At 42.2% G+C, this 144,179-nt stretch overlaps 3 protein-coding genes and 1 long non-coding RNA gene across 6 annotated transcripts; 1 reads left to right on the plus strand and 3 right to left on the minus strand.

Annotated features, from left to right (window-relative positions):
* Window positions 1–265: 265 nt before the first annotated feature.
* nsmaf (neutral sphingomyelinase (N-SMase) activation associated factor) lies at window positions 266–17,181 on the plus strand. Its single transcript, XM_030398343.1, is given in 32 exon segments — window positions 266–405; window positions 3,894–3,980; window positions 4,790–4,868; window positions 5,185–5,246; window positions 5,568–5,604; window positions 5,768–5,818; window positions 6,235–6,306; window positions 6,493–6,540; window positions 6,723–6,775; window positions 6,944–7,073; window positions 7,159–7,230; window positions 7,334–7,442; window positions 8,023–8,199; window positions 8,323–8,402; window positions 8,515–8,605; window positions 9,228–9,291; window positions 9,472–9,523; window positions 9,773–9,893; window positions 10,052–10,183; window positions 10,266–10,308; window positions 10,395–10,561; window positions 12,040–12,151; window positions 12,550–12,608; window positions 13,254–13,321; window positions 13,406–13,473; window positions 13,552–13,618; window positions 13,620–13,676; window positions 13,777–13,860; window positions 14,196–14,346; window positions 15,590–15,692; window positions 16,338–16,447; window positions 16,586–17,181. Coding segments are annotated over 32 exon segments (2,739 nt in total). The 5' UTR covers window positions 266–367; the 3' UTR covers window positions 16,681–17,181.
* A 457-nt stretch (window positions 17,182–17,638) lies between these two features.
* On the minus strand, window positions 17,639–30,428 carry LOC115570077 (cyclic nucleotide-gated cation channel beta-3-like). Its single transcript, XM_030398345.1, has 18 exons — window positions 30,216–30,428; window positions 29,538–29,679; window positions 29,052–29,175; window positions 25,928–26,079; window positions 25,533–25,829; window positions 25,237–25,445; window positions 25,104–25,154; window positions 24,094–24,180; window positions 23,931–23,995; window positions 23,579–23,701; window positions 23,024–23,165; window positions 22,245–22,404; window positions 21,917–22,014; window positions 19,737–19,820; window positions 19,458–19,576; window positions 18,340–18,492; window positions 18,116–18,248; window positions 17,639–17,958 (listed from the first exon to the last, which is right to left on the minus strand). The coding sequence occupies exons 1-18, from the start codon at window positions 30,306–30,308 to the stop codon at window positions 17,938–17,940; spliced, it is 2,253 nt and encodes a 750-aa protein (XP_030254205.1). The 5' UTR covers window positions 30,309–30,428; the 3' UTR covers window positions 17,639–17,937.
* Window positions 30,429–30,994: 566 nt separating this feature from the next.
* Window positions 30,995–96,096, minus strand: LOC115569634 (cyclic nucleotide-gated cation channel beta-3-like). Of its 3 annotated transcripts, none has more exons than XM_030397655.1 (18): window positions 96,005–96,096; window positions 89,577–89,644; window positions 43,918–43,972; window positions 42,093–42,240; window positions 39,316–39,476; window positions 38,630–39,159; window positions 38,496–38,546; window positions 38,326–38,412; window positions 38,173–38,237; window positions 37,674–37,796; window positions 36,261–36,402; window positions 35,735–35,894; window positions 33,841–33,938; window positions 33,642–33,725; window positions 33,399–33,517; window positions 33,135–33,287; window positions 31,639–31,789; window positions 30,995–31,542 (listed from the first exon to the last, which is right to left on the minus strand). In XM_030397655.1, the coding sequence occupies exons 2-18, from the start codon at window positions 89,598–89,600 to the stop codon at window positions 31,531–31,533; spliced, it is 2,163 nt and encodes a 720-aa protein (XP_030253515.1). In that variant the 5' UTR covers window positions 89,601–89,644; window positions 96,005–96,096; the 3' UTR covers window positions 30,995–31,530. The 3 variants fall into 3 exon arrangements, with proteins under 3 accessions (XP_030253515.1, XP_030253516.1, XP_030253514.1); XM_030397656.1 differs by lacking the exon at window positions 96,005–96,096 and adding an exon at window positions 95,770–95,784; XM_030397654.1 differs by lacking the exons at window positions 89,577–89,644; window positions 96,005–96,096 and adding an exon at window positions 44,518–44,714.
* A 1,735-nt stretch (window positions 96,097–97,831) lies between these two features.
* LOC115569554 (uncharacterized) lies at window positions 97,832–100,394 on the minus strand. Its single transcript, XR_003981552.1, has 3 exons — window positions 100,265–100,394; window positions 99,865–100,161; window positions 97,832–98,006 (listed from the first exon to the last, which is right to left on the minus strand). It is a non-coding gene; the product is annotated as an uncharacterized LOC115569554 (long non-coding RNA).
* Between the last annotated feature and the right edge of the window lie 43,785 nt (window positions 100,395–144,179).

Here is a 144,179-nt window from a genome sequence, read left to right on the forward strand (position 1 = left end):
CTAAATTAAGTTACAGTTACCCAAAATAATTTGCAAAATGTCACCATGTACAGCACCAGCATCACAATTGTTTTGCCATTTCTTGGACGGTTTTTTATTTAAAAACACATTTTTTGATTATAAGAAAACCTGAAAAAAATTATCATGTCATTTTGTTACTTATAAATAAAAGGTACCCCAACCTGACCTGAAATCTGTGTTGGTATCCCTGAAATGGGGTCAGAGTGACACCTCTCTCCTTCCCTTTGTTGCTGGCTCGCCCGTGTTCGGGGCGGTCACGTGGTGTCCAGGAAGTTTCCGTGTTTACAGCGAGCGGACGGACTGTGGCTGCTCGGACCTTAGTGTCAGAAGAGGATGGTCCGCAGTCATGGCTTTTTTAAGGACGCCAGAGCGGACTAAAGAAAGGTTTGTGCCTCTTCGCCTGTTGTTAGCGCGCTGTTGTCCCAGACAGAGGGCTCGCTCTGTGTGTTAGTCGGAGCTCCGCAGCAGCAGCAGCAGCGGGCTGTTTGTCTCGGCTGTGGCTGAATCCCATTATTACGTTCTGCTGGGCCACTCTGCTAATGAGAGCTTCACTGTCAGCTGTGTGTGATGCACTCTCGTTACTGGAGGCGCCGAGTGTCTGCACGACATTATGGGACTGCGTGCTGGTAAAGTACAGTGTTTAAAATGTCTCATCATATCTTTCTGTATTTGAAGAACAGCACATCAAACCTATTTGAATCCTGCTCTGACTTCTGTAACCTTCACCAGAGGGCCCTCCTGACCTGACAGGGGCATAAAGCCATATACAAGTTATTTGAATATGACGTCTCATAACCAGCCTAAGTGCACGATGGCTCATAAAGTCATTGTGATCAAATGGAAAAAGTGGTATCTATTGAATAAGTCCTTGGTGAATTACATATTTTCTAAATTTACCACAAGAGCCAGCTCTTAAAAGCTTTTAAATGATGTTGATCTGATCTAAAGAGAGAAGGCATTACATCTCCAGATTACTCAGTGTAGTTCGGCCTGCTGAGCCAGGAGGAAGAACTGCCTGGCTCTGAAGAAAGGATGTGCAGAGCAGCTGAGCTCATTGCACTTCTTAGTAGAGTGGAGTGCATCAAGGTGCAGGTCAGCATAAATGAGATTTATGGCAATATAACAATGTGGTGAATGTAGAACTCTCTCTGATGTTAAACCATTTATTCTGACCTTTTCCCCTCCCAATGCTGTTGGCTGCAACAACCAACTTCTTCTTCTTCTTCTTCAACCTGTCTTTTTAAAATTTATTTATTAGTTAAGTTAGGTTCACTAAGTGACAGAAAATGATGTAATTGAGATCACTCATGTCCTCAAAGGTCTGTTTTTTTCTGTCATAGAGAAGTTAAGAACCCAGAATAGGTTCACATTTGAGAAACTTTAAAGTGACTCAAAACAATTAATAAACAATTAAAGAAGTTAATAAGAAGAATCTTATAGTTGACAACTGATTGATTCATTGACTAATGGAATGTATGGAAGGTAAAATGAGGTCAGGGTCTGGTGTGGCACTAACAACTGAGTCGACCGCTTTAAAAAACTAATAGTGAGGACTGAATTTTATAATGATACTGGCAAAGAAACTGTGTTTAAAGGGACACTATGTAGTTTTGGAGGAGTAACTGAAACTCTTAATATTTACAATATTAATGAGGAAATAATACAAACTCAGAGTTATTACGATTCCATAAGTTAATAAAGATGCTGTTCTCAGAAGGAAATTAGGTCCCTGAACATTGTATGAAATTAGAAAGGTGGCAGGGTCCGCCACATTAAACACAGTAAAACAGTAGTAAACCCTTAAGATCAGTTTGTTTAGTCAGTTATGAAAACAAAGAGGGTTTGTTTGTTTAGGAATTTAGGAAGAATCAGGCAATGATGATGTTGCACCATTTTAAAGGATAGGTACACCCCAAAATGACAGTTATCTGTTCACCCTCATGCTGATGGAAAGTCAAGTGAAGTTCAGTAGTAAATCCTGATATTTTTTCTCATGTGACTACACCAAACGATGCGTCATGCTAACGTTGCACCCGCCGCCTTCACTGTCATGAATTGGGAAACACACCAGCAGCAAAACAAAGTGTATCCGAGCCATAGCATAGCATTGCCCTAGCAATGTAAGGAGGCTACATAAAGCTACATTTTAGTTCCCCAGTGTTTATCTTATCGTTACCTTACTTGGATGTTCAAGCCCCACTGTGCTGAACGGTCCTAGTGTGCTTTGTTAAGCAATTTCCCTTTTAATTTGAGTCAGTGGTTATATCACGTCCAATACACAAACAGATACATATGACGAGATGAGTGAAATTAAGGGGAGAAGTCTTCTATTGTCATTTTTTTTAGGTTTATTTCAGTGCAATGTGTTATTCTCATCTTTATTTATTTTACATAATCAGTTTTGATGATGTCTGTGAACTGCAGCAGGCTCAGCTCAGTCCACTGTGTTGAGTATCTATCATACTACTGCAGGTTCTACTGGCAAATATGAGCTACAGTGCAAAACCTGTAGTTGTCTCAGCAAAATAAGGGGTTCACCACTCACTCAAAGCACTGATTTGAAGAAGATTCAGGTGACCATTAGACAAATCTCATTCATTTTAAATTCTGCCACAGTGACATATGACATATTCAGTTATTCTCCAGCTAAGTCAGGAGTGAACATCAAACAAATGGAGGGTTTCTGGAGATCGAGGGTGGTGAAAGGAAAAGTCACTTCCAATAGTGATGAGCAGGAAGGATATGAAGCAAACAGGTTTATGGGACATGTAGTTTCAAGTCTTGTGAAACATTAGCTCAAACAATGGTTTACAGTTACATGAAATAGATTATAGTGGTGCTTTAGAATACTTCATGTACAGCAGCATCTCCAAAGGAACTCCCCAACATTTTGATAAATGATCTCTTGGCTTCTTGGACTCACTTACTACAGATTCAGATAAGCTGATGTTTCTGGTACAGAGATACTGTGTGTCCAGGATGTGTGGCCTGGTTTAGGACAGATGTTGGCTGTAACTGCCCTGTGCTGTCCGAAATGAAAAAATCTAAGTGTTGGCAGCAATCGGCCAAAACATTGGGCTTGTTCTTTAAAAAGTGCAACACTGTTTGACGAATGGAGTCTGATTACAACACTTTGGCCAAAACAGTGTTTGGATGGTAAACAGCCTGTGATCAAACCTGAAGATCCAGTACAGGCGACACATTAGATCACACAGCTTTGACCTTAAACATTCAACACAGGTGTTATTACATTTATATTAACAGTACATTTGAAGGCACATTTTCTTTTTTTCTTGGTAATTAATGTCACCAAAATGCAGATGTATAATTGAATAGTTTGTCTTGATGAAGAATAATTCAAAGTGTGTTTTTTCAGTTGATTATTGTAATCACAGGACAGTTTTACTGCTTTGGTACCAACGTTGCAACATTGCAGCCCTATAACATTGTCGGACTCATGATGGAACGTTTTTCAATATGTGCAGAAGCAGATGTCCTTTTTAATTCCACACATTCCTTTTTTCCTTGTCAAAACCTGGACCCTACATTACCCAGAATGCAACTCAAGTGAGTGACATCACTTGATGCAATTTGTCAGATTTATTTCAGTTTCCTCACAAAACGCTTTACACATTTTTTTTCCACAGTTGCTTTAGGACTCCCCAAGACCTGTAAACAGACTTGTGACATGTGTGTGATATTGGTGAAGTTCCCCTTTAATAACTGATATAGTCGTTGTCTTAGGGTTTCTTGTTTAGTTTTTTTTATCCACTGTTTTCTTTATGTAAGTGGTGAGTTGGCCTTGTTGTTTGAACACACTGTAGGTGCCTTTATTTCATGGCGTCTCACACTCTCGTTTTTGTTGTCCTCAGATTTTCTCTCCTTTTGCTGGATCTGGAAGAGTATTATTTCGAACAGCACACTGCATACCACGTGACGGCCGGTTCGAAAAAGGAGAGGTAATTAAGATTGTTTAACCACGAAGCTTCACCTCTGACTAGTAACATCTGTCAACGTAACAGCTGAAGACTGCCTTAAATTATGAATAATGTGGTTTGTGGATCTCCAGCATTGCTTCACCGGTGTCTTCTTGTTTCATAATCTGTGACTTTAAACCCAATAATGTGTAAAAACTCTGAGATCTGCTAGTAGCACTTGTGTTGTATTTATCAGGTGTTTGGTCAAAGGCTTTAAAGGTTGAGGACACCGTGTTCGCCTGTAAGAAGCAGCTGTTCAAACATCAGCTTATCCTGTTATGGAGGCTTGAGCAAACTGAAAAACATCCCAAGCCTCTCAGAACAAGATTATTGAGACAATTTAACTTTATTGTCGTATTAAAGCACACGAAGGACACACGGACATATGAACTCTACATCGATGATTCATGTGTTTTCCCTTTTTTATTTTGTGGCATTAGTGTAATTCTGTTTGTACCAGTCAGCACACTCATTTCTGTTGTTTGTTACAATGTTAGACACATGTATAAATCTACAGGGTTGCTTTACAGCACAAAACGAGGAGGAGAGAGAAGAAAATGTTTTTTATAGCTACAAGCGGACATTTAATTAGTATTTCTTCTTGCCAACATTTCCAAAAGAACTGTTTGTTTCTTATATTTTATGTTTCTGTGTTGCTCAGAGTACTCATTCATGTATCAGATTACATTTCTGTTATTTATTTTTGTTGTGTGGTTATATTTAACTAAAGAGGTCAGTGGTTAAGAGTAGCAATAGTGCTAACAAGCTAACTTTCCCCGTTTTCCTTCCAGAAAAATCAGAGGCTCATTCAAGGTCTGCTCCAGATCTATCATATTTGATCCAGATGATCATGAAGAGCCAATTTTAAAGGTTTGTTCGAACAATATATATGTGTTTCTCATTTGTATTTTAACTCTTGGTACCAGATTAAGCTTTTTTCTTGTCATAATGCAGTTGGGGAAAAACTGGAAATATATATATGAAAACATTGGAGATCAGCTGGAGATATGAGCGATATCAGTGTATATGCACTACTGTATATGCTCTCCTCATATTAAAGCCTGTAGTGTTTTTTGCATGCCTTTCACAGAACCTGTACATCATGTGTGTCTGTGTCTTACAGTACGTGTAGTAAGCATGTGATTGTAAATTATGACACATGATCCGTTGTTTCCTGTCTGTGTAGATTCCTCTTCGAGACTGTAAGAAGATCGAGTTTGTGGAGAAAGAGAACAACCCTTTTAATGAGTGAGCATCCTGTCGTCTCTAGTGCAGCATGTTCAATTCACACTCCCATGTTTTTTAATTTGTCAAACTGGTGTGGTGACCTCATACTGGCAACCAGCCAGAGCAGCTCAGAAACCATCATCTACTGCGATCGATCTGCCTTGTACACATTTAAAATAAATTCCGATACTGATTTGTTGATGGTCCAAGAGGGCTTTTCAATTTAGTTCCAGTGTTTTCACTTAGTATTTAGTTTTGCTTGGGACTGTCCCTTTAAATCTCAGTAAGTAATGGACGGCGGTGAAATGTTCTGATATTTAAAGTCTTTTGTTTCCCTCATAGGCCTCGCCCATCTTCCATTTCTATTTCATGCGTGCAGGTAAATTCTCATAACCACACCCATGTTATCTATTGTGAAACATTGATCTTCAGACTCCAGTCCATTGTCCAAATATACAATGATAAATTGTTCTCAGAGCATTTTATTGTCATTCCATGTTTTTTTAAAGATACAAAAATGTAATTTTCACTTTTGATTTCAGGCTATTTACATCAAAGAGAGCAACGTCATAGCACCTTACAGAAATGAGAGGGTGAGTGAACCGACACAGGGGGGTCTCCTCTGATGTTTCTATGCTATGAGCTTTATTATTATTTAATCCATAATGGTCTGTTTTCTGTTTAAAAATGAAAATTGAATTCAAACAGTGTGTCTGGTCCAAACAGTCACACTTAAGTCATCACAACCTCAGATCAAATGTGAATCTGAGCCATTTGGAGACATGGCTGCAGAGTTTTTAGTGGCTTCACACTTGGCTACAATGGTGTATCGTCTGTGCTCAAGTCTTGTTGTGCTAATTCTCACTCTGAATCAGCCACATTTCATCTATTATGTAATCAAGCCTACTTTAAGATCTGTAATGATTTGGTTGTTGAGTGCAGAATAAGGCTCCATGATTTGCTCATCAACTCAAATGAGACTCTTAAACTTGTCTCATCACTTCGACAGGGGGCAACGAAAATGAATTTCCGTCTGGAAGTTTGGAGTAAAACAGAAGATGTGGTTTCAACATTACTTCAGGTTCGTAGCTTCTCTAAAACAAGAGTGATTTATGTCCTCCAGAGTCACAGGAAATGGGCAGAGTTTGCATTTTTTCAATAAACTGAGCCGTTTCTTGACTCTGGAGCCGCTGTATTTGTTTAACTGCTCTGGTGTGTGTTAGTGATGTTCTTGATCATTTTGACTGATTTTGAATTCATTCTGCAGCTCCACAGGGCATCCTGTCTGGAAAAGCTTGGAGATCAGACTGCAATGGTGAGTCCATCAGTGATTGAAGTCAGAACACACAGTAGGCCTCTGAAGTCTGCGGAAATGATGTAATGAATAATTGATTTTGCTTCATGTATTTTATTCCACTTAGTCTTGCATCTTTCAATCGGTTATTATGCTTTTGATCATCCATGAGAAAACATAAATATTTTGTGTATTTCTGCTAGATTGCAGCCAATCTACAGTCACGGCTGGCGAGGTCGTCTTTTGACAAAAACTGGTAGGTTGAAGTCAAACAGAGGGACGTTTATCTGTGTTTACTGTCATTTTGATTTCACCGTCTGCTACACTACAAACAATACTACATTCTAATGAAATATCCAGATTAAGTGTAGTTGTTTGAATTATTTGTGTGTAAGTTTTGAGCTGTCCTGAATGCGCTGTAAAGCTTTCAGAGTGTAGCTGAGAAGCCTCACATGGAGTGTGCATCGGAGATGGTCATGCCTCTGGTGTCCAATCCGGGCCACATCTGCATAACAGATGAGAACCTCTACTTCCAGCCGCTCAATGGATATCCGGTGAGCTGCCAGTGGACGTGCTAGCCCCTCGATCGAGGCCTCACAGTTATTGACCTGATCTTCATGATTTGACTTGTCATTTCAGGAACAAGTGATTCAAATCAAGCTCCACCAAATCAGGAGAATCTACAAGAGGCGGCATGGACTACGACCACTGGTGAGGTCGCTGAGCAACTCCAAGCTAAAGAATGTGACTTCCCCTTAGCCGGTTACAGCTGTATCTAATGTCATGTGTTGTGTGCTCGTCTCTCCTCATCCAGGGTCTTGAGGTGTTCTGCACTGAGAATGATTTCTGCTCTGACATCTACCTGAAGTTTTACAACACAGCCGACAGAGATGAAATCTACTACTACATCGCCACTTTCTTGGGTGAGAAGAGTTCCTAAACAATCTTGTGTCTTACAAATAACAAGTATCAAAGATGAAGTCTTTTGGACGTAACGCAGCAGCTCTCCTTTTTTCTTTAGTTTGCAGACTTAAATGTCATCAGTCTTTCAGAACAGACCGAATCCTTGTGTTGTTTGCTTGATAATATCACAATTATAAACATTACATAACAGCACAGAAGTTTAATTATTAACGTTTATCCAAAATATAAGCATTTGAATATGGTAATGATTGGTGAAACTATATAACTAGGGCTGCAACTATGGATTGCCTTCATTATCGAAATATCTGTCTGTAGTTGTTCAGTCTACAAAATGTTAGTAAAGGGTGTAAAAAAAGATGACGTTCTCAGACGCCTTGTTTAGTCCACAACCCAAAGATATTCAGATCACTGTCGTAGAGCAGGAAATGGAACAGAAAATGTTACTTTCATTTCCTTAAAAAATTATTCAAACCGAGTAAACGATTAACAAAATAGTTGGCGATTAATTTAATAGCTGACTACTGATCAGTTCATTGCTCAGCTCTACCCATAACACACGTTTTCCTCCTTCCTGCTCAGAGAACCACATGACGGAGCACACAGCAGAGAGCTACATGCTGCAGTGGCAGCGCGGCCATCTGAGCAACTACCAGTATCTCCTCCACCTCAACAACCTGGCTGACCGCAGCTGCAACGACCTCTCCCAGTATCCCGTCTTCCCCTGGGTGCTCAATGACTACAGCAGTGCTCAGCTGGGTGGGTCCACAGCAAAGAAATACACACATCAGGGTCTGGACCCGAACAGCTTCTGTGCTGCAGTTACTGTGCATACACCCAGGTGTTGTCATAACTCATGTTGTGTGTTTGTGTTTTTACCAGATATGACAAACGCTGACACGTTCAGGGACTTGAGCAAACCTGTGGGCGCCTTAAACAAGGAGCGACTGGACAGGCTGCTGGTGAGACATAACCCACTGACTGTGTCTATGGATTTGATTTATCTCGGTATGAGTCATAAATAGTGTATCTCCTCTGTGAGTATCTCCAGTCAGCCAGTTCTCCTGTTCACAGGCTCGCTACAGAGGCATGCCTGAGCCTCCCTTCATGTACGGCAGTCACTACTCCTCTCCAGGCTACGTCCTGTTTTACCTGGTCAGAGTCGGTATGTCACACACTACCTCATGCAAACTACAGCACGCATGGAACCGCAGCACACACAGCCTGCATTCAGTGTGTTTTATGCACAGCTGACCTCTGCGCAACCAGAATGTCTGTTTTTGTCTGCACGCATGTTAGCACAGTAAAAATACTGTCACTGTGTGAGACTGAGGTTTGTGGCAGTCTATCTAGAAGCAGATCTCACACTAACACTTGAAATTCAAACTCTGCCAGTACACCTTAAACATAATCAAATTAGACGACAACAGGTTTTTAAACCCTAGGCAGAAAATATAGATTTTTGAGAGAAATATTGTAAAGATTTTTAATGCCATGAACATGTTTCAGGTTTAATACTAAAGGTGTTTGATATTTAAAGAACAATTAATCTTGCAGCCCCATAACCACCCTCAGTATGTGATGTAGTTTTAGCCTTCAGACAAACCATGTTAAACCAGCATTTTTTACAGCTGTGAACATGCTGACATACTACAGCAACCTAGACAATAATTACACAAACGAGAGGTTAGGTCAATTCTACTGCACATGTGTTCTGGTCTGTCCCACTTTTCTTGTGAATGAAAATGTTTAATAGTTCATTCATCCTTGCTGTCTTCTTCCTGCAGCTCCAGAGCACATGCTGTGTCTCCAGAACGGCCGCTATGATCATGCAGATCGCATGTTTAATAGGTACATAACCACCATGCATTGCAGGATATCATCAATCACAAATCAGTGATGCACCACAGATTGTATTCCTCTTTTATTGGTGACGAAATAGGAAGAATACTTTCTACAACATGGGACCTTTTAAATAATTGAAAGTATGACATTGCATGTTATTTACTGATGTGTATTTATCTTTTACAGCATAAGTGAAACGTGGAAAAACTGCTTGGAGGGGGCAACTGACTTCAAAGAGGTATTTTCCTAGAAGTAAAGGCTTGTACTATCAATGGTTATCAGTCAAAAATCACCATCTTTTGCTAATCAGACTCTATGTGCTTGTCACAGATGTAATTTAAGTTATTTCTTGGCTCAGCTGTGAAACAAGCAGTTAATCCATTCAGTTGTTGATGGCAATGCAATATCTGAAGTGTCTGTAGAAGAGTCGTGTGTCTCATGATGAGTTTGCTGTCTCGTGTGTGTGCGCTTCTCTTCTACGATGCAGTTGATTCCAGAGTTTTATGGGAACGACTGCAGCTTTCTAGAAAACAAACTGAGTCTGGATTTGGGCAGAAAGCAGAACGGAAGCTTCGTTGGCGATGTCGTTCTACCACCGTGGGCCTCAGGTAACTTCCTGTTAGTCACGGCATGCCTGTCAAATCTGATGGACGCTGGTGTTACGTCCTGAATCCTCCTTTAGCACCCACACCAACATCCACCTGACAACATAATGTATAATGCTTTCAGTGCGCGCCGCTTCATGTTTCCTGTGTCCCGTCTGCAGATGCCAGCGATTTCCTTCAGAAGCACAGGACAGCTCTGGAGAGTCAGTACGTGTCGGAGCACCTTCATGAGTGGATTGACCTGGTGTTTGGCTTTAAACAGAGAGGCAGTGAAGCTGTTGCAGCTCACAACGGTAAAACGACAACCAGCTGTTTTCAGCATCAAACGCACCAAAAACTGGAAGAAGACTCATAATTATCTTCTTTGTCTTTCAGTGTTCCACCCGCTGACCTATGAAGGTGGCATCGACTGTGACAGGTATCAAAGGAAGTCACCCACAGATGATTACTATGAAAGATATTTAACATGATGTTGTGTAACTCACTTTCTGTTTCTTTGGCAAGCATCGAGGACCCCGACCAGAGAATCGCCATGCTAACACAGATCCTGGAGTTCGGCCAGACGCCCAAACAGCTGTTCACAAGCCCCCACCCTCAGAGAATCACGCCGAGGTTTCACAACATGACCCGGAGCTCCAGCATCACCTCACCACTCAGTGAACTGTCTCCAGGTAGGAACACACACACAGACAGTTTAAAGCAACTTTGGATGTTGGTTTCCCTGGACGCAGGAAGTAGGAGTACTGAGGGGGTTAGCAGCACCTTCTAAGATGAAGCAGAAGTGTGTGTGTGTGTGTGTGTGTGTGTGTGTGTGATGCAGATTTGCAGCAGTGAAAGAGTGAGAACTCATGCACGAGTGAGAAAGGGAGAGTGTGAGACTATGAACAGGAATGTCCATGTTCACTCTGGTTCATAAGTCAAGTATTTGAACTATACTGCAGATTGGAGCCTCTACAGTGACACACTGTTATATATGCTGTTTACTTCTACATCTGTATCCTTACCACACAGCAGTATTATAAACAATGAGGTTTTTGATCCCCAGTAATAACATGCCATCCCGAGTGGCCATTGGTGATCACATGGTAGTTTCCCACTTTGTATGCACATAAACATGTACATCCCCGGACAAACGGACACAATGTTTGCAAAATTTCCAAGAAGGACCAAATAAATAAGAATTTATCATTGACAGAGATTATTAAATTAATCCAAACACAACAAAACACAAAATTGTGTGAATTTATAATTGAGTCTGGAAAATTTCTTCTTGCTGTTGTTGTCTGTGTAGTTGCTGTGGCTGCCTTCAGTGTCACTGTTGGCACCTCGCATTGGGAGGTTATAAGAAAAGTGAACTGCACACAGCACTGTCATGCCAATTATATAATATAATTTCCATCTCCAATGGTAGAGGTCAGAAGTTGTCTCAGGGTGTCTGCAGGTCTTTAAAAGGTCAAAAAATGTCTAAAATTCAGATTTATGGACAAAAGGCCTCAGAAGTCGTTACATACCCTAAACTCTAAATTTGAATTTAATTAGGTATAATTTAAGTTATCCATCTTTTAATTTAACTCTGTCAAAATGAGTCAAGCTCTTCCAAGTGACTCTACATTTCTGTTGCACTGAATCTAATATTGTCTTTTTACTTTATACTAGCATTTAACCTAAAGTTAACATGTAGATTAACCTAGCTCACTCTAATAACCATATTCCACTTATATACCTTTATACATGCCTCATACATGTTGGCTAAAAAAATATCTTGAAACAGTCTTAAAAAGCATTACATTTGCTTGTCTGAGACCAGTGGACATCTTCTAACAGTGAATGCATTTGTACAGTTTTGGAGGCCATTTACATAAACTGTATCCCTGTCAGAGGGTTTGATCTGCGTCTTTATAGGAAATCCATGAAATAGTAAAGTGAAGAGTTTAATTTATGGACAAAAAACTCTCAGATTAAAATCGAAATCAGATGGCAGAACTAATAAAACAATCTAAACAGCTGCTGGTTTAATTGATTTCCACTGATAGATTAATGTATAAAAGTTATTTGTCATAATAAGCCGCATCCATGACCATCTAACACATCAGGGTGTCATTTTAGATTTCCCTACATGTGCAGCAGTTATCCCTCTGTTGTTTTGCAGCCTCTCAGAGCGAGGACTCGTCCTTCGAGGACCTGACCGAGGAGAGCAGGAAGCTGGCCTGGGCGAACATGGGAAATCTGAAACTTCTCTCCAGCCACAAGATCCATAAAGAGTACGTGAGGAGGCGTGCAGCTGGCTGCAGTAATGACAAAGTGCAGATATAATTGCCTTGCTAACCCGTAACCTGAAGTGAAAGCTTTGGTTCAAGTATGAGGAAGTGCATGCAAAGCTCGAAGGCGGCGGGCAGCTGAGTTCTGAAAATAGTGACTGATTAAAATGTATTGTGGGGACACAGCTGAGGACAGGTGGCTGCTGTACCACTACTTCCTTCTATTTAGAAATAAAAACAATGTTTTCTCACATCAAACTAAACATTGAACTTATTTAGAATTCCCCATGTCTCAGTTTTATGTTGTGTGACTGCTTCATTAACCTGAGTACATGTTGACTACCACATTTAAGTCTTGTGTTGTGTTTTAGACTAAGTGAGTCTTTCTGTTGAATGTGCAGGGCTGTTACAGGCATCGCTGTGACAAGAGACCGAGCAGCTATTTTCTCCACGTCCCAAGGTCTGCAAAATCTCTTCACATCTCAAAGCTTACATCTATCAACTTGGTTAATAATCGATCATGATAAAAATAATTTCAATCATTTTTCAAGCAAAAATATCAAATATTTTCATGGTTCCAGCTTCTTAAATGAAAGAATTTGCTGCTTTTCTTTGTCATTTATGACAGTAAATGAAGAGTGTTTGGGTTTTGGACTGTTATATATATTTTTGAAGACATTACTTTGGGCCCTGGGAAATTGTGATGATAATTTTTTGACTACACAAACAATTGATTGATTAATCCTGAAAATAATCTGCAGTTTAATAGAAACTGATAGATAAAGAAAATAACCAGTAGTTGCAGGCCTACACAACAGCTCACCCACATCTGCCTCTAGTGGCCCTCTGGGGTTCCTGTTTTACCGAAATTGTGCAAGGTGATGTCATCCCAGTAAGGACCTCACATAGGGATACACCAGTAAAGTAGTCAGAATGTCTCACACAGCACTAAAAGTCACAATGTTGTCTTCTGAAGCAGTAAGATGCACAATTGAATAATTAGAGAAGTAGTTTTAGCAGAGGACCACTGTGTCCTCACTGCAGCGGTGTCTCACTGATGGGAATGTGTCAAGAGTTGCACTCACCCGTTCTCTCCGTCTTCCAGACTCAACACTTAAGATGTTTTCCAAAGAGCTGCAGGACTTCCAGAGGAGCATGTCCTTCTCTAACATGGTACAGTATGCAGCTGTATTTACTCTGCACTTCACCATCTCCGTCTTCATTCTAACTCTGTCTTAACGATGAACTGTCTTTCAGGCCCTGTCATCATGTTTGATGCTGGCAGATGGGAAAACGGTGGTGTGCTCTTCGTGGGACAACAATGTGTATGTAAAGTATCAACATTTGATTTGGTCTTCAGACAGATGTTCATGAGTTCACACTGATGTTTTTTCTTCCCTCAGTTATTTCTACTCCATCCCATACGGCAGGCGGCAGGACACGCTGATGGGTCACGACGATGCCGTCAGTGAAATGCTGTTGGTTCGATGACCGGCTGTACACGGCGTCCTGGGACTCCACTGTCAAGGTCAAACTCTAAAGCGCTGTAATGAAGCGATGACCGTAAATGAGGCGTATCAGGCAGATGCAGAATTGAGAGTCACAGATGATGTTTGTTTGCTTCACAGGTCTGGCAGTGTGCTGCTGATAGCCAGTCCAGTCACAAGAGATCCCAGTTTGAGTTACTGGCTGAGTTGGAACATGATGCCGGGGTGAGTGATGAGGCTGACCGTTAGTGTGTACAGCTTATATTTAATTGTCTCGAGTCTATAAGAGGAAGTTTGAAAGTGAATCCTGCAGGAGGCACGTATAGCTACTGTGACCATTTCTAAAAAAAACGAATACATTTTTTTTTATCATGATTGAAAATGTTCTTTTTCTCATGATAATGTGCAGGTGATAACACATGTTTAAATGTTCTATAAATATATAATGATGTTGTACCCATTTTTAACAAATAACAAACCAACCTACTGCCAAACACTAAAAAGTTTAGCAGCAAACCTGTTTTCCTTCTGTAATATCACCTTTCTGACACTCTGTGCAGGTGAACACCATCAGTCTGAATCCAGCGGGGACTCTGCTGGTGTCTGGCTGTAAAGACGGCACCATCACCATCTGGGACACCAGCAGCTATGCAACACTGCAGCAAGTCCACTGCCACACAGGAACCATCCACCACATGGCCTTCAGTCCTGGTACGTGTCAACCCGGCCAGTACGACCCTCTGAGTACTGGTGATGAAGTAACTGACTGAACTGAACACTTATTCACTAGTTGCTGCTCAGCATGCATATTAGTAGCACATTGACTCGTCATCAGTTATTTTAAAGCCTCCTAATTACTGCTGATTAACAGTAAATAAGGAAGTTTCATCTTGATATTTTTTGCTCCATATGGGTTTTAGTAATTCTCCCTTCTTCTCTCATTCTCTCTTTAATTTGGCTGATGTTAAGGTTCTTGTTTGTAATAAATAAATGCAATGACCTCCAGTGCCTTACCATAAATCAGCCTTAATAACTCTTCATAAATATGGTCTTTACTTTTGTAACAAAACACACAACTAGTGTTAAGAGTGTCCCAATAGCTCTAAATGAAGTCTTTCTAACTCAGGATATGTTGTTGGCTCCAAATTAAGGTCTTACTGAAAACTTATTCACTAGTATTTTGACACCAACTATCACTTCAAGTTTTGAGCATGTTGTTATATAAGGGTAAACCATATTTCTTAAGTGTTATTACCACTGTATATGCAGTGTATCAAGATGGTAATTCAGCTACTTCCTTACTAACTATCAGCGGGCTATATCCAGGAGATTATTGAAGAATTCTTAGTTAGTGGCCCAGTAGTTGGTCATGCAGAATAATTCATTAATAAGTGCTACAAACTGAATAATGAATAGACGATATGATACTAATGCGCATGCTGATAAGCAGCTAGTCATTAGTGAATGTGAACCTGAATATAAATAGTTCCTGTTATATGCCGGATCAATCGAACTCTGTCTGCCCTCACAATTGTTAGATACTTGGCAATTTCTTTTCTCGTGTTCCTCTGATAACCTTTCAGAGTGAAGCAAGTCTTAAGGATTTTTCAGTACAGACCACAGTCATTGGTTCTGCTTTCTTCTTTAAGCAGCTGTTCTATTGCTTCTGCTGTATGACTCACAGGGATCTACTACAGATGAGGACAGTTTAAGTATTTCTGGCGATGCTGTTTGCTCCAACTTTAACTTATAAACTTTATTGTCCCAGCGATCAAGGCCACATTTGGCAGTATAATGTAACTTTGTCTAAAGTTTGATAAAAACCTGGCTGTATGACAGCAATACTGCACTGTAATGTATACTAGTTCTTTTTCTTACACTAACAGAAAACCTTTGAGGAACAGACACAATGACAGACTGCTTTAAAGCAATGACTCTGTTTGTGCATCCTCAGATAGCCGACACATTCTCAGTGTCGGTGCCGACTCCTGTATGAAGGTTACTGACGTCCAAACAGGAATGGTGATCTCATCGGTGAAAGCTGAGGAGGAGCAGAGGTGAGAGACACACAGAGGCAGTTTATAGGCTTCTTACAAAGTCAGGAAAGTTTAGAAGATGCTTCATTTCAACTGATTTTGAATGTGCTTGAATTGAAATATACAATTCTTGAAAAATGCTTAATTTTAAACATAATCTAATTTTATCTACGCCAATCACTAATGTTAATCAAATGGTCCCATTATTATTTATGCTTGTTGTTTCCTGGTGTCGGAAAAAGCAAGAATTAAATAATCATACATTTGAATTTTGTATGAACAGCTGGTAAAGTACACAAAGTGAGAATAAACATTGATCGTTGTGGGTACAAAGAGGAATTTTGGAACTATTTTTCAAAATGTAATTTATGGTAAAATGTATTTGATATGATAAAGGCTCTGGAATTTTTGGAACTTTGAGATTAGTTTGTAACAAAGCCAGAGGTGACAGCATCTGAATCTCCTCAGATAGCGCGAAAGTCTGATCCTACCGGTGTAATAAATCTTCTGATTTTCTAAATGAGTTTCCTTCCCCCAGAGCCAGTAAATGGATTTTGAAAACCTAGTGCCAAACAAATCTCTGCCTTCGACAATAAAAGCTGATTGACAGTGTCCCTGCTGGCTGATGCGGTGAGTTTAAAGGACGTCCTCCCTGTGTGTGTCCAGGTGTTTCTGCTGGGACGGGAGCTCGGTGCTGTGTGGGGGACGCTCCGGTGACCTCCTGCTGTGGGACCTGCTCAGTAATACAGTCACCAAGAGGATCCCTGCACACTCAGGTACAGTTTGTCTTCTCAGTCAGCAGCTCGCCTTGCTTCTTCTACTGAGTAACAGCAAATCCATGAGTTACATGAGGATTTATTGAAAAAAATAGATTATTATGCACATATTCATTGTTAGTCTGTGTGTGTGCGCAGCTGCTGTCACAGCCATGTGGATGAACGAGCTGTGCACCACAGTGATCACAGGCGGAGAAGACAGACAGACCATCTTCTGGAAGCTCCAGAGTTAAGAAGAAAGACAAAGACTTGTAGGTCAAATGTACTGGACAATACTGGCCAAGTATCCTGCAGACAACATGACCGACTATCTGACTCTGAGCGGAGACTCCTTAAATGTACTGTACATGTACAGAACGCAAAGCAGGAGGAGGAGAAAGATGAGTAAACTGTTCTCAGTCCAAACTAAAGGTCACATACAGTCGTGTTAATTCATATCTATCTGCACATTGAGAGAAAGGGTCCAATTTGCAGTTTAGTGCATGAGAGCAGGAAGCTAAAACAGTGTTCATGCCTAATTTTTTATTTGTGTTTTCAGCTTCTTTTACATTTGTGAGGATTCCCCCCCCATGTATTATTTGTTATGCATCATGTTACATCGCTTTTTAACATTTAAGTCATGTGTCTATAGCTTTATGTGCATTGTATTCTTCGAAGTGGACTTTAAATGTCTGTTCAAAGCTTCAGGCTGCTCAGGTGTTATCAAATACAAATTAACACTGATATCTAAAAGTCCTCTTTCCATCGTCTCTTCTTTGTTGCTTTGGCGAAGCGGCTCAAAGTTTAGAAATTCAAGCCACATTGAGTATTTATATCACCACTGTAGAAGAGTAAAGGGTGAGACAGTCCGGTTTTTTTTGTGCTTCAGGGTTTGTTTCATTTGTCTTAAATCCTCTTCTGAGAAAGTTCCATTTTGATGTTAAACATGAGGCTAGCTCTTTAACCTTCCAGTTCTTCTTTGGCATAGACACCTTTATTAAGCAGTAGACAGATAGGAAATATGGGAGAGAGAGGGGGATGTGACTTGCAGCAAAGGATCTCCGGCCGGAATCGAACCGGGGTCGGCTGCGTTTATGGCATGCGCTCTAACCACTCGACCACCTGCGCGCCAACCTTCCAGTTCTTCTAACCTAAGACAAATCAGTCCAAACTAAAAGGCTCATCATTGAGTGATCCAACAGAGGACATGTATTGTAGTAAACACCTGAACCTTGTTTAATATGAAAAATGACACATAATACAAACGTTAAATGTTAAGCGTCGCATTCAGCTACTTGAACTGAACAAGTTAAACTAACATTTCTGTCTCTGTTAAGCAAACCACTAAAGTCTACCAGGTGAATGTTATTGGATTATAATTGCAGGCGCCCGTCTCCACTCTGCTACATCACACACGTCCGTCTTCTTGTGAGCCTCTCGGTAGTCAATGAAAAGTAAAATATATACAAAATGATTTGAAGCAGTGAAGATCAGCATCACACACCGATCTCTTATTGCGCTTGCTGCTCTTTCTGTGGACAGAGGGGAAAAAACAGACATCTCACATTCCTGCTGGCTCACCCACGTATATAAAAAGGTTCATTAGCTGATAACATGTACAGTAGCTATCCAGTGCTTATATTTTCTGGAGTGTAAGGCTAGAACGGTGCATCAGAGTGAAGACTGTACCTTCATTTTCCTTAAGTTGGCAAATGCTTTCAGTAACTTGGGCGTCGGTGGCTTTGGTCCAAACAGAGTCAGACCTTTCGGCTTCTCCTCCGCCGTTTTTGCACCTGGAGGGCCTTTGGCTTTGGTCAGTTTCCTTCACAATCACACACACACACAACAAATTTAACTCGCAATTGCACTTTTTGCATTTTATGTAGCGTCACAAGCATTTGTAAATGACTCACCTTCCCTTCCTGGCCAGAACTTTCTGAGACTCTGGGTAGTGGACGAGGATATCGAACAAGTCCTTCTTCTCCAGGACGAAAAGGTTGGCAAATCCGTGTGCTTTCACGTTAGCCGTGCGCCTGTTTCCTCCATCTTTGGCAGACTGTAGTAAACTGTGGGGGCAGAAGCATAAGGTGATGGGGAAAGTTTGAGATATATCCGGGCAATGCAGGACAGAAAACCAGCAATGGACCGTAGTCACAAGGCGGCCATTTTCCTCTGATTTCATACTCATGGTGGAAGGATCAAAAAACATGAAGATTCTCACAGATTATCATTTCACTGCTTCCTGATTGATCAACAACTCAAAACGATGATGGGTAGTAAAAACCTGACATCAGGCCATACTTCACCATAAAGCAACACATTTGATTGTTATCAGAAATGTTGCTTTGACTTGAAACATGGCTCACGTCAGAGCATGTGAGCGGAGCTGAGCGGCGAGAATTTCTGGTCCCCGCTTACGTGGGTGTTCGCTCCATCGCTCAAAGTCATACCAGACAGCTCCGCTCAAAGACCGCTCTCCGCTCACCTAAAATTTCATTCGCTCCACACTCACTCAAATTTAAAAGAAGGAGCAATTCCTGAAGTTGCACCTATATGACCTGTCTGCTTGCTTTTCAAAATATTTTTACAAACTCCATCTCTCAACGAATGACCTCCTTGAAGGCCCACGTGAGTCTGTGTGGACTTGTGGAGAGCGGTATCGGAGCGGAACTGGAGCGAAACGGAACCATCGCTCTGGTCTTTGGATTAAAACCCGCTCTGCGCTCCGCTCCGCTCACATGCCCTGGCCCACGTCCCTCTGGATTTTGTGAGATGCGTAAACAACTTCTAACTTGGAACACGGCATGATATCGAGCTTCCCATCCTGAGTGTAATGTCGGAGGAAAATGGCCATCACGTGAATAAGGGCTATAAAGCTACATCCATGTCACAAACACTAAGAAAACATGAAGAACGTGAAGAAAACATTTAGTTTGCGGAGTGTAGGTTGTCTGAGCTTGCATATCCATAATTATGTTTTCTTGCTTACGAGTGTTATTTGGCCTTGTTTGAGATTATAAACAAGACAAACCTGATTTCTCCAAACACACATCCGGCCTTCAGCGTCACAAACACAATACTGTTGTCAGGACCTCCCACCACCTGCACCGCTCCACCCTTAATGATGTACATCTCTTTACCGATGTCACCCTGCAGGGAGGGGAACACAGAGGTCAGCATCACGCTCATCATAATAGTTTGTTTGCTTCATGGTGATCATCAAAGCTTATTTTATTTTTTTCACACACACACATACACACACACACACACACACACACACACACACACACACACACACACATATACCCACTTTCTTGACAACAAAGTCTCCAGGCAGGTAGATGATCGACTTGAGCCTCAGCAACATGTCCACCAACATCTGCTGGTCACAGCCCTGGAAGACACAGCAGCAGGGTTAGACGACTTTGGACTTTAAAGGCTCCCATCGGTGTTCTGTGAAGTACCCAAAAGTCATACCTGAGTAAAAGTAAAGATCCCGTGTTAAATGATTAACCCGGCAAAGCGGTTGAAATCAGCAAGGGTGAAAACTCGCCCAAATGAAGAGTATTTGAGTACAAGTCTTAAAGTATCTGATATCAAATGTACTCACAGATCAACTGATCATTGATCTGATATTTAGCATTTTATTCTATTTATTGGAATCAGTGTTTTTTTATTTGATTGCCAATCAAATTAATTAATTATAAAATGTGATACTTTGGCTCTGATGCTGCAAAGCACTAGTAGGTAAAGGTATCAAATAAACATAGTGGTGTAAAAAGTACAATATTTGTATACAAATGTAGTGAAGTGGAAGTATGTAGTCATCGAAAATGGAAGTATTCACTAGTACAAGAACCTCAAAATTGAACTTAAGTGCTTAATGTACATCCCACTGCTGGTGCTGATGTGTGGAGAGGTCATGGATGTAAACACAAAACATTCAGGCCTGTAGGTGGGCAGGTCCAGCTCCACTGATTTGCTCAACCTTTCTTAATTTAGTAATATTCTTATTTAATTTAACGATACTCTGAAGGTTTGTTTGCTCCGTTTCTGTGCAGACACAAAGTCTGAAATGCGTCAGTTCACATATTAAATTAGATTAAGAGTTAGGACAGAAGCAGATGCTCCTGACACGGCTGCCAATTAGGGAAAAGGGGAGCGTTGTTAGGGCCCATGGAGGCCAGCAGTAATCAAGATAACCAAATAATATTTTAAACCAAAATACTCGCCATTACTTATTACACTTTTTAATCAACATTTAAATCATTCTTGCTTTAGTTTTAGCCTGTTTCAATATGATAATAATAAAAAGAAACCTTTTCCTCTGGGTTTCTGTTTGTTGCAACCTTGAAACATTAAAAGTGCAACATGGCCAGCCGGAAGCATGACCTGAGGAATGTATTGATCCAGACTAACTAGTAGTTAATGTTGGAATGAATTTCCATGCCATGCCAGGACCTGCACATAAATTAAAGGAGTCATCACCTGGTTTTTTACATATCCAGTCCCTCTTGGATCGCTTTGGATCAATTCTTAAAACTTATTAGAATTTTTTTTTTTTTTTAAATCAAACATAGAGCTTGTTCTGACACGCAAGATTATGTGCGAGGTTTTGACCGGTCCGGATGTGCATTGTTTTAATATGTAATGAGGCGCGTGTTGATTGGCCGCAGGAAGGACAGAGCCGGAATGGGGGGCGAGCCTGCATGCACACACAGACTCCAAAACATAAACAGCCCCCTGTCATGGCGCACACACTAAATGACGAACCTTACGGAATTCAGGCATTTATGTAAGAGCCAGAGTCGGAAACCGAACGGGAGAGTGAAGAGGCAGAGATGGTGGAAGAGACACATTTAAAGCAGGATGTCTCTGAATGGTAAATTCTTTTTTTTTTCCTTCTTACTTTTCACACTCGTGTTTTACATGTAAGACCTGAGTTTTAATGCTGGCGGTGACGATGTATGGCGTAAAAAAGACAGAGAAATAAGCAGATTCGGCGTGCTCACTCAGAAAGTCTGGCTGAGGACGGCTGTGAGCCGATGCTTATGCGAGTAGCCTCCTGTGGTAACGTCACCACAGGAGCAGAGTCAAAATCTCGTGCTTTAGGAAAGCACACTATTGTGTGTTATTCCTGTTCGGAAAAAGAGCCAAAGTGAAAAAAATAAACCACTTTCAAACTCCAGCTTTTCAGGCAAGTTTCAACAGAGGTCCAAGACCAATATGCATGATTTAACGAGAGAAATTGCGATTTCCGGGTGATGACTCCTTTAAAGATGCCAGAAATGTGAAAAAATAAACAAACAGGAAGACGGCAGGGACAAAAAACAATAATGTCATCATTAACTATGCTCCCAGCCCGACTTAAGAAGAGAGTGTGGGCAGGAGGCTACCATTACAACTAAAGTTAGTAGCCATTTTAAGATGGTGTCAGCGAAGGAAATGCCTCCACCTGTGATAAAGAGGATGATGTCAGTGTCGGGTCACCTGAAACAGCGCGATCTTCTGGAAGGTGGTCAGGTTGACGTCCACAGCGATGGCGGTTCTCATCACCAGAGGCATCTTGTCCAGCAGCTCGGACTCATCTGGAGACAACGTGGATATCTTTGTCAAAAGCATTTTCTTGACAGCCCTGAATAGTTACTTTGAAAATGTTGCCCATCATATTAAAATGCAGTGATTCAACATAAAATCACTCAGACAGGAGTGCATAAGTCCTCCCTAGTTTTCCTTTATCCTTTAGTTTTCTGTATCGTCAGGTTTTGTTTTTTGTTTTTTTTTTTCATTTTTTGAGGAAACATTTTTGGAGACTCACCCAGCATGCCCTGAGCGGCCCAGGTGTAGTTGTACCAGGTCCGCACTCTGTTCTGGACTTGCTTGGGAATTGTATAGGTGTTCATGTATTCTACACAGCCGTCCATCGACGCTCGGAAGTACGTCTTACCTGCTGTTGCTGCCCCAATGACATCTCTCATCTGAAAGAAGGGTTTGGGGCAGTCAGGTGGAGCAGTATAAAGACTGACGGAGAAGTGGAATGGGTCAAACACAGCTCTTTTACCCTCTTTTTACTGGGGTCAAGTCCTGTTTGAAACTTGCAATTTATTATGTAATATATCATAAATAAATGTATAAAATATATAGACTTCAGACAAGTAAATATGACAATGAATGAAAATGCTCATAATTGTTCTGTTCTTTTATATTTTGTTAGTCTTTTTTATTTGAATTGATTGTCTATATTTCCACATTTGTTAGTTTACCTTTTCATTTAAATGAATATATTATCTCTTTATTTACTTCCTTATATTTTTGTAATCCTTTTACAGGTTGTTTTTTTTTGATGGCACTCCAGTGACTCCATATTTGATCGGTTAAATCCTAACAGATATAGAATACATTGCAGATCTGTGAACGTTTCACAGGGATTCTGCAGGTTTGAAAAAGTCAAATTTATTAATTAAAAAAAAATAACCAAACTTATCGCTTTCATACCAAGTGTGCCTAAGTTGAGGGTGTTCTGCACTTCAGATTCATCATGATGTTCGGCTTTTAACCAACTGAATTCTTTTTGTTCAAGCCAACACTCCTTCCTACCTGTCCAATCAAACTGGAGAACACAAAGACGCCAATGAAAAAGTTTGACATCTGAAAGGAAATCTCGAAAGTGGTCGTAGGCTCCGGAAGACCGCCAATGTTGATCAGACTTCGGACGGCATAGTAGTAACAGCGGATGTACCTGTGAAGGGACAGGGACATAAAAACGATGATTCCACTGAGAAAAAACTGTACATGGTATTCCTGACTGAGGTGGACAGAGGACCAAAAATGACACCCTTTAATGCTTTTTGCTGATTTTATGTTAATAGCTCGCAGTCAGTAATGCATTCCATTAACACTACTTTTTCTATTCCACTGTAGGAATTTTTTGGAAGTACTATAATGTGAATAAAGTCTGTTGTCAGACTTCAAAAACTCAGAGCAAATGGTGGATAGCATTCAGTACATAGGTAAATAGGGTGAGTGAATTACTTTAGAGAGCCTGCATGAAATGTGAGAGTGATGATAGATGGACTGCAGAGCGATCAACAGAGAGAACAACACCAACATCTATAACCACACACAACTGGAAAAGTGCAATAACGTACGTACGCTGTGCCCTTTCCGTCATACACCCAGTGGGTTTTTCCGAGACCCTGATTTACTGAGGCGACGTAATATATGCAGGCGTTGATATGGAGCGCGTAGAGCAGGTAACCGGTGGTCCGAGCCACTCTGCGTCAGACAGACGACGACAACACAAGGGACAGAAGCAGACGAGATGAGGTGTAAGAGAGCTGATCGGTGTGTGGTTGTGAAAACAGCTCAAATAAAACAAATTTTCGCAAAGGGCTGAATCAAAAGCGATCACAGAGTGAATGATTTAGGAGCTGAGGAGCTGTAGACAGGCAGGTCCTCTGCTTACAGCCAACACCTGTTTGTCTAACAGCCATGGAGCATTCACCTCCAGATGTAGGCCTTGGACATGACGTTTTCCAGTCGATCGCTGAACTCAAAGAAGGACTCCACCTAGAATACACAAGGAAGCAAACAGGCAGAGTGAAGTCTGCTCAAACAGAAATGTATTTCTCCACATTTATTAAAAATGCGATGGGTCGGCTGCCTACCCTGATGAAGCGGTTGAGTCGGTAGAAGGAGGAGAAGTTAAAGTGCAGGCAGAAGAGGTCAAACGGGAGGATACTGATCAAATCAATCTGAAAAATCGAAGGATAAAAACAGTGGTGACAGAAGCATTACGATCATTTACTGACGTGAACGCACCAGTAGACCAGTGAAAATGTGAAAATACTACATGACAAGTAAATGTCACAGTAGAAGTACAAAGTAATACCAGCACTGATGTTTAAATATCATGTGTTGCAGTGTTGCAGCTGGTTCTGCTCATTTAAAATACAGTGATAATGTCCCCACTATGGGCCTCTGAATGAAGCCATCTGACAGGCTCGGAGGGGAAATCAGTCTCTGATGGAACGACTAACAAATCATTGATATGTGAAATGTGATAAGGCCCCATACAAACATTTACTACAAACCACAGACGTTAAAACTTTCTGTTTCTTTATGGTTCAATTTTCAATCTTATCTTGTGACAACAATGTGCTTATCCTTGTGTAAGGTGTAGGCACAAAAAAAAAACCAATTAGGGTTTGGAAAAGATTGTGTTTTGGCTTCAAAGTATTTGTTTTTTGTCGCCACAAACGCGGCAGGAAACTCAATCCAAGGTTTGATATTTGTACATTTGTACCTGATTACAAATGCTGTAACACAGTCTCGAACAGTGGTTACTGGCTTGGCAGCCTCCTCGCCTGAAACCCCACTTACATCCCTTCCACCTTCTGATATGAAAGTACTGTACTTTTAAACATGTAATGTGAACGCGATAACACATGTTTTTTGGTACATAGCCTGCGACACGCAAATGTGATGTGCGCTTTTAATGTTATCTTATGTTTACTCATGTAAATAGTTACTACTGCCAATGTAATGAAGTAAAAACTACAGAATGTCCCTAAAAAAATGGAGCGTAAAGCACAAATTCCATCTTCATCTGTATATTAGTAAATGAGTAAATGATCTTAGTTACTTTGCACCAGCAGGCATGAAATAACATTCTCACCTTGAATCGTGGTGATTTCCGATAATGTACCTTGGTCTGAGCTCTGTCTTTCTGCGGGAGACAAACAATTTTTGTGACCTACACGCACAGATGGGTTTAAGAAAACTACAGTCATCAATGCTTGACGACTTACAATAATGTCCCCGGCTTTGACAAACTGTAGTCGGGGCTGCCAAAGTACGATGTCAATAACATTCACGACGTCACTGAGAATGTCACAAATGACCCAGTAGTGGTTGACAGCGTCATTGTGGTACGGGAAGGCCATGCGGGCGGTGGCAAACCAAACATTGTAGTTGTATGCCAACGCTACCAAGGACAACCAGGCGATATACCGATAATCTGGAGAGAGAGAGAGAGAAACATGCAGACTTAATTGAAGTATATTCATGTGTTCATTTGGTCTTGTGTGCCCCGTCTGTTCCTCACCTAAAGGATCGATTGTTTTCCCCAAGATGTTGTCCATCTTTTCTTCAATCGGATGGAGGAGGACGTCGAAGCAGGCGCAGTTGATGTCTGGGAGGAGCTTCGCTTTCTTCTTGGCCTCCTCCGCCAGCCTCTCCTCCTCGGCTTTCTTCTCGGCCTCCAGTCTTTTCTCCTCGTCCTTTTTCTTCTTCTCCTCTGCCTTTTTGGCCGCCTCCTCCGCCTTCTTTTTTTCTGCCTCTTCCTTCACTATCCGCCTCTCTTCCTGCAACCTGAGGTATTCGTCCGGCCTAAGGAGAGGCGCTGAGCGGGCAATGAGACGTGTGAGTCAGACAGCCGGTTGGCCATGTTTGTGTGTTTGATATCTGCCTGTGTGTTGGTGTGAACACGTCCATACTTACTGACAGGCGGGCTGACTTCTGGGGAAGAGGCGTACGGGTCTATGGCCTTCTCTTTGAGCTCCTCTGTGCGCTCCCTCAACCTCTGCACCAGTTTTCTCAGAGTGTCATCTGTGTAACGGAAGTAGACGACAGGTGGAGGAGGAGGTTCTTCACTGTAAGGCCAAAAAAAGAAAGGCAAGAGAAAAGGTGCAATGTAATCAGAGACAAGGGAGGAAAATAACTGTTGTGCAAAATGATGTTTATTTGGGAACAGTAAGAGAGGAAGCTTCTCAATAAATAGTACAGTTTTGCAGTTTAGTTCACATTATTCTCATTACCGTTAATCTGATGGGGTAAAAGAAAAGGCAGATACACACAACACCCTATATTAGCTCTTTAAAGGGTGCAATATCTAAGAGCTTAGTTGATGACTTTGGAATTGGAAGTGAAATTATTGACAGAATGTGAAGAAATAACAGTATCTACTATCATACTTAAGTTAGCACGCTAACCAGCTAGCGCATCTTGTCCTGGTCCAAAGCTGCCAGTGCGCTAGCGGTAGCAGCACCAACACTCCCAAAGTGCCCTAAGCTGACACTAGCTTGAAACAGAACCGGGCTCTACAGACATCATGAGGCAGAGACTGAAAAGGACATTTATAGAGGAAGCTAAGTAGTGAAGAGGGGAGGGAGAGGGAGAAAGAGAGGTTGGACAAGAGCAAATCTCACTCGTTGGCGAGAGCTTCCCGATACAAAACAAGACAGACCCTAAGCTAGCCTTCTTGCTGCTAAACTATCAGGTATTATTAGCTGGCTTGCCATGTCTTGTGGCTGTGATAACAAAGTTGTAGTCTCGCTAGCACTGGATCAGTCATAACATAGGTAGGTGTACGTCTACCCATAATAATGACAATTGTGTATGAATTAGCACCAGATCGCAAAAAAACAAAAACCTAATTCTTCAATAATGTTGCTTTAAAAGGCTGTAAAAATGTCTTTCCACATTTATTTCCACGTTCTCAATAGGATATCGTCATTCTAATGACCATAAAATTATCTCTGTAATTCAGCCATTGATCATTTGCACAAACACACACAAAAAACAACAAAATAAAACAAAACAAATCCTACTTATGCTCTCTCTGATCTTTCTCAGTCACAAATACCACTAAGCTCCTAATCTCCTTTCCTACTTTAGGAGTCACAGTGTGATCAGAGGTGCTGCTACTGCAGCTTGAACACAGTACGTCCAGATACTGTAGTTACTGTAAGGAAAACTAAAACAAGTGGAGAAAACTGTCCAACTGTCCAATCAGTTGAAAGCAGTCAATGCACTGGGTTTGGAGAGCATATAACAAGTTTGTTTCAGATTTAGATATAGGCCGCAGCTATGTACTGAGTTTGTAATTATTTAAACGCTGAATGCTACATAGTCAAATCACGTTAAACTGTGACAGCTCTCATTGTTTACTTGCTGTGCTGTGACTAATTATACATTGAGAATAGAAACACGTTCCTGAAATAGACACAGCCCCAGCTCCAGGCTATTCTTAGGTGAAGTTATTCGTATAGCTTTTAATCACTGCTAGAGTCTCGTACAGCCTCACATGTTACTACAGTGGACAACATCATTTAAAATAATGTCATTGCTTCATAAATATTCAAAATGTTGCAAAAAAAATATCCTCTCCTCATCACGAACAGAGCTTACAGTAAAGTTAATCCGCTAAGATCTCACGTGGAGACAACACAACAGACCTGGAAAAGCTCAGACAGTATCACAACTTAGCGAGGAACAACTGCACTAACATTTCTGCAGGTAAAAGTGTTCTGTAAGACACAGTTCAAGATCATGGCTAAAAAGCTTTCCTCCCATTTGATTCAGCCGTCATGTTCTCCTGTATTCAATGCACTAGACTGTATGAACGGTATACATCGTCCCATCAGAATTCATGTGTTTTTCACCTTCTTGTCGAAAATGATTTTTAAATCTAAGATTGGTAAGTTATCCTTTCAGTGTAATGTTAGATATCTTAACATTCCGACAGCAATCAATACATCAAGTGTTCTCAGAAATATGACCAAAAAAATCTAGTTTCTGTGGCTGTTGCAGGCCTCTAATAAAACCCATCCAACCATTTGATTCTGTCTATATGCACTCATCGCTCAGTACTGGAGTCTATAACACTAGATGGATATCTTGCCAAAGCTATTAGCGAGCCACTAGCACAAGAATGGCTGAGAAAGTGCAGCCAATATTTTTCAATAATAACTTAAAGTAGTAACTACTAATAGCTAATGTTCATTATTTACATTCATTATGGTACATTCACTATGATGATCCACTTTCTTTCATGTGGTGAAGTGAGGTAGATAGATACGGTTTGAAATGACATTGATGCAATGCGCTCAAAGTAGACAGCCCCGGATTCTGTTGTTCAGCAGCAAGCTAACGCAGTAGCACAATGCACACAGGCCCTGAGCCAAACATTTGGCAGAGGACTACCCACACTGTTGTTCAGCTGTTCAGTTACACAAAGCACACAGGCCCTGAGCATGTTCAAGGGCCCACTGTTCCAGCAACAGCTTCCTTTTGCGGCTAAGGTTAGCACAAAGCACACACCTACAGCAGTAAGGAGTAACTGTCACTGGGTAGGTTTTCTGACTGGGGATGAATCCGTTTCAGCTGTTTTTTTCATGTATTTATTAGACTGACGAAGTGCAGAGAGCTCATTGAGCTTGCTAACTAGCTGTTTATACATTTCCCAGCTGGCCAGCGAGAGCTATGAGGCAGTCGTATAGGCAGGCAGTGTGCATTCATGTGTTTTGGAGAAGTGCCTCTGAAGAGGGAAGGATTCATTTTGATGCAAGACTTTCTGAAAGTAACTTGCGACTGTTGGTTTCTTGAGTCTTATCAACCCTAGCTTTAAGAATCAGAATCAATCGTTAGGATGAACACTTTGTGTGGATTAATATCCACAATTATTCTGAACCCAGAGACAGTTCACTTCTAACCATGAAGCTGATGTTTAGCCAGAAGTAACTTTTGGGCTGGAAATGTCAAAACTCATATATGTGGGTCGCAGGGAACTGGAGCTGGCATTGGGTGCGACACGAGGTAAGAACAGTCTATGATGCAGTCTCACCCTTCAGCCCCTTCTGGATTGGCGGCATCACCAGGAGCAGCAGCAGCTGGGGCAGGAGCTGCTGGGGCAGCTGGGGCAGCTGGGGCAGGAGCTGCTGGGGCAGCTGGGGCAGCTGGGGCAGGAGCTGGAAGAAAAATATAGCAGCAGTTTTACATTATTGAACACATCATATTATTAAGATATTGTTCTTATCTTAAAGCACGGCAACTGAACAATACCAACCCATGAGTGACACTCGTCACTTTGAATTGACAAATGTGGAAACCAGAAAGCCATTACATCTTAGCAGGGAAATTGAAAGCAAAGCAGGCTGCGATTGAAAGCACTTTAGCACCTCCCTAAATGTTTGAACCTTATTGGACTTATAAGGACAGAAATAGTGATGGTGGTGTCATGGCACATAGCTATTTTCCAGGAAATCACTTCGGCTTCATGGCCGATGTGTTATGTACAATATTACCAGTCTGTGGTGTTCAGACCTCTCACCTGGTTTTGGCTCCTCCTTCTTGGCTTCTTCTTCTTTCTTTTCTTCCTCCTTCTTCTCCTCCTCTTTCTTTACCTCCTCTTTTTTCTCGTCCTCTTTCTTTGGCTCCTCTTTTTCATCCTTCTTTTCAGGAGGCTTTTCTTCCTGTAAACACACAGAACTGTTTCAGTCTGCAGACAAAAAATATTGTGTTGTCATGTAACAGTTCCCCCAGCAGTTTCTCCTCTCTGATTTAGAAAATGAATACAGCAGGCCCAGCAGCAGTAATCCACCCTCTTTGATTAGGTGCCAAGCTGATTCCGAGGCTGTCACTGATCTCAGTCTAGTGCTACTGCCATGACTCACCTCTGATGTGCTCAGCGTGACAAACAGGTTGCGAACACAGAACCTTCTTTGGTTTAGAAAGAACAAATGTGCGGATTTTAAAACTGACAAAGATAAACGTCTTCAAAAACACCTATATTTAAGGCATCAGGGATAAAACTCTATTAATACATGTAAATTAATAGTTAATTAGATGTTCATAGCTGTTTTACTGTAACTAAACAATAAAATGCTTTAGAAACCATTTATAAAGCAATTGTTGTGAGGTTTCAACTTACTCAACAATAAACATCAGAAATTCACAATTTATTAATGACAGTTATTAAGAAGTGTTACTTAAAGGGTCCAGGCCTTACCTTAGCGGCTGGAGCTGGGGTAGAAGGTGGGGCAGCGGCTGGGGCAGGGGGCGGCACAGGAGCCCCCATCAACTTCTTCAACCTGCTGAACATGGCGGGGCTTGGTGTGGGCTACAGCCGGCAGGCCGACCCTTTCCTGCGTGGATCTCAGATCCTTGACAGAGCCCTGAGATCCTCCACAGTCCTCGCCTCGTATCCAAACAACAGACTGAGGCAATTCAATTTCTTAGAGGCATTAATTCCCTCCGGGCACTCCCACTTGCCAGTCAGTTCCAGGAAAGACAACTGTCCTCTTGTGGGGTGGTTTGCTTGTTGGCAAATAGGCATCATAATTACGAATACAAGAGTGTTGCTGGTTTCATATTAGGTGAAAACATGATTGATTATAATCAAAGCAGGTTGGAGGATCGAGTATTTCCTTCATTATTACGCCAAGTTTGCCATTAAGTAGAATTAAATATATTAAAAAAAGCTGCATATTTCTATATATTTAAATTTTAAAAAAGACAAATTAAATGGTAGTAAGTCGTGTATGTTTAAAAAGTAGCTGTTGTTATCTTAGACTGATGGGGTTATTTCAGTCTCTTCTGGCTGCACAATTCATAGACAGAGTCCACTTAGTTAGTTAACCCTCACAACACCGCCGTGTGGCTAATGGGATTAGCCAGCAGTTCTCGCTCTTTCTCTGAACTGTAACGCCCGCCGCACAAACACAAAGCCGACAGACGTACAAGCACCAAGCAAAGTGACAGGACAGATCACCATCAAGGAAACTGTGGTTCAGTCAGGGAATTGTTTATTGATCATCAAATGAAATCAAATATTGTATAGTGAGCAAGCATTACTGTTGTTCTGACAGATAATCTCTGTTAGGCTTTTACAACTACCGGACAATAAAGTCAATAGTAACAGATAACTCAGTATGCAAGTATACAATATACAACAAGCAGTTTACGATTAGGGCGGTAATTTAGATTCAAATATTGCACATTTCATCAGAATAGTTTGGAAATCTGTGTTTTCATACATTTTTTCATTTTCTGAATATGCTTGTTGTTTAAGCTAGCTGGAGTGTTTTTCTGGTTACATCTTATCTGCACGAGTGTCTTAACATAGGCAGTCCTGCTTGACTTGTGCTTCGAGCATGTCGAAGCAAATGTCTGGGAAAGGACAGAAGCATCCATTTTAAACAACATCTAAAAAATGACAGCACTCATTACAAAAGAGTAGTCAGAGGTTGAAAATAAAACTGTACATTCACTCCCAAAAAGGAGTCGTAAAAAAAAAAAAAAAAAAAAAAAGATCCTCACTGGTGTCAAGCAGCATTCTGGGGGAAAGAAACACAGAATGTGATTAGCAGTCGGAATAACTGTAGTGGCTTTTTTTTACGAACACATGGAGATAGAAGTGTGAGCGTTGTCACCTTCATTTTGTCGATAAGTCCTCTGTTAATGGTTCCGCCGAAAGCACGCAGCAGTTTGGGTGTGGGCGGTTTGGGTCCGAACAACGCCAGTCCTTTCTTCCTCTCCTCTTCTACTTTAGCTGCTGCCGGACCCTTTGCCTTCATAAGCTTCCTACACACACACACAAACACACACACACACACACAGGAGGGTTATACTCAGTGAGGGAGATATGATGTGTGTATCTGCTCTTGGAGTGGAGAAACTGCTGTGTGTCAGGACTTCTCCAATGAAAGCAACCAAAAAAAAACAACCATAGGAACATTTGTGAGGGCTGAATGGGAGAATCCCAGCTGAGAGAAAACGGCCCACTGTGATGTGGGTTACAAATGAGAGATGTGGTTGCATGTATGAGTTTTAGGTCATTTATCAACTAATAATAAACAGCTGGTACAAAACACACATACAGAGGGTGAATCACCTTAACCACAGCTAATTCCAGTCGATGATCTTGACCTCTCTGTCATGTTTGTCCTGTTGGTAACCCTTTTATAGATTTTTATTTTTTTTCCCCCACAAATATGGAACAAATAATATAGCTTGCTATGAGGTATACTGTATTAACTGCCGGTATTTCGTTTACAGACAACTCTGTTAACTTGCAGACAGCCGCGGGCAGAGCCCGGTGCTGCTGGAGGAATAAACACCTGGAGTAGGGGAGAGAAAAGAGTTTGTTTTTTGAAGTTTTGAGAGTGAATTTGTACGTGGATTTGTCTTCCCTCGCGCTTCTCAACCTGTCTACTGCAGCAAGCTCGGAGATTGCCGAATCCACTGAAATTAAATTGTTATTAAAATACTGTAATTCTCTCTTATTTGACTGCTGAATGGAAGGAAAAGTACTTTTCTCAATGACCGCACTGTACAGAAAAGGGGAAGAGTATCTGGTGAGTGCTGACATCAGTCAGGGGCAAACCTGAAAACAAATGCAAACACCCTCGGTGCCTGTTGTCGCTGTGGATGTTTACCCATTTGAGTTGTTTTGGTTCGGCAGCCATTTCGCATTTTGCCAACACAATTCTTATTTGGGTGATATTCTTCTGGTGGCGCACTTACTCAACTGTATCAATAATAGGGGGATAATGTGTTCCTGGACATAGTAACTGTAATAATATTATATATCTTATAATAATATCCTATTAGAAACGTGTTATATTACTCTGTTACTGCTTAAAGTAATAATAATGTACAGTGGTGTACATTATCCCCAGCACTGGTTATTGTGAAGGTGAGTAAGAAAGTAATACATTGCCAAAAATTATAACCTGTTAGTCAATAATAAAAATAATCACTACTTGCAGCCCTGATGTCTTCAATATGTCAGTATATTTTGTTGCCTTGTTCTATTAAGGTTCCCCCATCTCCCAAAAGAGACGTTTGCACATGTCATGATTCATCTCCAGACAAATCAGGGCAAAAGTTTGAAACCTCTGTGACACTATTTGTGCCTCCGACTCACCTTCCCTTCCTGGCCAACACTTTCTGAGACTCGGGGTAGTGCACCAGGATGTCAAACAGGTCTTTCTTCTCCAGGACAAAGAGGTTCGCAAAGCCGTACGCTTTAACATTAGCTGTCCTCCTGTTCCCTCCATCTTTAGATGACTGCAGCAGACTGACACAAAAAAAACAACAACAAACCATTTCATGACTGAGAATACTCCAAGATTTGTTCCTCACAGTGCCTATTTGGTCTGACAAAGAGAAACGGTAAACAAAATCTTACCTGATTTCTCCGAACACACATCCGGCCTTCAGCGTCACAAACACAATACTGTTGTCAGGACCTCCCACCACCTGCACCGCTCCACCCTTAATGATGTACATCTCTTTACCGATGTCACCCTGCAGGGAGGGACAAGTCATGTACATACAGAAAACTAACAAAACACTTAACAGGCTGTTAAGAACAGACAGCAGATATTCACATAAAGGGATCCAGGATGATGATAATGTGACAATAACTCACTTTTTTCACGACAAAGTCTCCGGGCAGGTAGATGATAGACTTGAGCCTCAGCAACATGTCCACCAACATCTGCTGGTCACAGCCCTGTGAACAAAAAAACAACAATTTGATTTCATGTACAAGCTGCAGTGTGCCTGTTGTACGGTGTGCTGTAGTGTGCCTGTTGTACGGTGTGCTGTGGGGTCTTTAGAAGAGGCACCTTGAAAAGATCAATCTTCTGAAAGGTTGTCAGGTTGATGTCCACAGCGATGGCGGTTCTCATCACCAGAGGCATCTTGTCCAGCAGCTCGGACTCATCTGAAAACATCGAGATAATATAGAAGAAGTAGTACCAGTATTTTTAATAATTCAGCATGTGGGAGTCACAATATATGGATATTAACGATAATCATGACATCTAAAAGTGATAATCGTGGGCACGGACGTAATTTTGGGGGGGGACACAGGGGACATGTCCCCTGCACTTTTTCTATAAGGCCGTTTTGGTCCCCTGCAGTTTTTACCATCCAAAAACCATGTTACGCTACATTTAACAACGACTCGTCAAGCACTAGGACCAAGCGGAAAACGGCTGCTCAAGCTGAAGCCTGTTTCCCTGAGTTTAGACCCGCCCACAAGCTCCTCGATTGGCTCTGCCGTGTCTTGTGTAATTGGCTGTCACGGCTGTCACTCCATCTTGCTTGCACACCAGTCTGCTAGTTGCCCAGGAGTCCTTATCAATCTGCCACTGTGAATTGGGCGTTTGTTCTGCCTGGGTCACGTCAGCTAGAAGGATTGTAATATCAGAGGTTTCATTTACATTAACGTTTGAATCGGTGTCCATGTGCGTATGTGTGTACGTGATTGCTGTGTGTGTATGTGTGTTCGGTAATTAGGTGCAGCCAGGATGTAAATTACCAAATAATAGCCGGGGCGTATATTTGTTTAAATCACTTAACAGACCAGGCGTTTAATTCAACAGTTGTGCGTCTTCTGCAAGTGAAGTTGTTGCGGTGGAGGAAACTCCTCATCTCTGCTGTCACTCACGGTGCTGACATTTGTTTCGCCATCGCCCTGATCATTTTGCGGTACACTCTCTCGTGGCGTGCCCGTTTGCTGATAACTCATTCCCGCATGTTTATCTCAGGCTCCTCTCTAGCCTTCTTCCTCCCTCCAGCAGGCAGCCTGGCCCTGTTGCTGTCCTCCTCGGACAGACGCTGAAGCTCAGTTTGATTTTTTGCCAATCTCTCACTCTCATGGGTTCGACAGAGAAACGTCTATCGGCTGCTTCTCCCGAGTTTTCCTCTGCATATTTTACGAAGAAATGTTAAATTTCAAGTCGTACTTTTTATTGTTTTGCTGCACCGGAGACATGGCGACTGACAGAAAGCAGCACAATAGATGAAAAAGGCGAAGAAGAAAAACGTGCAGCGTCTTCTTCCTTGATTAAAAAAATAAATAAATTAGACTCAGCATTTATTTGGAACCGAAAATATACAAAAAAAATATGCAAATATACACCTGCACCCGGCGTTTTAAGGGGACCCTGCGGTTAATTGAAACCCGGCTATTATTTGATAATTTACGGTACTCAAAGAAATGCGTTACAGCCATCCTGCAACACCTTCACTGGCTCCCAATAAAGCAGCATATCCACTTCAAGACCCTCCACATCAATTATAAAGCTCTCAAAAATCTTGTAAAGTGTCTTTGAGTTTTATTGAAAGTGCTGATAAATAAAATATATTATTAATATTATTATTATTATTTTTATAATTGTAGAGCCTCAACAATGCAAATATTTTAAAAATGCTTATATTCAATGCCAGAGATACACTTATTTTCATGTATTTTTATGTTGAAAGGCCACAACTGTTTAAGAAAACACCAACAATGAAAGATTTAGGGAAAAATACAATAAAACCACGGATTACAAATGTGATTTTATATATATGTTGTATTTTTGTTGTCATTTCCTGCACTTCATCTCCCAGTGTAACATTGGATTCATCAGGAGCATAACCGACAGATTTACTGATAAACAACTCGTAGCCCTGCTTCAATTTTATAGTTCACGGCTTTCTAACATTCCGATTGAGCCCTGTGCTACTGACCCAGCATGCCCTGTGCATCCCAGGTGTAGGTGTACCAGGTGCGGACTCGGTTCTGCACCATAGAGGGGATGTTGTTGTTCACCATGTACTCCACGGTGCCGTCCATGGACGCTCGGAAGTACGTCTGTCCTGCTGTGGCTGCACCAATGACATCTCTCATCTGAGGCAAGATGGCGGACACAATACACACATGAGCAGAGGAAACGGTACTTCAGCGTCAGTCAAACAGTAGATATTAATGGAAATTATTGCTTAAACACATTAATAATCTTTTTCACAGTCAAGACTTCACAGGGAACCATAGAGAGACAGTTGAAGCGATGGTTGATGGGGTGTTAGTGAAGCTATGATGTTATGATGACTGGTGGTTGTCAGTATCATTTTCTAACACGACATTCATCTCTCACTACGTCACTACAACAAACGTGGAAAAACAGGTGATGACACGCTAATCTAGAGATATTAGTTTAGAGATATCAGGTTTTTTTCTAGACGATGCTACGGGCAGAATGAGTCTCGAGGTTACCTGTCCAATCAAACTGGAGAACACAAAGACGCCCGTGAAAAAGTTAGTCATCTGAAAGGTAATCTCAAAGACGGTATGGGGTTCGCTAAGACCCCCAATGTTGATCAGACTGCGGACGGCGTGGTAGTAACAACGCAGGTACCTGTGGAGAGGGTGGGGCGTTAGAGGGGCTGTCACAATCTACACTACAGTCATTGGCCAGTTATTTGTACAGACAGAGAGAATACTTGTGTTTGTGTGAACATGTGGTTTTTGGGGGAACGGTGTCAGTCTTTAAATCACTTATTTCTCTTTCAAGTTTGATTCCCTTGATGCCTTGCTGCAAACTTAAAAAAAAAGAAACGTCACTGGAACAGAAAAAAATAAAAAGCAAAAAAAATAAAAATAAAAATAAAAAATATGACAATTGACTACCTGGGCAAGAAAGATGGACATAAACAATGCCCCAAAAAGGTAGTTTGTCATCTGAAAGATCTGTCCGAACATGGTGTCTGGAATCGGCAACTCAGCGATCATCAGCAGGGACTTCTCCGCATAGAAGAAGCAGCTGAGGTAACTGCAGCAGCAGCAGCAGCAGCAAACATGGAACATACAATGGATCTTTAACATGGGACTGTGATATGTCGCAGGCATAGAGAAAAGTTACGTTCAATGTTCATGTCATATTCTGTTCTCAGCACAGCTGTGTTATTTTGTCGTTACCAAACAATAAAATTACATTAATCACATTTTATCTTTGCTCACATCCTTATAACAGACATTTTCTTTCATTAACATGATCGTGATGCACAGTTTAAAGGTCCAACATGTAGGATTTAGGGGGATCTATTAGCAGAAATTATATCTAATATTCTGTATTATGTTTTGATTAGTGTATAATGACTTTAAACTAAGAACAGTTGTGTTTTGGAACAATCATGTTTCTACAGGAGCCCAAAACAGACAAACCAAACGGCGTCTTAGACAGGGCCTTTCATCACGTCTTTCATGTTTTCATCGGCCAATGAGACGAGGGGTGTTCAGTTGGTTGCAGCTCGAAGTCAGTGAATCCTACACACTGGACCTTGAACCATCTTTAAAAGTCAGCAGTATGAGTATATTTACCTGGTAACCACTTTGGCCACTTACCAAAGTGTTTACATCTGAGCAGTTTGCTAATGGTGTAATTAAACTGCACTGCGCTAATGTGCTGACATCAGTCCAACATGTGTTCTTGAGTAGATGTTAATGAGACGGAAGTGTCAGCGTGATTATTTTGAGTTGACTTTAGAATGTGGTTACCTATTAGTATGAACTACTGATACTCAGATAAACTTCAGATCAGATCTGGTTTTAAGTGTGTAATATTGATAAAACACAAACCAGAATGTCAAACACTCAACACAAACAGGAAATGAAAGGTTTTGTACTTACGCGCTGCCATTACCAGAGTAGACCCATTTAGTTTCCCCAATGCCCTGGTAGTCTGACGCCACATAGTAGAAGCAGGCGTTGATGTGGAGCATGAAGAGAAGATAGCCGATGGTCCGAATCACTCTGATGGAAAAGAAAGGTCAGTGAAGTTCTAAGTTTATCTCTCTTTCTCTGCTTTTCCTAAAGCCAATGGAAACTTTAAAGGAATATGTTTGAAAATGTAGTCATCACAGCAGAGGTGACGATTACACTTTAAAACAGCAACCATTAATACATTTTAAATTCTTAGTTAATTAAACTTGAGTTTATAGTAATTTAACTGTTAAACAACTTAAAACTTCCTAAACCACAACATCAAGTCATTTTAAACACAAGTTACAATTTTATAATGTTTATAGATGAATTACACAGATTTTATTAACCATTTAAAACCATCATTGGCATCAGATGCAACTGTATAATAATAAAAAAAATGCTGAATGGATTTCGTGTGCCTTACCTCCAGATGTAAGCCTTGGCCATGATGCTCTCCAGTCGATCGCTGAACTCGAAAAACGTATCTACCTTGAGGAGGAGGGTGATAATGTTACTTTGGTGGGAAACGAACTTTGATAAGTTTTGATCCCAACAAAGGCAACATGAGTGAATTCACCTTCAGCAGACGATTGGCTCTGAAAATAGATTTGAATCCAAACTGGAAGTACAGCAAGTCGAACGGTAGGAGGCATATCAAGTCCATCTGGTGAGCAGAGACACACGTGTGAGGTCAATGAGGTGACTTCATCCCAACGCTCTGGGTTCAAAGAAGTCAAGTTACCATACCGTGAATCTCTCTGAGTCTCTGTAGTTCTGCTTTGTCATGACTCTGTCTTTCTGAAAGGAAGGAAATAACACAATCATGTCACATCATAAATGTTCAGGAACATGCACCCTTGTCAGGATTATTTGAGGCTTACTATGATGTCTCCTCCTTTGACAAACTGCTTGCGCGGCTGGAAAATGATGGTGTCTACAAAGTAGATGAAGTCGGCCAGCAAATCCATGGCGAGCCACTGAGGGTTGGCGCTCTCATTGTGGTACGGGAAACACAGTCGGGCCGTGACAAACCAGACATTGTAGTTGATCGCCACGGTCACAATGCTCAGCCAGGCGACGTAGCGACGGTCTGTGAAAGGGTCGATGGTCGTCCCAACCACAGAGTCCATCTGGTCCTCGATGGGCTTCAGCACGGCATCCATTGTAGACCAGTAGGCTTCTTTCAACCTTGTATGCATGTCCTTTTCCTTCACGTTTTTCTCCTGCTCTGCAGCCTCTGCTTTCTTTTTCTCCTCGTCCTCTTTCTTCTTCTCCTCTGCCTCCTTCTTCTTCTTCTCCTGCTCCTCCTTCTTCTTCTGGTCGGCCTCCTCCTTCTTTATACGATCCTCCTCCGCTTGCCTTTTCCTCTCCTCTATGACTTTTGTGTAGTCATCTTTGAGAAGCAGAGGTGCTGAAAGGATAGTATTGTATTTTACCTCTCTATTCTTCCCAAAAAAAAAAGCATCCATGATCACCCCGATCATAAATTGCAGATATGAAGCTATTGTGCTCCAGCTGAAGTGAAGCTCTAATATGCACACATATGAATAACTTTGCTTTTACTCACTGACAGGAGGGCTGATCTCTGGGGATGAGGCATACTGGTCCACAATTTTCTCCCTGTACAGCTCCAGTCTCTCTCGCATCCGTTTGATGATGGCTCGGAGCTGCTCATCTGAATACTTGTTGATGACGATGGGTGGAGGGGGCGGTGGGGCCTCCTCTTGGCTGAGGATGGAAAATACCAACAGAGAAATTAGTCGCACAGTCATTCATTCAACATCGAGACAGCTGAAGTGCTTGAAGTTTTGTATTTGCTGAAAAAAATAGTTCTATGATAAGTTTAAAGGGGCATTTAGTTGAACATGTTCAAAGATTATGAACAAAATGGGTATAAACAGCCGTTTTGACATTATGATGTCTATGTATGGTGCTGCAGAGACATCTACAGTGGTTAGCATGCTAACCAGCTAGCCCATTCTGGTAAAAAGCTCCTGGGCTGGCAGTGTTTACACCAACATGTGCCCGTTCCCCGAGCTCCCAGTCCAGAGCACTAGCTGCATGGCTAACTGAGCTAACTAGGTAAGGGGAGCTACAGTTAGCAGCAGTTAGCAGTTCCTCTGGTTGCATGCTGATGGAGATGAAAATGGAGAAACTAAAACATTTAGCAGCAAGACAACTGTGGGGTGATGTGCACTGTCCCTGCTCTCATAGCTTTAATAAATGACCGTACACTACCTGCCTACCTAAGTTGTCAACTGTCTGCTCTAACATGGGGCAGCATTTAAGCTAGCAGCCTAGGAGACACAATTTCTCTTAAGTTGAAAGTGTTTTTATAGACCCAAAAAAATTAGATAAAATAGAACTTATATTATCCAAGTTGCTAGAAACATGACAAGTTGGCCAAACCAACCAAAGCTAACGTCACTGTTGCGCTTGAAGCTTTTTTTCTACTGCTGTTAAACACGCAGCAAGTTAATTCTGACACTAAGGGTCTCTCTGCAAAACAAAACAAAACAAGACATAAAAGTAGCGTGGGATCATGGGAGTTGTTGTCTTCATTGTTTAACAACTGTTTAACGCTCTTCAAGAAGTTATAACAGGCAACAAAATACATTTTGAGCCTTTTGTTGGAAACATTTAGGATAACAAGATTATTATTTATTTGTATTTTTTTTTCTCTTTTAGACATTTTAATGCAGAAATGCTTCATATTACATACATCAGAACAATCATTTTTATTCCAACCCACCAACCAACCAGACCGCTGTGACTGGTTTATTTAACAAGCACGTTCTACAGAAGGCTTATTTTAAGTCTACGGGAGCTGCTTTTAATACACGGCTTAGCATAGTCAAATAATGACATTTATAAAAGTGAAGTTGATGAAGAGCACAGGCAGAATCCAGGAAGGGCTCGTCTGTGTTCTTATGTGGCCTCCTGGTGGACAATGTCAAGCAAGACATGTGGCTGACTGGAGACAAACAGGTCCCTCCCAGTTTCCCCTGTCATTATAAATCTCTTAGTGATTGAGTGAGTGTGAATACCATGACCGATTCATTTATGAAACAATAGATTTAAAAAAGGCCTAATTTTAAAAATGAGAAAAACAATAAAGGAGTCTAGTGTAATCTGTGCTGTGAGCCACAAATCCACAAAAAAAGCTTGATCCCCGCATGTGAAGACCTGCACTGTCTGCTACTCATTTATTCATATTCATACATGTACATTTATACCAATTTACATTTAATAGAAGATTAATCTTGGATATCTAGGGCCAATTACCCAGTGTTCTGACTTTATCTTTGTTTATTCATATTTTTATTCCATCATCCTCGATGCTTTAAATTAAAAACAATTTGTGAGGTTTCATCCAAAATATTGAATCTGGGATCTGGGAGCCCGGAGCTGGGATTTGAACCAGCGACCTTCCAATCACTAGCCGAGCTGCTCTACCCGCTGAGCTACAGCCAACCACTGTACCACTATGTATTTTCCTTGTGTCAAACCATGAAATCTACCGTAATCCTGATTAATGTTCGTCATTATCAATCGTCCTTCTGAAGTCAATATAATGAAACAGCGGCGTCGTTCATCAGGAGTGCATGAGAGCCTCTGACACGGCAGTTATAATCAGCCTGTGTCAGCCTCGCTCTGCTGTGGAGTTCAGTATGTTACCGTCACCTCTGAGCTCTTGGCACCCACGGGCTATTTATTCCGTGTGCCACTCTGATGTGTGACATCTCAAACTGTGCTCCACACAGAGCTCCTACTGTAGCTCCCACCACCAGCAGCACCCCTCCCTTTATCATCCACTGATGTAACATTGACAACAGGTCTCCTGGCGCTGGAGAGTAAAATGTGTTCACACCTGTGAGGATCAGCAGAAACTATCTGTACCTTTCACCTCCGTGGTTTTTATTGCGGGGCCAGAAGCGGCCTCGGTGAGCTTCTTAAAACTAAAAAGCTGAAAAGCTTTTAATCCACTTTCAGGTCATCCCCCTGTTAATATGCATGGTGCACCAGCGGATAAAGATCTAACATGCTGCGCTCATCTCTGAGGGCTGCCTCTGCCTCTCTCTCGCTCCCTGGCGTCTTGAAAGGGAATCTGATTAATTAGTGTTCATTTGGTGATTAATTTGATACCGTTGTGTGGTGTCAGTGTCTTGGCGGGCGTGTGTTTTGGTAAGCTAAAGTGGAGTTGGGATACTCTAGGGATGAACACACTATATTTACTGTCTTTAAATGCCCATGCTTTCACTTTCAGAACAAAAATCAGGTAAACAAACACTTTGTGATAATGAAGGTGTATCAATGGCAAACTACAAAGAGTACAGCTCTTACCCTTCAGGTGCAGCTTGATCAGGGTTGGCTGGAGCTGCTGTAGGGGCCGGTGCTGGAGCAGATGCCGGAGCAGGAGCAGGAGCAGGAGCAGGAGCAGGAGCAGGAGCAGGAGCAGGAGCAGGAGCGCTTGCCGGGGCAGGAGCCGGCTCTGAGAAAGTTGAAACAATTCTAGTTACATTTTCATCTCCTCCAGGTTTGATTGCTGCATTTTATTCTGGCCTCCTGGCAGAACATCCAAAAACTTCAACTCACACAATATCTGCTGTACTTGCTGGATAGATTTTAGGATATAACTGCTCATCTTTAAAGGTGTCGGTTGTAGAATACAGCCAGAATTCAAAAGGGAGCTCCAATAACATAGGGTGAAGCGTTTCGCCAGAATAACAGACAGAAAGAATAACGTGGCATAGAGGCGGTGGACTGTTTGCCTGGACCTCAGATCAGAGGGAATGGTGCTCCGGTAAAGATGTAAAAGGTAGTGAATTCGAAAATTGCACATATCTCCCACGTGAAACTACAGAGGCTGTCGCACTCTGTCACCTCTTGAAGTACAAAGTTTTATCAAAAGACAGGACTTGTGTTTACTTGAGTTTAAGTAAAATTTCTTGCATGTTTTAAATAAAATTAAGGCCACATATCACAAATTGCCCCTTTATAGCCTTTTAAAGGGCGATGGGTAAGCAATTCACCATTTAATCCAATTCTGTTTCAGATTTTGAATTTCTCATTCATTTAATTGTTTTGTTTATTTGCATCATGTAAAGCACAAGTTATTTTCGATAATTGGTGAAAGAATCTGACAGTTTCTTAAAGAGGCTACATGTAACAATTTGTAGCATGTATTAAAAACATTTAACTGGCTGAATATGAGCAGATTGTAAGACGACGTGAAAAAGTAGACCTCCCCCGTCCCCTCTTGTTGGACAGTCTTGTGGGCGTTTTGTTTAAGTTGTTTACTTATTTCTTTGGGAACGAGTTGGCTCAGATTTTTCCGCGACACTCCAAAGGACGCGCGCTGCTTCTCTCCGCTCTGCTAACAGAGAACAACAGTAGCTAACGTTGGTTTAGGAATGGCGTCTGCTGAAATTAACCATCGACTGACTTTGAGCACGATGCAGACGTTACACAGAGCACCTGTCAGAGAGATACAATTTCCTTTTAAACGCTAATTCGTGATTTACAAGTATCTCCATTCAGTGTCACGTCTTTGGAAAGGACTGTATGATGCCTCTGATTAAAGTCAATGTGACACAATGTCAATGTCACAATTGTTCAGGAGTTACATCTAATCTCTCTGGTTGTCAGAGACATTAAATGAAAGTACAGTCTGCTGTATTAAGTGACAGGTCCTCAATGGATGACCCGCTCATTGTGCTCAGCCCTAAAACTGCTGCAGGACGGCTTTCTGAACTGAGAGCAACGTGATCACGTAACTGGATTTCTATTTAGACCCTCAGACAGCAGGCACAAAGACATCTGGACGGACAATAAGCTGAAGAAAAAGTGGTCCAGACCTAGAAGTCTTCATATCGATAAGCTGTCAACGGGCAGTTCATGTCATTCATGCGCCTCTTTGTTGTCTTAATGATCTGATTTTCGTCTTGATCGACATCTCCACCTAAGAGATGCGCACAAAAGTTGTTACATCCATTTGAAGCTTCATGAGATAAAACTACAATTGACATATTCCCAAATTCGCTGCGACTTTATCTGTCTGGAACAGAGCTTCAAGGAGAGGTAGACGGTCATCACAGAGAAACCCCTGCCAAACACAAAGGGACATCCAGTAACTTCTAAATGTTTCCCCAAATGAGCGATGACTTACCCTGCGGCTTGTCCACTGGCTTGGCCTCATTCTCCTTATCAGCTGGCTTCTCCTCCTGCAACACAAATCAACATTTCCCACAAAGTCAGACACTCGGCTTCATTAGTCAAACCGCGGCCATTAGAGAGAGACGTTTTAATTAAGAGAGCATGTTTTTTAATAATAGTGAATTTAGCATTTGACAAATGGCTCCCCTGCCTGATGATAGACTCTTTTAAAAACAAGCTACGTTCGAGATAAATAGAACTCAAACGTGCCCGTTGGGTAACGAGCGATCTCAATGAGGTCCGCGTAATGAAACAATTTCATTTGATTCTTTTTGTTGGCAAGACCGCTGAGCAAACTGAATGGATGGAGCAGCAGAGGAGCAGAAACAAATGTGACCAAACTCGCTGTATCACAGGCCGGATGCAGCGCTTTAATTTTCTGCGGTCATGCTTGATTTCAGTCTTGGCTGCTGCCGTTACTGGCACATGCTGATGAACAATATGAAGGTTTTGAAAACTTCGCAGAACAATCCAATACCCTTTGTAATAGGAATAACAATATCTTAAACTGAGTATACAGCACGTTGTTTTCTGGCTCCCAAACAAATCTTACCTTGGCTGGAGCTGGAGCTGGAGCTGGAGCCGGGTCAGGGGATGCTTTGGCGGACCCTGAAGCCGCCGGTGGCTGCGGGCCACTGAAAAGGCCCTTAAACTTGCTGAACATGTCCACAAACCTACAGGTGCATCTGTTTGCAAGTGACTCAGCAGAGAGTGTAAAAACTCCTAAGGAGCTGAGAGATCCCGCTGCTATGACTGCTTATAGCTCCACTAATGCTCTTGGACAGAGGACAGCCCCCACCACCACCAGCGACATCTAAGCCCATCACCATCTCATAAGATCCCAATAGGCTTATAGGTGACCACAGGCAGGGCTGAGAAACCCGAGGACTGCTTCATCCATTGCACTTACAGTCAAACACTAATACATATGTGTAAATGCCTCGACCAACTTTGAGCTGAATGCACTGCAGCACATGCTGACGACTGGGTCCGTGCACCAAACACACTAATGTTACAATGTCTGAATGATGCCTGTGCCCTGAAGGAGACATAATGTGGTATACTGAGGGGAAAATATGGAGTCAAGTTTGGGATCAGTGTAAATCCAGCTAGTTAAAACTGTTCAGATTTTTAAAAGTGGTGGAAGGAGTACTCAGATCTATTACTTAAAGGGCAACATGGTCATGGGGAGCATCACTGTGTGGCAAAAGTAGGATAAAACCTTTCGTGGCTCCAGAGGAAGCTACATGTAATCTGATAAATTGCCTCGAGTGATGTCACCTACTGGCAAAGATGCATTGTGGGTAATGTAGGCACCAAGTTTTATAGTTTTCTTTAATAATTGCAAGGCCTTCTACAAATTTAGAGAGGGACCGCCGATGCCAGGGCCCTCTGGGATGTTTTCTGAAGTAGTAATTAGCATCCGGCACAGGCATATTCATATTCTTCTTAAATGCAGTGGTGTCTGGAAGGTTCGTTTCCTCTTAGAAACATTCAGGTTTTATGGTAGATGATTTTGAAAACATTAAAAAGTGGAATCTAGATCCTGTGTTCTTGTGCGCATGTTTGTCCTTGTGCATATGCTTTCAATGGCTCCAACTTACACCGCTGGTATAAACACGCTACACAGTGGCTTTAGAATCTGGAAAGTTGAGCAAAGTTTGAAAAGCCTTCATATGTTTTTTTACCTTTGCAGTGGCCTACAGTGCCTGTACACACTATTACACCTCACATGAAGAACACATCAACCGACTTCATAATCAGCATGATACACATAAGGGGAAGCTATAAGCGAGGCTATTTTCACTCATCTATCTCTCTCCATTGTCATTTTCATTATCTTTGCATATTTCCCTGTTCTCATTTAGCCCTTATCTCAGTGAGACACTCACACGCTCGCTTGTCGTTCAGAATAAAATTACACCACCATCGCCCACCCACTCGGCCCATATTCTGCTGTTCCATTCCTCTTGTCACGCTGGGGGGACGACCGGCGAAATGCCACGGTGACGCAGACGGGGCTCGACTCAGCCGTGGGCTTCGTGTAATGTATCTCTGAGCGTTCTCAAGGACCATTGACTTGTCTGTAGCACAGGAGAGGAAAGGGGGGGGAGGGGGGGAGAGTGCAGGAGGGAGGCAGGCGGGTGCTGATGCACTTTTTCGGCTGTCCAGTGATGCAGGGAGATAGGTCATTAGATCCTCTCCATCTCTTCCATTAATCTAATTAAGCCTTGGGGGTTGGGCCTAGGCCCTGACATTGCTGCAAAAGAGCAAGAAGCTTGTCTTGTTTTTTTGTTTTACTCGCTGTGCACTGAGGCAGAGGGGAAGAAAATCCTTCAGTGTACTTAAAATGTTCAGATTGCACACGACTCACGTAAAATAGAAGAAAAATGAGTCTAAAGGAGGTGATTGACTGCATTTGCAATATAACACCTGATTGAACCCTGATCCTTCACCTGCTCTCACTCTCCACCGAACCGCCCTGACCCCAGGATGTAGGCAGCTGACAGTTTCAGCTGTCAGTCAGCGGCACAGTGACAATGGACCCTGACAGCGGCAGAGCCCGAGGTAAGTTTATAGCACAAAGTGGAGGAGGCTCAATTCTCCGGTGGCCGGTGACATATGACTCATCGCTCTAATTGGTGTAATACAGAGCAGCTCTCGACCAGGGGTCTGCAAATTATAAGGCAGCCGAACCAAGGGAGGCCAATTCACAGAGTAATCATAGTGGCAAATGCCACAATGATTACCGCTTTAACAATGCCATAAAAATCAAGCACTGTTCAGTTTCTGCGTGAGGGGTCCCCCCTTCAGCGGAGGGAAGTAGGAGGGAAAATGGCCGTGATTTGTTCTCAGGAAAAAGGCTGTTTGAAGGATGGCATAGGAAATCAATGGGTCGCACAGAGAAAAGGTCCAGAATATTTAAAGCGTGGGAGCTTTGACTCATAGGCTGGATGTATATTTAGAAAGATTACATTGGATGTGATTGAACAGGTGCAGCGTTAAATAACCACAGATTTCTGTGAGGTGCTGGTTAATGGTTTCTTTCAAGTACTAAATGACAACGACCCATTGTTGCCTGATTTCCACTCTGACTGATTCTGCATGTGGGCAGCTGAGGGGCCACCTGAGCACCATTTCCAAGTTTCAACAGAAAATTCACACGAGAGCTTTCTGTACTTTATACAGAAGATTAGTTATGAGCCAATCAAATCCAAATACTTTATTACAAAGCAGATGCAGTCAGGTGTATGTCTCTGTGGATTTGTCACTATGAGTGACCCCTTTCATGTTAATGTTAAACAAAAATGCAACGTTAAAAATCACTTGAGACTTGAGGCAAAGTCTAATTTAACTTTAGCTTAAATAAATATCACACAGTAATAAATCAGTGTGAATAATTTCATATCACCAGTGACTGAACCCATGTCATGGATCCATCCAGGCCTCTGAAAGCTGGTTGAACCCTAAAATAACCAGGATTTATCATTCAGAGACGATCCGACTTGCCAACGGCTAGATATGTGAGCCTTCACTGCTTGTTAATGATGTAGCCGTGTTTAGAGCTGTTACACGTTACACTATATTAACCTTTTCTCACCGGTGCTCTGCAAGTATTAAATCATAAACCTCCAAGCAGGTCCACAAGGATTAAAGGAATAATCCTTGAAATCCCTGTGGGGGGTGTTTGGGGAGATGTTTTGGCCATGCTGTTGCTAAGCACTCTGCTATTTTGCGGTATTTTTGCTGTTTTGCCGAGAAAGTTTGACTCTAATAGGTAAAAGTTTTAATCTTTCCAGCCTCGACTGGCCCTCACTGCTCATACTTAATACCATGTCCTTCTTTGTAACATTATATATCTCCATTTACAACATAATCCCAAGTAAAAATGCATGCCTGTCCACCAAAAGGCGATGCATTAAACGCCACATAGTGATTGAGGAGGTACACATACACCTCTGAATATGATATCTTTCTTAGATTCATGGAAATGGTCTTTAATTCTGCTCTGCAAGTGTGCTTTTGAAGAACTTTTCTGCTCCCTTTACTGTATAATCTGCCCATGTGCAAAGCGTTTGATCACACAAATCTAAAATCATGATATGTCAGTGTTTAGTGTAGCCCGGGAATAGAACTAAATCTATCTTCAAAGAGAATATCTGAAGAGTGAAAACAGGCTGAGTGTTGGTGTCAAACGAGGTCTCAGTCCTGCGGAGGGCTGCGTTTCTGCCTGCTGCCAAAAGGGGGCAGAGCTCCCTTTCATATCTTTTCCATCCTCTCTTCTCCTCTCCGACACATGGCGGAACTGTATTCATTAGAACTACCCAGATGCTCTCTGCAATTACTCTGAGCTCCAAGAAAGCAAAGAAAGAAGCAGACACCAGTGTGACTTATGAGCGTTCTGAAGGCAGCAACATCTGGTGCCACTACAGAACTTGTCCCAGGAAAATAAAGAGAGCAACTAATTCAACTTCAAATCCAAGAGAATTAATTCTTAACATCTGATTCTTTTGGATGAGGCACTTTTTTTGGTAATGAGTGTGACTGTTGATACTCTGGGTGTCAAAAGTTTTGTTTTAAGAAAAGTATTTTCAAGTGAATGATTGTGTTTTTAAAGAGTACAGAGGAGACATATTTCAAGGAAGTTTCCACTTAAAATTCTTCCTCGACATTAAAATAATGTTGGTTTTCATTGTCATTTTCTGTGTAAAAGTGTTCATCCATGGTGATTGTCTACTGACTGGTGAACCTTTGCATTCTCGAGCAGCTTCCTCTTGTATTTGTCTGATTCACATTGTGATTTTTTTTGTCTCCTAACATCTAAACTTTCCTGGATTTTTGAATGGAAATCAATAATATCAATCATCACGGATTGCTCTTCCATCTGGAGGTGTGTTTCAGTTGCTAAGGAGGGTGAGACGAGGTAAGAAACAAGGCCGTGGCTGTGTTTTTATTGGAGGAGAACTCCGCGGTCGAGACACATCTGATTCCCTGACATTCCCATTGTTTCACTCTTTCCATCTCATCTCTTCCCAAGGTTGCACAGCGCCGCCTTATTGGATTTTCCCGCCAAAGACCTGTGTGCGCTCCTGTTTTGAGTGTGACGAGCCTCGGTGTGTGTTTTCAGAGTGTGGTTTTTTTTGTGCGGCAGGTGTGTGGTGGAGTCCCACAGAGCACTGAGGTGTGTCATTGAGAGGGCCTGTGGGGCTTGATGCCTGGCCGCTCGGTGTGCACATTAATCTGAATGAAGGCACAAAGTGACAGGCCTGTGATTTAGACCGCCCATTAAAGCTTATAGTCACATGTTTCCCAGAGTCACAACAGAGGGGCTACGGGAAGGGAACCATCGGCCAGCAGCTCGGGTGCTTTAGGCAACTCACTAAGCGCAGTGGGGCTGCAGTGACAGGTGGCCGATAAGCAGGGATACGCTAACACTTAGCATTTCACGTCAGCTTTGTGATGCTCAACATCTCTCGTGGCTGTGCTTATTCATATCTATAGTACGTCTGCAGTATTCTGCCCTCTTTGTCTCCAGACGGGCTGATGAAAGTTGAAGAAGGCGGATGATGATGCTTTGATTGAAACGCTTTTAAGGTATAAAAGCCTGGAATGATCATAGGAAGGAAAGGAAGGGAAGGCAGGGAAGGGAAAAGAGAGGGAGGGAAGGACAGAAGGAAAAGAAGAGGGAGAAAGTAAGGAGAAGAGAGCAAATGAAGGAAGAGATGGAAAAGTGGGGGATGAAAAGAGAATGAGCAAGGAAGAAAGAAAATGAGGGTGTAAAGTGGAAGATAAGCAAGGAAAGAAGGGAGAAAAGGGAGGGAGGGGATGTAGTAGAGGAAAGAAAAGAAGTGAATGAAGGATGTAAGGAAGGGAATGCAAGGCAAACAAAGGAAAGAAGAGGGAAGAAGGAGACTGAGCAAGGAAGAAAGGCAGTGGGGGTGTGAGGCGAGAAAGGGTGAGTGGGGGACAGGAAGTAAGCAAGGACAGAAGGAAGGACTGGGACAGAGAGGGATCTAGTGGAGAAGGAATAGGAGGGATTAAAATGAAGGCAGAAGGGTAGGGAGGAAGTGAAGGAGTCAAAGAAGGGCAGAAAGAGAGAAGAATGGAAAGGAGGGAGGGAGTTAAGCAATAATGGAACAGGGCAAGAACAGAAGGGAGGAAGTAAGGCAAGAAAGGAAAAGGAGGGAAGGAGGGAAGGAAAGATCTGGTGTGAATCCAGTCTAAGAGAGGGATAATGGGGAAAGGAAGGGAGGGAGAAAAGTGAGGAGGGTAGGAAAGAAGCAAAGTTAAAGAGGGAGGGAGTTAAAGGAGGGTCAAAAAGATTGGAAGGGCTGGCGAGGAGGGGGTAGAGAGGGAAGGAAAATGAAAGAAAGAAAGAAAGAAAAAGAAAGAAAGAAAGAAAGAAAAAGAAAGAAGGAAAGAAAGAAAGAAAGAAGACAATCCTCAATCCATCTGCTCGAGAAGAAGGATGGCCAGTAAAATGGATCCGTGCTGTCTGAGAGATGACACGTGGACGCTCTCCCTTTGACACGGTGATCATTTCTCATGAATGTTAACAGCCCAATTTCTTCTTTCCCTTCTTCATGTCGGTGTCTGACACACCCCTTGGCACCAATCAAATCTTACATGACAAGGCTGTCAGCCGGCGTTAAGCCTCAGGTCTCCTCATCATAACACTTTGAGCCCGACAAAGGTCAACTGTTGCTGGAAAATATTACCGCCTGGGTCAACACTTCCTGAATTAGTTACGCTGACTGACGCAGAGACGGTGACATGAAACTTTAATGATGCGTGTGGTGAGGTGGACACTGCAGCTGCAGACAGCTGTAGGATGAAGAGGGCAAACAGAATATTTACACTATCTGATAGCTGCAATATATAATTAATATTAGCACTAAACTACAGTAACAATGAAAAGACAAAAAAATATAATTAAACAATGAATTACTCGGTCTTTCTAATGACAAACTCTCAAATCATCTAATGAGTTTGCAGAGTTCTTCACCTCGCAATGTAAGTCACTTCTGGATTAACTGAGAAAATGCTTAGCGGTAAATATCTATTTCACTCAACTCAAGATCTGAAAAGTTTTGCTCCTCTAAGCTCAGTCAGATCAGAGTTTTGGACCGGTGATCAGTGAATCCATCCGCTGAGGAAAACTAAATCAGTGTGAAGCTTTTGGTTTCGGTTTGGTACGCACACAACCCACACATCTGCGCTCTTGACAGGTTGCAATTGGTTTTGACAGCAACTGGATTTCAACAACCTGAGAGTCTAGAACGGAGGACACTGTTCAGATTTCAAACTGCACTGACCAAACTGAACGAATCAATGAACCATCTCCACAGGTTTGTACTGCTAGATCCCCCGTACCATCGCGGCACGGCTGTGTAGTTTTGTTTTGGTTGTTCACACCCATCCTCACATGCTGACATGACTAATTACAGACTTATAGATTATCTCGCCTGGCCTCACATCTTTGTCACAGTCTTTGAGCCGGGCTGTGATAGCGGCGTTCATTCATCAGGTAGCGTTGCTACCTGATGAATGAACTGAGGTGTCTTAGAACAACGATGGCATCGCTAACCTAAAACGGGTGAACGAACTCCACAAATCTGCAAACTGAACTCACTTAAAAGTCTTAAATCTGCGACTGTTTCATCATTTCCATCTCTATTTTTACCATTTTAGTTATTTTTTGTTTTAAACTGTTATTGTATGAGACGCTGGGTTTTGCATTTAACTCATTTAATGCTCTTTATCGTCTTAAATAGGCCCAGTGGGTGACACTGGAAACCACTAGTTGGCATTGTTTTTTCTATTCTATCTCTGTCAAAACAATTTCCTTCAAGATTAATAAAGTTCTGTCTCATCTTATCCTTACACTGCTTTCCTCTTCAAATCCATTTTGTCGACCACAAAAAACGAACAGCAACCAATGGCAGCAAGGCCTTACATAAACCTTTTCCAAAAGAGGCATCCTGGCTCCTCATAGAAATAATAATTTATTGGGACACTTGGGACAGTAGCAAAATGTGTTTCTCGTGTTCCTCCTGTGCCGAGTCTTAACGTTTGCTGTGTGGGCAGCAAGCTCTCACAGCACAGGGTGCCCATACACAGTCATTGTAAATGACATGAACACATTTTTCACAACATGAATCTGAAATCTTAAAATGAAGTTAGCAGGAACTTAAACGCAAATTCTCTACAGGCACAAAAGCATGGAAGTCTGACTAATGTTCACTGCAAGGAGAGGAGCACCACCTTTGATCCACCTCTCCGCTCTCCTCTACATTCACGGCAAATAGACACCAAGTCACAAAGCGCTCAGCGAAACCTGTTTCAAGGACACGCGACTGACTTTCAGTGCGTCTGTGTGCGGCGTGACAGAGCAGTCGGGCCACAACTTGTCAGTAAAAGCAGTTTTTTCTTTTTGTTCCGGAGGATTTCCCTTATCTTCTTCAGTGCAGCTTTATTTTTTCATTCGACTTTTATTTGACTTTCAGAATAAATGCAGGTCATACACATAACATCAAATATGTCATACTTCCCAACAACTGGAAAACTCCATCTATCTCTAAGACTAAGGGCAGAGTTTACACACACCTCACCCTCAGTAACTTTCCACACACTGCTCTGCCAGTGTTTTATCTACTATCTGACCACATAAACACACACACACGCACACACACACGAGAACAAGAGGAGGAAGGTGAAGGTTAATGAAAGGTGTGTCTCTCATCTTGTCTTGTACCACCCTCCACAGATGGAGACACTGATAGCATCCTCCCTTTTCCTCTCCTCTCTGCGAGCCCCGGCTGCAGCCTGGCCCCCGGCTGCCTCCCCTGTCGAGCTCCACTTCCTCTGGATAAGAGCCGCACCACCGACTATCTTCATATCTAGGCTACGGATGCCAACTGCAATCTGTCTGGTCTGTGTGTGTGTGTGTGTGCGCACGCTTTACGTGAAAGGAATATAGGACAGTTTTCTGTTTGTGTGTGGAGTACAGTTACGAGTAGTACCGCCTTTTATGTGAAAATGATCTCCTGAAGATAAAGCCGCCATGTAAGAATAACAAAGGGAAGCTGACTTCAGCTTCAGGATACATATTTTGTTTCCAATTGGTGTTTTCAAAGTGATAAAAGCCTGTTTAGCTTCTGATAGCGTTGTCAGGGTGCAGCTTCTGGGGCTGGTGCACAGCAGGTGGACATGCATGGGAAGAAAAACTTCAATGCGGCATCCATCTTCTTCTCACTTTATTATTCTTCGCGTTACGCTGAGCATTAAATGTGCTTGAACTTGGAATGAAAAACACCCAAAAAGTGATCATCCGTGAGCTCCTTCTCTTGTCATGTCTATTTCCATTCCTAGGCATCACCTCAGTGGAAGTGTAGTTTACCTTCTGCCTGTTTAGAGATGGTGACTATAATCTCATAGCAAACCACCGACTGCTGAGCACTTTTTCTGTTTATTCCAAGACAAACAGGATACATAAACACATCCCACCCTGCCAATGAGAGGCTTTTTGTCACAGAAGGTTACCAAGGGACATCAACATTTATTGATGTAAAATAAGTAAAACTTTAACATCAGGAATGTCAGTTATTTAACAGTTTTAAAGGAGACCTAACTTTGCTTTCCTTCAGTGTGTTCTATATCTTCTTGTGCATGTACAAGGTAAAAAGGTCCAACATCTTCATCAACCAGAGCTCTTTTATCCCACAGAACACATCGCTCCTGAAGTGAAACACCTCGTCAGTAGTCCCGCCTTTCATTGCTTCTCAACATCACACTACGTCACCAGTGTTGTTTAAAGCACCCAGTAGTCAAACTTGAGTAAAGTAAATATTACTTTGGTAAACGTGAAAGTCTCCCATATGAGTAGTACTTGAGTAAAAGTCAAAAAGTATATTAATTTTGCTTAAGTATCAAAAATACAAGTAAAAGTAAATTATACATATATGTATACACTCTGATTGCTGATATAAATAAATCAAGATACTTTAATATATTTAAAAATGAGCTACTTTGGCTCTAAGGCGGCACACCACCTGCAAAGTAACTACTTAAGTTATCAAATAAATGTAGTCGAGTAAAAGTTTAAAGTAGAAGAAAATGGAAATACTCAAATAAAGTACAAGTACCTTAAAATTGCACTCAAGTACAATAGTAATTGAGTAAATGTACTTAGTTACATTACATCACTGCATCAACCATATCATACATTTGCATAATTTGTGTCTGTATTCATAGAAGAAGTGAAGCTAATTGGAAGCTGAATACACAGCAGAGCTGATCAGAGACACAGTATAGTGGTGCTGACTCAGGCATGTGTGAGCTGACCAATCAGAGCAGAGTGGTTGTGTGCCTTAAAGAGACAGGAACTAAAACAGTGTCTCAAGACAGATGAGGTGTTCACCACCGCAGCACTGTACAGTATAAGAAAATGGATGTATTTTCTAATAATTAAAGCATGTAAACCTATTCTAGTAGTAACCCACAATTAAATTATACACGTGAAAATGAGAATCTCCTGTAATGAAATACATTTCTACAGCGATCCTGCAACACAGATTGGATTTCAACTAATGTTATTCCGATTTAGTTCAACATGTTAGCTGGGAGTTGTAACACAGTACCCATCATGCATTTTTCATGCATGCTATGATATCATTTCCATATCATGAAATGATTATGACCATTAATTTGTTACATATTCCCTTAATAAATTCACAGTTTAGTTTCTTCTGGGAAGTGTGAGGACTCTGTGCTGTGTTGAATATGGTACAGCTGAATCCATCTGAGGTCCTTCGAGGTAAAGAAAGTGTGTTTTTATTGACACCTCCAGCAGCCTGAACAGAGCCTCCCCCCTGCTCTCGCACTCAACACCGATTACACCTACATTCACCCACTACTGTACACTTCCTCCACCCTGCACCTACGCTTGGCTTCCATTTAGCCCGCAGCACCGCAGAGGATCATTTTTTCGCTGCCTCTCATCTGTTTAAACTGCGAATGCAGAGACAATGGTGGAACCAAAAGTTGAAGCTGTGCACCTGCAGGGCTGCGAAGAGCTGTGGGCCTTCGAGGAAGACTATGGTGCGTACTTTCCAATGGATTTAAATGGAACACAAAAATTACACCATCAACTGAAATTAAGGCTAATTTAAATAAAGTACTCTGTTTATCTATCCAGATTATTTTGTCGTGCAGAGTTTCCAAAATATCAGCTGCAGAGATGTCTGTCTTCTCTCCAGTGTAATGCGAACACACACGCAGAAAATAGTTCCAACATGAAACTGCTCGCAGCAAGGTCTGTGGATTATCTTGAGTAACCAGGTCTTGATTTCTGAGAAGAGACATTGCTGTTGCAGCCCAGTCGCCAGGATACAGTGTTAGCAGTTAGCGTTTCTACAAACTACAGATACAACCGAAGTTGTCAGTTGTAGCAAACGTGGCGTATCATATTCACAGTAAATGCTTATTGAGTGACTTTCACCAAGGAGGTACAGTACAGCCAACAAGGCTGCCAAATGGCCACCAAGATATTTCCATCAGTTTGTGGCAACCAAAATAATGTTTCTTTATCAGTAAGTCTGACAATCCCCATCCATGATTTTGGCAAGAAAAGCACATGTTTTAGGCAAAGCCATGATGTTTTCCTCACCCTAACCAAGTAGTTTTTGTGCCTAAACCTAACCAGAGCATCAGCACAGCATTGTGACAAAAGACACAATCTACCTGGATTGCTGTAAAGTTACAACATAAAGAAACATTCAGTTGTAACTGATTTGTGGTTTGGCAGGAACGTACTAAGCTAGTGTTTACTCAGTTGATTGGGTTGGTCGATGAGCTTTCCAAATGTTTTTTTTTTTTTTTTGGCACTTTGAGGACCAAAAGCTGCGTGCCAGCTCGTTCCATTATATTCTACAGAAGACTGATATCTGCAAAACTCGTACCAAAACAATCAGGATGAATAGATAGAACTACAGGTAAGAGAACTCATGTGTTTTTTGGATCACCTTAAGTTAATAAAAAATTTCCCATGGTGGTACAGCAAGTGTACTGTACTATACATTCATCAGTGCATGCATTTTCTCCACTCATGTTTGCCCAGTGCATACATGTCCTTGGGCCAGTGTCTATCCCAGCACGCATCAGGTGAGAGGCAGAGTACAACCTGGACAAGTCTCCAGACTGTCACAGCACTAACACCTGCGGGTATATTAGAGCTTCCAATTCTCCTGACCAGCATGTCTTTTGGAGGAGACAGGAGCTCCCAGAGGAAACCCACTGACAAAAAATGCTAACCTCACACAGAAATGACACAGATTAGAGCTGAAACAAAGGTCCTCAACCTTCAAATGACAGTGAGACATACAGAAGACATTCTGATTAATGAAGTCCCACAAGGCTGCCGTGTGCAACTGTGATATGTGTCTGTACAAGTACAGCAGCTGAGACCATGTGAACTTGACGACAGTGCGCCCTCTTGGAATTCAACCTGCTCCAATTTTATATGCTCGTTTGAGAACGCTGACCAGATATATTATATGAGTGTTTTTAGTCTGTGGGAGCTGGTTGAATCTGTTTCATGCAGACTGAGGTGTTAATGTGGTTCAAACGGGTCGGTCGACTTTTACAACAGACCTGCTGAAATGCATTTATGGTGTGTGTATACTGTATGCGTGTATACTGTGTGTGTGAATATACAGTACTGCTGACCTTAGATCACTTCCAAGTGCATTGCGGTTTTTTCCTCCTATGCCTGCTGCCTCACCAGATTTTCACTTTCAGAAGGGCTGGGGGCAGAGTCCCAATAGTAGCACGCACACGCACATACACACACACATTTCCTGTGCCTTGTTCCCGTGAGAGCCTGACTGTGTGCCAGACAGGAATTGCATACATTGGCCCCCCCGCTGTCATCCTGCAGGGACGCAGCACCTGCCCCTCCACCCTTACCGTGTCAGACGATGCGTCTCACTGGGACAGGATGAGATGGGTGTCCAGCCCTGGTGCTCATGGGTAATGGCCAGAGGGACAGGAGCCCTTGATGCGTGAGCTCAGCGGCTTGTTTTCTAAAGGACTCTAGCAAAGAACCTGCTTTGTCTGCACTTTCACACTGTTGTTCTTTCTGATTTTGTCTATTTATGTTCCTTTATGAATCAGCCATTCCTCTCCCCCTCTTAGTCTCCTTTTTCCAGCTCCATTTCCTTTTTCCAACCAATTTAGCATTGTTTCAGTAGGTGGATACAGAGAGAGAAATGACTGTTTTCCTCCCCTTCCTCTCCCTTCCAGTCACTACTCTGACAGCGTTTACCGTATCTGACATTTACCTGATTTTATGTCCCCGTGCAGCGCCCCATGAAAAGACACCAATCGCTGTATTTCCCAATCATCAAGGCTCCCGCGGCGGGGGGAAGCTCATAAAGTGTGTAAGAATGTAAACTCAATAACACAAAAAAATAGTTTTTACTGAGCTGTCAACGACATCTCACAGTCTATGGTTTAAACCCCTGAAAAAGATCAAGACTGAACTTGCACTCTCAGCAAAAAAAAAACAAAATAACTGCTGATGCACCAGAATCTTTCAGAGTAATTTGTATTTACGACAGTGGTGTTGCAATCAAAAACTGCTGTGGGCACCAAACTGCACAAAAAGCCAATTTCTACATGATGTAGCTTTAACCAGCCAATAGGTCTTTCATTATATTCAAACAAACGCCAGTTGGTTCCACTTTTTTCTAAATTAAAAACCCTAAATGACAACCTCTGTCTATGGAGCTGTGTGTGGCGCAACTGCAAAGAAGGTGCAAGAGAGAGAAAGAGTTGAAAGAGAGGAAGCTGATAGGGGAAACTGCACTTCAACTGCTGTGTGTATTCTCTTCACATCTGTGACACATTCCACAGATACAGACATTAAAACTGAAGTGAAACGTTGGTGTGATGTTAATATGCGTGTCTGCAGGTCAATTTTAAGGTTTGTTTTTGCAGAGAACTGCCCGTCTGTTGCGGTAAAAATAGACTTTTTTTCCCCCTGACTCTCTAGATGACACACCTTGCTTGATGCTTGCGTGAGCAGCACTAGTCACGCTGGCAGTGATGAACCTGTCAACACGGAGTAGCAGGAATGATGCCATGATGATAATGTTAAGCATGTTCATCATCTTAGTTTGGCATGTTACTGTAGTGTGTAGTGTGCGTGTAGTGTACTGTAGTGTAAGTACAGCTGAGACTGATGGGAATGTTATTAGTTTTGAGGTATACATTCATAACCGAAAGCGAAAAAGTGAAATGTTGACCTGATGGTGGCGCTAAATGAGGAATAAAATGTATCCTGAGGGGAAGATGAATGTTTGAAAACATTTGTGTCAAGACAGCTCACTGACAACCACAAATGTCAACTGTCAAGGTGGCGCTCACGGGGAAGTCAGGAGGTTCAGTAAAGTCTAGATTCATCCTCTGGGAACAATGAATGTCAGTGCAGGAGTTCATGACAATCCAGGAAATTTGAGCTGCTGGCAAGACAACCGAAACAAAGGAATCATATTCAAATCATTATCATTGCGTGTCAACTACATTTTTGTTTTACTCAGGTCCAATTATTTAAAAAGAGCAGTGATGTGATCTCTTTAACCAAAGTGACCTACAATCAGTAGCCTGATAGACATTCCTGCTTTGCCAAAGAAACTGTACAGAGGCTAACGGAGGGGACAGAGAGGTGAGCAGCTCAATGTAATGTCAGTCACTGCGGTCACAACACTGTGAATAAGTGACGACCTGTCAAGCGGGGAAAAAAGGAAAATAATTAAACAAATGGAAGCGTGCCAGACAGCCTGATGTCCCTGTGTTGTACACTGCAAAATACTACTGGCACGCACACACGCACACACACACACACACACACACACACACACACTGTACTATACTACTCTATTATCATTATCCATCTATTTGTTGTGACACCATTATAAAAGATCTTAAATCTTTATTTATTATATATCTAATCTTTATTAGGAGGTAATGGCAGGTGGTGCTACTTAGAGCAAATGGGGGATTTACGCAGCACTGGGGATCCATATTGGAGAGATGCAAGCTCAGGGAAAAAAAGAGAAATAAAAAAAAGAAATGCGGCAGCTGAAGCAACAAGGTATTTATTATCCGGCATTGGGATGAGCACAATCAATAGGCACCATCATGTTAGAGTGGATATGGAAATGTGATAGTCAGCCTGTTCTGGCTTTGTGTCTGTGTTTGTTCACTGAACCAGAAGCTGTGATCAATATGCGGTGAGTCCCGAGGCAGCAGACACAGTGACTCACGGTCTAAAAGCTAAGCTTGTTGATGTGCCCGCCTCACCTGGTTTCTGTACCTGTACAAATGGTGAAGAGCTTCGGCCCTCACACGGGTTTGTAGTACATTGACAGGATAATTCCACTCTAATACAACTTGGGTCTTACTTTTGTTGTCTAGTATTCAGAGAGATCAGTAAACAATAGTAATATCACCACAAGTTGGAGTACGATGGGAGTCAGAAACGTAGATAAGTTGTGAACAAGGCAATAGTTCAGCCATATCAAAACACTTTATATGAAGGTTAAAACCAGCTGTTGGCACAGTGTAAAGGTGGCAAAGGTCTCAGGAGAACCACATGTATGCATAACTACAAGAGGTAGGTCAAAGATGAACCATTAAGTTGGCCTGTAAACTGTGATAGACATTTACAACAGACACTTTGAGTCATCATTTTACAGCGACACATAATTTCCTCTTCCAAATAATTTTGGTGAGGCAGGGGGACTGTTAAAACCTGGTTGGATTGTCTGACAGCTTGTGTTTCTTGCCCTGTCTGACTTCCTTTGACAGAAGCTGCTACATTCCCAGATCCACAAGAAGAAGGAGGAGGGCTGGGAGTCTGAGGGGGCTGCAGCCTGCCAGAGTGAAGCACAGTGGAAAGAAACATTTCTTCTTCAAGACAATCTAAAAAAAACTAGAATGGGGCTCAGCAGAGTGCACAACTCCATGAAGGCGCAACCTTTCATTTAAAGCCTCATCCAGTATCAAGCTCATAGCCTTGTATCACTCTGACTTTTAAACCACCCAATATTATTCAGATTGCAGATCACTGCTCTCCATCAAGTTGGGCTCACTCAAAGACACCTGCCACCTAAATATGCCTGATTTTTTGCATCAATATATAGCATTAAAGAATAAGAAGAGTTATTTGTTCAAGCAACGAGAAAAAGTCCAAAACAGATATTAGTGTGTGTGATTGCTTAGCTTAGCTTAGCATGCAATAAAACTATTGATCCAGTACAGGCCAGCGTTTGTCGCGACACCTGACGGTTTGGCAGGGGGCAAAAATGAGGGGAACGACTTAAGAACACAACTGAAAGTGACAGAAAGTCTGTGCTAGAAGGAGGGATAGATAGATGGATAGATAGATAGAGTGAACTGTATGAGTGAAACATGAGTTTTTTTTTCTAGACCCAACCAAGCAGTTATGGTGCCTTTATTTTGAAAATGTAGCAAGACTGTTATTTTCAGGGATAGGTAAAGTCAAATGTGAAAGTGACACTACAGTGTCTACTACACAGTTTGGTGTGGGATCTGGGTATATTTAGTCATGACATGAAACTTAAATTACAGTATTTGTATTTGTAGAGTCTGCTCTAGATAAGCAGACGCATCATAACTTTCAATTTTACTCCCACAGTATCCCGCTGCAATCACATATCCTGATGTGTCGGCCTTCCAACAGCTCAGCTACAAGCGTGGTAGACATTACTTGAAACATGACATCAGTCTGTCAAAACATGCTGAATCAGACACCATTTAGTAAGTGCCTTAGCAATTGGCCCCGTGAACAGCTGGTTTCATTTGTTTCAGCTTTGACCAAGTGAGCAGCTGAGCCTGTTCAAGGTTTTATCCTCCATCTTACATCTAATCCTACTGTTTATTCTCAATTCTGTAAATGTATATGCATACGTTTCAGATAAAACTTAAAAAGATTCTACAGTTGTAAGACAAGTTCTTGCATGCACTCCCACATTTCAGCAAACAACTTATTAGATCCAGATGATGATGTCCACAGATATAAACAATCAAAACAATACAATAAGAGCCGGGTTCATTGAGAGCTTATACAAAACATGCGTCTTTGCAGCAGCAGCAGCCTGCAGCAAGTATCCCAGAGCGTGATATGCTGTACATCTAGTCTCATAAGAAGATTTTTCTCTCGCATGCCATGTGGGACTGAATCTGGATTTGTCTTTGCTGGGTTTATGTGCAGTAGGAACATGGCGTTGAAGCTGGAGTGTACGCACAGGACGAAGATGTGTGGAAGGTGCAGTGCCAGCCCAGGAGATGGAAAAGATATCTGTAAAGTCTCTGCCAGCACTTTGCCTGCCACAGGAATGATGGAGCGAACATCACTAAGAGGCAACGCGTCACTCTCCAATACGAGACAGGTGCTTGGAAGCGGCTTTGTAGCGCCGAGGCCCATGCAGCGATAAAAACCCTCCAGCAGCCATACAGTTCTCGAAATACAATATCCCTCCAGATTACTTTCCCCCCATCATTTTCGCCCTTACCTCATTTTACACCCATCTCTCTCTTTTTTATTTAAGTGTGTCTGACACCGTGCCGGGAGGGGAAGAGGCAGCAGGACATAAATATCACCCGGCCGCTCATCGTGCCGTGGAAACGTCAACACTGAGGAAGGAGTGGAGAGACAGGAGTCGCTGAAGGAGGAAAGACGGGAAGTTCCCCTCTCATCTGGTTCTGGCAGAGGAGGAGTGAGTCATCGTGCGGAGTGCCACAATGCTAAATGACTTTTCCTTCCCATCCCGCTCCTGAGGGTCAACTAAGGTAGAGTGTCTCTGAGGACCAGTCAGGTGTGTGAAAACCCTACAAGGCTCAATGTCAGGCGAGAAGCACCACGTCGTATTTCAGTCTTCTAGGCTAGGCAGTCATTTCAGGGCAGAGTGAAAGGTCAAAGGAGGATGCGGCGTCATTCATTACGAGTGCATGAACTCTTCACTCTGCAATTGCCTATGGAGTGCCTCCAGTCTGGTGGTGAAAAATGAGAGAGACTGAGAGTTGCCCGGGGTGGAGAAAATTATAGAGTACAGCTGAGTTTACAGTAGTCACCTACGGAAAGAGAGAAAGAGAGAGAGACGTAGAACATTTCAGAATAAGGTCGCTGAACTGTGAATGTAAATGTGGCAGTGTGGTCACCTGTATCTACAGCCTGTTCCTGTATTATATTACATGACTCCTTCTCTGCATTATACGGACATTACTGAATATCAAGCAGATGTATAGTGACGGTGGTTGTCGAGCATCTCTCAATAGAAACAACTTGGACCAATGAGAAACAAGGTCATCTCTCTGGAAACACGACAAAGGAAAATGACTGTTCCCACTCAAAGACGGACGTCCAGACACACAAGCCAGGAATGGAATGTGTTATTAATAGTCACAGACAGATGTCAAGAGGAGAAATTATCCTCAAGTATAACAGATGAAGTCATGGTGGTTGACTACTGGAATGCCTCTTAATTTAATGTTCGAAGCATAATGTGCCTCAGATGATCCAATTGTAACTTTGTTGCTTTTTTTAAAAAATGTATTGTATAAGCATTTTGTGATCCGACCCAGCGACAGCACGATGACATCATCCGTCAGTGCCACCAAAAAAAGGAGATCACCTGAGATCCGACACCGCTTTTCACAACAAAAGCCATCTCATGACACTTTCCAAACTGAGCAGGTCTAGACCATACTCCTTGATTAGTGTATTTACAGCGTCCCAACATTTCCGCCATGAGCAAGCAGTCGGCGACAGTGGGGAGAAAATAAAGAAACCTCAGTGGACTCAGTGTTGGCGGCCATCTGCCCTGACCGGTTAGGTTGAGAGAGAGAGGGAGGGAGAGAGGTTGTGAGTTTTATGTTTTGCGATCAACCAAGCAAGAACTTTTCAAACGCGTTTCAAGTGGTTTACTGAAATTTTTCATCCTGCCAGTTTAGAGTAATCATTCAAACTAGTCACACTAGCCCTTTTTACACAGTGTCTCCGCATTATCGCCGGAGCGGTGGTTTGCCAATTCTCCGCCGATGGTGGTTCACACAGAGCGAAGCATCTCCGCCTTCACGTGTGTAATTCGCACAGAAAGCCGGCGCTGCGGCTCCTAAAGAGGCGTGACGGTACACATCATGTTGATGACGTCGGTGTTTCCCCAGGTGTTCCCCCTGTCCGGACAGTTTATAATCATGTGGATGCTGTTATAATGTGTAGTGATTGAGATCCTGACCCACCAAACATCCTGGAAAATGACGGAGTTAAGTTTTTCGCGCTAAATTACATAATTATACATAATCACCATCAGTAAACAGGACGCTGTCTGACTCCCTCACTTGCGGGGACGGAGGCTGTTTTCTGGGGAAAAGTTCCCTGAAGTCTCGGTCTGGACAGCTGACGGTCGCGGTGATTTATTTTCGTCTCGAAACTCGGTGAGTTAAAGTTTTTTGCCAGTGACAGTTTCAGGATACTTTTGTTCGGTCCTGTAATGTTGCTTTGTGGGACATTTCTCTGTATTTAGTTGAGTGAAGGACCTGTGTAGTTATCAGACTGCACGACCGACACGCCCTCGCTCCGCGCCTCCGGATTATCCGTTCACACTGGGACGGCTCACCAATAATGCGGCCCTGATACTACCTCCAGAGGCGGATCAGCACCGGAGCAAAATTTCCCCCCTCTCCGCATCTGAAACTTTCACACAGATGAGGGTGCGGAGAATTGGCGCGGGATCCCCGCATGCAAACGGCAGTGTGAAAGAGGATACTGACACTTCATGGTCTTCAAAAAAAGGCCCAACTCAACTTATGCATCACATTCTGAACAACATAGTGGTATGTTGACCAAATAATCTCCCAATAAAAAGTGTTATGGCAAAGACATGCTCTTGCTCAAAAAGAGTTTCACAACACTCAACATTCAGAACAACTCAACAACACTGCTGGGTTACCTTTTCCCCAATTCACTGCAATTGCATTTGTAAATGAGCTGAAAAGAAAACAAGCTGCACAACCTCAAAAACCTTAAATCAACTGCCACTTTTAAACAAACTGTGGCAGAAATAACTTTGCGAGAGATTGTTAACTTGAATAGCCTGCCAGTAGAGACAAATACATACAGATAATGGAAACCCACAATACTCAGTCTCGTTATCTCCATTGCCTGAGAAGGCAAGCTTTGACACCTGAGCTCATTCACAATAATATCAACCAGCAAGTGAGGAGCCTCCAGGATGTTCAGCCAGAAACTGTTTCTGACCCTGATTCAGACGGGCTGAAACCTCCTTGAACTTGTTTACTTTTCTCGGCAGCCTCCTTTTCCCACCCTACAGTGAATCAAATCACATCAAATCAAATCAATTTGATTCATATAGCCCAAAATCACAATCACATTGCCTCAGTGTGCTTTGCAATCTGTACAGTGAACGACATCTTCTGTCCTTAGATCCTCGATCTGAGGAAAAACTTGCCATTTTGAGAAAACTGACCTTTTAACAGGGGAAGAAACAGATGTAAGAAACACCAGGAAGAGCCACAGAAGAGGGATCCCTCTCCCAGGGTGGACAGATATGGAGTAGATGTTGTTTATAAATCGCATTGACAGAATATCCAATACAAATTATGTGTGTATGCATGTAATATGCATGTAATAAGTGAGAACATAAATGGCTTAATACAGTTTGTAGTCTACAACTCCGGAAGACTTTATTCATGGCTTTATAAGGGTGGAAATAACTTCTTTCCAAATGAATTTGAGTTCTTGGGGCTTCCAGAGATTTGGATTACACTAGACAACTACTTTTATGAGAATGCTACAAATCTGTTATGTTGTAAAAGCTCCTAAAATGTTTTGTGGACAATAAAACCTCATCTGTCTTTCCATCAGCATTGAGAAGTAAACAATAATTGAATCTTCAAATTTGGGTGAACTTGTCCTTTGAGACACACCAAGGACTTGATTAGCGTCAGATAAAGATTATGTTTTGGGGTAAAATAACTTTGTTAAACTTAGGCAACAACATTGGTCATGGTTACAAGTCACCAGAGTTGATTGTTGGTAGGAAAGTGTAAGTGTGGAACTGCCTCAGATTTGAAAAATGAATCTCCTATGTCAAAGTGTGACATTTTGTTGATCCGCACAACAACCCTGACCTTCTCTCTCTATGTGGCTCTTTTCTGTCTTTGCTTCCAACGGCCATAATTCCAATGCATTTCATAGCCACAATTATATTACCTTTTCATCCATCCAGCAGCTCTATGAGCAGCGAACACCAGTGGTCGTCGATAAATCAGGTGTTGGTGTCAACTGCTCGGAGTAGCTTGAGCTTCTTCCTCAAGATAACATTCTCTAACAGCCAGAGAGAAATCCAATTATATCCATCAGGGAGACAGTTATCGCAATACCAATGTCTCCACCAGCCCCACTCGCCCTCTACACCTTAATGTAATGGTATCTTCTTGGATCCGTCGTCTGCAGCATCAATCAAAACTTGAACCTCTCTTTCATTTTTTTTCTCATTCGAAAAACCAGCACAGCACATCATGCTATTCTGTTCTGGGCACCTATTTGTCTTGGCCGGATAATTTTACCAGACCATTTTTATGATTTAATCACTAAGCAATATACTGTTCAGATTGATGTATCACTTGGTAGAAACATTCAAGGGCAACATCCAGCTTTCATAGTCCAAGTTGGACAGAGGTGCTCACAGCAGGCCAACGTATCAGATCTCCATACATGAGAAATGAGAAAACTTAATGCGAAAATGATTCTAGAGTTTTTCTTATACAAAATAATAAAGAGTTTTTATTCTAATTTCATCAAGTGGCATGATGGGCTAACATCAATAACAAGCAGTTGCTGTGTGTTTGCTCCTGTAAGATGAATGCATATCTCCTTTTAGATTTCTATATTGAATCTTGGCAGTGTGTGGGTTTGTAACCCTTTTTATTTTGCATTTTTTGACTAGAATTGATTTGCATGCTTTAATGCTCAGTTTCCTCATACAGCAGCACTGTATTCCCCCTCTGTCTCTTGAAGGCCCAAATCCCAAATACCCAGTCTTCTATGATTGGTCAGCTTATGCACACCTGAACCAGCACTGCTCACCACGTCTCCAGTAGGCTATGTTGTGTTTTGCAGTTTCCAGCTGGCTTTACTTCTGCCGTGAATATAGGCACAGATTATGCAAATGCGTGACAAGGTGACGCAGTGTGATGAGAAGAAGACACAGAAATAAAGGCGGGAATACTGACAACGCGGTTTTCTGTGGAAACAGGAGCTCTCATTGGCGCAGACTTCAGGCTTTTTAACTTTCAAAATCTTTAACATGCACAGGAACCTATATAACACACTGAAAGAAAGGGAAAAAAAACTAAAAGCATAGTAGGTCTCTAAACAAATAATCCACAGGCTTGTATGGGCAACTGGGAGGGACATGGAAATTCTGAATTTTCACATCACGTTCCAATCCACTCACATATGGCCAATTAAAGAGTAATTAATACATCAATTGCCCCTTTAATGCTGGGTCACAGTGCTTATGTTTGTTTTTGGATAAGATGCCTGATCTTTTGTGCGTTTTCTCTCATTGCTGTCAGAGGACCTGCTGGTGGCGGGTGAACTTTGTAGTTTCTTTACAAAAAAAAGAGAAGACAACTATCTGATAGACACTTTTATTAAAGATTAAAGAGGGCTTGTGCTTTTTTTTTCCTTTTATCATACTGTGGGGGGCAAATGTTATTGCCAATAACACACAAAAATATACTCTGGCTGTTAGGTAATATAATAGACCTGATCTATCTCATATTGGATTCAGAAGAATCATCCACTGCTTTTTCTTTTTTTTCCTCTCCGATCTCTCACTGGCACTGAGATTGGCCGCTGCAGAGCCTCATTTCATTTGAAATATTATCACTCTAATCTCTGTGGTGGATTTCTTTTTGTCGAGACTCAATTCTCCCTGGCAGAGGTGGGACATAACCTCGAGTCCCACTGCCAGGTCTCTCTTCCAGCTTAAAGACAGCTGCTACTGCTGCTGCGGGGGAAAACCCCATGAGAAAGGAGTTCTTCAAGACACCCATTCTTTGTTAATTTATTTTGTCTTTGTGCAGGTCGTTCTCATCCTCTGGCCTTTTATTTCTTTCACGTGTTAACAGTTGGAGAACTCAGGGCATTAATCAAACCCAGTGTTCCAGTGGCTGGGTGTTGGGATTTGATGGTGGACACTGAGCCCTCTGGCTCCCAGTGCCGGTGCTGCTGACGTTTGGCTCAGGCTTCCAGAAAAACATGGTTTTTAGAGTGTGGGAAGGGTTTGAAGTTTCTGGGTAAGTTCTGTATTTTTGGTACTTGTATGGTCTGTTTTTCACTTTGTCTCTGTGTTGGCAGCGCCATCGAAGTCACGCCTACAGTAAAAGACAGCACCAGACTGAAATAAAACGGGTCCTTTGAGGACAGTGGAGGACACTCAGCCTCCTCTTGAGACGTTTTTCTGCTCTTTTCTTCTTTACAATACATTATCAAGTGACAGAGGCATTCTAGGCCCTGCTCTCTTCCCCGTGATGGATGGTCCCCGGCACTCCACAGTGGCCACAGTGATTGGCTAGCGCTGATAAAGCTCTAAATGGCTTTAGTAGGAATCTCATTGCCCCACAATCCCCCAAAGACAAGACCAGACTAGAGCTTCCTCTGCAATCCCCTACTGCTGCTGAATTTGAATCTAAACCAGCCTCTCCTTTTTCCTCGGGACCGACCTTTGACCTTTTGAAGTTCTTTCTTCAGAAAAGTACAGCAAGGGCGAGAGGAAAAACACAAACAACAAGACAGTTAAGACTGTCACAGAAGAAATCAAATTCTCAAAATCCCACTGATCAAGCCAATGACGACCTCTCCCTCACAGATGGGAAGTTGCACTTTGATCACCACCTTTCTCTTTCAGCCCTAACCCTACTTTACCAAGTGTCCAGTCAGTGGGGCTCTTTGCTCCTTAACTTTCAGCCAGATAGCTCTTATCGATGGTGCCCCATCCTGATGATTCATACCACTCGCTGACTCTTCTTAAGTGGCAATTTTCTGCTGCCACATCGACTGGAGGCGGTGGGAAAAGGGAGGTATTTGGTGGCTGGTAGAATTGTGTCAGATGGGCCGGAGAAAGGCTCCAAGATAACGGCCCTGTCACCAAAGTCTCTTGCTGATACCGACACCCTGAAAGCTACAACGCAAGATCTGGGGATTGTTGGACCTGAAACTAATCTGATCCAACACCCCGACGCCCAGGGTTTAAGTCGTGAGAGCCGTTGATGTGATGACGCTGGAGGAGCAGGATGTGTGGAGGTGGTATCTGCATCAGTGTGATTATCAATGATGACAGTTTGATGACGGAGGACTGTACATTTTCTTTTTCCCAACAGTTAAATGCCACCAACACATAGCTATAACTCCAGAGAGTCAGATTATCCTCAGTCATACAGCAAGCTTTTTTGTCCAAGAAGTCTGCTGAGACGTGTGCCAACTCTTCGGATGATTCTCACGAAAGCACGTGTCGCTCTGCCAACTTCGATGGCAACATACCAGATCTGTCCTTGCGTTTGCTGTCATCTTATATTAGCATGCATCTCATCAGCTTTGAGGAGGTTTAAGAAACTGTTATGTAAGTTTTTTACCTTTCAAGTAGCAGCTTTAAACTCATTTTGATGGTACAGTGTCTTGTAACAGGGTTAATGATATTTCTGTCACTTGTTTCTGCACTATAGACTTCAGTGAGAGGGTAGGATCACTGCTTCGTACATGTTTACTACAAGATACAAGTTTTCGACACAGACCACTGTCATGCCATAATGACTTTTGTATGTATTGAGGGCCTACATTAAGTCTGACAAACTGTTACACACCTGGAGTTTGTATTTACGACAATGGTACTGTGGTTGTGGTCAACATAAATCAAGTGAGCACTCAAGAGTCTTATTTGAGTTCTTTTGACTGATCCAGCTATTAGATATTCTGTGAGATAGCCGCAGCTAACAAGCCACCTGCAGTTATGACAGCATATAGTGTGACTAATTATGTTGCCGTTTATGGGACTGTTGCAACCCAAGACAGGCAATGTAGCCAACTGTCATCTACACTACTTTTTGGTTGAAAATAACCTTGGTGTGGGCATTATAATAACTTTCATGATCATGAAAAAAAAAATCCAAAAAAAACATCCTGCTCCTCATATCTTATGCATCACAGTTGTGCGAATGATTGCAGCCCACCCTCTTTGGTGTTACATTCAGCAACTACTCAAGTAATAAGTTTCAATGTCTCTTTTTTAACTAAAACATTAGTAAGAATGAGGATTTGGTTCAAATATGAATGCAAGACAAAGAAATGGGAGGGGAAAAAGAAGGGGGAAAAGCTTTTAAGCAGGAACAGCTGAGGATGATTGAAACAGAAAGCTGAAACAAACTGTCAAAGGCAGGGAGTGCAAGATGAAGAGAAATGACAACAAGAAAGTGGATGGACTGCGTCAGCATCTGTCGGTGCGGGAGTTGAGATCATCTCCTCTCTTTTGTTGTGTTTTTTGTCTCTCCACTACCATGTTTTATGTTTTTTATTGAGTGACAAACTCTCTGGAGTCCAGCATCAACAGAAGCTGTACAGCTCTCTCAACTCAGCACCACACTGCCGTGGCACTTAGCTGAACCCCTCTGGCATAGGACACTGTCTGTCTGTCTGTCTGTCTGTCTCTCCATCCCTCTCTCTCAGCTGCATGCGCTCCACACACACACAGACGCACACACACACACACACACACACACACACACACACACAGGACAAGTAGCTGAGCAGTCAGAAAAGGGCAATTGTGTAAGTAGGATGGCAGATTAATTTGTGTGTGTGTGTGTGTGTGTGTGTGTGTGTGTGTGTGTGTGTGTGTGTGTGTGTGTGTGTGCATGTAAATCAAGGAGCAACAAACCCTTGACACTGCAGGAAATGTTATTTTTTCCCCAAGAATAATTCAAGTCATCCCTGTACTCATGATGATAAACTTCTCCACCAGTTAATTGCGAGTGTACGCAGGGATTAGAAGGGGCAATTATTATTATCACTGGAAAATGTATGATTACTGTCACCAAGTGTTGTATGAAAATAGCAGCTGAAGCCTGAATTAATTAGAGATGATTGTTTACTGTGAAAGCAGGATGAAGACCAAGTGCTCCTCGTTGGCCTGACCTTGAGGTTTTAAGAAAAGCATAGTTCTGCTATTTAAAGGGTTTTATTTATCCTCTGAGCTGTGGAGTACTCTTTTCCAAATCAAATATAGGGTTAGAGAAGGCCACTTGCTGTGCCCCTGCCTTAGAATTCAAAGAATAAAAAGGAATAACTAATTATTTAAATCCACCATTGCTTCTGAATTAGTGAATACTAAATGATCAGATCTTTGAAATGAAAACTGATGAAATTTCTAGTTTGATGGTTAATATATCATTAAAATATCAAAAGTTCATATTAATAGAGTAGAATTAATGGAGAGAGGACAATTCTGGTTTCATGTATTTTACCATGACACCCTCATGTTACTAAAAATGAAATTAAACAGCTATGCTAGCAGCTCTGTGAGGCTGTAGGAAAGCAGTGCTATGAGCTAAGTGCTTACATCAGAATGGCAACATGTTTGCAACCAGACCCCCAGGAAAAGCACCAGGCTTTGAATCTACTTTTTATAGTGGCTAAACTGTGTAATCATAACAACATGTGATGCACAGGAGCCCAAAAATACTTTTTCCTAAAAGCTAACTTTGTGAAACCCCTGTGAAATTATTTGTTTTACTATGATAAGCCAGTTTGTCCATTTACAATTGAAAAGTCTAGAACAGGCACACAATTAGACAATTGTATTCCTATTCAAGTGAGCCAGGAGCTAAATCAGAAGTTAGCCAGCATTGTCGGCAGAAGTCTTTAGTGCGCACGCTCTATTGGCCCCACATCGTGGAAGATCCGGGTAATGTTACACCCAGGAAGTCACCTTTTTTTTTGCTTCATGTGCTCCTGACAAAATGGGCTCTGCTGCTACACCCAGAATCCCCTTGTTAGAGTCATGTTCACAACACGCTAACATATTGCTGTTTAGCAGCTATAGTGTCTAACATGTTCACAATCTTAATTTAGTGTGTTATCATGCTATCATTAGCGAATTAGCACCAAACAGAATAAACAGCCAAGTTATTTGGTCATGAACCAAAGTATAACACATAAAATATATATAATTTTATATATATATATAAAATAACACATCTGCTGAAGATGAAACAACAGCATATTAACATGCTGACATCCACATTCCTCAGCCTTATGGCCATCACATGATTTTTGGACTAAATAGAACCTCAACATTACAAATTAATGAAAACCAAAAGGGCAGCAAAAATAAGCCTGATTCAACTTTTCATGCAGGGCTGTTGGTCTGAACATGGACCTTATTATCATTATTATGATTACTATAATTATACAATATTATTATTAAAATACATTCCTGCTAGCATTTGATTTTATTTCACTGCACCAATCCAAATCCTCAGTTGTTTTGGTTGCCTGCAGTGGGAGTGAAATACCAGCCCTACATACAGACATCCTCAGATGATCGTGGGAGGTCTTATTTTGCTAATTATCCAGACAGGGATGGTTACAGCATGCTTTGTTTGTGCCTACAGCCACGGCATTACCAAACCGATCCTTCTTTTAAAAGGCAACAAATGCACGATGTCATGAGACCTGTGATGCCTGTAACACTCCGAGAGGAAGCACATTTAATTATCTTCAGGTCAGGGGTCAAGACTAAAGATGGCAGCAGCTAAAAGTCTGGCAGGGAACAAGGTCAGGAAATCGAGGTTTGTTGTCGCAGAGATCTAATTAGCCAAGAGCCTTCATACAGATTGTGGAACCCCAGAGCAGAAGATCTGTGGTGTGCTGTGTTGTCTGGACACGAAATCTTTTTTCTATAAATTGCATTTTCCCATTTGCTCATATGTGGCTTAGGTATTGTAGACTACGCTTCTAGGTACACACACTGCACAGCTGTTTGGATCTCTATGCAGGGAGAAAATTTAAATCCATGGAGTACTCTTCATTTCCATTTTGTTGGTCAGAAAAAACACATGTGGTCCCTCTGAGACATAAGAAGAAAAGGAAACCCCTCTGTAGTCTCATGAATATAGTTTGAATAGATTCAAACAGCACAGCTCAGCATACCGCTGCTGGCTTTGGCTCCAGTACAACTGACAAACTGAGCTCATCCAGTCTCTTATGAGGTGCAATAACCATAAACTAATTATTACGTTATGCTTGCAAATGCAGCGTGCCATGAGGAGGAAATCAAATGCAGACACCACAGGCTGTTTGCCTCAGTGTGACTAGATGTATAAGCATTGATTTAGCATGCAGGCTCTTTGAGCTCGTCTAGCATTGAACCTTTGAAATAAGCTGGGAGCTATGAGGCAGAGCTCAGCAGAAGTCATGCATGACTCGGTCGGAGAGGACAGAGGTCCTCGGTGTTGGGGATTCATCATCGACGAGCCATGCCCGGCTTGGCAGGTGGGTCGCCATCTGACTTTTAAAATGTCGATGATCAAAAACTGCATGAAGAGAAGTCCATATGAGACTTGGTACTACACATATGTATGGAGGTATACTCTAAATGCCTTCAGGTTTTTCAACTGTTGGTCCAGACCATTCTCAAACAAGCTGAGGTCACCAACTGTTTAATTGCTTATGCCATAAGCAAACTTTCCACTTACTTCCTTGCCCGAAGGTGAGCCAAGAAAATTTACAGTAGTTTGGTAAATTTCAGCCAATCCGAATCCCACTTTACCAAATCGAATATAAGCTGCAGTATTCAAGGCTGCATTTAATCAACAGCATTGTGTTAAGAGTCAGCATTTCCATTCTTCAGCTACTGCCATGACACAGAGGGCTACACAGAAAAGTCAATTTCATGGCAAAAGAAGTTGATATGTTGTTCTGTCCAGTCCAACAGGGAAAACTGCCTTTAGATACCACTGTAATGTGAAAAGTGTATTTCTACTGTGACCTTTAGATCACAATCATTGAATTAGTGGATTAAAAGTTTGTTTCAATGCCCATCTCTTGCTTGCAGATGGCAGTCAAGGTAAAGATCATGGTTATGACAAGTTGGCAATGACAGAAACTGTGATGAGCATATTCTTTATTCATAACTAACTAAGTTGTAAATCTTATCTCATAGTATTTAGATCATTTTGTGGTGTTCTGGTGTTTTTTAATACAGATTCTCTTTTGGTTAAACATCTCCAGTCTCCAAATGTTGGGAAGGACTTCAATAGAAAACAGGAAGTGAAAAATACTGTACCAGCAACAGACCGTTCAGTAATATTATTTGGAAGCTAGGTACTGTAAGATGTAATATACCCCTGAACATTGCTTTATATCCTGTCGGACGTGCTTCCCTTTGTCTTGTAAAATTGCTTCTTGCAGCCATGTTCTGTTTTTGTCTTCAGTGTGATATTCTGACATCTCTGTCTTAGGCGTTGACAGCGTTGTGACTCTTCATCTGTCCCTTGCTAAACAACATGCGTCATGCCGATGGCTGACTACAGAATGCCATGTCTACATGTGAGAGCATTCGATATAAAAGCACCTCTTGGGATTTTATGTTTTGTGGTTCTGATAACATGGCAAAAAAAATTCCAAACAGAAAACAAAAGATTTATGCAAACATTGGCACAAATATGAAGTCTTACTTGGCAGGAAAAAAGGTAATCAAATGTGAAAATAAAGCCAAATGACGAATGCACAGTATATTTGTGCAGCAGCTGTTTTTGTCAGGCTGTAAATGAAAGAGATTTGCCATGTGGAATGTCCAGTGTTAAGGTGGAAAGAGAAAGAAAAACAATTGCTAAGTGTGATGTGGCTTTCTTCTTACATTGTGAACACATCTTCAGAACGGACAAACACAAGTTTCTGTAATCATATAGAGCGTGGGCCCACACCCATAAGAGTAAATGAAAAGGCGTACACAATATCATCTCCCTCCGTCTCTCTCAGACTCGCACACATAAACACACAGCATCAACAGACTCCCAGCAGGCCTGCATTGTGGAGGTTTTTTCTGTGATTGATGTCTCTGACCTATTCTGCAAGCAGGCAGCCACATCGGCAACCTAATTACCCTATCATCATCACTGCTCTATCTGGTGGAGCAATACACACACACACACACACACACACACACACATTCACAAACAAGTTATCAACAACTTCCTGGTGACTTTTTGAGCAAAGTTGAGAGTATGCGTTGCAGGTTGCAGTATGATTAAATTTAATTCAGATGTCTGACCTCGGAAAACCTCCCACAGGGGAGAACGTGTTGTTTCACAGTAACTCCTGAGAGCATTTTACGGTAATGCAGAAAAGGCTGTTGTCTGGCAGAGTATAGTGTATTCTATCCATTTTCTGTTTGGATTACTGCGCACATCTTAAATGTCTGCACTGTGGGATGTTTACAGGAACAGTGAACACACTTTTTCTCTTTGTGTCTTTGTCTCTTACTTTGTACCGTCTCCATGTACTTCGCAGTTGGTTAGACCGCCAGTTAGGAGTGCTCTGGCTGGATTCCCTGAAAAGCTATCAGGTTGAAGTGTCCTTTAGCAAGACACTTGCACCTTGCAACTGCCAAAGCGCTATACAAGCTGACGGGATGACCCACAACTGCAACAAGACTTAAGATTGAACTTTCACTACAGGGGATCATCTATATAAAATTCCTGATACATCCAATACATGATTAACTGCTTTATTGCAGGCTAGCCCTGACCCTTTCAGCTTGTGACCCTTCAAATCAATTCACTGCTTGCATATGTCTACCTCTGATGACCAATCCAACCAGTGAGTTATTGTTTAACCCTTGTTTTATTCAAATAATATGTAGAGATAAAAATGATCTTTTACTTTACCAGATCCTTTTCTGTTATCATTTCATGACTTATCAGATTTGTTTCGTAATGCCTAGTTTCAGAACCACTTATTTAAATGTTACTAATTTTCAAGAACATTAAAAAACACTAGCACAGTTGCAGTGTCTCCTCAAAAATTACACTAAGAAAAAAGTATGAATACTCATTTTGCTTGTTTTGAATGTGCAGCTGATGGACACATTGTTCCACAACAGAATCCAAAAAAAAATTGGAGGGCCTGCTCACAGCTGGAAAAAATTAAAAGTAATTGTGGGCAGACGTGAAACAGCTCCAGGGACAACTTGGAAAGCAAATAAATTCAATATTATATCTTTGGACAAACATCGTAATTTTTTGACTGACGTCATCTTATTTCCTTTAAGTAAAAAAAGGTTCAAAAAGTCAAATTGTTTCTTGTGTACCACCTACCAAAACAGTAGCCTATATGTCAAAGATTAGTTGGTACTTCATATTATAGTACAGTAGAAGTATAAAATTGTTTTATTACTCTGCCAGTCCTGGGCCCGTATTCACAAAGAATCTTAAGGCTAAAAGTAGCTCCTAAGTCTGGGAGACCTTAGAAGTAGTCCAGAGGACTCCTAACTTGCTAAGACCTGGTCACAGCAGAATGTTTTGGAGACACTAAATGACAGGGAATTATTAAAATGATGTCGGATGGACCGTGAAGGGATTGAAGTTGTGGTTGAGTTGGTGAGGGACACAATAACGTTCCCAACCAACCGAAACAATCCAATAACGCCAGTTAAAATGTTTGGCAACACTCCGGTGTTCGGCTACGGGGAAAATGCAGCTCTTCGCACGGGACTAGTATTACCTGGGGACCTCAAGTGATTTAGAAATTATCCCACCACGTCTGTGTTTCGTGGCGCGCATTTGCACGGCATAAGAGAAGTCTGTGTTTTAACTCGAATTTACTGACATTATCCCCCAGGTCGATCGCACCGGAGCCCTTGCTGGAGCAGCACAACGGTTAGATATGGATATTTTTAATATAATAACTGGTGAGCCTGTTGAAAGATGGAAAAATGTTCCTTACCGCATGCTGCCATGCATGTAATCCATCTAATAATCTTTCGAGATTTCACTCTTCTGATGAGCCTCCTGAATTTGCACCCAAAATGCTGTCAAAACTTTCATTTATAATTCCCAACGCAGCCTCCATAATTCTCGACCGGGAAAAAGGCGTGGAAAACACAAAAAACCTTAAGAAAAACAAAAAACGACCCCAAATCACAGAGATGCCGATTCGCATGGGACTAATATTATCACAAGACATCTGTGTTTGGCGAAATATGATAGGTAATTTGTGCTAGAATTTTTACTTTACAAATTACGGACATGGCAGATTCGCACGGAATTAAGATCACAGACGACCTCCGCAATTATTACAAATTACTGGAGGTCCTCAGGTTATACTAGTCCTGTGCGAATAGGGCTTTTGTCAATCGGAAAAAGTTGCATTCCATCAATACACAAATTGTCCAAATATACTGGACATTGTTGCACAATGGCCCGGATCAACACATGATTCCCGAATTTTAATAGAGTGGTTTGACACAGCTTTTCGAGCAATCCTGTTTTTCATCGCAATCTTCGCACTTAATTCTCCTCATAAATACATTTCTTTATCCAATATCTTTTCATAGGCTTTGTCATGGGCTTGTAGGCAACTTCCTTATTTTCACTTCATGCATTGCGTAGCCTAAATGACTTTTCAATGGGCTGCCCTGTCACTCAACAACCTATCACCGTTGTCACCGCTTCTAAGTGCGTCCTTATAAAATGACGTCATCCATAGCAACATAGAGTTACTTCTAGTTTAGGAGTTCACTGTTTTCATAACTAAAAGTAGGTCTCAGCGGCTTTGCGAATTACTTTTAAGAAAGCACTCCTAACTCCTAACGTTAAGATAAAAGTCGTTGTGAATACGGGCCCTGATTGTTACCGATGCAAGGCCTGGATACACCACAGTTTAAAGCAGTCACATTTTGCCATAAAATCGATTATTTCCAATGTTATTACTGCAATGACATGATAAGCTGAGGAAGTCAAATTAATCAGTGTTGATGTCCGACATAAACTCACACCTATCACTTATATGCTGACCTTTGATGGGACAAAGAACCCAAATAGTCCAAACCAGAGAAAGCTACTGAAACGTCCTCTGTTTGAACTAAAGGAGTTTCACCACAGAACGATTGTTTGTAGACAGTTCTGACACAAGAGTCGATTGTACTATGTGTTTCGGAATAAAAAATGTGTGAAGTCCCATGAGCAAGCTAGGAAGCCTAGCATCAGCAAGCACTATTTTCCCTCTTCAAAAAACTTTATTAAATGAAATGGTGTTCGGTGATGAACAAAATGATAGGGCGAAGTAAACAGAACAGAGAGAAACTAAAGATAAACTGTGGGAGCTGTTGTCAGTGTGAAGCACTAGCCAAGATGGGCCAGCTAGCAAGTTAGCAGCGCGGCACGTCACCTCACTAACATATTTTGCAGGGATAAGCAAATGTCTCTTTGTGGTGTGACCCCTTAAAACAACAGTATAATTTAACTGTCTGTGTGCCATGGTCTCATATGTCTTAGAAGTCACTTCAAATACCACTATAGCTGTTATCTAACCAGTTTGTTTACTCAAAAGACGTAAGAGGTGAGAAGACAGGTAGAACAACAGACAGGCCATGTGTTTTCATTAAACAGTGTGAAGTTCCATATGTTCCATTAGCAACGTAGCTAAACAAGTTTGTCTACATGAATAACTTTTTATTGAATGAAAGTGTTTGGTGATGAACAAATGTGGCTGTGTAGCACTAGCTAACTTAGTCCGTCTAGAGAGCCGGCAGTTAGCACCTCAGCTAGAGCACTTCATGAACTAGCCCTGCGAGTTGGCACTAGGTCACAACCTTGTTTGCGTGGACAAGCGAACGTCACTTTGTGGTGTGACCCCCCTTGAAGCAGTATATTTAACTATCTATGTCTGTGTGCTTCAGCCATATCCAACTACAAATGTACATACTGGAATTCATTCTTTCTAGTCTCATATGTCTTAGATGTCACTTCTGATACCACTATACCACTATCAAAAGACAAAAGGGTCGAGATGACAGACAGGTGAGGAGTAAGTCAGGCAGACAGGCAGGTTGGTTGACAGACAGTTACAAGTCCTCTGTTTGTTTGCACAACTACTGTGCAGTCAAAGACAGCTTTGATGTAATTGCTTTAGACAGCCCCATTCCCCGCCACCGCTCTCTATCACACTGAAGACACAAAAAACACATACAATCATCATTTATTATTCATCCTATTCAACAAAGCCATTTGAATACATCAAGCAAGCAGGCGGTTCAGTCTGTGCGCCTATCAGATTTAGCTGTAGGGAGGCAGGAGACAGGAGGCAAAACAAACAGGGAAAGTCTGCTCACGCCTCGACAATCATTACACACTGATGTTTGAGTGCACACACTAATGCATATATAGGTATCCAAACGCACACGCATGCATATCATACCATCCTGAATCCCCAAAGCGCATTTTCCAAGAGATGATTATCAGGAGAGCTGTATGATTGCCCCAAAGCAGTCCCATCTGCCTCTGTTTCTTTTAATTATTCAGTCTCTATCCATCCATCTATAATTCACTCTCTCTCTCTGCTCCCCCACATCTCTGCTCCTCAGCTGAGAAGTTCCTTCTCCACATAGAGTCGGCCAAATTACCGTGAGCATATTTGGAAAGCCCTTCCACATGACGAGAGCAGCAAAAAGGAGGACGTGGATTTACAACGAGAAAATACATGTGTGGAAAGAAAAGTAGAGGGAGGGTGGAGTAGAGGAATGAGTGGCTGGTTGGGAGGTCGGTGGGAGAGGAATGACAGGAGATGAGAAGCACAGCAGGGAATTCCAGCACTTGCAAAAAACTCAGTCAGCCATTTAGCCTCCGAAATGACTTCTCACTACTGAAGTAGCAACAACGACAAATTGAAGCTTGAAAAGCACTTGCTCTTTTCTCCTGCCATCATCTCTCTTCTTCAAGTCTGCTTCTGTGCACTCTGCAAGTGAATGTCAGATAACATTTAGGCTGGAACTAACAAATATTTACATCACTGATTTATCTGTTGATTAACGTCATTGTTTTGTTCATCTACTATTATATGTAACATCATAATATAATAATATATACATAAAATGGTCATTGCAATTTCCCAGAGCAAAGGTGGCGTCTTCAAATTGTTTGTTGTATCCCACAATCAATCCAGGGTTCTCCCCAGACGGTGGAACAGCGGCGCTGCGCCGCTCTACCGCTCGGTCAGCGCCGCTATACTCCGCGCGTGACAGTGTCGAGCGTCCGTCCGTCCGTCCGTCCGTCCGCCGTCCCCCGGTTGACGGCTAGGAGCTCCCGGCTGACGGCGATGAGCGTCCGTCCGTCCCCCGGCTGACGGAGTTGATGACCGGCTGTCCGTACGTCCGTGTCTCCCCCCGCCCCGGACTGACATTGACGAGCGGTCGCGCTCCCCCACCCCCCCCCGGACAGACGGTGCGCCGCTATACTAAGAATTTCTGGGGAGAACCCTGCAATCCAAACCCAAAGATATGGTACTTACAATTGTATACCAGAGAAAAGCAACATATGTTGATAAATGTGTGAGCTTGATTCCTGCTGCAACCAAACTGTAGTGTGTATAACCCAGATCTCTGTGTTCTGGCGAGTTCTGGAAAAAACTTTGCTTACAGTAAACAGGTTGGGCACCACCATCTGGCCAATAGACAACGCCATTGTCCATTGTTGATGGCTGATGGTCAATGACTACTGAGCCCTACGCCATCGTAACATCGTGATTCAAAAGAGTTGTCCCACAGATGCTTGACAATATTGACTTTAGCTTCAGCTGGTTGATTGCTGGTTAGTCTGTCATTGTTCTTCTCAAAATGTTTTCCCATCTGTTTAGTCACAGTAGCTCTTGATGTCTTAACCTACTTTGGTCCGAGATAAGAGATAAGAGATATCAAAGTCTTTCTATCCCTCGTCTTCTACCGTCTGATTTGCAGGATATATCCTCGAACTGGTGATCACACTCCCTTGCCCCCCTGCTGGCTAGCAGCAACAATGGCTGCCAGCCATTGCATATCGCAGCAGGGTGCTTGTTCTCAATATGGTTCAGTGTAGTGCTATAGGACTAAACTGAAGTGTAGCCTGTAGCCTTGGAAATGATCCCACATTGAGGTTCTATAGAGTGCTTTACATTTTACCTGAGACTACTATAGCGAAGACATTAGCAGACAGTGTGTCTGAATGCAAATTAACAAATAGACCAACACACAAGGTCGAAAATATCATTAACGGTTAACAGTTGACGACCCTAGTTTGGTTACATTGGGGAAGCAGCTTTTTCTGAAGGTCATGTCCCGAACAACGTCAGCATCCATTGTGATGTACTTATTAATGTTGACATCATCATATACCAATTCAGTGGACATCCCCCACCTTATCGGTTAGTACTTTGATGGTGAAATGACTGTAGATAAAAGGCACTGTGAGCTCTCCTCCATTAATCACCACCTAATGGCAGTACGGTTTTGGCTCTCTAATATGAGGGGCCAGAATACAAATGATTCAAAGCAGCTTTATGAAACACATACCTGGTGTTCAGGCGTACATCAAGGTAAGAACACAACATGGAATGCTCATGGTGTGGCCAAACCACCCATTGTGGCAAGGATAGAGATTGGTCATGCTGCCAATCGAGCAACAGGCTAAGGAGCAGATCTCTAATCTCCTCTTTTCTGGAGTTGCTCATGAAGCGCAAGCACGCATGGGGATCTTCAAGACTGTGGTATGGTACGGGCTCAATTGCTGACACAAGGCAAGAAATGGATGGACAACAATTTGTAGCATCTATTACAGTTTATATACAAGGAGATTGGGATGTAAAGGATAAAACAACAAAAACAACAAAAAAGTTCTCTTCTTTATCCTTTGCATATTAATGCAGTGCTTTCGAACAACAGATGGTGACATGTCCTTGTCCAAACAAGAGATGGAAAAACATGTATTAATATTATGTTAAAGAACATTAAAATATGTGATAGAAGGAAACTGGGTGACCAGGCGGGCAGAAACATTGAATATTTCGAATGAAATGAGGCATGAGATGGAGGCAGGGATGTGATTTTAAGGTTATGAGGCAGTAATGGGTTTTGGGATGTGCAGCTTTTGCTAAAGAGATGTGTTTTTAGTTCACGACGGCACAAAGCGACTAGCTGCCTGTGAGGTAATGATTGAGCTGGGAAGGTCATTCCTCCATTGGGGAGTCATTGTTCTATAAGCTATGATTACATCCACTGATTAAATTATGGGCTGTGGGTCGTTGGAAACCACTGAGCTAAATCAGCAACACATTTAGCCTATAATTAATGAGAGCAACATGATCCATTGGTCAGATTGAACTGCTCTTATAACCAAATCGCAGCCTCCCCAAACACCTAGGTCATTACATCTTATTGTAATCCTCTGCTGCCAAACAGTCCTCAAAATGCATTTAAGATCTTGTTATCTGTTATCATCTGCCAATATGACATAAGTGTGACACTTTTGATGAAACCATAATGCTTTAAGAAGCTTTGAATAAACCACCACGGAGGGTACAAAAGGTCAAACAAGTTTCAAACCCACCAACTAACTGTAATAAAACCACTATGAAACTTGAAAAGCAATTTATTGCCGTTGGCACTGACACTAAGTAACACTTTGCCATCCAACACTGCTTCTGGCCGCCTTTTGTGGGGTTTAAGCATTTTGTTTGAGTTTTCACGATACGTAGTATCAAATGCTGTTTTAGTTCATTTCATTGCACTTTAAACTGGTTTACAACTCTTGCCTGTTGAGAGAAGCAGTCGTGACCGCTGCCGTTTTTAGTACCACGTCAAAAGAAAGAGGCTTTACGGGCACAATACTCACCAAGTTTTTTATGTGGTGGAGAAAAGGCTCTGACAGACCAAAGAGAATTATAGATGGAGATAGAGAAAGCCAAGGTTCAAAGGTTTGTAAAGATTTCATGCCCTAAAAAGTGTGGTTTGACTGAACTAGGATTGCTGTTGGAGTTTTGACCTCTTTAGACTTTTTTTATTTATTTATTTATTTATTTATTTATGTTGTTTATTTCGGGCATGTCAATTCATAAACATCACATTTCATCATTGTTCAAATAATACAATACACATGGCCGAAAGGGAAAAGCGGGAGAAGCCAAAGCTTATCAAGTCCCGCCCCCATTACCCACAGGATAAAATCTTCATCCTGATCTTTTCTTGTCATTTGCATTTACATTTTCTTTTCTCTTTTTTTTTTTTTTTTTTTTTCAACTTCTTTTGTTATGACCTTTGACAAAACATATTACAGCAGTAGCATACAGAGCTGAATTCAAGCTCTAGACAGTACATACAGATTACATGTGTGTCTACTGTTGTGTGCCGATTTACAGGGCTAGTTGAGTTCTTCACAGCTCAGAAGAACTTCTGATAACTCACAGTAGTGTCACAGTGTTCGTACCCAAGTTATCTCACATTGTTGATACACATTATAACAACATCCTGCTATGTACAACTGGCATTTCTCTTTAGACTCCCTTCTCCTTGGAAGTACGTAGGTGAAGTTGTTCTAGAAACCTGTACTCTCCTTCCTGACTGTGAGGAATGCCATATAGAATGTCAGATGTGTCACAGTAAACAATGTAGCATTTTATCCATCTCGTCAGTTGTGAACCCATGTTAAAGCTGCACGATAAGGTTCAAAGAATAATAATTTGATTTTTTTGACAGATACTGCAACTGTGAAATTAATTATCACAAAAAATGTGTAAAAAAATGTTTTGATTATAATGGCAGCCTTTTATGATTTTGGTCATATTGTGATTTCCACTGTATTTTGATTAACTGTACTGTCCACTCACATTATGGATAGTCGGATTGATGGTCACAACTTTGATTAAAAGTAAATGTATACACAGAGAACTTCATTAGTTTTATCTACCAACGTTTTGATGATCAAAGTATTATTTAAACATGATGGCTGCATCCTCATAAATATTGACAAATGCAGTGTAGACCTAACTTGTGTTATGGTCAGTGAAAAATGCAGGGTCACATATTCATATTTGATTCAAACATCATCTGTTGTCATGCTTGGCTCACAATCACATGCATAGGCACCGATCCCGTGGGTGCTCCGGTGCTCGAGCACCCACTGACAACGCTGAGCACCCACTGGCCAATCGGGATGGCCGATCAAAAAAAACAACAAAAAAAGAGTACCTGCGGAGGCTGAGAATAGCCCCTCTAACACAGAGACGCTGCATTAACGCCGCAGTGGTGGTTCGTCACTGTCAATCTAAACCCGCGGACCGTTTATAATGTGTAGTAATTGAGAACCCACTAAATGACATTATTACATGATGGCCATCAGTAAACAGTAAACAGTCTCGGTCGCGAGGGCTAAACATTGCGGTGATTTCTATCAACACAACCACTTGAGTGAGTTCAAGGTTTTTGCCGGTGACAGACGCTGTTTTTGTCTGAAAAAAATCAGAAAATAGTTATACAGTAGCAATAGTTGGTTATTTTCTCATAAATTAGTTGCTAAACTGTAAGATTCCCAAAATCCAATAAAGAGGAAGATAAAGGTGCTAACATCTGCGTAAAATCTAATAGCATCATTGCCAAATGTCAATACAGTTAATTCTTTAATTAATCTTTATTCTAATGTCATAATATCCACCTTATCCCTAGCCCCTGTGATATCTATCTATAAATGGCGTTTTCAAATCGTAACAAGATGCTAGTCTTTGTTCTCAGAGCTTAAGGCTTAAAGTGCATCAGTTACTATGATAGCTTGTCAATCCTTTCCTCAGTGACAACTATAGTAGACTCGTGGCTAGCATGAAATCTCCTAGACCTCAACAGTAACATTATGGTAAGGGTACTAGACGGTAGTGATGGGAACGAGACCGCATATGTCGAGTTCGAGTCAAGACCGAGTCTTTAAAGGGTCAAGACCGAGTCGAGACCAAGACCATAGGTTTTTAAATGCAGCCGAGACCGAGTCAAGACCGAGTCTTTAAAGGGTCAAGACCGAGTCGAGACCAAGACCATAGGTTTTTAAATGCAGCCGAGACCGAGTCAAGACCGAGTCTTTGAGGTGGCAAGACCAAGTCGAGACCGAGTCTTTAGGGAGTCGAGACCGCATCGAGAGCGATCAAAAAGAGCAGATTTGTTTTTCTTTGCTAGTTCACTGTTCAACCCACTCCAGAAGAATAACGTTAACTGCTGTGTGCAGTGTGTGCGTGTGTGACGTTTGGGCAAACATTGTATCAATATCTTTCAAAATCGTTGCTGCGCAAATACTGCAAATACGAATATTTGCAGTGATGTTGATAGGTTTTCAATGTAGTGAGTCCCCGGGACCCACAGGTGGTGAGTTGAGTGGGTCCCTGGGAAATTCAATGGGTCCCGACTCCCCAGTTAAAAAAATGTATTTCTTTCTTATATTATTCTATTTCTTCAATGTTCAAAATGTATCTGAAATTAAACAAATAAAATTCCAAATCTGAAAAGTTTATTGTAAAACAACTGTCACAGTGGCATGACATATGACATTCAAATCAAACAGCATTTTTGTAGCAACATAAATAGCACCAAAGTAAATTACTAAAATTCAAATAGTCTGCTGACCTGCAATAGGTTTTATCTTTTTATTTGGTGGCATTTTTGCGTTCTCCTTTTCTTGCTTACTCCTAAGGTAGTGATGGTTATAAGGTTAAAATGGTGGCTGCCATTCAATGTAGTTTTCATCACCACCACCGGATTATGTTTTAATTATTACAGCACGTCCCGTAAACGTTAAAACGTAATCGACACGAATGAGCAAAAGAACAATGAACAATTTTGGGTCGGGGGGTGATGATAAATGACACTTAAATCTGTGTCTATAATAACCCCACCCTGACATATAAATGTCACATCTGTCTTGATTCGTTTAATTAAAATATAATATAATATCTATAATAGAAGCGTACTGCAACTGTACTTTTTTTTTACCATTAAATGTTATTTTATACATTATCATATTTTATAATGTTCTGTCATGGACTATGTCACTTCACTGCTAACAGAAAAGACAGCTGCTCACTGCCAGTTGCAGCTTCTTATCTTGATCTGCAGTCTTTGTTAATTTTTTGTCATGATTGTTATTATTAGTACTTAGATTATCAAAAATCACAGTTACATGTCAGGATGTGGTTATTATAGACAGATTAAATATTTAACTGTCATATGTCATCACAGTAACAGCGTTACATACATTAGCAGCTGTAAACACATAAAAACATTATAAAACACATCATGTGGTTTGGTGTCGACCTGTATACTGAACGTATCAGGAGTAATTAACGTTTATAATCATCAGAGAACGTTACAGACATTGTTTTTGGTTGCTCTACGTTTCCAGAGAATTCACAGAGAAGCTGGAGAAGTTTGTGACATTTTCATCCTGCATTTTTGTGAGGAGGGAATCAAACGCCTGTCCCAAACGCCTGGTCTGTAAGTGGTTGAAACAAATACATGCCCGGGTATTATTTGGTATTTTACGGTAGATCCTGCCTCATCAGCACGAGCTGAACAATAAATCTAACACAGCAAGAGAGGCGGGACTTAAGGCAGAACAGCCAATCATCAGCCGGTCAGTCCCAAAGCCGGTGTCATGTTTGAAGCAGCAACAGGAGAGAGGAGGCAGCTGCAGCGAGCGCAGACACAGAGCGGCCGGAGAAAGTGACTCCGGCCGCAGTGAGGTGTTTGTGCAGAAATGCAGGAAAAAGTGTTGGTGTTGAAACACACACATCCCCCACGGGTGCGACGCCCCTGGTTGAAAGGAAATCAGCGGTGACGGGCTAGTTGTTTTGGTAGCGGCTAAATTAGCATGTCGCGATACTTTGTACAGGGGATCACGTCTGCGCCGAGTAGATGTGCAGAGGGTTGAAACAGCGCTTGTCCGGTCTGCTAACAACAAGGTTTCTTTTGCCAGTTACTGTGATTAAACACGAGTTGTTTAATGTTCACAATGTATCATTTTTAATGGGAAAAATGAGGTGCGTCCCCGGGACGCATGGATAGTAAGTTTAGTGCGTCCTTTCAGATTTTGGTCTCGGTCTAAAATTACGAGTCCCCCTCCTTCCAATGAAGGACGAGACCGAGTCAAGACCGAGTATTTTTGCTTTGGAGTCCGAGACGAGACCGAGTATTTTTGCTTTGGAGTCCGAGACGAGACCGAGTAAGCAAAAAATGGTCTCGAGACCGGTCTCGAGTCCAAGACCGGACTCGAGTACTACAACACTACTAGATGGTAAGCTAGATAGCCAGACATGCTACAGTTTGCAGCTTTATTTATTTATCCTCATTTGCACTAAATTGTCTCCTGTTTTTGTTGTACTGTTGTTCTTATGTGCGGTGTCCTTGAGTGCTTTGAAAGGCGCCTTTAAATAAAATGCATATTATTATTATTATTGTTATTATTATTATCATCATCATCATCATCATCATCATCATTATTATTATTTGCAGTGCTTCAGAGCACATAAACACACTTTTCATCCATTCCTTACACTTTTTATTTATAAAGGACACGATCACTAAAGTCCTTAATTACATAGACAATGTTGGAGGTGTGGATGAATAGATGGACATTTTTGCATCATGTATAAATGCACGTGGCACACGTTTTATTGCACTAGTTGATGACGTCTTTTGAAAGAACCATTATCTTTTTTTTTTCCAAGAATAATATCCACCTGGGGTGAAAATGACACGTCCCGCTGAGACATGTTGAAGCTCTGCTGCAAATGAAAATAGTTCTATTAGATTGACCGTTGAAGACACTGTTGAAAACCAGGTTCGATTTATGAATCAATTTGTCATCATCAAAGACTGTCAAAGCAAAGCCGACAACGCTCAGTGGTTTTTCATTTGTCATTGCGGGATTGTCTCTGCTTTGATAGGAGCCATTCTCTATTTCTCACATTCACTAAATTGCTTTCCCTTTGTCAGACCTGATAATCACTCGTATATTGTAGTCGGTCAATGACTAGGAAAGAAGTCTGGCACAAGAACCAATCTGGAGGGAAAAAAAACCCCTGCCTGGTTTGTAGACACAGAATAATGACTGAATGTGTCGGGAGTAAATGTCAATAGCGGGACAACTGTTTTATGAAATTTATGACAGTAAATTTGAAATGTGCAATGTCAGAAATGTCTATTTTTTGCGTGTGAGTTTGTCCCCTGAGACAAAGACAGAAAGGCATAATTGTGTGTCTCTGTGAGATAAGCCTCTGCCACGGTTCGACGTCTGGCTTTTATCTTATTGAAGGCTGGTTTATTAATTGCCCAGAGAAGAATAACAAAAGCTGAACGGGGGTTTGATGAAATCAAACTTTGAATGATTGATGTGTTTGATGGTGGTCATAAAATCTGTTAGTTCCGACATTCAGCCAGAGAGTAGCAGCAATACGACTCCCTCTCTGGTCGTCTCTCCTCCCTGTTGCTTGACAGTATTTGCCAAACTTTGAGTTTTATCTGTTTTCAAATAGTTAGGTGTGGCCCTACAATCTGGACTCAGTAAAAAACATCGGCCCAAAGGACTCCATAGAAGATCATCATCCAGTGAAAGATAGCACGATCAAAACATGCGATTCGTCGAATCATTAGGCCAGAGAGAATGACACAACTCATGAAGCTGTGAAGCCAACAGGGCGATCACCCACTGTGTTCCGACCACTAAGGAGTCTGAATCACTCAAAATGTCCCTCCCTGGATATAAAACTTTGTTGTAAATCTGTAAGAGGTTCCAACTCCAAACACATGAGGACGAAAGGATCCATTTAACCGAAAGTCCGACAGTCTGTTGTCCAGAATACAAACACCCGTTGTTCCAAAGGCCCATTGCTTCAGAAATGCAAACTTTAGTCCCTTTAGTTGTTAGTTTGGTGACAATCTGCCCTGTCCATGATGCTTACTCAGCAGGGAGTGTGGGTCTGGCCTGGCATCAAACGACATACCCTAATCCTAACCTGATGCCAAGTTATTAAGGGCAATAAAACTCCTGGGAGAGTGTGTATTTTCGGAACAACCGACCTTCAGAGCAGAGGGCTTTTGTTTTATTTAGAAGAAACAGGCTGTCGAACAAATGGGCCCTGGGACAAGAATGTGACATTTTTCGGACTATTGGCATTCTGGAATGACAGGCTGTGAGGCTGGGTAGTCCACCTGGAAACTGCTAATGGAAGTTACTGCTTCCAGCCAAGACATAACCTCACATTAAACCATGTACTGTATTGTCGCTGTACATGTTATTTAATTTGCACAAAATCAGCCCAAACCAGGGGTAGAGACTCTTAGCATGCCACTCCCTCCCGGAGCCTGTTGGGTGGGTCGGAGTCTGCAGGGAGATTCAGCTCACCTGGTCTGGTTGCAAGACTATATTAGCAGGTGGCAGTAAGCCGGTTGGTCTTTCCCTTCCTACAGCTGGCATCCACCTTGCATCATTTGTCGAACGATTTCTGTTAACCTTACTTTCATTCATTATATGTTTTGTTGTAAAATCTCTTCCATGGACGCCCTTCTTGTCATGTTCCCTGAGCCAGTTTGTGACAAGCTGCTGGTAGCTGGATTTCGTTACCTTTGGCTAACCTTCTTCCAGTTACAGCTACATGCTATATAGGCAGAATGGCAGGGATATTACCATCTAAAAGCAATAATATACAAAAGCATATTTTACATTACTTAGAATTTTGAAAATGTTATGTTTAGTGCCTAAAGAAAACGTCCCTTTGTCTGTTGGTTGGTTGGTTTGTCACCAGGATTATACAAAAACCACTAAACGGATTTCCACGAAACTTGAATAGAGGATGGGTCTAGGCCCAGAACACACCATATCAACTTTTGGTCAAGATATCAAGATGAAGGGATACATTTTTTGTCACTTTCTTTAACATTGTGAAATAGTTTGTTTGTCGACACTTTAGTTGGTTTCTCAGTGAATAATACATGGCCCTTGATGAAAAAGTGAGCACAATCTGATGTGGATCCAAATAAATATTCGGATCTAGCTGATTTAAATATGATTTATTCGATATTGGATTAGGCTTGATTGAATTAAAGGGACTGTTTGGCCTTGGCAGAGGTCTACACTCTGCCATTCTAGTCGCATATGCTTTTGTTCAAGGCAGCTCACATGGCAACTGGCAATGCATTGAAGTGTAACTGGTTGTAAACAAAAGCATTTGTTATGCTTCTTTGGGCCACAGAACGACCAAAACAGTCTCTTTAAAGTAGCTTTAAGCATTTAAGTAATTCCTTAGAACTTCAGTTTTGTCACTGAAAAAGGTTAAATGGTGCTGCCACACTGAAAAGTCTGCTTAATCATTCTTTGGCTTTTCTTTTTCTGTTTTTTAAAGCACTTCCTGCAGATATGTAGAAATAAAGGTTAGAGTTTCAGCCCTACCAGTTTTCGTCCTTCCTTCTTCATGGATGTTCACACCTGTCGGTCATTTCGATTGAACTCAACTGCATCTGTTTTGGGAACAAAGGACAGGAGTGATGGTGAAAAACCGAAATGCAAAAAAGACGGGGGGAGAAAAGAGTGTGTAAAGAGCTAAAAGGCGAAACAGAGAAAGAAACTGAAAGAATGGAAGAAGCAGATAGATGGAGGGAAGAGTGAGATAACAGCTAACCAGGCCAACGGAGGCAAGGTGGATTGATTGTGGCTTATCGGCGCCTAAACCCGACAGGTGAGTGACAGCTGGATGCACATCCTTTCAACCGAGACCCCCACACACACACACAGTTAGTCAAACACACTCAAATACACACATTTACGCACTCTCAAAATGAAGCTGTCTCTGTCTTAATCATTTTCCCTCATTTACATGCAACGATCAAGGCTCTTGACTCAGGAAGGAAGGGGGAATAAAGTGTGTGTGTGTTTGTGTGTGTGTGCATGGTCTCACGTCTCAGAGTGCTCGCTGCAGGCAAGAAGTAAAACATGGTCATTTGTTTGTGATTGCCCAAGCAAATCTCTTCCTGGTCTGGGTGCTCTTGTATTGTTTGTGTGTGTGTGTGAGAGGCGGAACAGTCACTTCTTTAAAGTCAGTATCAGGTCTTACAGAAGCTTTGGTCCATATTATTATCATAATACAAAAAACACAAGTGTGGAGGAGGTATGTCGCAAAATTTTGTATAAAAATGTTGATACAAACATAGTAAAATCAATACTATTCTGTTTTCTCTAAAAAGACAAAACCTGGTAGACTTGAAAACATAATCAATACATTAATAAATTATAAGAATACATTTTGGTTGCAGCCAAATGATGAGTGAAAACTTGTTCTTGGAGCACAATATGAAGGCATTTATCTTAATTGGTATTTTATCATTCATTCATTATCCAACAAAAAAAAGAAATTAAATGGCAAATGGCCATTTTTACATTTTCAGATTAATAAGTGAGCCTTAGAGGAGCTTGTGGGCAGATTTTGATACCCCTTAGTAATGCCAGGCTAGCAGTTTACCCTTTTCCACTATTTATGTCAAGCTATGCCAACTGGCTGCTGGCTGGCATTAGCCGTATACTCACCATACAGAATATGAGAGTGATGTCAGGCGAATAAGAAAATAACACTGTATACATTGAGACACAAAAACAATGGAAACATGCATTGTAACAGTGATGTTTTAACTAGCCTTGTAATATTTTCAGTTTGTTGCAAATCAGCCTGTCCTCATCAAAGCACAACCTTAGGCTATAGGTTGAATGTAAAAGCAGCTTATTACAACCTATACTGATAATTCTGTGGTCTGTAGCTGTGGTCTTTATCGAATGATAAGAAGTATATTGCGTGTCAAAGTCCAAATAAGGAGGAGGTTGGGGACGGGATGTTGGGTCATCGAGCACAAGACTTTCACCCAGAACACCGCAGCTGGTGTCTATTGTGAATCCAAATGTAAACTGTAAAGTATATAAACTTACTTACTAACTTACTTACAAAATTATGTCAGGCACACAAGTGCAGTTACATCAGCTGCATAGTTATTTTATCCCTACTCTCAATGTTTTTCTAAACCTAACCAAACTGCCAAAAGCCCATACACCTGTTGCTGGTGCGCTGTAATGGTCACGTTGTTTTTGGAGTGACTGGCAATCAGCAAATTCCAGTGTTGAGGTAGAAAGATGTGTTGCAATAAACGACAGAAATGTAAAAACTATAATCATGTCTTAGAGTGAAGATGGCCAGCTGGAGCAGAGGACCTCCAATATGGCTGCCAGTTAATTTCCTACAATCCCAAGACATACCTCATCACCTGCAGGTGAATCAACTGGGAAACATTTCTAGTCTTAACCAGCCTTTAATAATCAGGGTGGGGTGTCATCTGGATGTTAATAAAGTGTTGGCAGTTTACGAGAGGCTGCGTGTGGGAAGCTGTAAGATCTTCTTACCAAGAGGATTCTTAAGACTTTAAAAGTTTGCGCTGAAAATTAAACAATGATTTCATATACGGAGCTCTCTGTTATGAGCACACACAGTAGCCTGACACACAGCTCTTGTGTTTATGACATCATTGGATATGGTGGGCTGACTGTGATGCTGCAGCTGCAACACACACACACACACACACACACACGCATGCGCGCGCACACACACACAAAAACAGTGCTCACAGGCCCTTTGGCTTGCCTGGCCTGATTCAGACAGGAGCTTCACTTTCCCACGCTTCCAAAAGTGGAGCAGACTGCCCTGGAAGAAGATACCGTGGAATATTTTAATACTGGACACACTATCGGAATATTGTGTCTCATATCCAGACAGTCCCGTTAGTCCACTGGCCTCTTTTTGTTTTATTTTCATCGCACACCCATGCACACACGCACACACCTACATGAAGGCCTCACAGATTGTTTTGATGGATTTCTGCACTTAGAACCGAGGATCAAGTTTACTGTACATGCAGGCATTTTAATCCGTGCAGCCTGATGGATTACATGTAAAACGTGGTTGATAATTCATAGTGTTGTATAGCGAACAACCTGATCGATTCGCCATGCCTCCTGCCTTAATCCTGTAAAGACTCTGCCCAGGCTCGAGCTTGCCGTCCTGTTACATTGTCTTTTAATTGAGTGGGACGGCTCAGCGTTATGGCATCACTCCCACGCCCTCAGGGAATGCAGGTGGTAAAGCTTACAATCCGCTACGTATTGTGTGGCTGTGGTAGCGCTGGGTATCGGTCCCACTGAGCTATCAGTGGTTGAGCAGCAGTGTGTGTACACTGATGTTACGTGATACATCCTCAGGGAGTGAATTCATTTCCTCCTTAAGCCTGTGCATTTGTTGGCATCTGGCCTCGTCTAAAAAAAAATTCTCAGCTGTCTTTTTCTTCCCTTCTCCCTCCATCTATTTTCCACTGTTGCTCCATGTGCCAGGGCAGCACACTACATTATGGACTGATTATAGCTCCAATGGCCTCATTACTGTCAACGGAGGTCTCAAACAGGGTAATAGCTGCCTAATTCTGGGCTATTAGAGAAGATGATTTGCCCCCTTATTAGCCCTCTCTGCTTGGTAACCAGACAATCAATGAACTGAGCTACAGCGAGTTTGTGTTCTTTGGCAGTGAGATGTAAAACAGACATGAATGCATACACCATGTCATGACTCAGTGACAGACAGACAGACATAGAGACGAAAATTTAAACTTATATTGTACACTCAGACAGTAATCGCTTCAGCTGACTCCACAAACCAGTAAGAGGGCTGGTGTTAGCCGCAGCCCATTAGCACGGTGTCAATCACAGATGCCATCTTCTGACTTCCAGAGCATACATCACACTTAAGCCGGCAATTTGTAGCTGATTAATAAACAGCTCTGCTGCCACAACAGCGCGCTGTACTGCTGTCAAATAGAAAGTGTATGGATGATTCAATCCAATTATAGGAATAAAGTGAGTATTAGGGGAGTAACTTTTTATTTTATTCTAACACTGCCCCATCAGAGCAAAGTCCTGCCATTTCTGACCTCTACTCCCAATGTGTTTTCAACATGGCCGGCCGGTAAGAAACTTAATCATACTACAGCTAAAGAGTACACCAAAATACGGTTCTGACAACATTTGAGTAGAGAAACTGGCTATATAGTATCAGAATAATCATTAAAGTTTGACCAACACTGCCTAGTTTGACAGAAATCTCAAATTTCTGGCACTGTAGTTGTTAAGGAATTGACAAGACCTGGCGGAAAACTTCAACTATTAGTTACGACATTTTAAACGAATCAACACCTGGAGTCATATTGAATTCAGCTCTAATGTGAAGGGAAGAAGTGTTCAGAGATGACTTCGCAACTTTTGGGATTCAAAAAGTGGTTTCATCTTTACTCCCGTCTAAGATGACTGCAGCAGCTATCTGCAGAGGTGAACTCTACAGTCAGGTGATTATGTTGACTGCTGACTGAAGCTGGAGGGGGAATGTGCTTTACTTCATGAAGACAACATTCACTGAGCGTTGACCTGAATTTAAACACGAAGACACACATAACCTCGCTATATGCCACTGCTTGCTGACATCAGTTTATGGCTGGTGTACAGTAAAGTAATCTAGCTTTTGGGGCAGATAAACACTGCATGAGTGATCCAAATAAACGTGTATGATCCTTCACTGCTGGTGAAGACACCACTATCGGTGATGAAAAAAAGATCTGATGTGACGCAGCCTCAAATGTTCACTGACAAGGTAAAGTATTAAAGTTTTATTAGCGTAAAGTTTCTTCCCTGCCCTGGAAGTTGTGACGGGCAACCAAATCAATGCACCGTTACCTTGAGTCAACTTGTGGATTTCTCTGGGTCTCTGGGTTGGAAACATTTGTGGTAATGGAAGTACACAACTCAATAAAAAATATATAAAAACAGCTAGGAATGTCCCGATCCGATCTGTAGGATCGGGGCTGATCTGGGCATTTTTCCGCTGATTAGAATTGGCAATTTTGAACGTGGACCCAAGCCCGATTTTTTATTTTGCTTTTGTTTTTTTTCACGTCAGTGCACAATTTGTGGCAGAACTTAGATGCGCGCTAACGTTACTCTGGTAAACCTGTGGATAAAATGTCTGCAGTGTGGAAATCACTTAAATTTGAAAGTGAAAGCAGTCCAACAGCGACATGTAACATCTGCAATATGGCCGTTTCGCGGAGCTGCATTTAATACTACTCATTTGATGCGGCATATACAAAACAAACACTCAAAGAATACAACGTGTTCACTCGAAAGTACAGGCAAGGACACCAAAGCAGCAAACAGTCGCGGATACTTTCAAAAGGAAAGAGAAATATCCTCGAGACAGCGACATGGCCACAAATATTACAGAGAAGATAACTGAATTAATCGCTCTGGATAACCAGCTCATCTCCATCGGCGAGGATCAGGGTTTTCTTCGTCACCTGGAGTTTTTGAATCTCCGGTATGCCCTACCATCTCAGCATTACATTACATTTACTCCACTTTCGAGGTACAACGTGCCAGTATGCGAACTAGTTACGTGGGTCTCATACAGCAGAGCGTGTAAAACAGGCAATCGAGGAGATGCTGAATGCTGTGAAATAGACGAGCAACGCGTCCACGTCATTTTATGTGACAACGAAAAGAACATGTAAAAAGCAATGGATAATAAGGAGGTACCAAATGTGGGCTGCGTCTCACACACACTTCAGCTGGCTGCACACGAGGGTCTGCTGTCACAGTGCAGCGTCACACACTCACCTGCTAACACAAGGAAGGTGGAGGCCAATGTTGGAATAGCATATGCAGAATAAGAAAGAGCCAGATGAAAGTATATACATTGTTTCAACAAAATAAAGATAACCTATTAAGGAACAGCTTGGATGCAGGTACTATTTTCTTAATGCAGCTGTATTATCCAGGAAAATATTAGTTCAGGCTAAGTATCCGACTCGGTAAAAAAAAAAGAAAAATCCAATGTAACCATGCAGTGAGGTATAGAGACTTTGTAGAATTATGACACAACAGACCGAAGGAAGATGTGAGCAGCTATACATGTACTGACAACCTAAATAAAGGTTTTTGTACAACAGGTACACTGAAGCCTCGCTCTCACCTATGGATTCACGCTGGCGACTGATTGTGATGATAACCTTATTCCTCTATTTTGTGTTTTGGTTCCTTTACATAGTGAAGTGGAGTGGAAAAACAACTCAATGCTTCAGTTCACAATCAAATTGGTTATTTCCAGTTTATCAGCACCGTACACGAGGGGGCTCTTGAATAAACTCGAATCTTTCTCAGTCTCACTTTTAAACTCTCGACTAGCAGAATGTTATTTCGAGCTCCAATTCACAATAAATGGCACCCTTGTCAGCCTGTTACACTCTGAGAAGGGCAAATATCAATAAAGAATGCTCGGACACAGCGTTTCCTCTCTGGCAGCTTCACTGAAGATGTATTTTTTTTTCTAAAGTATCAACAGTAGGTACAAAATGTACATATTTAATACATGAAATATTACAACATACAAGAATATGTATTTTCTAATAAGTCCACGTTCACTCTGATTTTCTGCTGGTTTTTAACAGGTAAACAAACGGGTAAATATATTACTACATTTCTCACTTTTTCTTTCAGCATTACACTATACCTTTTGTTGAATGCATGTGTCAAACTTATGCTCAACAACATGTGCTCCGTGCTGCCCCAACCAGAGGACCGAATTAAGCTAGCTGCTAACCAGCATAACAAAGCATTATAAGGAATCCAAACATAAAAGAAATGCTTCTGAAACACTCAAAATTCGGTCAGCACATTTATAAAATATATGCAAAACAGTTTAAAAAAAGGGAGTCAAGAATTCAAGCGCAACATAGTTTCCTTACCTGAAAAGGGGAAATATCATTAAAGATGCTCAAACACGGCGCTTCTTCTTTGGCAGCTTCGCTAAGATTGAGCCATCATGGCGGAGAGCTCCCCCTTCCGGCCTCAGCAGGCATAACTAATCAATCACAAGCGTCATCCATAGACATGGCGTCATCACTCAGAAGGCTCACCAGGTAGATCACAGATTAGCTCATCTGACAGGTAGGTATAATTATAACTTTTAAAAGTTTTTACCCTTGTTTGTACCAAACACAGTTTGACTTCTTTCACATTTTTAACTTTATTCACATGAATTTGAAATTATATATTTTTTTATTTATAGCTGACCTATTTATAAATGAGTTATATTGTCACCTTGACAGTTTTAAAGCTGATTTTAATTATTTTTTTAAGCATATAAAATGAGTCTATCACACCTCCAGTGTTTTAGTCTATATATGTGAATGAAGGACTGCATAATAGAAATCCTTTTTTCCGCATGAGCTATGACGCACAAGAAAAATAAAAGAAGTTTCAAGTGTTTCTTTGTCCAAATCTCCTCCAGAAGACTTCACATTTAAACGCATTTAAATGTAAGACAGTGGAGCGTGCGCGATGATGGTGGGACACAAGACAAAGGAGTGAGGAGAGGATGAAGGATAATTTCCTTCACTGAAAGCCTTCCGAGCCTTTCTTGTTTGAAATGCAAAACCACTCGAGAAAATAAAAAAACTGGAGGGACGGAACAAAATTCTGCAATTATTCCAGCTGTCTGACGGAGACACCTGCCACCCCTCACCTGTGCTGCAGGGACAGGCTGACAGTGAGGGGGAGACTCTGTCACCATACCTGAACACAGGTGTTAGGTAGGCTGACGTCTCATCTGAACCTGCACTGCCAAGTGTATCTCCACACACATACACATACATCGAACCTATAGGCAGGGCTGATACTTCCTGTTTGAGACACCTGAGGCATCACAGAGATAAGACTTGAAAAACAGCCACCAGCACTGTTGCACCGTCTCCTCAAAGTAGTCAAGCTTCACTTTAAATCAATGCAGCTCCTAACCACCACGGCAGCACACACCACTCCTACCAGCCCCCAGGGAGAAATAATCGCTTTTTCTTGACCTCCTTCACTCTTTTTTCTCTCCGTCTTTTTGCTTTAATGCAGTTATCAGCTGAGTGTTAGCACTGAGTTGCTCTTTTGGTTCTTTACGCTAGGATTTAATGGGAGTGCAGCGTCTCGATAGCACTGTGTGGTCAGTGGAAACAGATCTCAACCCCTCGCCAACCCTTTGTTGCGTTGCTATCTGTAGAAAACACATGCTTTCCAGTACAGAGACAATATGGGTTCAATTTCTATTTTGTTTGGTAAAAAAAGTGCTTTTGCTCTTGAAATGTTGGTCAGTTCATCTGAGTTTTTTTTTCGGTTGAAGATTTGGAAAGATGCATCACACCACTGCACAGCATGCTCCAAGATATCAGCTGAAATATCAGAGGCCTCGTCCTCGCCAGGGTTCGAATCTGCCCTGTGGCCCTGTGTGTGTCCCATCTCTCATCCAGTTTCCTGTCGCCCCTCAGCCGTCTAATAAATCCACACACAAAAAAAATGGATTCATCTTCACTCCTGTTTATCAACCTGACTGCAGCAGCGACCCACAGAGATGACCTCTATTGTCAAGCATTTATATTCTGTAATGTTGACTGCCAACTAAAGCGCGTGGGGAAATGGGATTCCCTTTATGAAGACATTACAATAAGGGGAGGGGAAAAGAAGCGAGAACCGTTGTCTCTGGTGAGTGATGAATTCACTGACCTGAATTTATATGTGTATATATACATATCCTACATCAGCCATAATATCAACTGGCCAAAAAGAGAGATCTGTCCCTCGAAAAAATTGTTGTCTCCTTGCTCTTGAAACTTTGATGTTTGCTGCATCACTCCCGGAAAAATTGTGTCGTTCCTCAGTGCCATGTTTTTTTTTTCTTCTTCCTCTTCTTCTTCCAGTGCGCAGCTGAAACAGATTGGAACAGATGATAAAGTCAGCCTCTCATGGGCTCATTAGTTCATACAGGATGTGGACTGGAAAAACACAGAAACCTGGACAGAGCAGATGGGTTGCCTCCATGGAAAAGAAAAGGATCCGACTGAGGAGACACCAGTTCCAAAAAGTCGGTACAGCGACAGGTGTGAGATGTGCGCGAGGTCATGTGAAGCCTAAAAGACGCTGGATGCGACGTCATGCCTGCATCAACTTAAATCGCAAATGGTCCTGTCCCAAAGTACTGTCACATCAGAGGCTCATCCCATTGGCCTTTGAAGTTGAATATAAGCACGGGTGAGAAGTATTTCCCAGTGGACATGAAGCAGCAAATTGATAATTAAGCGCGGAATACAAACTGCCTGTTAGCAGCAGTGAGCATCCTTCGGCTGCAATGCACACAGTTTTCCATATGGTTAAGTCTTCGGCCAAAGTTAAACTACAAGCGATTGATGTTGTGCACGTGCGCTAATAAACGCCGCTCGTGGGAATTCCATTATGCGCTTGGAAATTCATGGAGCGAGCGTGCATAACTAAATCAAGTAGTCGGCCCGGCAGACAGCTTCCTCGATTTCTTCCAGAGGTGTAAGGGCATGTCTCTGAGAAATATATTCTAAGTGATTCAAATGGATGCAAATGTAAGAGGAAGAGAACAAACAGAGGATTAGGAGGAGCAGGCTGCACTAAACAAGTGACTCTTTAGTCTGGATTTAAATATTGAGACTGTCTCTGTGTCACTGATGCTCGGTATAATTGAGCCTCGCCGCCTGCAGACTTCTTCAGTACATTTACATTGTTGGCTGTTTGGCTGATGTTTCTATGCACAGTGGCTAAAGTAATAAGCAGTGCAAGGGGGGCAGGTTTATATATTCATAGCGTATATTTTCACTCCAGCAGCACAGTGCCTGAAAATACAGACGAGATCTGTGATGGACAGTAAACAGCTTCCTGTCACCTAAGGCCTTTTATTCGGGCAGATGGAGCAGCAGTGTCCACGGGCGTGCCTGCTGTAGTTGACTGAATATTGACTTTTTATCAGCACTTGGTGGTCTGCATTTTAACAGGCAGCCGAGAAGACATGCCAGTGCCGGTGTCTTGTGGTAAAACATGGAAATGGGATGCACACCTGACAGGAGACTTTATATCGAGGGGGTGATGGCAGGGCAGAACAGCTGCTGCTTTTAAACACTCTGGGCACAGCAGGCAGTTGCCATTAAATGTCAAATACTGAGGGATGCAGGATTAAAATATAGACAGTGGGTGTATAATTATTGCAATTATCTCATTAAGATCTGTTTCAACATGTTTGCTCATTTTGTACCAACTTTGATTACGAGAATCCTTAAGTAATTTCCTTCATTTGTACTCAAGGACCAAATACCACAGCCAGTGAAAATTCAAGTCTGATTGAGTGAGAAGGCGTGGTTAAACTTTTAGTAATGTGACAGTATAAATGGACACCTGAGACGTTTGATTTTGATTGCAGCTCTAAATTAATGCGCTATAGTCTGTATGTAAAATGAGTGTCATTGGCTCCAGCTGACAAAAATATATATTAATGGTCTCTATGTTTTTTTCTTTGCCAAGTGTCCATAGTGTAAGCGGGATAATGCCCTTGGAGGTGTCCATAATCAGGAATTACTATTGTTGCACAGTCATACTGCTCAAAAAGCCTCTTTCTTGGAACACACGCCCTACTCCACCTCTGATTGGTTTGCTTAGTTGATCGCGTTCTCTATGCTTAGCTCAGACTGTTTACTCACACAGTAACTCTGGTTATGTCTGTTTTCGGTGGTGTTTGAGCTGTAGTTTTGCAGGGAAACACTCTGACCTCTTCACACCAACGCACAGGCCTCATTGGCCTCTGTCCTGGTCTTCTGGTGCTCCTATCGGGGTCACTCATCCTCCGGAGCCACAAGAGTGTCTCTAGGCTTGTTAGTTGGAGCAGTAGGCTGGTTGTCCACAGGGCGGGCTGCCTTTCCGCTGCTCCACCACCTGCCATGTCTGCCTCACTTAACAGAGCCAGAGACACTGATGCTGTGACAGTCGTCGCTGTGTTTATCAGCGGGGAAACTGCGGCTCACAATGTGCTCCATCAGCTCCGCCGCACGATGTTTTTACAAGCCAACTGCAAGAAAATACAACACATCAACCTATTAGCACCAGACAGCCACTGAACATACAGTTAGATTTTAAAGTACTTGAGACTATTTATCATGATGATATCTTACCATGATAGGCCATTCCATCAAAACCTGGATACAGTGTTGGCGGGGAAACCCCATTTGTTCCTTTGAAAGCTGCTCAGTGCCACATGAAGCCAACAAGGCTCAATTTCCTGGCTATAAAGTAACCCGGATCTTGTGCTTGTGTTGTGGGGCTCATAGAGTGCGCTCTGGAGACTTCTGCCAACCAAGTCAGTTATCTTCATTAAAAAATAAAATGGGTTAATCATGCAGCTCTTTCTAAAGAGCTAGACATTCAAAATTCTATTGGACCGAATGGCTCAAATTATGATAGTCAAATGAGTAATTTCACAGGCTTTGTGGAACTCAAAAAAGTGAACCCTTTGTTTTACAGCCACTACTTTCACAATGTAAGCTCATGGGAAAAAGTCTTTTGTGCCCCAGTGCATCATATGATGTCGTAATTATACAGTTTGGCCACTACAAAAGTTGGCTTCAAAGCTTGGTGCTCTTCCTGTGGGCTTAGCTATATCCCAAGTCATTTTCACTCTTTTTCAGTTCCTACTGCAGATGACTGGGGTCTGTTGATTTATACAGATCTGAGTCATGAAACCCAAACTGCGTCAGCTGCACTTGGCAAATCTTGAAATACAGACACTATGGCCAAATTGTCCTAAAAACAACAGCATGACCCTGGTGTTTAGATTGGATAAAAGCCTTGAGGGATTTTCCCCAAACACGATAAACGATGTAGAGCTCCTCAGATTTCCCATTTTCTTAAACCTCAGAAAATACTGGGAAATGTTTTTCTCACTTTTGACAGCTGTGGGTCCACAGTGACATGCAGGTGTTTAGCAACATCATAAAGAGCATCACTGCTGACTGGATAAAACGATGTGTCATAAGAGACATGTTTTTACGTTTTTGGGCTCAGTGAGAGCAGACTGACTGCCTTGACACAGTTTGGTTGGCCCATAGGGAAGCTGCAAGCACGATGTGGGTTGCTGGGATTTGTCAGGGAACATGACAGAGACAAACTGCCATATCTACAAAAACATCACCTAAAAAAGTTGCTTAACACATACAGTAACTGAATAAACAAGTAAATGGGGATCTCCCCCCCCACCCCCCTAATTTTCTACACCACTGTTGTGATCTCAAGGAACAAAAGTAGCAAATGATCTGCCTATATTTTTGTCAGAGCAATATTTTCCTCCTTAAAAGAAAAAACGGCAATAATTAACTATAAATCACACTGGCTTCTCCCAGGTCACAGAGGATGAATGCACCTCTGGCAACAAATTACGTGTGTTGTGAGCTAGAATTTCTGCAATTTATTTGTTGGCCAGATTAATTAAAGCTGAATGTGGCTTTTGTGAACAATTGGTAATCAGTAGATGTCAGTGCCAATTATGCTGCTTCGTGCTGAAAATAAATAGCAGCGTTCAGTGAAACTGTTTGTAGGAGCAGTCTCAAGCGTTGCTTCTGCAGAGCCGGTGCAGTATTGATTGGGGAAAGTAAATGTAGACACCAGCTGAATTCATTGTTGGGCATGTACTGTATATTCTAGGTACATAGTGTGTCTGCCCTTCATTTAAGAAATACTAAACAGAAAGGGTAGGGTCACAGTTCAACATCAGTGTTGTAATAATAGTTATTTGTATTGTGAGAAGATGTTTGTTTCAGGTTGGCTGTTTGTGGTAGGATACAGTTTGTGGTGGTTGGGAAGAACATAGTGTTGACTTACCTGGACAGGTCAGTGTCCTTCAACAACAGTCCTCCATTAGAGTCATGTGAATGAGAGCTGTTGGTAAAAAAAATGGTTTGAGTTCAACAATACAGCTTTTCACTTTCTAATTCATGCCTATTGATATATATCTAGTGCAGTAGGTGATTTTGCGTTATCTCTCTATCACTGAGTCAAATAGAGAATCTGGGGCAAAGCCATTTTCCTCTAGACTGAGACAGAACCGAGAAAAAGGAAATGACCAATTACACCCACACAACCTTTGACATCTTTGAATGATCATTAGCAAGGTAGTGCTCAAGAGTAAGTGCTTGAGCTCAAGTAGGTTCAACAGGAAAGGTCCACTTGGATTGGCTTCCGTAGAAATTCAAATGGTCATTATAAATAATGACAGAGATAAGGTCTACGAAGAGAGATTTCAGCAAAGAGGTTTATTGGGGGCATGAAGTCGAAAGCTCGGGGTGAGTGATCAAGGTAGAGAAGGAATGAGAAGATATTTCACAATATGATCATCGATCGTTAAAAGCAGAAACAGGGTATGTCAATCACAAATGACTCCTATTGTGTTTTTAACTCTGATGTTTATTCTTCCATATTGAAGTCTGCAATTAGGTCTTTTATGGAAAAGCAAGACAAAGAGTCTATGATTGACACTATCTGAATACTAAGATCAGCAGGCTAACATGCTCACAATGGCAATGCTAACATTCTGATGTTTCGCAGGTGTAATGTTAACCACATTCACCAACTGAGCTTAGCATGTTAGCATGCAAACTTTTGCTAATTAGAACTAAAAGCAAATTACGGCTGAGGCTGATGGGAATGTCAGTTTAAAGTAATTTAGTCATAAACCATCATTTTTTTAGGTTCAGTTGTTGGTACATAGCTGCCAGTTCTTTGTGTTTCGTCAGCCAAACATAAAACTGGGGGCAGGGTCATCATGACCAAGGACCAAGTTAAACCACCTATGACCACCTTTTTTAAAAGCTAGTGTAACGTGTTCTGCCCAGATAGGCATGCAAAGCCAAGAACAACACTTATGGAGTCCATGTAGTTTGCCACAGTTGTTCGTGTCAATGCTGGAGATGGGTGAATTATAAAGTAGATGTATACAGCGACTAAATGATGTGGCTCTACAGGCTGTCATGCCCGTGGAAAATCAAACCGATACTTAATAGTTTTGTAGGGTTGAACCAACTCGTAACCAGCACCAGCCCAGACCAGCACTTGGTTTCGCTTTGGTCGATATTATTGGACAAAATCACATTTTTACCAGGTGATGGTGCTGGATTAACTTCAGTAGGATCATAAAATGAATTACAGTTCATTGATTCGGAGATAACTTTTGTTCCAAATTCCGTAACAATCCATCCAATAGTTGTCAAGACAACTCAAAATGATTAATGTGACAGTCTCAAAGCTTTGAGATATTTCAGTCTGGACTAAAGTGGTGGATCAAACCGACCGACTGCCAACCAACATTACCATTCCTACAGTAGACCCACATAGCTACCATGGCTACTGTCAACATGAAAATGGAAACTTCCAGCCTCACACTGGGAGGCAGAGCGACTATTTCATTGTGAATTGCTTTACGATTTACCAAAATGAACAGCAGCACTGTTCTCATGCAACTTTAATTCATACCTCCTGGGCTTTTGTGGAAACTGTGTAAAACAAAAGTCCTGTAATGCAAATTTTTCATGGGTTTTTCATATAAACTGTTGTCATTTCATCTTGTACCATCAGCTGGTAGTATTTGAGTCAAATAGTGTGGACTACCTGCAGCTGTCAGAAATGACAGAAATATCTGATATTATTAGCATCAGCTGTCGGGGACTCATGTGAGTACTTCCTGCCCACATTATATTGGATATGACGGTTAAAATAACGATTTTTATTTGTTTGAATGATTCATTTGAATGCCCGGGCCTTTGTAGAGTGCCTACCAACCTGCTTTGCAAAAGTGCGTGTGTGTGTGTATGTGTGTGTTTGTGTGTGTGTGACCTGGATCACGACTTTGACACAAACACTGACTTGCTTTGACAGTCAGCAGAGCTAAATAATTCCCTGCCAGCAGCTCCAGTGGTTTCTCTTTGTTTTCTACCAAAGCGCTCACTCTCTCTCCACCAGTCTCGCTCGCTCGCTTTCTTCTTCCCCTCCTCCCTCTGTTTGTGGTTGTGTCATGTAAGACGCGTGTTGGGATCCTGCCAGTTTCCCAAGACGATTACGGCAGTGTGCGCCGTGCTCTGTTATTGCCATGGCTCAAATCCTGCCTTGGAGAAGATAATTCATTATGGATGCTAATCAGTCCAGCGCAATCCCTTTAGAGTCCCACGATTGCACGTCGTCATGCTTGCACAGCTTGTGTGTAATCATGTCAGACTAACAGGCAGACGGACAGATAGGCAAACAAGCAGGACAGGATGACGGACACGGAGCCAGGACAGCGAATGGGCAGGCAGGCAGATGTGCACAGGTGCAACACAGATACAAGGTTTGAGCGATGGATGAGGGCTTTACTCAGCAAACTCTAACACTGGGTTTCCAACAACTTGGTTTTAGGGTCCCAAAATGTAATCAAACATGCAAGAAATCATCTGTCCCTCTTTCAGGTCAGGAACTCAATAACTTTTCCTGGAGATCCAGGTCTCCACAGGCTTGGCAAGTAGTGCAGGGTTAATTTTCTCCTCTGGCCATCAGAAACTTTGGCCAGTGATCCTGCCAGAGGAGGCTGAGTCCAGCTGCTGGACTTGATCACCGCCTGGTGTCTGTGGTCTCCGTTCAGAGTCCAACCCATGACTGGAGACTATCAGGGTTCACTGGAAATTCATGAAATGAGCCTATACTGTAGCAGTCAATATTAAAATCCAAATAGATGAACAAAAGCAGGGTGATTGGCACCATTTTTTATATGATCCATGCAGTATTGACTATTTTGGCTTGAAGCATTACTTGGTACAGCCAATCAAGATGTTTAGTTTGACACAAAGCCACGGGAATGTTAACCAACTGCTTGCAGAAGACCATCTGAAAGCTCCTGTTGGTAAGAGGTTGATTGTGGATTGCAGGCTGGGTCAGCCACCAACCGAAAGTATCACTATTTGGCGAGTTGGGAGTGAGTAACATAAATCGTCCTATTGTATGAATTGTCTTATTAAAACCAAGTACATTTTGAAATCCACAATATCAGTATTATTGTGCTGGTGGTGAAACCGTATCCTTGACATCCTGCCTGCTCTTTTAATTAGTCACTAAACCTTTTTTGAAAGAATTCTGTCTTCTATAATAACTGTCCCGTATATTAACATAGTACAATGTCCTGTATCTATAGAGAATACTTCCTGATACACCTAGAATGCAGCCGGCCATCACTCTCCGTCTCCTCATCCATGCTTTCATAACCTCCCGTTTCTCTTACTGCAATGGAGTCCTGTCTGAGGTAACCAGCAAAGCCCTGGACAGGCCCAGTCCAAAACTCAGCCGCCAGGGTTCTCATCCGCACCAAGCCCTGGCAGCACATCACCCCAACCTTCCCCCACCTTTACTGGCTCCCACTTAATTTCCGTATCAACTGCAAAATCCTCCTTCCCACCCACAAATCCCTTTACGCCCTCACACTTCAGTACCTCCCCCACCTCCTTCACCTATACACCCCATCCTGGAGCCTGTGGTCCTCAGACACTGACCCGCTCCCTATTCCCCTCACCAGACCGTCAACCTTCAGAGAGAGAGCATTCTGGGGCTGCGACACTGAGTGCTCTCTCTCTGAAGGTCCAAGGTGCCCTGCTGACATCCGCAGCGCTTCATCTCTGGACTTTTTAAAAAAACTCCTCAAACACCATCTGTTCTTTACAGCCTACAGCCTCTCCTAACTCTGCTCCCCCGGCAGACACTCATGTTTGTTACCTGTTTTGATTGGTTTGCTTGTCTGTTTGTGTAGCATTTATTACTGTCCTTGGGTCTAATGACAGGCACCATATAAATCCAAGCTATTATCACTATTGTTATGATGTGACCTCCGTTTCAGAGCCCTATCTAAGCTAACCTTCGTCTCTGTGAAGAGACCGCAAACATTTCTTGGAGATCTTCAAGATGACAGTCAATTTCAAATGAATGCGTGTGATTAACGTTGTGTTTATCCAATAATTACTTGCAGAGTTTCAAGGATGCATCTTTAACAAGAACCGTTTGCACATTCAGTTGCCTCAGGCTTCATATCCAACACAAAGGCTGACTTTCAGGGAATCCTGAAACACAGCTCAGCTGAACCCATGAGGCTCTACCTAACTTGTCCCCTACACTGGCAATGTGCCTTAATATCTATTTTTGGTAAATCCCACATCTGTTGTCTGGCAACTCTTGGAAAAGAAACCTAATATAGGATTTGGGGGAAGAAAAGTGGGTGAATCTCTTCTGTGATTTACAGCTCAGTAATCTGGGCTGTAATTTTGGGACATCAGCACTTGCGTCACCAACAACCTAAAGTTAGATCGCTTGGGTTTTTTTGCTGTATGTGTGTGTGTGTGTCTGTATGTGTGTGTGTGTGTGTGTGCGTGTGGTTCCTGTCAATGGAATAACTTACATGCAGGGATGTGGGAAAGGGTGTGGATGAACGGGAGCAGATAAAGGCAAAAAGCAGAGCAAAGTGAGTGTGAGCTTCACTCCAATAATAACATTTTTCACCGGAATTGCAAAAACTGAAGCCGACCTATCAAGACCGAAGGACTTTTTTTTAATCATGTGACGGGCTTCTAATTTCGATGGTGTCTCTGTACTTTCCCGCCAGTCTTTCATGACCTCGCCATCGCGCTTGATTGAGTATTACATTACACTTGTACAACGTGGAATTTTTGTCCTCCGTGACAAGGTTTGCTTACATTTGTATAGCCGCTAATGAACTAAAGTGTGGTTCTCCACCCAGGAATCAATCATCCGCAGTCACCAAGGTAGAACATTCATTTAATAACACACCTTAATAATGAACTGAAAGCCTTTAAATTGTTTTATGACTATTTATTTATAGACACTCTGCGCCGACGTAGGATCTAATGAATCCAATAAAAAGGCTCCTGCTCCAATTCTCTCTTTATTGAATTGTGTATTCAAGTGCGCCCGCACTGTCTCATTTGTATGTGTGTGTGTGTGTGTGTAGGTGACTCTTTATTTGTGCCTGAGCATGTGTCTTGTAAAGACAGATAATGAGTGCGCAGCATGCATCCTCTGATTTCAATCGAGAGCCGCCTGACTACCCCGGCCCGAGAGCGGCGGTTTGTATTCATAAACATAATGCACATCGATCCCTTGATTTGTTTCTCCAGCCAAATCAGTCTGGGTGTCTGTCTGTCTCTAATTCACTCTATGATTGGTTATCTGTTTCCTATAATTTTGATCCGGCCGACGTGCCCATGAGATAGTTGAAGTAATAGCACCGCATTGATTTATATACGTCCTCCTGCTGAAGATAATGAGTCTGCTTCTTGTGATATATTCTTTGTTTTTTCCTGTACGGACAATCTTGGCACAGAAAAGTAAACAAGTAGAAAATGTATTATTGAGGCTGTTAATTCGTCTCATATATTCGCAACCACGCTCTGTTTAAATGTTGAGTTAAAGCAGACAAGATGAAAAGGAACTCGTGCCAATCAAACATTTCTCTTAGTATGAAGACACTGGCAGAAGTTATGTGCCAACGTCTGAGCGCTGTGTTGTCTACACTCATTGTGCGATTTCACTGATGTTTTTATGTTTAACACACGCAGCGTGTTTGATCAACCTCTTTTCTGAGCGGTTAAAATATACAACTTCGATGTTCACACTGAATATGAACACAGATCACCCAATCAGCTTTGACCTTTTAAAGGTCCAGTGAAGTGTCATTCAAACAAGATGGTCTGTCCACAAAAATGACAATGAAAAAGAGAAACCCAGGGTTAATTCGAGAATCTACTTTGAATGGAAAGCCGAGAGAAAAACAGAAGAATTGTGGACCTGAAGATGGAAAGGTGCGGAGGATGTGGTCGGAGTTTAGTTTCATTTCTATGAAAGCGCAGTCAGCAGAACAGTGTGCCATAACATGTAAAATATTTCTCCAATACATTCAAATAAGATAAATGCAGTTGATAATGATCGGCAGCAAAAAAAAAAAAAGGCTGAAACCGGAATCAGCCAACCAAAACTTCTGACATGCCAGATATTCATCAGATTGCTCAACAGCACCACTTTTGGATTGTTTTGGCAATTAATCGGGTTTCCTACTCCCCTTAAACCAACAAGAGATGATTATCAATACTGGATGATTTTTCCAAAATCCGATCCTCGATGTTATGATTTTATTACAGTGTTTTTTTTTTGTTTTAAAAAAAAAAAAAAAAAAAGTTTTTAACATTCCCTGTTTCTACAATATCTGCCCATGGCGAATATGCTAAGGTGACAGAAAGACTGTGGTCATAGAACATAGTTTGTCGTACCAGTCTGCTCAAACTTAATGTCAAACAGCAGCTGATTTCAGGATAACAATTCATATTTGCAAGGTGGTCATTTTCTTGATCACGCTCGGTGTGGGAAGCTAGAATGTCGTACGGCTGTGTTCCAGGTTGCAAGTTGAAAAGATGGGAATCTGACCAATTATTATCATTGATCAACGACTAAAAAGACAATACAGTAAAGTGAAAATCTGGAGGGACACTGGGCCATATATAACCCATTAGCTTTAGTTAGAAAACAGCTAATGTCAGGATTCAATCACTTGCTAGCCAAACATTACTGTAAGATTAGTTTTAAAATATCAACTACCTTGGTAATATAAGGCTACTGTTCAATAACATCTAGTGCATTTGTACCAGGTTAAAATAAATGTGGCCACTAATTCTTTTAATTAACTGATGCCTTTTCTATCGTAACTTGTAGCATGTACATGGTCATGTTTGCTAGCGCACAGTTGAACGCTTACGTTAGCTGTTGTCTAACGGCAGCTAATGCGGGGATCAGACTACACAAATTCTGGTCGGTTGTCACACAATTTGGTCATAGCAAATGATCAGCGTTGGGCCTTATTATGCACGTCGGGGTCGACGAACAGAGGTGTGGGTGTAACATAACTGAGGAACAGTGACGTTGCATATGTGACGCTCAGAGGCACACTGACAAAAAGCCTAGCTTGTCAGAAGAAAGAAACGACTTATAGGCTCGGCTATATACAACACACGGACAGAGCCTGTATTAATAAGGTTATGCATGGTGAGGGATTCTTAAAAAAACAACAATGAACTCTTTGCTTCGGTCAATAACGGTGTGGTAATATATTACTGAAATACCATTAGTAACACGTTACTCCGTTACTGCTAAAAGTAATATATTACCGTAACCTTGTAACTTTACCCCCAACACTGATAGTAAAGATTTCATTTTTCATTTCTTTACCCCTCTCCTGCAGGACACACATGCCCACGTGCTGCCTGTGACACAGGAGGACGCCAGATGTTGCAATATTCAGACGAACACAGGAACTTTCCCTGCCAAAGCCTCATTTGCTGCGTACGGGATGACTTCACTCTCGCAGATCCCACTTCTGACAACACCGCTCATCAGATTTTATCCAGACTGAAACCACCCATCACCTCTCTGAACTGCTGGAGCATCAGAGAAACTGCATATCTGCGCTCAGCGTTCTGTAGTTCTGTAAAGGCTAGATTCAGTCCAGGAGGGTTGAAGTGAGGTGGTTCTCGAGTTGTTTTGTTTATCCCGAGAAATACTTACTGAAATGTTTCTTGTCTTTCGTTGCCACAGTTTCCTTTCATTCGTTGCTTTGTAAGGTGGGTCAATCATTCAGGGCGCTCTTTGTACAGACACTACTTTCTCAATGTAACAGACAGCACAAAGGAGGGAAAGGAAATGCCATTTGATATTTGCTTTGCTTTCAAACATTCACTGTTAGAATGTCACAGAAGGACATCGCTGCATTTCGAGTGTCAAACAGAGCATGTGCGGACAAACGGAGACCTTAAAGAACACCGACTAGACTGAGACTTTGCAGACCTCGACTGACCCTCCTCAGTCTGAGGAGTCTGCTCCTTCTCATATTCCCAGTAGAAAAACATAGCAGATCTGGTCATCCTGAACTGAAACGACCCGTCAGCCTGGGGAAATTGATTCTAAAACTAGACCAGCGACTGAGACCATCATGCTTAATGACCTGCCTTGTTTTCCATTTGATCATATCTGAGCACTCCCCCGTTATACACCATACATCTCCAGTGACCCAGAGAAAAACAGCCTCACGGTCATGTTGGTCCATACCCACCATGTGGGATGCGACGAAAATAGCTCTGGACTCAGATCGCATCAGGTAATTACTGCTCCAGTCATTACTTTTATGCCTAACTTTATCTGCAGAGGTGGGGAAATATTCCTATCAGCAGAGATGGTAGATGAAAGGCCGACATTAGCGTCACGCTGCGGCGTCCGTTGTGCATTCTGAGATATGCGTCCCTGCTGTCACCGCTGTTTCTCGCGACTTGTCAAATAAAAGCAATTAATCTCAATGAGAATCTTTTTTCACTGATAATTGTGACAGAATTTGTCCTGATGACTTTGGTTACAAAAACAGCTCCCTTCGACGTCTGTTGGTTTTTTCTTTCCCCCTCAAAAACATCCAGTCACTGTAACCTTTCTTTCATAGGCTATATCATCAGGTACACTTCCTCCTGTCTGTGCACAAATGGCTTACTCATCCAGACAGTGACTCATGTTTAAATGCAGCCCAGCGAGAGGATTTCAGTCAACATTGAGAGGTTCGGTTGTTGTTCACCTAAACAGCGGAAACGGGAGGACATGTGATTGAAGACACTTTGTACAGAAAATTATTGTTGTGCCAGACAAACTGGTCCCAGCATTAACCGTCTGGACTCCACAGTCAAAACTGCATAGGCCGTGGTGTTGACAGAGGTCGGACTCGTGAAGGCTAACTTATTGGCCACAAGCATACAAATGCATCCCAGTATGACATCAGTGTGTTGCAACGCGCTGATTGCGAGGTAACAATTCAGTGTGACACTGACCTTTGATTCCACCCTGTTCAGTTTTAGCGCCAAAAAACCACATGAACACATGATTCCCTGGTTCATATTTGGTTTTTAGGAACCAATTCAGCTTCATGTGACACGCTTGCTGACAGCGCTGACATTATCTGAGCAAGAAAACCGCCTCAGCAGAGCATTTTTAGGGAATCCTTGAGTAGAAATGTACGTGATTGTCTCAAAGTGCTTCTGAATCATGACAGTGACTTATGTTCAGTCTGTATCTCAGAGAACGGGTTGTAGTGGATGTTTTGCAGCACGAAGCTGCCACCAAACAAGGCTAATACTATGTCTACACAGGAGGCGTGGTGTGAGCAGCACGTGTGGGTCAGACAGCTGTATTGATTAGAGCACGGCTGCCTAAAGTTGGGTCCGTGAGCCAAAGCCGGCCCGTCGATGGGTTTGATTTGGTGCTGCAAGATGCTTCAAATGAAAAGGGAAAAAAGTAAAGAATAATAAAAGGACTAATATAAATAGCTGTTTATGTTCTTGTATTTATGTAAGGTTTAGAAAAAAAGGGTTCAACATCTTAAAACGTGTAGAATAATCATTCATTATTTTACACAATATGAGTGGTGGCTGACATGCTGATGTCATAGATATCAGGATTACCGTCTTAGCTTAGTATGTTAGAATGCTAACATTTGCTCATTTCCAGTGGTACGGTTAATAAGGCTGAAGTTGATGGCAGTGTACTTAGTCTATGTTCAGACTGCCAGCCCAGATTCATTTATTTTGGCAGGTCACGATTGTATCCAAAATGACTTTTGGAAGTGTGGACAGCAAAGAAAACCACATAACATGTCGGATCCCGGTCACATTTGGAGGTGGTCCGAAATGTGTTTCCAATCGGCACAGCGACAGATACCTCTCAGTCCAAACCCTATGGTAAATATAGAGTCGGCTATGGAAGACAACCCGGAGAAGAACTGCGTGTGGAAAGTCACGCTGAGATAAATGGTCTGCTGCAAGATGATGGCTCTCTATTTCTCAGGCTTCAACCTTGGCAGGCCGTGTCACCAGCATACATTGTTACCACAGCAACCCTTGCAAAAGACAAAAGTTCGATCTGATCATTTGCAAATAAAAGTGTGGATATTTCGTCTTAAAGATCTGCCTGCAGTCTGAACACAACCCGGGTTTGGCAGGATTTTAAAAATAAACCAAAGTATGATTATGGCACTTGATGAAAGTACGAGGGATCACCAAAGTCCTGAGAAATTGTCCTCTAGAGACCATGAATGTCTGTACAAAATGTCATGGTAATCCAACCATTCGTTTTTTTTTTTTGCAGTTTGGAAGTGGTATCGCCAGTCGGCAGTGCCTTCCACACAGCGTGCTCGTAGTGCTGCTGTTGATGTGGAATCTCAAAGGCCTCAAGGTTTTCAATTATAAAATGGGGAGCTACCTGGTAGTGCAGTCCAGAAACTGGTAAATTGCTGGATCGAGTTTAGAAAAAGCTTGTTGGATCAGAAACCGTTTCATGAAAATCACAACACCCCAGAACTGAACATGAGAAGCCTCACATTTCTGCCCCCAGCTCAACCGAGTCTGAGCAGCCTCCTGTTTGCCAAGGCCGAGGTACAAGGGGAGGAGGGTCACAGCCAAGTCATTTCCGCTATTTGGACTAAACCCTGTGAAAATGTCCCGGGAGGCCAAAGGACTCATTAGGTGCGGTGACACTATTGCCGCAGGAGGTGTCACCAGGAAACCGGCTGACAGGTCCTTAAATATAACACGCACTTCCTATGACCTCACATCCTGGAGCGTGATCGCCGCTCTGCCTCCGGGGCCAGTATGTCTTCAGTCATCCACACACGCACACACACACACACACACACACACACACACACACACACACACACACACACACAGGTGAATGAGAGTACTTCCACCACAAGTCCACATCCATATAAACATACGACTACGAGCCATAAAATGTAATAATTATTAATATAAATGCGTACAGTTGCAGCAGAACATTTGGCCTGTGACGTGGCGTGTTTAAGTGACATTCGTGTGATGCTTTTTAACTCCCAGTTTCTCATGTAGTGACCCGGCAACCGCACAGGTCACCGGTGCTTTATGCCGGCTGACAGAAAAGGAACAGGAGCGACTAAGTTGGCTGTGTTTCCCCGTTCCATTCTATTCCACTGCTTCCTCTGTGTGAAGAAAAAAAAAAAAACCCAAACAATACGGCAAATGTTTCACTTTTCAACTCACTGTCAGGGGAACTAACTGCTCCACTTTGCATGCCATTGTTGTCCTCTGAATGGTACCGCGCTCCACAGTAACACTGGCTCAGAACATCAACTCACTCGCTTCGCTCAGCGCCTGATTTGTGTTTGTGGCTGCGACAGGGGAGGCAGAGGTGTGATGTGCTGCCAGGGTACCGAAGAGAGACCGGGGGAGACAAAGGTCTGTTACACTTTCTTTTGTAGAGGCGTGTCCTACAAATGCAGAACAATGTTTCCGCATGCTTTTATACCGCTTTTACACCTTCCTCAAGTGGCAGTTCCTGTGAAATGTAACAGTCCAGTAAAAAAGGAACCTCTGATCTACTGTTATCCATTATAAAGGTTACGTTTGGGACTCTGAGACCTATGTGTCTCTATCTTAAAAATGTCCCACAGGAAAATTACCAAATGGCTTTCCGAGATATTTCTGAGTTCACGGGATGACGATGGATACCGACCGCGCTGCACCTACAGAAACATCAGAGCATGGTCTGGTCGCACAACATGTCTTTCGCTGAGAGAAGCCTGGTGATGACTTATGCAGGGCTAGTTGATGTACTGGTGTGGCTTAAGCTAACTGCTAACACACTAACGAGCTGTTTCCTCTGCAGCGGGCCATTTTTTTCCCTCCTGGCCTTTTGTTTTAAGGATGGAAGATCATTTAAGAGTTTGCAAGGGAAATAATGCGATTGCTGACTTGCTAACTGACTATCAGCTTAGCTCGGTCCCTAATGTCCCAAAAGACAAACTTGGAACCAAAAACATGCCTATTTTGTGGGGCAGTTTATGGCCTCTAGCAGGGAAATCTTACGAAAAGAGTATGATGGACAGCTAAAAGGCTCTGACAGACAAGATGAGAGAAGCTGGCTCTCTATTCTCCAAATGGTCAGCGCTATCAAGGTCAATGGTGCAAATTCCAAAGTCGAACTCAACATTTTGAAATAATTGCATGGTTTGAGTGAATTGATTGCACCGAGAAATTTCCTCATTCGCATGCTGGGGTGACCAGGCCAACTGGTTGATGCGAGACGCTTCCCGACCCTGAGCTCACTTCGATCGGCTCCCGAGCATCCCTGATAAAAATGGAAGAAGCAAGAACACTTTCGAGGGTATTGGGCGTACTTGGCAAAGTGCGCACTTGAATTTAGGAGAGTACTTAGTGAGTAACGGCTGACGTTTCAACAAGAACACAAGTACAAACAGGAACGCAGCTTGATAAAACACCGAACGCTCTGAGACCTCAGCGATGACATGAGCACATTATTATAATTGTCTTGGTCACATGCCAAGTTGTGGCACAGCGCCGTGTAAGCAGCGGCTATATTAACCCCACCTGCAGTATACCAGATATACATTACACGCTAATAATCAACATAATCCTCGATGTGGCTGATTAGTCAAACATTGCCGGTGCAGGCCGGCTGTATCTGTAACACGGCCTGGAGCAGGTCTGCTGACAGAGGACTCCACACGGTGTCCAATAATAAACATACTGTAGGACACAGAAGGAAACATGAGACCCGGCTTGACTTCCAGTCCCTATAGGTAATCCATCATCGTTGTGCTGACCGGCTAACTTTCAGGGACCCATGTGGACGACATACAATACAGCAAGAAGAGCATGAGAGCGTCTGGCCCAGTCACGGATGTGTTACCCCCCCCCCTGTTGACACTCACATTGTTTCCCACTGTCTCCGCTGGCTCGTCAGAGACCAGAAAGAATAAACAGAGCGCTGAACTTGGCACAAAGTTTGTCCTCCTCCCTAATGAAGTGTAACCTCCCGAGCCCAAACACCATTCATCATACTGCAGCCCGAGCGCCGGTGTGTGAGCGCGTTTGCGTCTACACTCGATGTCCGTCCGTATCTGCGTCTCCTTCGCTCGTGTTTTCATTTTCTGTCCTACAGACTGCAGGCACACAAATAGAGCTCGAATGACTTCAACAGAGAAGACAAAACAAATCGTCCAGTCCGACCCGTTTGTTTTCTGCCTTCTGCTTTGCTTGGCCCAAAACGCACACATTGAATTTCCTGTCCATTAGATCGCTATCGGAAAATCTTAATTATATCTGATTTTCGCGAGGAGTTACACTGTGCAGGCTAAGCAGGGTAACTTTCCACTGTTGATTTATGTAGCCTTGTGCCTCAACCCTCCAGTTATTCATATAGGAATGAGCTTTGCTGCAGCTGCGCCATAATATTTACATGATAAATCGTTAGCTTGTGTTTAGTCTGTCCTCTGATATCTCAATGTAATGTTTTTTCCCCTCCCATCAGAGTTCAGCAAGTATGAGTTATGGTTGTCTACAATGAAAGTCATATATGGACATGTGTCCTTGAGATCTGGGTCAAGGCTGAGAATACGCTCCCCGCATCAAAACTGTAAAACGATCCAGGAAATTGTAATAAATCAGAGAAGAAATAATTAAAAGAGGATTTTTTGATCAAAGTCGCCGTTGGATGAGGGCGAAGAGCAAAAGGAAATTATGCTTGGAGATAATTCTGAGGAACCTCGAATCCGGCCGCTGGATGTGTGATATCTTCCATACGGTGCTGTGCTGTTTTACAGCTGTAGCATAACAAAAGAAGTTGAGCGTGTCCAGACAAGGCCGTGCGGAGTTTAATATATGAGGGGCCGCTGCGCCTGCTTTGTTTCTTATGTTTGCTTGGGCTTAACATCGCCATGGCTAAAAACTCGGAGTCTGTTTTATTACAGAGACAAATCCATTTATAATTTTTTCCTCAGATTCTTTAACATAATAGATGACATCAGTGGCCAGGTCACAAAAAAAAATAAATAAAAATGATTTAACGCAATGGATGAGCATTTAAGCCGGATCAGCTTCCACATGTTTTATGTTCGAGAAGTTAAAGGATGAGGTTTTCCTGAGGTCGAGGTAGACGACGATGAAATGCATTTATTTTACATTTTGACATCTCTGGCATGAGTGATGTCCACAGCTTTTACACTGCAGCGCGACGTTCCTGCTCTCACAGATCTCCATTTTATACTCACTTCTCATTTAACTACATATTGCATGTATTAGGCATTCAGTTACGGCTGGCAACGGGTGGAACGGCTTACACTGCCGCCAATAATCGCCTTTCATTGGCTGGCAGGCGGACAGCGTGCATTAGGACGCCTCAAACACAGCTGTTTCTTGCAGCCGGGTCGCTGTCGTAAATCAGCGCTCGCAAATTAGTTTGTTTTTCTCCCGGTAAGCTGCTGTGTGGTGTGTTTGATGATGGGATGAGAGGCGTCCAAACATAGAAAATAATGGATTTGGTTGCTTTGGGTTGACTAAAAACGCAGAGAATTTACTCGCTGTTAATGACACCAAGCGTCTCTTTCGGCATTATGTACTATAAAACAAAAAAAGGTTTTCATATTGTCGCATTTTGGACATTTTAATCTAAACTCAGTCCTCGAGTTTAAAGTTCACTCTGCGTGGTTATCTGGCAAAATTGGCTCTGCAGAGAAGCGATACCTTGATGAGGCTTGTGCTGTTGAAACCATCCGTGTTAAAGATCGGCGTTGCTGTGTGGTTGTTGTTCTGTTCGTGTCCTCCGCCTCAGTTCATGATGGAAAGTCATAAATGTTATCTTTGTGTTGACAAGATGGAATCTACTTTTTTTCACATTTCTGTGGCGGTGGCTCGTCTCGAGCATTGTGCGCTGCTTCTTTGAATTAAATTCAAGGCGACATCGTCAACAGAGCGGTTCACCTCGGATGCCCCGCAGCCTCGCAGGCAAGACGATAAGAAGCTATCATAACATCAGGTAACATAAGGATAAGCGGGTCACATTAAGGATATGAACCTCTGCTCGGCTCTGTGTGTCTGAGGGTGTGTGCTCTCGGCAGTCCCCGCTGATAACGCTCCCCCTCTATCTCTACTCCATTTAATGCCGCCATGCCTCGGTCTGGGTTACATCGACTGCCGCCTCGGGGGAAATAAGGATACGGCTCTCAGGTTCCCAGCAGGACCAACATATGGGAGCTGCTCTCTCATCCAGTAGAGATGAATTCATCCCAAACTCATCTCCTCACACAGATTAATTTGGCAGACATGGCGAGGCAGGTGGGGAGCGTTGAGCAGCATCTGCGTGCGCGTGTGAGATTGATGCGGGTACTTTTGCTTTTGTTGTATCTCACTTCTGTAGCGCTGGAAGCCCAGGTGATGGAAGGCAGATGTCAGTCTGTTGTTATTTATTGTCATCCGCGCGCGGTTATTATTAATCTCACAGACAAAGGAAGGCGGACCGGTGAATCAGTGTTGACTTTGACATCATAGTCTCTTGTGTAGCAAAGAAAAAAAAGACTTTTGAGACTTTTAAAAAGCAAATTAAGCTTGAGCGGAGGTTTGTACAGAATGTTTCAGTGTCAGTTTTGTGGAATTAACTATTTGTATTCTATTAACTTAGAATAAATTGATCCGCACTGAAGCTGAACAATCCTAGCTTTCATTTCAAGTGACATTCAAATTCCTCTGACTTAATGACCTGAAATTATGCTTTGAATAAGACATGTGAGAAATGTCTTACAGCACATTTCAGAAGAAGATGTTTTACCCCTCTCTCATGTCTGTATGTGAAATAGTAAGCTACAGACAGCAGACAACTTTCCTAGTTTAAAAGCTAGCATGGTTCCATCTTAGGTCAGCTAACCGACTACTGGCTGTAGGATCATAGTCAGAAATAGCCTTATATTAAAGATGCTCTACGGAACTTGTGTTTTCTATTGCTGTTGTAAGTTTATGTCGATGGACTCGATTTCCAAACTAACGTTAGCTACGGTTGCTCTCTGTTATCATAGCAGAGTGTGAGACAAAGCACAAAGTCACATCCTTTCGACTGCTGCAGAATAAGTGTGACCCGAGTCCTTCACAAGGAAATCCACAGTCCAGCTGCATCAAACCACTTAAACAAACCTTCCAGAGCCTTGTGCAGGCAACAGAAAGAGATGGGGAAAGTGTCATTTTTTGTTAGTTATCCTAACTTAGTTTTAAAAGTTTTCCAACTTTTGATGAAGTTCAGTTCAGGCAGAATGGGAGCTTAAGCTTTTTGGCTGAACCACCCTACAATGTTTTTAAAGTGTACTTTTTGTTTTGGGTCCAGAACTTGCCCGTGGCTATGTTTGAATATGAGTGCAGAGCAAACCCTGAGCCTACACCTTGTGAATCTGGTGTTTTCTAACAGTTCTCATGGGGGAAAAGTCTGACGCTCACATTGCAGTCTATGAACCCCCCAAAAAAATCAGCCTAAGCACTTAACGCACATAAATATAGACGTGCATAGACACAAACAGACAGTTAGTCGTTCAAGTGAACCTTCCTGGCCCTGTTAGGCCTACTTCTAAATTCAGAACGAAGGGCAGACATAAAATAATAAGATAATAACAACAGAGAAACTGGTTCAGCTCTTCAGGCTGTTGGCTCAGCGGAAAAATAAAACTATATGGTAGCAAACTCAAATAACCGATCATCCAAACCAACAAATACAGCCCTTTGGTGCGGTGGCCTCCTCCAGATTTAAGTCAGATGCTTCATTGCCTTCCTGGTTTTGGCTGGAATGAAGGTGAAAGTTAACAGATTTGGTGTCTGAGGGTTGGCCTAAGGTAACGGTGGTTAATCTTCAGATTGTCAGTGGGTGTTTAAACAGCCATAAAAACACCCATTGTGGGGAAAAATCAACATCATAAAAAGTGAAATCAGAAATATGAGACAAAATAAAACAACTCACCTTGACACATTATTACGCAGCCACGTTTATTACATCATCAAACTGATACAGAAGAACTAGAGCAGCTTTATTAACCAAAGGACTGCATGAATAATGCAATATGCTTACAGAACTCATTCCGAATATAACTTTCAACCCATAAGACACAATAGAAATCCTTATATAATCAAGTGCCACACAGCCAAAAATACACTGTGTCCAGTGGCTACTTGTTAAACAATTATAAATGAGAAAATAGCAATAACATTAATAAATTGTTTTTCAAATTAATTTCCTTTGTCTGCTGTGTTCGTCCACGCCCTGAGTAATGACTGCTCACGGAATCAGAATAGCAAATAAAATAAAATGTTCACAGGGTAATTGGAGATGCAAATGGGAAAACAAACTATGATTTAACTACAGACTGTTGCACCGCCATGATGTAGCTGTCCTCAGACTCAGTGGTTTTCTTCTGTGCAGGAAACCAGGGACCCTAAAACCTCATCAAAGACACGACGGCTCTTTAGACCGGCTGCCAACTTGTTGGTCTATGGTTTGTGGCAGAGGTTAATAACCACTGCGGTTGCTATCTGATGGTTTTCCACGGGTGATGTGAATGTGTGTGTGTGTGTGTGTGTGTATGTGTGTGTGTGTGTGTGTATGTGCGTGTGTGTGTGTGAAGAAGAAGACAGAGGGAGATCATGTCGCTGGCCCCGGTTCACTTTCTGAGTGCTGGGTTTTCTCCTCCACGCTATTGCTTTTGGGAAAGTAAACTAATTAATAGCACACTGGCAGCAAAACTGATTGCTCTCTCCAACTTAGCGCAGGCTAACCCACGTTTTCAATTTCAGCTGAGATTGATGCTGCAAACCAAACACACCAAGTGGTAGTAGTGATCTGAATTATGGTCACACCAATAAGTGCTTCAGGAAAATTCATCAGGGTGGTTTCGCAAAAAACATTTGTGGAGTAGCTGGTGAAGCTGTCGAGCTTACTAGTGACACATTGGCCAGTTGTAACAGTCTGTAAAAGCAGCTCTTTGGGCTTTTAGCGGAAATGCTCGCTCACCAAGATGGTTTTCCACTCGCAGACACTAATCTGTATTTGTGTTTTTATAAGCGCAAGGGTTTTGAGATTCAGTTAAGATTGGGGAGGCAGTTGATTGTTGAGTGTTCTTCCAATGTCGTCAAATTGCAAGGCTTTGGATCGGCATTCAACCTGAAATTCCAAAAACAAAGTGCTGCTATCTGACAACCTTGGATTAAGACTCACTGATCAACTATCTCTGTTCCTAGAATCGCCTTCCCTACCATTTTAAACGCCGTACAGAAGCTCCAACTGTCACTCCTTAGCCTTTTTTGGCCTCTTTTTTGGTGCAGTCCAAGCAACTCTCGCTTCACTTCAACTGGAAAAACAAACCCTGAACCATTCCATTACCGATCTGGCCGTTGATTACCACCAATGCTGAACACAAAGGAAAACACAATCAGTTCAACCATTTTAAAAACTAGAGTAAAAAGCATTTAAATCAGCTAGAGATCATGCAGACAGGTACCTCAACTGCAACAGCGCTGCCAATGTTTTGCTGGTCTCATGAGTCAATCGTCTGTAAAGGTTCCCACTGACTGATTTGCTCTCAAATCCTTTCACCGTAGATTTGGATTTATTTACATTATCTACAAAACACAGTAATTTAAGAGCTAATGTGACACAAATATGGCACCTTTGTGAGACCCCCCCCCCCCCCCCCCCCCCCCCACTACATGCTGATTATGAAGGCGTCTGATGAGCTAAAATAAAACCTGAGCGTTGAATGAATTCCACAGAGCCTTTCCCAGAACAGCTTTGGAAACGTTTAACATATTAAATAACCCGCAGCATTGTGCACGGCCCTGCTCCTACTGCTATGGTCCAAATGAGCCCTCTGGATCGAGACCTCTGTAGCCTGAGGTGGATGTTGTTGTCTCTTGCCAAATGTGAGTGGGATTAGTTTCTACAGTGGGCGGTGAGGTAGTCATCACTGGAGCAGGCTAATGATTTAAGGTCAAATTTTAGGTTAGATGTCTGGTTCCGACCCAAAGTCTCCCACTTTCTCTGCTTCAGAGCCGGTGATCTGTTTTGCTGTTTATGTGGCAACTGATGGTACAGTAGCACAGCTCAGTGCGCTCTGGTGAATCTTATAACCAGAAATATGAAGAAAAAAAGTCAATATAAATTAGACCCAAAATCAGCAGGCAACTAAAAGCAATGCCAAAGAACGAATAAGACTCACTGCCACGCTGAATTAGCCATCAAAATGCATTTAAGTGCAGAAGTGTAGCTCTGTGCAAGATTGGTGCAACTTAAGGCTCCTTTCTTTTCTTCTTCTGCCCACTGACTTGAAACAACTACAAGTTTACTTTACACCAGAAGGACTACAAAAATGTTTCGCTGGGACTGAGATGAAACAGCGACAGAAATCTATCATCTAAGTAGCAAAAACCGTGGAGCGAAAAAGGATCGTTTCTTTGTAGCTCCTTAATTCCTCCGGCCTGTATTCTCTTGTAGTTCTCTGGCCTTACATCTCCTCCTCTCATCCCTCCCTGTCACTCTGAAGTGTTCGTCTCCTGCAGCTCCTCTCTCCTCCATGCCGCTGCTCATGAGCATGACATCGCTCCTCATTTTCTCAATGGCCCGCCGGTCCTCCTGAGGCTCTGTCAGTTTCTTCTGCCAGATCGCCGTCTCCCTCTCCGCGCTTCACCCCGCAAACTTTGAGTCTCTCTGTCCTCTGTATCATCTTATCTCCCACTGCTGTCCTCTGCTCAGCTCATCTATCTGTCACTTAACCACCAATCTGAGGCACCGATGAAGACATTGGAAGCTCGGAGGCATACACACAAGAGAAGGAGGGTGAATTGTGTTAATAAACCCTCTTGGTTTCTTGTCGCTCAAACTGTGTGACTTCAGCACAGAGCACAAAAAATGCCTGGATAACAAATCTTGTATTTCATCTTGTATGTCATCCTGAAAAGCCTCTTCAAGATTCTTCATGATTGTAGATTAAATTTTAGCACAAAATGTGCTCAACTTTGTTACATATCTTTCTTGGTTGCTTGGTTGTTCTGCTAACATCAATAATGGACCAACACAACACGGAGTCAGATACAAAGTCCGAAGTCCAGCGTACGTTGTAGTGTGCATTGTCGTATTATTGTTTTCTGCTGGCTCATATTCGCTAACATTAGTTTGGTTGCTAACATGGGGGAGTTGCTAGCGACCCTCCCAGAGCTGGACTAGCTGGTAAATTGGTTGCTTGCCACTTGCAAGTTATTTCAGTAGCTAACGACTAATGCAAAATCCTAGATCACAGCTAGTAGGCTACCTTTAGCTGGCTTGCTAACACAACAACTGGCAAAATACTATCTGCGTGGATATACGTTAGTTTGCTAGCTTGAAATTACTTTAAAAGCTAACATGATCCATGGTACTTGTGTATGATGTCAAACAGTGTTGATTTTAACCAATAATAAGTTATGTGATGGTACAAGGCATATGTGTATAGCTAACAGTTGCTTTCTACCAGCCAAAAGCGATGCAAGGCAGCGTAGGCCATCTAGCTAACTGTAAAGCTAACTTAGCACAGCCAGCTAGCTGCAACTGGTTGCTTTGTAAAGTTAGCTGATACTTGCAAATGGCAAGTTAGATAGTATCAGTGAGCCAATGGTTTGAAAAAAATATAGGAAATAAACATCGTTGTTTTAAATATGATTGTATCAGTCTGACGTATAATATGTCATGTCACTATTTTAGCCGATCCATTGGGTGATGCTCGCTAGATAAAAAAAACACAAGTATGACATCTATTTAGGCCAATGACAATTGCCTTTCTGACGCATATGCCTGGTCTAAATGAAACATTCTTGGGTGCGAGTGGGAGTGCATGTGCGAGGACGCTGACAGCTCTTCACTTAACGGTCACAAGTGTTAGACTAATTAGAATTCTTTGGAATATTTCACATCGTACCTTTAAGATATGAACGATATGTAACCACCAAAACCTGCTCTGCCCGCGACAATAGTGCCTAACTGGAAATACAGAGTGGCCTAACACAGATAATATGTTGCTGATAATGCAATAAACTCCCACCTAATAATAATTTTATCACATTTTAACAGAAGCAACCCTGTCCCCTAGAAACTGCGTCAATATACAACTAATTTGCACCAGCCAGAATGTTGTGAAGGAAAAGTAATGCCCCATGGAGTCTCTATTAACATAATGAGGAAACGTTCAGAATCGGCACAGACAGCAGCCTGTTATTGAATCAAGGCTGAAATCTGACACTGACACCGGCATCATTAAGCTAAGTGATTCAAAATGTATTACATATACATAACATTACTAGAGTCGACATCGCCTTCAACTCTTTGCTATCCGGTTTAATCTCTTTGTCCGTGAAGGCCACACATTCATACTACTAAAGGATGTGTATTTTTGTGAGACAGGTGGGTCATTTTGGTTTCATTCTGTGTGCCTGAATAAAATCCTGTTGTTCTCGATCCCATTTTGTACGTATAAAACCGATATCACTTTTTTGTTTTCTACAGGAAATGAGACTTTATTGTGAGTTGTGATTTTCATCTATTTTCAAAGCTCTGCATTATTTCCCCAAATTGTAAACAGGTGTCAAATAACACAAGGAGGCACCAATCCTGTTTATTCTATCCTTGTAATGAATCCGATACCCAAACTGAGGGTGTCTGCTGACAACAAACCAGCGCTCACCTTGTCCTAACTTTTAAATCCGATTTTTTAAACTGATAAGGACCATTTTTTAAGATGTATTAATATTTATGCGCTTCAGTCCTCAAAAAATGCATCAGTTTTCTCATACTGTCTAGGCCGCTCCTGTCTCTTTTAGGCCTTCCTCCGAAATACCTATATCTGCTCTGATTGGTCAGCTCACACACGCCTGAGACAGCACTGCTAACCATATATATAAACATCAATTATGCAAATATGTGACACGGTAAGTAAGGTAAGATGAGGCCAGAGGTGGCACTAGATGTTGAGTTAGCAGCTTGCAGTTACTCTAACTATAATGACATTGTTATTGTCATTATATATGATGCAGGTATTGGCCCTGATAGCGATCCACGGAGTCAAAGCATCCCCGAGCACAGACAACACTGCATGTTGCTGGCTTCTGTTTTTCCCAGACACACTGAGGCATCATACAGCCGACACAGCTGATAACTGGAAGTGAAACTACAAATATATAAAAAAAAAAAAAAGAACACACAGTTTCATTCTGTCTTATTCAACTCTTTGAACCAGAAACCCATTTAATGCCACCACACTGCAACGTTTTTTAAAGGGATTCTTAGGACAGTTTCCATTAATCTTCGCCACACACCGCACAGCTGTCACAAACAAAAAGCCACCTCGCAAACCAATTACATGTCGGCGGCGGGGACGAAAACACACACCGGGCGCAGCGGCTCGATTAGATGGATGACAAAATGAAACAACAGAAAGGAAACAAATTGCATGGTGTCAGCCGCGGCGTCACAAAAACACCCAAAGGGACGCTCGGTGGTGCCGCCTCACGCAGCTCCGCTCGCCCTCCCAAGCTCAGCTCCTCCCCTCGTCGGTACCTCTCACAGCTGCTCGTCAGAGTGATGAGACGAGCGAGTCGTTAACTGGCGAACGTGAAGACATTTGTTTGCGAGGCATTACGATGTAGCTCCATTTTTTAATAGTCTCAGTGAATTAATGTGTTGAAAGGGTCGCCGCACCGGTTTACAACTTCAGTCATGTCCATCATATTAAAAGGTAGAAGCCTATATCTACTTTAAGCAGACTATTACCCACAAGCCCACTGTGCTGCTTACACATTGTGGTAACTTGTGTCCAAAGTGCAAACACTGAAAAAAAACAAAAAAACAACCCCAAACATTTCTAATATCTAAAAAGTCTTGGACGCGGAGTGAAAACCAGCGGCTCGTTCAGACAATTTGCATTTTAATACCGGAGTGAATGATCTGCACAGCGAGAGCGCCAGCATAGATTCACGCTCATTAAGATTTTATTAGAAAGCTATGCATTATCTTGTCTTATTATCGTCTGCAGTCGAGTGAATGGCCCATTTTTATGGCCCCTTTTAGCCCGCCGCTCTGACATTACATCAGTTACCTTGTCATCTCCGTGCACTCCTCCGTCGCCAAGACTGATCATTTTCTCTCCTCCTTCGGTTTAATTCTGTATTCTTCTCTCTTTTATGTTTAAACCCAAACACACACATGCACACACACGTACACCTCTCTCTATCAATTTGTGCTCCAGATGTGATAGCCAGAGTGGTGGACGGGCTGCAAATTATTCATGATGTAATTAGCTAGCAGGGAAATCATATTAGAGAATCTTAACTTAGACCTCAGGGAAACTTTAAGCACTTCATCAAATAATGGGCCAGGCATCCAAATAATATCCCTGACCCATTTCTGCTCTCCCATGGGCGAGGCCGCCTCAACTGCTGCTGCGAAAAAACGAGGAGAACTTCATGTTTGATCCTTCCTTCAGGCAGCCAGGTTCACTTAAACCAACATAGAAATATGGTTTAATGAGAGCCGCTGTAGTTGAGTGTAATCGACGATGACTGTGAGAGGGTAATGCATACATTCTACTTTTTGGTGTGTTCATTACCTCGTTCTACAAAATACACAATAGTGGTTGGAGAGCAAATGTATTTAATTAAAATACAAATTTGTACATACTATTTGTGATAAAAAAATAAAGACATTCGACACAAAACTAGTACATCTTAGTCAGATAGTAGCCTCAATATGGGCCTCAATATATTTTTTGATGGGCCACTTGTTGCAAACGGGAGCCCCACGATTAAAATGAAGACATTATTTTTGTGTTATTTGGGTTATCAGTCACATAACTTGGTGTTTACTTCATCTGTTCTTTGAAAACAAGGAAAAACGTCCAATATGGTCTACTCTGAAGAGAACCAAACCTGGTTGCTCTTTATTGATTATTTGTAGAAACTTTACTTTCCCAGCAGTTTGAGGTCACATGTTTGTACTCAGACTATTCTGATATGTAAATGTCATTTCTTTTCTCTCTTTCAGTGAGTGTTAATAACGTACAGAGGTTAGATGCCCCAGACTGTCTCAGAATGTGCTGAGACCCTTTTTGTACTGTTGCTGAAGTTTGGTGCTGTTCTGAGCATTATTTGTGGCTTTTTGGTGGCGGTTTATATTTGGATCCATTTACGTCAGTGTATTGTTGTCGTGCGGTCGTTTCTGAGATTGATAAAACTCCGTAAATTAGCGGTCTTCTAACTTGATCTCTCGAGAGGGAGTCTAACACAGTTTCACGGTGATTTAGTGATTTAGACCATGGATTAAACTTACACCGGAATATCCCTTTAACGGCTAGGTGATCAAGTACGGCAGTTGATCAATTAAAGAAGTTGCTTAAAATCTGCATCCCTGATCTCTTATTGTGAAACATTTCATGATTCACACTACATTCAATTTTGGTACTACCATCTTTCCTCCGGTTTCTCTCAGTTGTATTTCATTTATTATTTTGTTGATAAACTTTAGTAGAAGACAAGTTGAACTGTTGTTGTGAGAAATTTATCGGCTCTCGTTATGTTCCTCTCAGGAGTGGATGATTCTCGTGTGACATCTTTTGGTGAAATTCAGTATTATCTGTTTGGTCCGGTCTTAGATCTTTTATCAAATTGGCACAGAATCAGATATGTCTGACACTGACGGGCCGGTCACCGGTCACGGCTGGTGATACTGAAAACCAGCCAATTCCAGTGCCTATAGCTGCTTGATTGGCGTGTCTCTGATCTCTAATTAGCATGTTATTTTCCAAAAAAACCCTTTTCCGTATCAATTTTCCCACTGACATTAAATCCGAGTGTAAAAAACTGAAAAGATTCAACCTCTTGGGGTAAGAATGTATGCAGACTTTTCTCAGTTTTCTCAGGGTTTCCTCCTCCCAGAACTTTAGTCTCTGTCTCACATCAGTAATGTGATGCTAACATTAGCAATGAGGAATTCAGAGTTTTGAAAAAAAGTGGCTTTTCTGACAACCTGTCATTGAGCTTCAAGATTTGAGAGTCCCACTCCTCGCTGCTTCACTTCAGGCTACACCCATTTCATGTTTATCCTGTAATCCACATCGATTCCCCAGGCCGGCCGGTTCGACGCTGCTCCGAGCCGCTTCCCAGGCCCACACCAAAATACATGAATCAAGGAAGTGCACGTTGGAGACGCATTCTTGCTCAGTCATTACATTTTTAAATGCCTCAGAAGAAACACTGAAAACAAAATGCAGTTATATAAAGTAATTAAGGTATGAGCATTTCCCTCGACTAACGCTGCACGGTGGCGCGCTGTTAGTTACATGCTAGGAGGAGCACAGGAACCAGCCGATTGGATGACGGTAATTAGGTGAATAATGACTGAAGGGGGCTGGGGAATTGAAACAGGATACAGCTCACTGTTTTCAGTTTATTGCAAAGTAAAGCGAATCCCGGCGTCGATCCGGAAGGCGTGGGGAGAGGAGGAAGAAGGTGTGTTGTTGGAGGAGATTTAGTGCAAAAACACGAGACACCTGTTCCAGATCCACCCCTCCCCTCTTCCTGCTATCTCCTTCCAACAACAGCCCTTTCTGCCTGAGATCATCTTGACCTCCGTGAAGGCCTGCTGCGTTGTGCTCGAGTGTGTGCATAGATCCGAACTGGATAGTGCTCGCACATCTGGTGAGAAATAAAAAAAAGTCCCTGGGACGGCTCTTGGCAGTTAAATGACTGTTCCCTTTTTTTATCCGCCGTCCTATCAGTCTGAACGGCCTCGCTATTAAATAGTACACTCCATATTTTATTGCCAACTGTTCCCTCCTGTCTTTTGCCGCATCACCCAGCATCTCCTCAAAAAGCAGCTCCGATACTTTGGGAGGCCTTTTGGATGCATTGATGGGAAAACACTCCAGTTCTCGCCAGTTGCTTTTGGACCCCTTTTAAAAATAATGAAATAAAAAGGTGTATTCCTCTTCCTTTGTTTACCCGGTGCCGGTGGCTGCCTTTATTTCACTCATAAATCTCGTTGTCAGCCTTTGACTGGTAGATTGAGCAGACAAAATGGGCTGCTACTCTGAGCCTAGAAGGAGTTTGTTCCACGACATTACACCGCTGTTTGCAGGATGCCTCCATCCTGAGAGAAGTGGTCCTGTTTCAGCAGGGAGACAGGAAGAAGGGAAATACATCCAGGGATGCAAGGCCTCACTCTGCACGGTCGTAGGACATCAGTCGTAATTGAATCCGTCCTTGGCTCAGTGGTGACTTTCATCTTCTTGCAGTTTCACACTTTTATCAAAAACAACCAGGTCCTTAACATTATTTAACCTCCTGTCACTATTATTTGGTCATTATTAGATAGAAGCATTCTCTATGGGACCCTTCTAAGCGTTTTGTCTTTGCTACCCACCTTTCCATCATGTCAAACTGTGACAGCTCTGGGGATTGAGGTGCACCTCGGGACAGAATGGGCTATTAAATGAGCGCCAGCTGGCGTTCCGGTGGCGATGTTACAAACTGCCCGGCGATGTTCGACTGCGCCCTGTCGTGCATGGTTGCCTTGAAAGCCAATTCTTCTGAAACACATTTCTGTAATGGTAGGCATCTGGATATATGAGCATCTCCTGACGACCCTCCTGCGACAATTGCAGACAGATGGAGCGGCGGAGAGAAGGATGGATGGAAAAGGAGGGGAAGAGCCTGGTAATAAAGGCCCAATGGAGACTAAATCAGAGAAAATTAGAAAGAGCGTGCGGATGAAGGAATGCAATGTAGGAGATATGAGCGATAGAGGCGAAGCGAAACAAGGAACGGGGAGAAGTGTTTTGCTTTCGCACTAAATGATCCATCTGCTGAGGTGTGTTGTGGCTGCGGGGAAGGAGTTTGTTTTGCCCTTGGGATGTCTCCATCCTCAAAGCGTAAGCTCACAGCTGGCTCCACGTTCAGTTGGTGGGCGCTTCAAATTTTGGAGCTGCAAAAATTGGTGTTTTTAAACCCCTGACATGTTTAAGATGATGCTGGTGAGGACATGACTGATACTTCTCCCCTCACGAAAAACATCTCAAAGGGTGCCTTTGAAATATTCGAGCTCCTGCAGCAAAACTGGATGAAAAGAAAACAAAGGAGCTGCCGAGTTATACTGAAAGAGGCTACAGCCACGCTAGCAGTTCTCTGAAGCTGTACTTGAAGGAAGGGCTCAGGTCAACATGCTAACATGCTCTCAAAGACAGTGCTAGCATGCTAATGCATTGAGCAGGAATGATGTTTAGCTTGTAAACGTGCATTGTTTAGCAAGTTAGCAAACCAACGTCTGCTAGATAGGCTGTGGCTAATGGTAATGTCATTGGTTATCTAGGTATTTAGTTAAAAAAGAAAGTTTGGGACAAATGTAATTTTTATCTGATGAGAGCATTAGAGGAAAGAAATTACAGTACAAATCACAGGTGGATTTACAGCAACTATCCAAAAGCTGGAGAGAGGTTTCACTTCAGATTCTGCCATTAATGTGGTAGCAAGGTTGGATTAAAGACGTTAGGTGTAGGTACCTCATATGGATGGGGATCTTATCATTGTTCAGATTTGACATATTAGATGTTGGTTACTACCATAGATACTGGAAAATAAAAGGAAAAACATTGACAATCCACCACATTAATAGTTATTAAGAACTGTGTAATAGACCATACTGTATTGGCAAGCTAGCACATTCAAACGAGAGCTGCTTTTAATAGTTACAGACCAGTTACATTAGTAAAAATGTTATGATTATGTGATGAATGCCTTTTTTTAATATAGTGATTCAAGAATATTTAATTCCACTGGCAACAAAATGCAAGGGAATCACAAAAAAAAGGGAATCGCAAAATTCATTGGGATTTTTCATCTTGAAATATCTTGAATTATCCACTAGGTGGTGAGACATTTGAGATATTTAATACGAGGAGATAACTGAAGTCATTTGGATCCGTCCCCTGTGTCTGAATTGCCAAAACAATCCCTTTAATATCGAGATGTTTTAGTCTAAACCCACAGAGGCACAGACTGTCCAGGCCGTCCGCCTGTAGCGGGCTAAATTCGTACGACTGCACCTGCTTCTGCAATTAAATTCTAGTTAGTTGACAATTTTGGACACCAAAATTACACTGTGCAATCTTTTTAATAAGATGAGCCGTGAAATTACCAAATGGTTGCGAGCAAAGGAAAAAAATCCAATTCAACAAATCCACCATTTTTCTCATGGGAGATGCTGCACAGTATGAAAACATGTCCAGTGGGCTCACGCTACATTAGCCTCTCTCTCTTCCTGCGTCTCCTTTTAATTTGTCCTTGTGTCACCTCATCACGGCCTATTAATGACAGAGGACTGTCAGCACCTGGTCATTTCAGGCCATTACTCTGGGTGAAGGTCATTCATTAAGGCATCTCGGTGAGCGGCTCAACAGAACATGGCCTCCCTTCCTCACTTTGCCCCTTCGGCTTTTCTTTGCTAGATCTTTTATGAGTGACAAAAGCTAAAGCAGGGGATTCGTGGAAAGAGCACTTCCTCTAACCACTGAAATGCATCCAAAGTAAAGAGAAGCAAAACAGTCTCTCAGCAGCTCCCCCCTCTCTCTCCCCTGTGGACGTCTGAAATGTGGCCTCTTTCCCTGCTTTGATATGGACTCGGAGTACAGGGGAGGCCCCTCAGGTAACCAGAGCTGGCTCTTTGGGCTGCAGGGCCAGGCTTTCAGAGAGAGACAGATGTGTCATTGAAGACAGCCAACCATGACCTACAGGCATGCACGACAGGCAGGGAGGGTCTGACAAACAGCTACCAGATCTCTGCATGAGAACACACACACACACACGCACACACACACACACACAGCCACCTGTTTTTATGCTCTTATAATAATCTTGTTGAGAGAAGTTCACTTTTCAGCCTGGGAACTCTGAGAGGGAATTTCTTTCTCTCTTTTCATTCGCTGATTTCAATCTTCACCCTCTGGAAGGACGCATGCGGTGTTTTTATATGAAAATGAAAAAAAAAAAAAAGGTTCAATGTGTTAAAGGCCTCGAAAAAATGTTTTTTTCTCAATCAGCTTCTCACCATGAGCGATGGGGCTCTACTGGATTCGAAAGCGTTGACGTAGTTACGACTGATTCACATGAGTAACGTGTTTTTGTCTCCGCACCGGTTTGAAGTGGGTGGGAAAAAGTGACGCCACACACATCGTAAATTAACAACGTGGGATCGGATAGATAGTTGGTTGCTTGCTTGTTTCCAGGTCACACACAGTCATCAAATCAGTTTACTCATATGGAGAAAATGACCTTCACTATTCGTTTACAAAAGGAGAAGGGAGACAAATATTGGAAAAAATGGGACTGTTATAACCATGTGGATTTATAATGTATATGTATACTGTAATTTTTTTTATCTTTAATCTTGTAACTAGACCTTTCAATGACCTGCACTTGTACTTGCCCTTGCTCTGTATGTAAAAACGCCAGACCTCACCCCTCTTTTATGTTCATATAAAAGAAAAAAAAGAAAAGTATTAAAAAAAAAAAAAAATCAGTTTATTCACTTATGCAGAGGTTGACCTAAAGTTGTAGAAAGCCTTTCTAAAATGTTCCCACTTGCTAATAAACTTGTAACAACACCAGAGATTCTAATTACACCACATCTTCTACAAGATGCTCACTTTCTATATCGTGCTGTGGTAATTTACTGCTAATGCAAACAGAACATTTCCTACTGCTGCAGCTTCACACTTAAGGCAATTACATTGTGAAACACAAGTTGACTTCTTTTTTAAAGTAGGAAAGTCAGAGGAAATGCAACGTGTTCAGTGAATTTAGGACACATTGACCAGCACAATTAGCTGGCTTGCATTGTGGGTAATGTTGCTGCCAGGTTTTGACAAGGACGAAGATTGTGTGAATTAAAGCTTTTCTGCATGATTTTGATATATTGTCAATTGTGAGTCAAACAGCGTTGGAGTACTGTTTGATTCAATGTTTGTTATGACTGTTGTTTATTTCGTTGGCAATATTCGAAGTGGCAAAGAAAAAAAAACCTTACAGGGCTTTAAGTTACTGTGTGCCACCGATAGATAAAACATGGTTTCGTGCCGTCACAGCGGGAGAGAAGATGAAGAGAGGCGTACCAAATGTTGAAAACTAAATTTAATTGAAAAAAAATATGGACACAGATGTTGTCTGCAGTGACTACTATCATGAAATATGCTGACAAATTATAAATACAATCATTATTCCTTTACTGCTACACCTTTAAAAGGACACAATTATTTCTTGTGTTTCCTTGTAAATGATCAGTAAACCTGATAGCTGTGGCTCCTGTCCTCCCCTGTTGCTGTAGAAATCAATTCCACTTCCAGTTCATGTGGATAAAAGCTTAGTGGTAGCGGAGAGCACCGCTCCTGATGCAAACAAATTGGGATTGAAGAAAATTATAGTTTTTTGTTTAAACTTAACTTCAGTGCATATTTATAGAGGGTGAGAACAGCAACAAACCGTATAAATTATACGACTGAAACTCCTGAACCGGGACAGAAACCAAACTTGTAATTTGTTATGGAGGGAAATGTGATAATAATGTTACCATATTTTCTCCACTACCCAACAGCTATGGGCCTGTGTGAGAGTAATGATCCTGCACTGCTGAGGCACGAGCTATTAGATTTGCAGGACAGTTTGGCACACTGACTTGTATGTTGAGGGCTGATTCGATAACTGGGGCTTTACACATTATACTTAAATGGGGTCATTTGCCAGCCTGTGTCTCCTCTCCCACTGTGTATCCGCGACAGAGATCAATAGGACTCATTCTATTCCATCGACTTTCAATCACGTTTCTCTGAGTTTCCCTGTTCCCCACCAGCCGCCAACCACTGACTCATTACAGAGCCGGGTAAAGGTAACCAGGCCTCTGCAGCCAATGCATTATGGGCCGAATGCCCGCGGGCAAAACAATCTCGTCCTGTTCATGGTGCTGTAATGACAGGGCGCTGATGTTTATGCAGTAAATTTGCCTGCCTCGTTCTCCGCAGTAACTTTTCTTGTCAGACAATATTGACTCACTGAAGTCGTTCGGAGTGGACTCATCAGGTCTTACTCCGTGGCAACTGATGACGTTTATAAAACAACCATGTGCTCGTATATTAGTTATAACTGGTCAAAATCCAATAAAATGGCTCCCTGAAGATATTTAAATTCTGTTTATGGTGAAGGGTCAAATGATCTAACGGCTGGGACAGTTGTGGTCAATAATGAGATAATTTTAAGAGTTACACGCCCTAAACAGTGACAGTAATGTATAATATCATCAGCTCTCTGACAGTTTTTTCAATATAGACTGCAGAAGGCGAGATTTATAACATTTATAAAAGGTCTTTTGGGGAATTATACATCAAAATGGTGCTGTGATAGTTAACTGCGATATTGCAGATTCAACCCCTAGTAGGTGCACTACATAACTTCTGCTGTCTGTGCAGTCATTCCGAGGCATCCTTTGGAGCACATTTAGTGAAGAATAACTGCTTAAAGCAGCGATATGTAAGAATGAGTGTTTAAAACATTTAAACATGAAGAAACATTTAAGTGTGAAGAAATAACAGTTTTGACATCATGTCAAAAACTTGTATTTGGTTGCAGAGATACCTATTGATGCTAGCATGCTAACCAGCTAGCCACGGGCTACTTTGTGCCTCAAGAGAAAACAGTCCGGTAGCCGCCTAAATACTGTAACACCAACACTTTGTCAATGCCCTAGGCTCCCTGTCTGGGCAGTACTAGCTATAGCATCGCTTGCTGCAGGGTTAACTGAGCTCACTAGCTAACAGCCGCTACAGTTAGCAGAAGAAGACAAAGCAGCCATGTCTGTAGTTTGAATTTGGCAGGTGGCCAGTTCTTACTTATAGCAGCTTTAATAAAAAAACACTGAAGAATCTTTTAAACAGCAGCAAACACTGACTCTTTAATGCTCCCTCGCCATGTTTTCCATTGCATGTTGGATGTTTTTTTGTTTTCCTAAGCAGAAGGTATGTGCTATACATTTAAAAAAAAAAAGAAGAAGCATTTGATCCCTGTGCTCAGTTGTCTGCGCACCTTTCCCCGCCATCAGACCTGTGACTCCAACTGACTCATGTCACTTCCTGTACAGTAAGTAGGACTCGCATCATGGTGCAAGCCTGCTGTCCGGAGCCAGAGTTAACAACACCCACCCCATCTGTTCCATTAGTTCAGCAAAAAAAAAAAAAAAAGGTTGAAGTCCATCTGAGAAACCACAAAAAGAAAAACAGATTCATCTCCTTTGGAAAATATTATTAGGCTTCCAAAGGCTGTGTGTACACAAGGTCCGCCTGCTGCCAAGCACACAAACACAGATGAGTTTTACTGTCTATCTGGCTCCGAGTGAGAGGTCAGCTGGGACCACTTCCTCCTTCTCCCGTGCTCGTGTTCTCTCTCTGTCTGTTGCACTGCAAAAAGTAGCCAACTTCTATTAATCTACCACTGAGTAGGACTGTCACAACAATCACGTTTGAACAAATCTGAACCAACATGGAATATGTTCGAATAAATTCAGCGCAACCTGCAAAGCCAAAGCCCTGAACAGCAGAGTAAAAATCACTTGGTGGTGGAGATAACAGGCCGGAAGGAGACTGTGTTTTAACATTTGAAAGGGAGACACCGCTGGATACTTTTGTGGAGACAAGAAGACTGGCAAGAAGCTGGCACATCTCCAGCTGTGTTTGTGGTGACAAAACCAGGTATTTTAAGTAAAAACATGAACTTTTCCAGAACCAGGACCAGGTGGTTTCTGTGCCTAAACCTAACCGGAGCACAAATAGAGCTTTGACTGATTTGAAAAGCTGCCCTAAACTAGTGTCAAAGATCAGGGATCATTTTCTTTATCCTGCTGATGGTGGTTTTGTAATATAAGTGTGATTAAAAAATTTGACCTCATTGGAAAATATTGTTGTCAGTAGTGGGGGGTTTTCAGTGAATTTGATATGCCTTTACTCTTATCCTACACACATTCTAAGCATGAGGCGTTGGCAATGAATGTCGCAATCTGTATGGTCGCATGTAGCTTGTGAGATGGAGCGATGGGAGTTGGTGCTAACAGATGAGACACAAATTGTCCTGTTGGACCACATCTGGTAAAGAGTTCTCTCTTTTCCAAAAGTTAGATGAAATCAGACCATCTTAAAAAATGTCAGATTTTATAGCCTAACTTTATTGCCCTGGTATATCAGCACTGTATCACAGGCAGACTGGTTAAAATAATCCATCTTCAGTTCTCTGCACGCACCTGTGAATACTGCCAGTAGTCACATAAATGGAACGTTAAAGATGAAACATCCATATCAACACTGACATTTTTTGCAGCGCTCTCCTTCCTTCAGCAGCTTTCTCAGCATTTGTTGATCTATGACATCGTTCCTTCCATGTGGCTTTGGGAAAGTAGGATGTAGGAGGGGAGAGACATTCATTAAGGTGGCCTCGACATCAAACAGTGGTCTGGAACAAAAACTGGATGAGACGAAAGGGAGGAGAGGGAACAGCAGAGATGAGCTGTAGGAATCGAGGCCAGTGGAGAGGGAGGAGGGAGGAGGGAGGGGTGGAGGGGGCAGGGTGCGGGAATCTCAGCATATGGACGAGACAATAATTGTGTGCGTGTGCACACATGCCTGTGCATGTTTTGCTCGTGAAGTTGATGGAGATTGAGCCATTAAAGACATTATCACTGCTCTGCTCAGGGGGACAATTGATGTCGACGCAGACAGAAACTAAACCATCCCAACCTGTCTCCTTGCCATTTATCATTGTTAGGATGACAGCTGCAGCACTCCCAGTATCCCCACGAAGTCCCCCAAGTGTGTGTGTGTGTGTTTGTGTGTTTCTAAGAATCCCACCGTCTCAAACTGTATATTTCACAAAGGAGGCAATTTACGATGATGTGAGGGAGATAACGCTCGGGGAAAGAGAGGAAAACAGAAGACGCTGTTGGAAGGAAGCAAATTTTATCTTGGCAGCGAGCGGGTGGCCAGAGGGTCGGTGGCTGTTTTTGTATTCCAGATGCTCGCTGGAAAATGGGCTGTCGTCTGCATCTCTGCGTGAACATAAGAGGAGACAGAGGAGTGACCGGGGGTGTCCCAGTGCTCGGCTGACTCTCTTGTGTGTATATTTGTATATTCTACACCATTTAGGAACCTCCGGACACCTATCCAAACAAAGTTTCATTGTGCACTTGTTTATGCACGCACACGCTCGTCTGTCCACTGACTTGATTTCCTGTGTGCGTGTTCATGTTTATGTGTGTGTGTCCAGACCTCCTTTGGGGCCCGTCCAGGCCACAGTGTTGAGCACTGAGCGCTGAGTCAGTGCATTACTGTCATGGCAGATGTATCCTCCGGCCTGTCCCCTGGCTCTCACTGCTAGCCCATAGAGATGCATTCAGCTGCAGCCAGCGGCACTTTGCGTGATGAGCCTGGCCAATGGCCTCAATAAGGACTGATGGCGCCATTCGGAGGGAAAGAGGGAGGAAAGAAAAAAGTGAGGAGGGATTATTGAAAGGAGGCGATTTAGATGTTCGGATGGAGTGATGCAGAGGAGAGTAATGGCAGGGAGAGATGGGTAAAAGAAGGGTAATATTGGTGTACACTGAGCTCTGTGTGCACTCAAATGGGCAAACTGCTGGCCATTACTGATAAACAGTCATGTTCTGTGACTGCAGCCAGCTCAGTCACCTATCATTACCCTGGTGAATTTATTATTAGACACCGGGGGGAAAAAAAAATTGAGTCCATTTCACAGCCACATTGAATCAATGACTGGAGCCTCGCTGGCAGCTGAGTTCGTAGCACGTGTTGGCCGATGGCACGCTTTTAGAACCTTCACCGAGGCCTACCGCTGCTGCTGATTGGAGGGGGGCCAAAGCAGGGGGTGCCATCTCATTAGCACTTCAGATCCATATTGCTGTGACTTATAAATAATTAGCAGTAAGGCACTATGGGGAGCAAGGCATGCTGCTATCTCAAAAGTTAATCAACAAAAGGGTGATTTATTTACTTGGCGATCACTGAGGTGTCACACGGTTCACTCTACGCATGTTGGTGAGCCAGATAATGTTTTACGTCGCAGTTGATCAGACGTTGACCCCACGTCAGGAAAGAGACAGAAAGTCTGTCTCACAAGTAATACACTTTGTTTCAACAAGCTCAAATTGCTGTTACTATCTGAAAAAACGTTTCCAGACATGGTTTGCATTTGAATTTGATTGATTTGTGATGCATCATCATCATCAGCTGATGCGGTTGTTCAATGAAAGCAGCAAAGCAGTGTCAGCCCCTCGCTCAGTATCTACACATGATGCATTCAGGCGCGATACATCTGTCTAGGTCAACTGTGCTTCAGCAGCGTTTACAGCTCAACACACAATCGCTGTAGTTACATGCATACCACAGAGTCTTGCACACCCCGTAACAGGGTTGCCAAGACACTGGAATTTCGAACGTTGATACAATACCTTAAGAAAACGTATTTTTTAATATGAGATAAATATATTATGTGTGATGCACACACAGCATCTGAGCGTATTTACTTCTGGAGGAGTAGGGGCTATGTAGGCACTCCAACAGTGCATGGATATTTACTGTTTCAAATATTCTGATAACTTCTGCCTATAAACAGTTGTACTGACTTAAATAGAGTAGAGCTGAAGCGCTGGGTATGTACTTTATTTTCAGGCACATATTATTTTTGCAGAGACAAATAACTAACGGGTACGAAGGTACAAACAAGGTGGCGGAGTTATGTCAGAGATCCTTTGATTTCTTTGAGAAGAGAGTTTACCTGTGTGAGGTGAACTGAACTGAACTGAACTTGAATTGCTTGGGAAGAAAGTTTACCTTGGACAGGTTTGATTGTTTTGTTGTTTATTGATGAATCCCAGGGAGGTGGTACTTTTGCCAAGGAGGTTGAGGTTATGGTTGGCTGGCTGATTGGTTGGTTGATTCTTTTGATTGGTTCTTTGGTTGTTTTGTTGGTGGGTTGGTCTTTTTTCTCTCTTTCTTTAACATTGTGAAATAAGCAGTTTTTCAACAGTTTTGTTTTCGCAGGGAATATTGCACGGATTGTGGAGATCAAAGTTTTATCGAATTTGATATTGGATTAGGTTTGACTGAAGTGAAGAGGACTGTTGGGCCTTGTTGGAGGTATGAGCTCTACTGCTGCCATTCTGCCTGAGTACTTTTTTGAGTAGTATTATTGGAACTTGCATAAACCTAACCTACAAAAAGCCACTAGGACAAAGTCAAACTGTGGTAAAATACCCCTATCTTTTTAAAGAAAATTTGAAAACATAATTAAAAACGAATGACCTATTGGTCTTTACAAATCGAGATACATAATGATAGCAGAGCTTTTAGTGCTGAAAAACAAAACAAAACATGTAAATCAAAAATATCGTTGAATTGTGACCTTAAACTCCAAAGTCAAAAACAAATCATGGATTTGGAGAATTGAGACACCCCCAGTGATGAAGGTCTGGAGCCCAAAAAATCTGGTTTGGGACAACCATAAAATATAGGGGTGTTTGTTTAGCCAGACGGTGGGAGAACCACTGATAAACTCAGCTCAAACACCTCCTATGTAAACAAATGTGACACAGAAAACAATGGAATGGAAGCCATGGAATGTCTGTAACCCACTCACCACTAACTGATAGGCATATATCGCATCCCACAGCACTGACAAAACACATCAGTGCTGACATTTAGCTGACTCAGACGACAGATGACTCAGTGATAAAAGTGAGAGATGGCGTCATCGGCCTGCTGTACTCACCCAATACAGAATTTCACTAAATCAGTTGAACTAAAGTGATGTTTGCATTGGAAATACTTGGCAACAACATCCATGGGTATGAAGGAACAACAGCCACATTCCACTTTGCCAGTGCTAAAAACAACAACCATCACTTAACCAGCTGATGTCCGGTCACACTGTAACCGCATGACACATCCAGGCCCACAGTAGTCCTGGCAAACAAATCCACTCGCATCTTGATTTTGTGTGTGTGGTTTGCAAATGAGTGCAGAGTGTTTCCCAGGAACATTTCTGACTGATCATTTCCTGTGTTTCAATTTGCTCAAGAGTGCTTCTCCTGTCAACAAAGAGGACAACCAATGTCTGAATATTACTAAAGTCTCGTAATGAGTTCTTCCGCTGAGGGTCGACTCAGACTAACTACTTCCTAATCAAGCGCCGATCGCTCGTCGACCTGCTGCATCCACTTCCATTGAGCTTGATTATCTCTGCACTGATTTCCGGCAGCGTAGCGACACTGCATGAATTCTCCATAATAAGAGATCAGTGCTGACGGCTTTGACTACTAATTATGATGGGAAGGCGTAAAGGCGGGAGAAACTGAAGCCCACCGGATAACTTTCATCTGTCAGTTTGGATTGGCTCCAGCACCTTTTTAAAAGGATAAGCAGGCATAGCTAATGGATGCTCAGGTTTCTCCTTTATTGCTCACAGTGGTTGGATTTTAATTACGTCTCTTGTATGATGTCCAATCAGGACAACTGCTCCGCATGATCCTCATTCATTTGCTATTTATTATGGCAATGTTTCACCCTTCAGAGATGTGTTTTAACAATGGTCAGCCCTTGGTCTGAAGGGCACATGCGAAAGATTGGTAGGGGTACACAGGACACAGCCTCAGTCTTGTTTCAGAGCTTCATTGTCTTGCAGACACAGATGCAAAGCTGCCTTCGCTTCACTTTGCCTCTCCATACTGTAATTTAAGAGAGTGATTCTAATCGCTTAAAGTGATAGTTCAGGTTAGTTACCTATCCCTAGGGATGTATTACCTGCAGTACATGACCGTCATATATATATATATATATATATATATATATATATATATATATATATATATATATATATATATATATATATCCCATTTAGATATACACTATATTAAGAAGAATTATTGCACTTTACACTGCCATCAGACAGCCCTTTCCTTTTGACCACATTCCCTCAACCATACTATGTCCATTTTCCTTCGCACAAGCACAGCTGCACCTGCCCTGCACTATATTACACGGCTGTCTGGCGAAAATGTAAAGCACCAAAAATGTTCAAAATATAGTGTACACTTACAGATATATATTTTTCTTTTTCTTTTAGGAGGCTAAAATACATCTTGCAGCACAATGCTCTGTTTCTGCATTGGGAGGGCTGACGGTCATGTCCTGCAGGTAATACACTGACTGGATAAGTACCTCATACAACCCTGCATCAAAAGACCCCAGCTTTCACTTTAACGACTGTGGGGACAGCTGAGGAAGTTATTTCTGTCGATTGTGGCAATAACTTTTCATGTTTTTATGAATCACCTTGCTAAGTCAATATAAAGTTATGAGGACTGATAATATCCGTTGTATTCCGCAGTTACACATAAATACTTAGAGGATGCCACAGAATCATCTGCAATGAAATTATCTTGATTGCATTGGATCTCATTAATGCATAAGCATGCATTAGCTTATGATGCTGTTGGTTTGATGTGATGATACAATCAATAACGGCATCTAATGAACTTCTTGTCAGTACACCTAATCCACCAGGGGAAACTGTGTGTGCTTGTGTGGTGAAGGATGAATGAACGAAGGGTCACACTGTATCCCGGAATCAACGTTTCCTCGTATGATGCTGCATGCTGTATCTGCTCTGCGTTCAGCTCCCTTCTTCTGTCACAAAGCACAAAGTCTTCCTCGGTACAAACCAGCCCCCCCCCCCCCCCCCCCCACGGCAAACAGACCCACAGTCATTATGTTCCCATTAGCGTTCACTAACGCCGCTGCTCCTAACATTATCACGCCTAGATGCTAATGTTATGACTATGATTATCATGATGTGTTCTTGGTGGCTGGAAGCACACACACACACACACACACACACACACACACACATACACACACCAGTGCTGGAGACCTCATTCTGTTCCGTTCCCTGCCGTGAAACAAATCAAAAACTAGTTACGCCCCTGCCTCTGAATGCCATCTCTGGTACCTCACCGCGACAATAATATCAGCTATCGATAGGAGCCGGCTGGGAAACTGTCGAGCGGACGCACTTCTAAGCTGGAGTCAATTAGTGGGGAGGACGACCTCTTCAGATCCCCAATTATTACCCCCTCACTAAAAACCCTCTGGTTGGTGCTAGGCCGCCCTAATAGCATCTCAGCTGTGCTGCTAAGTAGAACTAATTCACATTTATGGAGGAGCATGAGTGTGTGTGTGTGTGTTTGTGGGCATGTCGCACAGCCCTTTGGTTGATAGTGGGGACTAGCATCGCAGCATACAAGAAGACATAAAACTGTTTGCTTTCACAGATTGTTTTCCACTTGTTGAAATGGTTTCATGACAGTTTTCAATACTGTAAACCCAAGACAGTGAGGTGCAATCCAATCAGATCCTGCTGCTTCAATAATAGCAGCGCAATGACAAACAGATGTCCTTGATTGGTCACTTGCCAAACGCAATTTTCTTACTTTGTTTTCTTTCTAGTAGAGACATGCAGGAAAAAAGGCTGAGACGAGAATATCAATAATTTTCCAACTCCTGTGAAAGCTGCAGCTGCTGCTCGAACGGACAGCTTTGTTTCATTATCCCCGACCTATGAGAGGCACTGTGTTCACTGGTGCATAACTGTGTGCTTTATTTCAACATTTCAAATGCTAATGTTTGCACTTGCAGCTAACCATATCACTACCACATGTAGCTTTAACTTCAGTCTTTCAGCACAATATTGGAGCTATCAAGCGCATATTTAAAAGGGAGGCCTGGTGCAACTCCAGAGGGAGCCGTGTAAAGTCTGATAACATCCCTGAAGACTACAAGTTTGAAAATGAAAATATGAGCATGTTAAAGGACTGAACATACCAGACCTCTGTCGCCCGCTCCTCACTGCTGCCCGAGGCTACCACTCGAGGCTTCATCCGCCGCTGCCAGCATAAGAAAGCAAACTGAGACCAACTGAGCAGCCGGGTTGCATTGTGGGTAATGTAGGTGCCAAGCTTGGGTCAAGACAGAAGAAATGTGTGAAATTCAAAAGATATTTACAAGACGAGTCAAAACGAAGACAGCAGGAAACGGTGTTTACAACCAACTCACAAGCTAACAATAGCTCAAGATGCTAGGTAGCGGCAGTCGATAAATCTATTGACAGTAGCAAAAACAGTGATAAGCATCAATGTTACAAGGCCTGTGTACCGCATGTTGACCGCAAAATGACAGACTCGTAGACTGCAGATGGCAGCCATTTTCCTCTGACATCACGCTCAGGCTGGGAAAGCTGAATGGTGTACTGCTGTGTTCCAAGCAAGCCCCCAGGAAGTGGGTCGGGTTCGAAGCCAGTTATTCGTTGTGGCCGAACCACGTAACTACAGCGTCACGTGAAACTTTTTCCAATGAGCTAACATTGTGAAAGAAGCAGCTGTAAAATGGTTGATACATTTTTTTGAGCGTCACAAGCCCCGCAAAATGACTTGTTCCACTATCATAATTTGAGCCTTTCGGTCCAATGACAGTGCACACACTCTATGGGCCGCACAGTGTGGAAGAACCCAGGCTGGTGCATGTGTTACGGAAATCAAGGAAAAACAGAAATGAGTCACAATGGACAAAAAGACAAAGTAACAACCGAAAGGGCTGAAGCAACTTGCAAACACAGGCAGAGTACAAATCATCGGAAACTCAAGGAGCAGAAACTGAAAACATACCACAGGGAGACACTGGTGGTACTGGTGGAGAACGCAGGCAGGGTGGCATCACGGGGGAACACGGAGGAAGACGGAAAGAACTGACAACGACACGAGGGAGAACAAAGGGTATATACTCCGAGACACTAACGAGGGGATCAGGAACAGGTGGAGCAAGGAGGGGAAAACACAAAGGAGGAAGTGAAGAGCAAGACGTGACACACGAGGGCTAAATATCAAAATAAAACAGGAAACAAGAACGAGACACTGAATCGTGACAGCACACTCCACTTGGACACATTTATTAAACCTGGAGGTAAAACACACCGGATGTGATCAAGCTTGCAATCCGGCATAACATAAAGGGTTACGAAGGGTTATTATTCAGAATTGTCATGTAATCGATTCGGTATTTCAGATGAATCCAATTGCACAACACAAATTTAAACTCCACACAGCAAAATGATAACACTGAACTCCCGACAGCTCCCCTGATCACCGCCCACCTCACATCCTGTTCTTTTCCCCTCTTTGATCTGACACTGACAGATCTGCGCTGCGCCCTTATTTTGTTAACAGTAATTGAAGAGGCATGATGTAAGTAAGACGCAGCTGCGCTCCATTTGTAATACAAATGCAAATGAGACTAACTTGAGGTACGGGGCGCACCTCTCGCTCCTGGCATTAAGATGTCTCCTCTTATACTTTTTTCCAAACTGTCGATGGATACAGGCTTCACACGTGGGATTTTTATTTTTTTCATTTTAGAAAAGCAAAGCTAGTTCGGTCAGCCAAAGTTCATGTGCAGTTACAGGTTACATGCATCGGTGTGTTAGACCCCTTCTACCCTCAGGTAATGAGCTCTCACATCAGGTTTCTATGCAGCCTTACTTAGTGTATGTTGAGCAGTTTTTTAAGGGGAAGGCTTCACTTTCCACTTTTTTTTTCTCCAACTCATTAAATCCTCCCTTAGACTCCGGGCTTTGTTATTTCTTTTGCACAAATTGCACGCTGTAGCCTGTGAACAACATGGAAAAACAGACAATTTAAAAAAAAAAAGCCTCTTCCAAACCGCCCCGTCCCTCTCCTCCCGCATTCTCAGTCTTCTCTTCACCTTCAGCTTTCTAATAAAGGTCTTAAGTTGACATTCAGTTTTTCCCGGGGCCAAACACTTCTGCCGGTGCTGTCTGCTTTCTAATTGTAATAATAATTGTGGTTCCGCCTAATCTCAGCCGGGGCTGTGACCCCGGCCCGCTGCGAACGGATTTGAGATAATGAAATAATTGCCCCAAATGCTTTTTTTTCTCCCAAACA

Source organism: Sparus aurata, chromosome 19, assembly GCF_900880675.1.
Source record: "Sparus aurata chromosome 19, fSpaAur1.1, whole genome shotgun sequence".
Classification (NCBI taxonomy): Eukaryota; Metazoa; Chordata; class Actinopteri; order Spariformes; family Sparidae; genus Sparus; species Sparus aurata.

Coding starts and splice junctions, on each gene's coding strand:
- LOC115569634 (XM_030397654.1), bottom strand. CDS start 44,628: ATGTTCAGCAAGTTTAAGGGCCTTTTCAGTGGCCCGCAGCCACCGGCG. Junction 38,238..38,325: donor GAGCCAATCGTCTGCTGAAG/GTGAATTCACTC, acceptor CTCCTCCTCAAG/GTAGATACGTTTTTCGAGTT. Junction 33,939..35,734: donor GGATGCACAGGGCATGCTGG/GTCAGTAGCACA, acceptor CGATGTTTTCAG/ATGAGTCCGAGCTGCTGGAC.
- LOC115570077 (XM_030398345.1), bottom strand. CDS start 30,308: ATGTTCAGCAGGTTGAAGAAGTTGATGGGGGCTCCTGTGCCGCCCCCT. Junction 23,996..24,093: donor GACTCAACCGCTTCATCAGG/GTAGGCAGCCGA, acceptor TGTGTATTCTAG/GTGGAGTCCTTCTTTGAGTT. Junction 17,959..18,115: donor CCAACTTAAGGAAAATGAAG/GTACAGTCTTCA, acceptor CTCTGTCCACAG/AAAGAGCAGCAAGCGCAATA.